The sequence below is a fragment of the Zea mays genome, chromosome 1, assembly GCF_902167145.1.
Source record: "Zea mays cultivar B73 chromosome 1, Zm-B73-REFERENCE-NAM-5.0, whole genome shotgun sequence".
NCBI lineage: Eukaryota > Viridiplantae > Streptophyta > Magnoliopsida > Poales > Poaceae > Zea > Zea mays.
In genome coordinates, this window is record NC_050096.1 from 274,431,470 (window position 1) to 274,572,600 (window position 141,131).

Here is a 141,131-nt window from a genome sequence, read left to right on the forward strand (position 1 = left end):
CAATTCCAAGCAACCTTTGCACTTACATTATGCAAGCTAGTTCAATTATGCACTTCTATACTTGCTTTGGTTTGTGTTGGCATCAATCACCAAAAAGGGGGAGATTGAAAGGGAATTAGGCTTACACCTAGTTCCTAATTGATTTTGGTGGTTGAATTGCCCAACACAAATAATTGGACTAACTAGTTTGCTCTAGTGTATAAGTTATACAGGTGCCAAAGGTTCACACTTAGCCAATAAAAAGACCAAGAATTGGGTTCAACAAAGAGAGCAAGGGATAACCGAAGTGTGCCCTCGTCTGGCGCACCGGACTGTCCGGTGCACCAGGTAGGCCTGCTAATGGCAAAAAATCCAATCCACTCCCACCCATACCCAAATCTAATTACTTTGATATCCATCCCACACCCAACCAAAAATACTAGAGGGAAGTTAAACCCAACCCATCCAATAACATTATTGACCCCAAACCAACCCGTAATTGGGTGGAAACCCATGGAAAACCCGTGGGTTTAGCTTATTGTCTCGCATCAAGCCAACTGCATACACATTTTAAAAATCACATTTTAAAGCAGTAAATTAATTCAAATGAAAAAGTTTTCAACTACAAATTTGTATAACTCATCATGATGTACATTTTATATTTTGAACATTTCTTCATATGATAAACTAAAAATAAATTTGTTCATAAAACCTATCTCTCTCATAGTTTATAGAACTACGAGAGATATGTATAGAATTTGTGCATATTGTTAAAACTATCATGTGAGATGAACAAATAATCAAACAACCAAAATAAACTTTGTAGATCTTGAAAAGTTATAAAAGTTTGTAGTTGACAACTTTTTCATTTAAAGTCATATTGTCAACGAAAACTATGCCTGAATTTAAAAAAATTAAAATTTGAATTTTGAAAACAACCTCGAAAGAAAAAACCACCAACATGAAAGTTGTAGGTATTGAAGAGTTATGAAACTTTGTAGTTGACAATGTTTTGGTTTGAAATCATCTTGCCATGCAAAACTATGTTTGAATTTTGAATTTTAAATTTTTCAAACTACCTCGGATGAAAAAACCACCAAAATAAAAGTTGTAGGTCTTGAAATGTTATGGAACTTTGTAATTGTCAACTTTTTTATTTGAAATCATCTTATTATTGAAAAATTCGTGTGAAGTTTTCAAATTTAAAATTCAAATTTTGTAAACGGTCTCGGATGTAGAAACTATTAAAATAGAATATGTAGATATCAAAAAATTATGCAACTTTATAGTTGGTCACATTTTTAAATAAAATGGTACTGATAAAATGGTATAGTATAGTGTGTTGTGTGTGACTAAAGAAATCAAAGACTTCTCTAAACCTGAAATAAAATGGTTCTGATTAAGGTGGTAGTCTGATTGGTGAATACCCATGGAAACCTATACCTATACAAATCCATCTATACCCATGGGTATCCACCATTTTGACCCGCAATATAAAATAAACCCACACAACCCAACCCGTTAATAATTAAAATCCATCACAACCCACCAAAACAAAACCATTTCTTAAACCCACCTAAACTACCCATTTACACCCACCCCATTTGCAGGCCTAGCACCAGGGGACTTCACGCTGAACTCCTCACCTTCGGGAAAATCCAGAGGCGCTTCGCTATAATTCACCGGACTGTCCGGTGTACACCGGACAGTGTCCGGTGCCCCAGGGGAGAGCGACTCTGGAACTCGCCAGCTTCGGGAATTCGCTCCGCTATAATTCACCGGACATGTCCGGTGAGCCAGCGGAGCAACGACTACTTCGCGCCAACGATCACCTGCATAAGCATTAAATGCGCGCCAGAGCGCGCAGAAGTCAGGCATGCGCGAAGTGGCGCACCGGACACTCTACAGTACATGTCCGGTGTGCCACCGGACATCCATGCGGGCCCAGCAGTCAGATCTCCAACGGTCGGAACCCAACAGCCTGGTGACGTGGCTTGCGCACCGGACACTGTCCGGTGTGCATCGGACTGTCCGATGCACCATGCGACAGACAGCCCCACCAAACGGCTAGTTTGGTGGTTGGGGTTATAAATACTCTCAACCACCCCACATTCAAGAGATCCAAGTTTTCACACTTCCAACCACTTACAAGAGCTAGGCATTCAATACAAGACACACCCAAGTGATCAAATCCTCTCCCAATTCCACAAAAGCTTTAGTGACTAGTGAGAGTGATTTGTTGTGTTCTTTTGAGCTCTTGCGCTTGGATCGCTTTCTTCTTTCTCATTCTTTCTTGTGATCAATACTCAATTGTAACCAAGGCAAGAGACACCAATTGTGTGGTGGTCCTTGCGGGGAAGTTTTGTTCCCGGTTGATTTGAGAAGAGAAAGCTCACTCGGTCTGAGGGACCGTTTGAGAGAGGGAAAGGGTTGAAAGAGACCCGGTCTTTGTGACCACCTCAACGGGGAGTAGGTTTGCGAGAACCGAACCTCGGTAAAACAAATTCGTGTGTCACACTTCTTATTTTGCTTGCGATTTGTTTTTGACCCTCTCTCGCGGACTCGACTATATTTGTAACGCTAACCCGGCTTGTAGTTATGATTAACTTTGTAAATTTCAGTTTCACCCTATTCACCCCCCCTTAGGCGACTTTCACTCACAACCCTCGGCTCTTGTGTGAGCCGTTGTAATTGTACCGAGTGGGGCGAGTGTCTTGCGAGACCGTGACAACCGCGTTTGTGTCACGGCCGCCACCATGTACCAGAGGGAACGAGGCTCGCGGCGTTTCGGCCGGAAGCTCGATAGTGGAGACGACGGGGAGCGTCCGAGAGGAGCCGGAAGCGGAGCACCACTTACGCATGGAGAAGGCCCGCGACTCTCTACGGAGTTACTCGGCCGAGGTGCTTGGCCCTCGCGTGGGCTTCCCTTTGCGTAGGGGCACCAACGAGGATTAGTCAGGATCTTGCACGGTTCCGGATACCTCGGTAAAAATACCAGCGTCATCCACGAGAGTTTGCTTCTCTACTTTGCTCTTTAAGTTTCCGCATTTATATTAAGCATTTAAGTTTCAATCTTGTATACATACTTGTTTAGTGTAGATTGAAACTTAGCCATTGCGGTAGAGATATCAACACTTAGACAAAACCTAGTTTGCACATTCTAGTTTGATTATTTGCATAGGTTTTGCTCTAAGGATTTAATTGTGGCCTAGTTTAGTAAACGTTTTAGAAGTCCTAATTCACCCCCCTCTTAGGCGTCACCCGTTTCCTACAAGTGGTATCAGAGCTTGGTTTGGCTCATTTGAAACGCTTTAGCTTCACCGCTAAAAGAGCCGACACTTTTTAGAGGAAGGGATGGATACCCATAGGCCACCACACTTCGACGACACTAACTTCCCATATTATAGTGCTAGAATGTCTTGTTACCTAGAGGCAGTTGATCTAGGTGTTTGGAGAGTCACTCATGATGGGATGAAACCCCCCAAGAATCCCGAGAAACCCACCGCGAGTGAGGAAAAAGAAATTCATTTAAATGCTAGAGCCAAAAATTGCTTGTATGAATCTCTTAGCATGGATATTTTAAATCAAGTATTTACCTTGAAAACTGCTAATGAGATTTGGCTTAAGTTACATGAGCTCCATGACGGCACATCAAATGTCCGTGAGCAAAAACATTGCCTAGTGTTAAATGAGTATAATTCTTTTACTATGAAAGATGATGAGCTTGTTAGAGACGTGTATTTTTGTTTGAATCTAATTATCAATGAGCTCAATTCTATTGGCATTAATAGGCTAGGTGATGCAGACATTGTGAGGAAGATTATCTCCCAGCTACCACAACGAAGATATGGGAGCATCATCACCATCCTTCACAACATGGAGGACTTGAGTAATATGACCCCGACCATTGTAATTGGAAAAATCGTGGCTTTTGAGATGTCGCGAAAAATGTGTCGGGGAGAGGAGCCAACTTCCTCAAGGCCATATGCTTTTGCATGTGATGAAAGGAAGGGCAAAAAGAAGGCTCCCACTCCAAGTTCCTCAAGTGAAGAAGAGGAGGAAGAAGAAAGTGATGTTGATGAAGATAATCAACCATGCACATCATCCTCCGAGGACGAAGAAACAATCTGACGCGTCGGAAAGGTAATGAGGATGATCCGCAAAATTAATCTAATGGGTGTGCCCCTGCAGGTCGAAGATCCTCTCTTTAACATTGACAGGAAAAAGCAAAGAAAGAGAGGATGCTTCGCATGCGGGGAGAAGGGCCACTTCAGGGACAACTGTCCAACTATGGCCGAACCCAAAAAGGAGAGGAGCAAAGGCAAGGCGCTAACAAGTGTCAGAACTTGGGATGAGTCTTCAAGTGATGATGAACCTCCAAGGACGCGCAGCCACCGATCCTCATCACGCTCATCACGGTCATCACACAAATGCCTTATGGCAAGAGGTAAAATGAGTATTCCATCCTCTAGTGATGATAGTAGTAGTGATGATGATGGTGAGGGGAAGCCCTCCGTAGATGAACTTGCGGAAGCCGTTAAATTTTTCCAGGATGTTTGCACTAAGCAAAAAGCTCAATGTAAAACTTTGAAAAATAGGTTGATTAGCTCCCAAAATGATTATAAAGGTTTGCTAGAAAAAATTGAAACTTTTGCATACTTAAATTGTGAGCTATCAACTAAAATTGAGCTATTAGAGTCTAGTGCTCCATCCACTGCTACTGATGATGGTCTTATTAAAAAGAATGAAAAACTTAAGGCTAAGTTAGCTAGCTCCCAAGAAGCTATTGAAAATTTGCTAGAGAAAATGGAAACTCTTAGCATACACAATAATGAGCTAACTACCAAGCTAGAGAACATTAGTAGCACCTCAGCAGCATCTTTAGTTGAAATACCTGAAATTATTAAGAAAGATGCTTCTACTTCCTGCTTTGATTTAATTGATGATTCTAAGCCCTGCAACCAAGTTCTTGTTGAGAATATTGTTGTAGAAACATGTTCAGATGAGGTTGCAAAGGAAAATGAACAATTAAAGCAAGAAGTGGCTCGCCTTGGCAAGGCCTTGTATGACAAGAAAGGCAAAGCCAAACAAATCCGACCTCCACAGGATAACACCACTGCGGGAGTGAACAAGCTTATAGAGGGAGAAACTGTGATTTGTAGGCTGTGCCAAAGGGAAGTCCATAAGTCTTTCCAATGCAAGGCGATGACCGGGGATAAACAAAGGCAAGAGCTCAAGCAAAATCTCCAACACCTACATCAAAAAGGTGGACAAAAAGGCTGCTACACCATATTTGATCAAGAAGAAAAAGAATGGAAAGGTGATAGCAATCAAGGCCAACAAGCAAGCCAACAAAGAAAAGGGAGCCAAACGCATCTGGGTGCCAAAGGAAATAATTTCAACCATGAAAAGCACCAAGAAGGTTTGGATCCCGAAAGGGAAGTGAGTAGACCAAAGGTCAAACGGGAAATTTGGAGACTTGGCAAATTAGGGATGTATATCATGGGATACATCATATTGGACCAAGTTTATTGCCAAGTGGGTTAGTAAATATTTTGGACCCAAATTTCCCCACCCATGACTAAGGTAACTAGATTTATTGCATTCCTTATTTTTAGATGTGTGTATCTATTTTTTCTTGTATCTAGTTTTACCTCTCATGCCTAGTATTACAGTTTGTACTTACTTTTGCTTAAACCCATGCCTACTAGGTAAATCACATGGTAGGACTGCTTGTTTTCAATTCATACACTTAAGCAAACCTACATGGTTTAAAATGTGTAATTAAGCATGACACATAGCTTCTATATCACTCCATAGTAAATGATACATCAATTGATTCTCAAATGCTACAAGTGTAAAACGCTTATATTCTACAATTTGTGTCATTTAACTTATATGTGCCAAAGTTTGGATTACAGATGATTTGCCCCTCTTGATATCAAATCAAAGTGCATGTCTCCTGCAAGTATTCAAAACTTGAATGCACACCTTCAGGGGGAGGTTACTCTATAATCTAATACTTCGAGACTAACACCTTTTCAAGTCTATTTCATGTGATAGTCTCATTGTAAGGAAAATGAGGTTCCCGGAGAAAGACAACAATCTTCCACTGCAAAATCTCCAAGAACTCTCATGTCTCTCAAGCTCGCCATTGAATTTCAATCGGTATATTTTGAGACTACATCTAATATCATTTACATGTCTTCTCCAATATTTGATTAGATTATATTTCATATCATATACTTCCATGTTGCTAAAAATGCATAAGTGGTTAACTCATATTCTGTTACCTATGCATAATGGAAGTTAGTCTTTTCAAATCATGTCTTGCACCTCTAATTTTCACATGTTTTTTCCTAAAGGTAGAAGATCTCTGTCAGGGGGAGTATTTCTTCGTCTCTAAAAAGGGGAGAAATTTTCTCTCTAAAAGAGAACACTCATTTAGGGGGAGTAATCTTTTGAGGGCAAATTTTTTATTTACTTCCTATATGCTTTCAATGTCTTCCTTTTCGGTGGTTGATGCCAAAGGGGGAGAAGTTTAGGGATCAAAGCAATGAAAACTATATCAAACACCAAACACCACCAATTTAAAATTTTAAAATCTACAAATGGTTTTTCAAGTGGTTTTGGTTATTTGGTCCAAAAATAGGAAGTAAGTGAATTATGGAGTTAGGGGGAGGCTTAAGTCCATAATATCACATTATGGGGACAAACATGCATCCTAGTAAGTAGATTGCATAATGTCATTCAAATAACTGTATTATTTGCTTGCTTTGATTATGTTGTCATCAATCACCAAAAAAGGGGGAGATTGTAAGGAAAATGGACCCCAGACCATTTGGCTAATTAAGTTTTGGTGTTTGATGATCAACACAATCCGTGAACTAATAAATTTTCTAGTGTTTGTGTTTGTAGTTCACAGGATGCAAGATTAACTTGGACTAAGGAATTGAGGAAAGCAACACCTCAAAAGAAGACATTAAAAAGATCCAAGAAAAGTCCAAGTGTGCTGCCTGCGGACTGTCTGTGCGTGGAGCACCGGATTGTCCGGTGGCACACCGGACTGTCCGGTGCCCACATGCCGGACTGTCCGATGCACCAGGGAACCCCAACCCAACGGCTAGTTCTAGGTGGCACCTGGAGAGAAGACCACCGGACTGTCCGGTGTGGAAAGCCTGCGGCGCCAACGGTCACCTGCTATGATAGGGCAACGGCTAGGCGCACCGGACAGGCTACAGTGTGATGTCCGGTGCACCACTGGACTGTCCAGTGTGCCGCAGAAAGCAGCAGTTTTTCTCCAACGGCTCTATTTGTGTTGGGGGCTATAAATACACCCCCAACCGACCATTTCCAAGCGTGGGAGCCCAAGAGACATACCAAGGCATATAATAGACATTCCCAAGTGCTCTTACACCCAAGTGCTTAATAGAATCACTCGGTGATTAGCGTAGGTGCTTTGCGAAGTGCTTAGATTAGTTAGACCGCTTTAGCGCTTGCTCTAGGTGAACCTTAGATTGTTGAGTGAGTTTAGATAAACCTCACAACCCCTCGGCTCTTGCGTGAGCCGTTGTAATTGTATCGAGTGGGGCGAGTGTCTTGCGAGACCATGACAACCGCATTTGTGTCACGGCCGCCACCGTGTACCAGAGGGAACGAGGCCCGCGGCGTTTCGGCCGGAAGCTCGATAGTGGAGACGGCGGGGAACGTCCGAGAGGAGCCGGAAGCGGAGCACCACTTGCGCGTGGAGAAGGCCCGCAGCTCTCTACGGAGTTACTCGACCGAGGTGCTTGGCCCTCGCGTGGGCTTCCCTTTGCGTAGGGGCACCAACAAGGATTAGTCGGGACCTTGCGCGGTTCCGGATACCTAGGTAAAAATATCGGCGTCATCCACGAGAGTTTGCTTCTCTACTTTGCTCTTTAAGTTTCCGCATTTATATTAAGCATTTAAGTTTCAATCTTGTATACATACTTATTTAGTGTAGATTGAAACTTAGCCATTGCGGTAGAGATAGCAACACTTAGACAAAACCTAGTTTGCACATTCTAGTATGATTATTTGCATAGGTTTTGCTCTAGGGATTTAATTGTGGTCTAGTTTAGTAAAAGTTTTAGAATTCCTAATTCACCCCCCCCCCCCTCTTAGGCGTCACCCGTTTCCTACAAGAAGCGAAGAAATTGGGGTAGGGAAAGGCTAACCTAGAGCTAAACTAGAACTACTCCTAATGCATAAGTAAAACGAGAAATAGACTTGATTTGATCGATTGTGTGGGGTTCAATCAGTCGTAACCCTTCATTTATATAAAGGGGGATCTGGATCCGCTACAAGTTGTTTCCCGAGCTAATCCCACGGTTTTAGCTAACAAATCCCGCGAGAAATTAGGAACCCTAACTAACTCTGCGCACGCGCGGACCGTTTGCGCCATCACCGCGGACCGTCCAGCCTTAGGGTCGGACCATCCGCGAGTACATTTCTGGTGCTCAACATATGCCCCCCTGCCTTTTGGTGGCGGTTGACGAACCAAAAGCATATGAACTAAGCCTGATGCAAGCCACCAGCTTTTTCAATCCAATATAGTGATCATTCAATTGAGCCCCAATGCATAAAGGTCGTTTAGGATTGCATCGTTCTCGGCCGTGACCATTTGATCAATGAATCAAAAGGAATAGAATGGAGGTGCCCCCATCCCGAATAGACAAAGTGAGTACGCATGTACCATGAGTTTATCGTCGTACCATTCCACATTTGAACAGGACAATACATCGATGATGAGTAGGTGGGTGGGAAGCATCCTAGCATGTCAGGATGAACAGGCGATGTTTGTTGCATCATCTTTCGGGTCGTTTTACTCGGCCGTTTTGTATTAATGGGTGACTGGGGTTTCTTTGTTGGCCGATCACGTAGAACGACCTTCTTGCCAGCATATTTGGCTAGCAATTGATCGAAAGTAGGGTCGGCTTTTACTAGCCGACCATGTGCGCCATGTTGGCTTTGCCCTTGCGTCTCTTTCCTTGCTTTGTTTGGACGCTGACGCCTCTAGCCATGGGCGGACTGTCTGGCTAAGTCAGTCGGACCGTCTGTCTGAGCACCAGATCGTCCGCACGTAGGTGTCGGACTGTCCGCGATGCTCGAGTCAGGTTGCCATGCTCGGCTCCTCAATTGAGTCTGACCCCGGCGCCTCCGGACTTGTTAGTTTTCTTGTCCGGAACCTTCCGAGCAATCTCTTCTTGTGATATATTTGACGTGCGAGGATCGCTAATGACGATGTTTTCGCCTTTGCCTTTATCGGCCACTTCAGGCTAGGCCTGGGCATTCGGTTCTTCGGTTCGGTTCGGTTCGGTTCCTCGGTTCTTGTAGAAATTCGGTTCTTCAAAAACTAGAACCGAAATAGCAAGATAAAGAAATCAGAACTGACTAGTTCGGTTCTCGGTTCTTCGGTTCGGTTCCTCGGTTCTAACCGAACTGTAACAGCCACTCTAAAATTATGAATAACGACAACTTTTGTAAGAAATTTCAGCAACATCTCCCCACAAAAAACGACAAGTGCATAATGACTATAATTTCATAGATAATACATGGATGATTAGAGGTTCAACATAAGTCGATAACACAACATCCGAAGTTACAAACACATGTAACAAATTGAATCTAATACTTTTGGGTTTTCGGTTCTTTCGGTTCTTTCGGTTCTTTGGAGTGCAGAACCGAAAATATCTCATTTATTTCGGTTCTCAAAAAACCAGAACCGAATTTCATAACGGTTCCTTCGGTTCGGTTAGTTCGGTTCCGGTTCTCGGTTATTTCGGTTCGGTTCCTCGGTTCCGGTTCTTTTTGCCCAGGCCTACTTCAGGCTGAACCAAGACCTCTTTGCATGTGGGTTCTATGGTATTGACACGAAATGATTGTGTGTCCACTTGCATCTCCTGAAAAACCAATTGGCCATCATTTATGGTCGATTGTATCTGTCGACGAAAAACATTACAATCATTAGTGGCATGGGAAAAAATTGTGCCACTTACAATAAGCATGTCTCTTTAATTCATCCATAGGAGGAATACTATGAGTTAATTTAATGTTGTCATTTTTTAGTAGTTCGTCAAATATCCTATCGGATTTGGCAACATTAAAGGTAAATTTAATCTCTTCTTGCCGATTCTTTTGAACCGGCTATAAAGAAGAACATGCAGAAGATTTGACCTTTGTTGGCCAAACAAATTCAACGGTATATACATATGCGGATTCATCATCTGAATTATCACGCTCTACTAGATGTATAGTACGGGCGACTGATTTTGATGTCTCTTTAAATCGGCTTTCATAGGCTAAAGCCCGCTGATGTAGCTGAGCTATTGAAAAGAATTGGGTCCCATCTAATTTGTCTCTTAAGTAGGATAGCAACCCATTAAAAGCCAGTCCTGCTAGCTCTTTGTCTGCGACATGGATCTGAAAGCATCGGTTTCTAGTGTCCCGAAACCTCCGGATATAATCGTTAACCGATTCTTCACGTCCCTGTCGGACTGAAGCTAAATCAGCTAGTCCTAATTCATATTCCCCAGAAAAGAAATGTTCATGAAATTTACTCTCTAAATCATTACAGGAATTAATGGAATTAGGAGGCAGGGCGGCGTACCATGAAAAGGTGGTACTAGTAAGGGATAAAGAAAATAAACGAACACGAAATGCTTCCTTATCGTCTAATTCGCCTAGGTGTGCTAGGAACTGGCCTATATGTTCATGTGTGCTTCTCCCATTTTCACCAGAAAACTTAAAAAACTCTAGTACCCTTGCCCCTTGTGGATATGGGACAGTGTCAAACCGGTGATCATATGGCTTCTGATATGATTGCCCCACTCTAGCTACACTAACTCTGAGCCTATCTCGAAATATTTCAGTCATCTCTTCTCTAATTTTATCCATTGCGCCCGGTGGCAGACCAGCGGACCCTAGGCTGTGGGGCTCATTCGGTCAAGCATTGTTACGCCGACCTTCTTGCCGTGACCGATCGATAATGTTGATCGGCCTGTGATCGTATGGCGTGTTGTGGTTTAAATATGTAGGGGGCGGAACGTACCGCTGCTATGGTGTGTAATAATTTGGTGCATAGTGTGCGACAGTAGGATCTGTGTATGCGAATTCGGCTTGTCCGGTGGTACATCCGAACTGGCCGGTCATGTTCGCTATTATTGGGGTGCCACGCGGTAGCCCTGGTATGGTCTCGGACTGTCCGACAGGAAAAATCGGACTATCTGCGTAAGGGTCGGACTGTCCGGGCAAAAGCTCGGACGGTTTGACCGTGTCCAGGGGCGCCGATCTGCCAAGCAGGGACGGTGGTAATGGTATTTGTCCTGGATATGAGTTCATCGGCATACTATATAATGGCTGGGGCTGTGAATCCCCATTTGTCGCCGATGTATTAGACATAGACATCATGTTACTAGTTTCATATGATGGAAAACTTGGAGCAACAGATTTCTCCAACGTATGTGTTAATTTTCTAACTGATTCTTCTAACCCTCCAATCTGTTGTTTCATTTGATTCTGCTGATGATCTACATATTGTTTAATAAATTGGATGTTGTCGGTTTTACCTACGTCGGGGACTTGAACCGAAGATAGAAGAGACGCGGCGTCGGTCTCTCCATATTTGATAACTTTCAGGTGGCGATCTACCGTGTATTGTGACAAGAATTTCTCCTTTGCTTGCTGCAAGTAGTCATCATATTGATGTTTCTCATCGGTCGTCAGACTTTCAATAACCGGCTTCAGGATATTGTCCAGGGAGATATCAGTGTGATCTTTAGAACCGGCCATTTGAGGGCCTGATTTTTAGTAGATCTAGACACCTGTTTCCCAGCGGAGTCGCTAAAAAGTGTGTTGGCGTCGATCCGGGCGCCAATCACTGCGTTGAGAACCCGCGGTGGTGCTCTATGCACAGGAGCGGACGGTCCACGGCCGGGGGCCGGATGGTCCGTGACCTGGCGCAAGGCTCGGGTTCCCTGCCTGACGGACCGGACGGTCCGCGTGTGCGCAGGGACGGCGGAGTTCGTCGGCGGCACCTGAATCTCGCTCCCGGGAGGGACCCCGTCAGGAGGAGAGATCCTAGGCTTTGTCTAGGGTGGGCAGGCCACCCTAGACACATCTAATCGTCGTAGAGCTGAAGAGAAGTGAAAAATTTGGGGTAGGGAAAGACTAATCTACAGCTAAACTAGAACTACTCCAAATGCATAAGTAAAACGAGAAATAGACTTGATTTGATCGATTGTGTGAGGTTCAATCGGCCGTAGCCCTTCATCTATATAAAGGGGATGTCTGAATCTGCTACAAGTTGTTTACCGAGCTAATCCCGCGGTTTTAGCTAATAAATCCCGCGAAAAACTCGGAACTCTAACTGACTCTGCGTACGCGCGGACCGTCTGGACCGCGGACCGTCCGGCCTCAGGCCCGGACCGTCCGCAAGTACATTTCTTGTGCTCATTAAGATTAAGGGATTTTAGTGCTCTAATATCCTTCGGTATCCATGTGTTCCAAACAAGCTCTAAAAGAATACTATTTCTATTCAATTCCAATTTCCTTGCTCACAATTCGATTATTTTAGATAGAAGGAATACTTATCTCAGTTTTTAATTATATCAATTTCATTTATTTTTAGTTCTGAGTTCTGACCCTGTCTCTCTGTTGTATCCTTTCCCCTGTCTCTGCAGCAGAGCAGTTCCTTTCTTGTTGTCTTGCTCTACTCCCCAGTCCCCAGACCCCAGTCCCCCACTCGGACCTGGGGGGCATCGCACCGAGGACGACCTCACGCTGGGGCGGGCCTTGGTATATTCCTTCTCCTCCCTGCTCGGTTTAGCACGCCCGCTTCCAGCACGCATCCTCCCCTCCTCCCGTCTCAAGGGATAGCAGGGTGCAGCGGCTCGAAGCTGGAGGAAGCGGACGGGTTCGCCATGGGGTCCGAGGGATCCTCGGGTCCAGTTGTCGGTGAGTAGCAGTCTCTGTCCGTCATTTCTCCCGAGTTTGCATATGATGTGTTTGTGTGCTCGTCGGTCCGCGAATTCGAGCGGAGACTGGAGAGGTGGGATCTGTGTGGCCAACAAGGCATGGCTGCCTGGATCCCCGATCGGATGCGGCCGCCCGTTGATTAAGGGAAGAAGGAGCTTGGTGGGAGTGGGCTCAGTATCACCTGGGGCTGCTTGGGGAATCCGATCCGGCATTGCCTCTGATTGGAATTGACACCACATCAAGATTGCTGTGCGCGACTTAGGTGCAGAGTTACCATTTCCACTGCCATGTAGTCAACAGCCTCTTGGGCGAAAGACAGGTATATCGGGAACTAGGGTTGCCTTCGGATGGAATTGCAGATTTGTAGTGCCGAGTTGGAATGTCAGGGTAAGTTTAGCATCTCGCTGTAGTTGGTGAGCCCCGGTTGATCTTTCCATGTAAATGAGAATTATGTAGGTTTTGGTCGAGACTTGGAAGTTTATTCCTTTAAGGATTAACAAAGAAGAGTTCGGTTACTCGAATGTTGGTGCAATTCTTGATGGATTGATTGGTTAGGAATTTGGCTGGACCACCTGAACTTATTGTGAAGTCACACTCATCTGTTGTTGGGAATCATTGCTCTTGAAATAGTTTTATAAGACTGCGATTAGACTTGTTATGTTGTATGGTGCAGAATGTTGGTCTAAAAGAGACGACATGTTTAGCATATAAGTGTTATGGAAATAAGTATGTTACGTTGGATTTGTGGCCATACAAAAAGGGATCGGGTCCGGAACGACGATATATGTGACAAGCTAGGGGTAGCACCAATTGAAATAAAGCTTGTCAACACCGGTTGAAATGCTTTGGAAATGTCCAACGAAAAATTGCAAAGGCACCAATGTGTAGTGGGATCCTAAGGCACAGAAGCAATATGAAGTGAGACAAGAGAAAGCTGAACTTGAGGCAGTAAAAGGAGACTTGAACTGATGAAATATACCCAAAGAATTAGCCTTAAATATGATTGAATTAAAAACAGCTATCCATGTGCCTAAACCTTGACTTGTGGTTTCGGTTAGGTTTCAACACTAGTCTACCCTAACTTGCTTGGGACTAAAAGACTTTGTTGTTGTTGTTGTTGTTGTAGAGTTATTTCTGTAAAAGTTTCTGGACAGTTGAATCACATTATTGATTGGAGCACTAGTAACTGGTGTGGTACTGAACTAGCATGTGTGTTATCTTTATCCAGCAGGAATGCCCATTAATCCACAATCTGGTAAAGGGATTCAAGTTTCCAATATAGTATTCTAGTGGTTATAGATCCTTATGTTTAGCTACAGTAATTGTATTCAGAATTGAGTCAAGGTTAGCTATTTCTGACCGCCATGCCTCAACTAGTCAAAAGATATTTTTTCCAGATTGTAAAGGATTAAAGCTCAAATTACTCCTAATGGTTTTTTAACAGTTAAATGGGGGGCATGCTTGCTCTTCTTGTCAGTGATGCCGATTCTAGTATTAGTCTTTACCTACTTGTTAGTCATACGCCTACCCATGGCCCATCTTATCATTTCCCTTCATTTCATTTTAGATTTTGTTAATTGTTCCTTGATGTAAATAGTACAAGTCCATAACTCACCTTGATCGACTGAATTTCCTGAAGCTAGCCAATGTGTGACCTTGCTTACATAGAAGAGCCTCTATGAGATGTTGCTGAAAGATTTGCAACTACTTGCTTAAATTGTATAGATTCACAATGATTTCAAGTCGTCCGACTAATCGCGATTAATCACGATTAGTCGGGCTGGTCGGTAATTAGTACACGATTTGCTGGACGACTCGACCAGACAACCTAGTCGTCCTGGTCATCTGACTAATCGTCGACTAGGGCGACTAGTCGTCCGACTTATGTGTCCTGGTCGTCCCGGCTAGGGTTTAGTTATTGGGCCTTTTTTAGCCCATCTACAGTCACTGCACGTCTCCTCTCCTCTCCTATTATAACCTACCCGCCAACAGTCTCTGGCTCTCTGCACGTCTCCTCTCCTCTCTTGCACCACCCCTGCAGTCCTGGACTTTGATTGCCGACGGCTACAGCACCCTGCGTCCCTGCCCCTTCTCCTGGAGTCCTGCAGCCTGCTGCACTACTGCAGTCTCTAATTTATATAACGTATACATGTGTATATATATATATATATATATATATATATATATATATATATATATATATATATATATATATATATATATATATATATATATATAAATATAAAAGTATATAAGTATAGCTACTAATGTAGGACGACCAGGGACCGACTAGGAGTCGACTAGTCGCCCTAGTCGTAGCCTAATCGCGACTAGGCGACTTGAAATCATTGATAGATTGACATTCACTAGCTATGAGCTAAAGAGCAGCTTTCCATGAGGACAAGAGTAGTGAGGTAACATGAATGTACTTTGGTTTAGAGTTGTTGATTTGGTATTTTCAATAGAACTAGTCAATATAATTCAAATTTATGTGCACACCAATGTTATCAAGTCGTCTAACCAATCCCTGTCACCATGGGACTGACTAGGTGACTAGTCATCGTCTCATCGACTAGGACGACTTGCCTTAGTCAGTCCTAGTCGTCCTATATATCAGGACTAATATACCAAATATATACTACTCCCTCCAGCCTAGTATATAAGCTGTAACCACTTTTTATTCTAGCCCCACAATACAAGGCGTGCTCTCTCTAAATATACGTACATCGATACAATAGTACTAGTGTTGATAGAGAGAATTAAATACATTCTTTGGTCTTTGAACCAGATGTGGTTACGCCTTATATACTAGGGCGGAGGGAGTAATATACTATATGTTCTAGACAGTTGCGTACCGTCCTTGGATGGTAGAGGCTGAAACTCTGTTCCTTTATTTAAAAAATACTAAATGTTCTAGAGTACAAATCAAGCATGAAGATAACTTTACCATGGTGGCTGCATGTAGGGTTGCAAATTGGGCTGAAAAACATGTGCCCAAGTGGCCTAAGCCATCTCAGATGCAGTCCATGTTCTCAGCTGCCCAGCAATTCCATTTTTGTTTCTTGTCGTTTGACTAATCATGATTATCGAGTCGTAGCGCCTAATCATGTCCAGGATATCGAGTTGGATTACTAAGCTTGATTAATCGGACGGCTTGATAACACTGGTGTGCACATGCACAGATGTTTGCTTCAGAGTGGGTGGGGTGTTCAATGGCCCTAGTCAATAATCTTCTTTTAAACCCAATATCACAAATTTACAACTATACTGAGTAACTGATCATCATCAAGCAGATTCCAGTCAAACATTTTTTCATACCATTTATCCATGTTCACTTCCACCGGTCCTTTTTCATCTGTTTGTTTGGCCTTTTTTCAGCTTCTGGCCACCAAAAGCTGCTGCAGACCACCAAACGCCCCAGCTTTTCAGCCAGCATCTATAAGAACCGCTTTGGTAAAAACCGTCCAAAATCAACATGAACACAAAATCGGTCGAGTCGTCACGATAGTAGGAATCTGTCGCTTTCTAGATACTGAAACCTTTGGACCACTTCATCTTCCTCTGCACATAATCCCCACGATACTCAGGCTCTCTCCACAGCTAGATTCTCTCCACAGTCAGATTCTCAGAAAAGCTGGTCAGAAAAAAACTAAACCAAACAGGCCCATATGAGATCATCAGTTCATCACATAATAACATGTCAGCCTGCTATAGCTGACCGTAGGTACCTGGTTGCACATACTCAAAGATGTCAGCAATGTTGATTTCACTGATTACACAATTAGCGTTGGGACATGTTTAGTGGGCCTGTATGTCAGTATCTGGCCTATTTACTAAGTTTAAGCTCGTTTGAACAAAGTCCCATTGCCCCCCCCCCTACTCCCTCCGTTGTTTTCTATTTGTCGCGGTTGAGTTCAAAAGTGAAATAGCGAGCGACAAATATTCGAGAATGGAGGTAGTAGTTCTTTTCAGACAGCCTATTAAGCTTCGAGTGTCAAAATAGTTGTTAGAAGACTGGGATTGTTCAAGTGCACTCGTAAGTTGATTGGGAATTACATGGTTGGGCCTTCATCTTTATTTTAGAGTAGCTGCAAATTTTGCTTTCCTGAAAAAGGTAAACCTATCAGGCACCTGTATATAATCTGACCAAGCCTCCTATATTGCCCCAAATATGTACCATTTTTTTGTGCTACTGTTTTTTTTTTGGGGGGGGGGAGCTTGGTTCTTACAGAAGGATGCCTTGCAATCTGTGGGAAAAGGAGGAAATGGTTTCTAACTTTAATGTCTCCAGAAGTCCAGATCATGTTCTTTGCAACTATTGTTCCCTCGGCTTTCTTGCATTAATCAGTTCATTGCTTTCTATGTTTATATATGGCACTTTTTCTCAAAAGTATTGGAATATGCTACTGTACACATAAAGCATGCTCAATATAACAGGCTGATATATGTGTTCTCCTACCGTATGTTTTATTTTTAAAATTTCGAGTCTCATGGGTAATCAAACTAAAATCCAGTGAATCATGAAAATTCATTGCTCTTTAATTTTGTTCACAAGCACAATGAATTTGAACTCTGAATATCTGCTATTCATGTTGCTTGATAATAATTTAGATCATACTTTGTTCTATGGCGTTTTCTGCAGTTCCCAGAAACTTTAGGCTGCTAGAAGAACTAGAACGTGGTGAGAAGGGCATTGGTGATGGAACTGTGAGCTATGGGATGGACGATGCTGATGACATATTTATGCGGTCCTGGACAGGAACTATCATTGGTCCTCCCAACGTATGCTACAGAAATACCCATAACTAGATACATAATGCATTTGTTTTGTTATTCTCAAACCTGAGATGTTTCACTGCATTTTTCGCAGACTGTTCACGAGGGACGAATCTATCAGTTAAAGCTGTTTTGTGATACAGATTATCCAGATAAACCACCGACTGTCCGATTCCAGACTCGGATCAATATGACATGTGTGAACCAAGAAACTGGATTGGTACTCGTGCTTTTTTTTTGTTTCTTATAGCTTGCAACCTACCAAGGCAATTTATGAATGATAGTAGGCCTATTACTTAACTAGCACCTTTTCTAGGTTGAACCAAGTCTATTTCCTATGCTTGGAAAGTGGGAAAGGGAACATACGATGGAGGACATTCTGACCAGCTTAAAAAGGGAGATGTCAACTCCACAGAATCGCAGGCTGTACCAACCTCATGAAGGTATTTTTTTTCTGTTCATCCCTCCAGTACCTTATATGCTGACAGTGCTGTTTAACTGTAGCCACGCGAAGTAATCTGTCTTGAATATCCAAAACTCTTGCCCAGACTAGATTGTAAAGCCAAAAACATTACCCGCTTCTTGGAAGATGACTAGAAAACACCCATAGTTGAAATTTTTATATTGCCGAAAGCTGGCAGCAGGGCCAGATACAGGAACCAAATGAGCATGGCCATCAGCAATCTTCTGCGCTATGCACTGTAATTAACATTTAGTTAGGCTCTGTTTGTTTCCTTACAGGATTATACAATGCAGCTTATGGATTATATAGGCACTTATTGACCTGCTTATGGGTTACCACAATTTAGTTATCTAGATTATATAATCCACCTAATAATCTATGTTGTTTGTTTACCTCTCAACCTATTGACCTCCCCATCTTTGCAAAAAAAAAAAAAGGTGCTCCGTTTGAACTGCCCTGCTGGTTCTTAATCTTGGTTTCTTCTCTGCAGGCAATGAAGACCAAAGAGTAGAGCAGAAAGGGGTGTCTCTTAGATGTGTCATCATGTAATCTATGTGCGTTGCAATGTACAGCATTATTGAATTGAGCAGCGAGATGCCGAGGTGAGAGACCCTCTCAGGAAATCATGTGGTTCGCCTTAATGTTAATGGTGCCACCATCGCAATAAAAGCGTCGATGATTGTTAAAGTGCCTGCACACCATGTAACGTGTAACCCAGTTCGTTCAGATTCTGTGAAAGACAACGAGTTCAGTGTCTGTTTGTTAAGGGCTGGCTCTAGGCCTGGTTATTTTCTCGAGGAAACACCGTGCTCTTTCGACCATGCGTAACGAATTGTACCGATTCTGAACAAGTCGCGAAAGGCTGATAAAGTACCAGAGACACGCACGCATCACCTTGAGAAGTCGGGATGAGCTGAGTTAGGCTTGTTCGTTTGTGCCGGATTGGTGGATCGGAACGATTTTTATCTAGATTGTTTCTTTAATTTATATAAAATTTAATTAGCTGAAACGGTTTTAGGTGCAATCCGATAGAGATAGAAACGAAGGCCTTAGTAGTATTCATTCATTCCGACCAGCTATTTGTGTGCCTCTGAAAATCTGTCCACGTCCATCTAGACATGGACGGAGAGGAGGAAAGGACGGTCGGTCGAAAAAAAGGCGCGCCCCCGAAAGGCATGGGAACATGTTGCATTCACGCCAAAAGCCCCCCACAGCACGAACAGAAGAAAGCGAGATGTTCCCGCACCGCGCTGGTGCTTCCCCTCATCATCTCACGCTGCAAGCCTGCGAAGCTGACGACGCATCCTATATGGAGATGGAATCACCGCGCGCCGTGGTCGACTGTACCGTCGTTTGCTAAGCGCCTCAGACTGTGCGCAATGATGCCCGCCGTGTACCCCCTCGCCGTGACGGCAACAGTATCCCGCTAGAGCGTTCATCGATGCCCCTACCACTGCTACAATGATAGCGCTTGGCACATCAACTCGCTAGATGAAGGGCGCGGCTGCTGACTCCCTTCCCTCGTTATTAGTGCACACATGTATTTATTAGTTCAGAAAAATTTGATAATAAATGGTGAATATGTATGAAAATTGATATTTTATCATTATAGTGGGGTATAGGGGAAGGATTTAGGGGGAACCGCGGTACAGGGTGGAGATATAGGGGGGAAGAGAACGCTGACGTGACACGTGAGTGAGATATAGGGGAAGAAATTTAGGGGTAACCGCTGGACACAGTCTCAGCTCCTAATGAGCACATGTCTGTCGCACAGAAATTATCTTAGAAACTGCCAACTGGTAGCTAAGACTGTGTTCAACGCATCCCGCCGGAAGCCCCCCTCCCCTACGGTAGCGGCTACAGGAGCACGCTAAAACCTTCAACGGTTAACTCTATCCCCTCCCCTACGGTAGCGGCTAGCGCTACTATTTTCTCTCTCCCCCCAAATGCAGCGTGCTCTCTTTTCCTCCCCTGTATACCGTGCTGTGGGCTCACGATTAATTATTAGTTGATGAAAAATTGGTAGGAGGTGAAAAGTAGGTATAGAAAATAATATTTTATGGTTGTAGTGGAGTATAGGGAAGGATTTAGGGGGAACCGCTGTACAGAGTGGAGATATAGGGGGAAAAGAACGCTGACGTGGCACGTAAGTGGGAGAAATTTAGAGGTAACCGCTGAACACAATCTAACCACTATAGCGACGGACATGAATCTTTTCGGCTAGTATTGTGTAAGTGTCGATCCTCTCTGCTCTCTCCTCTCCTTTCATCGCGCCACCCTATCAATAAAGTATCACTGGCAGGTGTCGGATGTTAGGTATGCAGGTAGTGTAGATGTAGCTACTGAGAATGACTAAGCTTAGCAATTCCCGTCCGTTTCCAGATGGCATTACAAGCGTAGCATTCGCAAAGACTATCGATCCATCTCCATCTCCATCCCATCCCAAACAATTAAAAGTCACCACTCACCATCACCTTTAATGGCCCAATAACCTACTACTATTCGATGCGACTACTGTACTATGCGAGAGAGCTGCGTGTCTGTACTTTCTTTTTTTTTTCCTAGAGCGTCTTTGAGACTGACACAGGCCCGATGTGGCGTGCATGCATGCCGGAAAAGAGTGGCCTCTGTCGCTCTCTCAGCTTGAGCCTGCGAGCGTCGCCTTTGGCCAACAACGGGCCTGTTTGGTTCGGCTTTTTTCTGACCAGATTTTCTGAAAAGCTGGCTGTGGGGAAAAGCTGACTGTTGGGAAAAGCTGGTGGTTAGAATTTAGGTGTTTGGTTCGCCAGCTGTGCAGAAAAGTTGTTCGTGAGAATCTACGTGTTTGGATAATCAGAATCTCATATTACAGATTCTGTTCGAAGAAACGATAAAATTAAACCCAGAACGAACAAAAGGTCATTACACAATAATTAGTGGAGTTGATTACATCATAAGTACCGTTACATTGACATACTTAACTACGACACTAATGCATTAGCAATTGCATCTCGACCGGTAAGAATATGAGTGTTTGGCAACCTGGCTGTAAAGAAGAGCGACTCGTTAGAATCTAAGTGTTTGGATAAACATCTTTTCAAATGATAGATTCTTATAATAAAATTGATAAAATAATACATTATCGAACTCATGAACTTGTAATTGGAAAATAATATGTTCATTAAGGAAAAACTTGGCCGCATATGTCATATTTCTACTGGATTACTAACAAAATAACATGTGTAAGGTGGTACTTTACTACAACAAGTATTTGATGCAGTACTCATTAGTATCCAATGAGTTGTTACATATGTGTATTTACAAACGTCGTGACAAAACAAATTTATTGGCACGTTTGAGCCGGAGGGGTCACAGGTCTCTTTTTCTTATACTGAGAAGACGAGAAGTCGACTAGCTTTCTCAGGCAACGGCGAGGTGGGCGCTTCTCTTGGACCATTGGAATGCCACTTCGGGCCGAAGCGCTTGCTCTAGAAGCCGGATGAGAAGCTGGCCGTTTGGTTCGGCTTCCAGCTTTTGGCCGCCAGAATCTCAAAGAAGCTGATCCAAACACATACAACATCCTCGCAGCAGCTCGGTGGAAGGAGGACACATGACACACGACGACGACGACGACGACGACACGACGAAGACGCCACATGACACATTATCATATGCTTTTCTTCTTATCCTTTTCCATTTGAACGATGTTTTGCATGCTTTTTCGTGATGACGTGTGTGCATGTTTTTTTCCCTCTCCGAATAATCCTTCTGGTCAAGTCAATTTAGCGGGTCCGAAGTTTCTAGTAACTCTGACCCGGAGATGAGTATGTAGCGGCGTGGTGCGGCAAAAAAACAGATGCTCAAAGACTCCTGCTTTTGTTTACGCATTTTTTTGTCTTTTCGTTTTCTTGCGTTATATTGTAAGGAATAATTCTAGAAGACGTCGATGTGCTTTCCTTGACTCCTTGTAGTATTTGATTGAGACGGTTTTTTCTTTCTTCATAGATAGATAATTGAGTGGAGCGGTGTTAGAAACTAACTAGAGTGGAATACATACGTACAGGGGGAGTATAATGTAATGTGCTTATTACTACCTGTCTGCGAATCAGTTTACTTGTAGGAGACTAGGAGTGAGGACGAAGAGATGCCATCTTCTTGTTATGAAGTCAAGGGTCCAAAACCAAAGCTGGTTATTAGGTAATCAGACAGGAGAAAGGATAGTACCATCCGGCCGGCGGAAGTTGGCTTGCGCGCGTACGCGCTGCTTAATATTCCTACTTACGTAACACTGGTAGCAGAACACTCTTGGTGTGGTACTAGTAGTCGATAGAGGCGTGAATGCTTGTTTGTTTCTTAACTAAAACCTGATGCGCTTCGTTCGGTCAACTTCTCACCCACCTACGTGTCCATATTAGCTGCATCGGGTCTGGAAGCTCGATTCTTCCAGCAAAAACAAAAGAAGAATCTGCTCAGCACTGCGTGCACGACTCGGCCGGCATACTGTTCCAAGTAAAAAAAATCAAAAAGAAAAAAAAAAGAAAGCGAAGTTGATGCATCCATAGCCAATAGCCATAGGATAGGCGCACCGTTCAAATTTGTTCCATGGCGGCAAACACGCACGCCACGCCCGATACTAGGCTACTAGTACTAGCTAGCCTGTGTAGGGGAGGAGGAGGCAGGGGCCCGTGATCCGCGACGACGAAGCGCTCACGTATCAGTCTACGATGCGCGGTCCCCGCAAACAAAAACAAAAAAAAAAAACCGGTGGACCGGAGACGAGCGCTCCCGCTCCGCTCCGCTCCGCTGCTTGCCTGCTTCTGCTCCACACGACCGCACGGCCGGCCGGTCCCCCAGCTCTCGTGAGCCGGTCCGGTACCGCGTGCTCTGTGGAGTGGTACCGTGGTGGCGCCGAGCCGATACGGATCACCGCATGTGGCGGACGGGATGGGAATGGGACCAGAGTACCACCATACCATGGGAGCACGGCACGGGACTTCCTTTCAGATTTGGCGGGGGTCGCCTCGCCCCATGCCCCCGTGGTCCGCCTAGCAGTAGCCACTAGGCATTTAGCCGAGACGCCGGAGCCGGACGGAACAAGAATGCAGCTGACCTACCACGGAACGGAAGAACGGGTGAGAGCTCCGTCTCCTGCTGCCGTCCACATCGCATACGCTCTTGGTGAGAAAAAATCGGGCAGTTAGCTGAGCTACTTGTTCTACCAGGACCAGCAACTCGGGCGAGGGAAATCAGGAAAGCATCATGCCCTTGCCTCAGCAATTTCGACGAGCGCCGCTGGAATTTCGTGGGTACTGATGAATTCTGGGGGGGGGGGCGTCGTAGGCCCACCCGCCTTCAATTATCAGCGAGTACCATGTCAGCTACTATCAATGAACAAACGCCAAGCAGTGCTCGTCCACAGCCACATCACTATACTGCACATCGAGATATCAAACCGGGGCCTGCAGCGCAGACCGACCAATCACTCCAGTTTCGAAATAGCCTCGCTGAAGACAAGATCCGTGGCACCAGGTCTCACAACTCACAGCTTCATGACAATGACAATGCCGCCATCAATCAGCTGCCACCGTAGCACAAGTGGTTAACAGTACACCACCAAAACTTTTCCCAAAAACATATTTGGTCCCACTGAAATCACATTGCCAAGCAACTAAGGCAAACCAAACGAGAGATTAATCCGGCAAAAAGTGAAAAAAAAATCCAAACGCTAGATGAGGCTTGAGTAATTACACATGGATAGCCGGAAGACAAGCAGCAGCAGCAGCTACAAGCTAAAACCAACCTGATCAAGGCTAGAATGAGCACAGCAATTGAGCAATCTCACACTTTAAAACTGGTCCCTAAACACACCACCAATCACCTTCCGCAGCACAGGGTGCGACTGCCGAACACCCGTGCTGCTTAGTGACGATCAGGTTAACCGTTAAATCCAACAGGCTAAAAGATGCACAGAAAAAAACAGTCGACTCAGTCGAAGATAGGATTCATCGAATGTGTGAATCGATTGAATGCAGGCTAGAGTTATAGCAGATTCTCTCTCTCAGGTCAACTCATATCAAGTAGCAAACGGATTGGTCGGCGCCGCCTCCGATTCAGCCCTTGAAGATTGATCATCAACTTGTTCAATGTTCGGGGTCACGCTTGACTTCTTGATCTCCTCTATCCGCATGACAACATGCGCCATTGACGGCCGGGCTTCTGGGACTTGTGCTGTGCAGTCCATAGCAAGCAGCACGAGCTGAGCCATGGGCTCCTCACCAGTCTGATGTCTCATGAGCTCCATATCAAACACTAGTGAACCCCACTCCGAGCGGTTAACTGACTGCACCCATCTGGGCAGGTCGACACCCTCGTCGTTGAGAGCAGCCTGGCTGGGGGCCTTCCCTGTGACCAGCTCAAGCAACAGAACACCAAAGCTGTACACGTCTGCCTTCTGGGAAACCCTCCGGGAATCAATAACCTCAGGTGCGCGGTATCCGGTGGTGCGAGACGATGAAGATGATGGACCAACAAGAGTGGTAAGGCCATTCTCTGATACACGTGCTTGATATGATTTTCCCAGGAGGACATTGGATGACTTGATGTTACCATGGGAAGCCGTTGAGGTCGTTGAGTGGATGTACTCAACACCACGGGCTGCAGCTAGAGCAATGCTTGACCTTAAATCCCAGTTAAGTGGTGTCCTGCCAGAACTTACGTTGCCTGTTCAATAAAAATGAGATGCAGACAGTTTAAGTGAGGCCAAGTCACGACCAATTGCTGTATTCATGGTCAGCAAAGACGATTGAGAACAATACATTAGGGGATCAAAGAACAACTTGATCGTATAGTACCATTTCACAAGCTACAATGACCCCAACTGATTTTCTTCTTTAATCAAACCAGAATATTCTACCAGTAAAGCAGAGGGCAAAGATAACTAAAATGAAAAATCCAAGAACATACAACCAATGATGACCAAGTAATCAATGATTCGGAAAGTTTCTCAGAACTAGTAAGCGACCAATTAGTGAAAAGGGAGGCATGATAACAAATATTTTATTAGAGGTTCCATGTTGGCATCGACAAAGTTAACACATAAATCTGAGTCAGAACTGAATAAAACTTTCCTAGTAATAGTGTAATACCCAGTAAATAATAACATATAATTCAAGTGCTTTGGATACCAAGCAAGATAAATAACACCTCGATCCCACTGATTTTGACTTGGTCTCCTTAGACCATGACAAAGAAATCAAGTCCTATTCACAGGAGAGTAGAGAGTACGGGTATTATTAAAACGGAAAAACAATTTGGAGTACCTTTTAACCAACACGAGCCTTAAACATTAGAAAATGAAGCAATACTCTACCCCTACCACCCAAGAACATGCAATGCACATGGTACTCACAAGCACACGTACAGCAAAATGGTGATGCTACTAGCATAAACAGATAATATGCAACAGAAACCTGGGGGGTGGGGGGTTAAGATCTCACCGTGCAGGACTGCAGACAGGCTCCCCATGGGCATGAAGTCGTAAACAAGTAGCTTCTCATCTTTGCTGTAGTAGTAAGCACGGAGTGGCACAATGAACTCGTGCTGAAGCTCACCAATCTCGGAAATGCGTTCACGGAACTCAGCTTCAGATAGAGTCACGTCCTTGAGGCGCTTCACGGCCACAGTTGCCCCAGACTCGAGCACTGCCTTGTATGTCGTCCCGAACGCTCCTTTCCCGAGCACCTCAGCCGACGCGCGCAGCAGGTCCTCCAGATCGAAAGGTGCCACGGCAGCCGCTGACCCAAAGAAGACCAGCTTCTTACCGGACGTCGACTGGCCGATAGGAGCGTTGGGGTGGCCTATTGTGGTCAAGGGCGCAACAGCAGCGCCGCTGGTCATCTCGGGAGGTTTCCTGCCGCCAGCAGCAGCAGCAGCAGCAGGCGCTTCAGGTGGCGGCATCTCCAGAGACCGCGTCCTGGTGCCCCCCGACCTGCGACAGAGGCAGACGAGGAGGAAGAGGAGAAGTCCGGCGCCCAAGGCGGAGCCTATAGCGATTCCGGCAATGGCACCACCGGAGAGCTTCTTGTTCTTGTGGCCACTTTCTCCCCCATTTCCACCGATGGTCCCGCCGCTACCACTACCGCTACCGTTACCGCCACCGCTACTGGGAACAGGCGTCAGCGACGGTGTCTGCCCCGCTGGAGCCGGGGAAGGGGAAACCTCGCCAGGGCAAGGCCCCAAGGGTCCGCCGCACAAGCCCGTCCCCAGGAACGCGGAGCGCGGCTGCGACCGAAGTGAAGCCGGGATGGATCCGTTCAGCTGGTTAAACGAGACATTGAACTGCTGCAGCGGCGGTAGCTTGACATCCGAAATCTCGCCGGAAAAGCGATTGTTCTCCAGGAGAAGGACCCTGAGGTGCGTGAGGCTGCCGAGCTCCGCAGGGATGGGCCCCGACAGGTCGTTCCCGCCGAGCGAGAGCCTGACGAGCGCCGGGAGCGCGAGAATCGCCTGCGGGAACCCGCCGGACAGCCTGTTCCCGTTGAGGAAGACGTTCCGAAGCGCGGCGGCGGAGGCGAGGTCGGCCGGGAGCGCGCCGGAGAGCCCGTTGAGGCGGAGGCTGAGCGTGTGGAGCGCCGTCAGGTTCCCGAGCGTCCCCGCGGGGACTGCCCCCGAGAGCGTCGCCCCGGGGAGCCGCAGCACCGCCACGCGGCCGTTCTCGCAGGAGACCCCCGTCCACGAGCACGCCCCCGCGACGTCCGAGGCGTTCCACGTCAGGCGCCGCCCCACGGCGTCGCGGAACGCCAGGAGCGCCCGCGCGTCGCTCGCGAGGTCGTCGGCCCCCGCCCGCGCCGCCAGCGCCGCGACGAAGAGCAGGAGCATGGGGAGCGGGGAATGGAGGCGCCCGGCGCGCCACGGTGGGGGCGGCGGCGACCGCATCTCGGCTGGGGTGGCGAGAGCCGGAACGGGCCGGAGCGGAGCGGAGCGAGACGAGGCGGGGAGGGGTAGCGTCCGTTTCGGGGGGTGGGGTGGTGTGCTTTGTTGTGTTGTGTGGGCGGAGATGGAGTCTCTGGCGTGCGGGAGACTGGAGAGAAAACCCCCCAAAAAACTCCCGTGCTCGTTTGGCGGAATAGGCCTCGGGGTGTTGGGGTAATTCGCGGGCGGAATTTATCCGGGTGTTTGGAGGTTGCGCCGCTGGGGGTTGGTAGGGCCGGACGACAGGGACGGGAACACGAAGCAGCAAACGAACGTGTGGCAAGAGGGTCTGACTGGGAACGGGAACGGGAATGGGGTTTCTAACCGGGAGAGGATCCGATGAACGGGGACGGGAGTGTGCGTGCGTAGCAGTGTTGCACTGCGGCCTGCGGCTGCGGGAATGAGAGCGCGACGGTGCGTGAGCGCTGGCGCACTGCCGGCGTGCCCGGTGGGTGGTTGGGTTCAGACTCCAGAGACTGCCTGGGGGACGGTGCCGTGCTGATGCGTTGGGCGGGCTCGGGCCAGACCTGTTCGTTTTTTTTTACTTAACAAACAAACCGACAAATGCCGTGTTGTTTCGCGTGCCGGCCTGCCAAGGGTTCTGACAGCTGGGCCCACCACCGAGCGGGCTGGGCAGATTGCTATGGCAGGTTTTGCTGGTACTGGCTTTTTTTTCTTTTAGCCGCGGGTTGGACAGCTGGATTTACATAACGGCCATAAATAAGCTCCGTTTTGAGAAACCACGCGTTTTATGACCAGGAATAAATATTGATTTCCGTTTATTCGGTCCTCGGAATTTAGTGGCGCCAGGCTTGGTTCGCCAAAAACGAAAAGAAAATGAATTCCCATGCTCCCTTCGCTGAAATCGCGTTCCCGACTTCCCGTATTGAACATGGCCTTGCGCCCCTTGCCTGGGCCGAAACCGCATGGGTCGCTAGCGTGCCGTGCCGAATCCACGTACTACCAGACTACCAAAGGTTTCGTTCCTTCCCGACAAGCAAGCAACCAGCCACCAGGTCTCAGGTGGTCGATGGTGCGGCCGCCGGCCGGCGCCCGGTAGGCGAGGGCCGTTCACTTACCGGTGTGTTCCGAACCATTTTCGTAAGACGGCTGCCGCTCAATGATGGCTGAGATCATCGTCGGCCACCGCCCTCGTATACGACACACGTTTGCGGTTTGCCGCTGTTCTTTGTTGATGAATTTGGTAGGAATGGACCATGGCACGTTGACACGTCTCGTTCCTGGGCCCGTTCCGGGGAATTAGTTCGCCCACCAAAAGTGACAATCTGGGCTGACCGGTTGTGCTAGTTCCTTCTATCTGCTTGCGGCTCTGCATCTTCTCTGTAGGTACAACTACAAGTCAATATTTCTTCGGGTGTCTAGCTATTTAAAAACGGCATGATTTGGCGAGCGGGGGATGGAGCAATCAAATACAAAAAATGGACTGGATCGTGGATCTCTCATAGGCCATTACAAGCAGACCAATAAAATGCACGGTTAGGAGAATCATTTTAAAAGGTAATCATACTATCATGACGCTAATCCGAAGACATAATCTACTCTTATATCTGATACTCAACATGTGTAATGTCCTAATCTGTAGTAGCTTGGTCCTAAACATTTATTTGGTTGCTCCTTCATTTGCTCCAAGAAATCCATGGCCAAGGTCTTTTCCTATCACCAGCAAGGTCGAGGCATATAGGGCAAGTTTGGTTTCCCAGCACCGCTCGCCTAGCTTGTCCGTGTCTGACTGTCACAAAACACGAAACCCTTGGCTAGGCAGGACAGTACCTCTCTCAGGCTGGCAAGATAAAACTTGTCTGCAAAAGCTCTAAACTAGATAGACAACATATCCAAACAAGCCAGACTATTCTTCTATATCCTCACCCATCCCTCCGTAAGGCAACACAATAAACTAGCGGGGAAACCACCCGGTAGTTTTTTAACTGTCCATCAAGAGGTACAACAATGCTGACATTAAGGTACCATTTCTTGGTTACTACATGCCAAAATTCAAGTTCTTTTTTTTTTTTTTTGAATCTCGCCCTCTGGATGGTCCTTACAGGCTTAAGGCCACGTGGTTGAGAGTTCTAACGATTTAGGTTTTATTATCTCTAAATTTTAATGTGCCTTAGGTCACGTGCAATCTAGAGATTCTGAATCGTTTTTTCAAGTATCGGAGACAACTAAGAGACTGATACAACCTTAAATTTTTAAATCATAAATACGGTTAAGAGAGAATACATATGTTGAACCTTGAGCCCTAGCATGTACACCTCTATTTAATACGGGTCTATAGAGGGTTGATTAAAAAATACAAGATAATGCATGACATAATCTGAGCATTAGATAATAAATACAATTAAGACACAATACGTATAGAGAGTCATGTATTCTAGAGACCTCTCAAAAGACTCTTTATTTAATTGGGTCGTACATACCCTTATACTATTGTCATGACCATACAAATGTAAAACCCTATTTTGGCCATACAATCTTATAGAATCCTCGGTCTGTCCACCTCTGTTTTAGGGCAAGCACAATCCAGATCCCTGGGTTCGTTTTTCTAAGTGTAACAAATAGTTAAGAGATATGATATAACTTGTAGCCCCTATATCATAAATACAGTTAAGGGACAGTATATATAAAGAGTTGTAGAGATGAGCTCTTCACGAAAAGTTTATCTCTTGATATTTTTCCACTTACCCTTAAAAATCTTTTAGGCTGATTTGGTGATCAAGAAAATAGAGTGGATCTATAAAGGAGGAATCATCTTGCTATTAAAGAACTTTTTCTTGAATATCAAGGAGATATCTCCTCGTGATCCACTCAATTTCCATGGTCACCAAAAAGCACTTAAGAGATCCCTAGAGTTGTACAGAATAGTTTACATCTACTTCCTTAAAACCTGAAGCGATTCGGAGCGTTCCCCGCGTTCGGCGGTTGTTCCGCCGGTCTCGCGCCAACGCGTGGCAGGAAAAAAAAAGCAACCACGTTGTGTACTGACGGACCCGAATTTATCGTCAAATTGCTTTGAGCGTTTATCATGTCTCGGGTCCGCTCCCTCCAGCCTCTCTCTCCCCTGCCTGCTTTTCACTCCACTGTCCCACGCCGCCTCCCGCTTCCCCCTCGCGCTCGCTGGCGGCTTAAGCATCTACCGGCGCCCGCTTCCCCCTCGCGCTCGCTGCGGCCTGCTTGCTGCATGTCACCGTGGGAGGCGAGATTAGCCGATCTGGTGTTCTTGCCACTCGGAGAGGTGGTTCTGGGGAGGCGTAGGAGGTACCTCGTTGTCGACACACCACCAAGCCCCTCGGATCTCCTTCGTCCCCACCACCGTCACCGACACACGGCTCCAGGTTCAGGTGAGTCTCCACCCTTTCCTCCTCTCCCCACACCTGACCCCGCTTCCCCTCAATCGTGGTCGTCGGCTCGCTAGGGTTACTTCACAGTCACCCGCGCGCGGATCATCGCCCCACTCCATATTTCCCATGTCTTTGCTTTCTCCCGCTCCTGGGCCCCTCGCGCGCTACCTTGGCATCCCGCAGATAGCTGGGGCGGCGGTGGCAAGCCAGTGAGCCGTGACGGCCTGGATTCGGGGCGGCCTGGGTGCCGGCGTTCGAAGAAGGTTCCGAGATCTTTTTTGTGAGCGCCGTGGCATAGTACGTGGAATCGCAAGACGACCTTCGCTCGCCGCCGAGCTAGCTTTCTATAATTACTCCATTTTGGTAATGGGGCTTAATTATGATTTGTACGTGTAATTCGCTGCTGGTGCACCTCCCCTCGCTCAAGATCTGTTGTGGGTGCCTGGGCGGCTGGTGGACATTTGTTATTGGTATGTGCTATTTGGCCAAGGAAAACCACGGTATCTTGATAATTACATAAAAAATACAAGCTAAGCACGATGTTTGGTAGCAACCACAAGAAAAAAAATCACAAGGCGCAGCTCTAGAAAATCAGGGGATAAACAAAGATTTTGCTTACTATAAACAAATATAGACTTTTATATCTTTAACACTCTCTCAACCTGAACGCAGAGATACCAGGTTCAGATTGCGCCTGAACTTGGTGAATGTATGGATGAGCCGAGAGTGGCTTGTTCAGTGCATTGGCAAGTTGAAATTGGTGAATGGAGCGCCTGAAATCGTTCGGCCCATAGAAGAGCTAATTTCTTGCTGTCAGTTTCGACGACCTCTGAAACGTAAAGCCCTCTCATTGGTATATATAGATCTTTTCAATGCTCTTCCAACAGCTCCTTTTAAAATAATTATCAAATGGAAAGTTTTTCAGCCTGCTTCTCCATAAAATTGGGAGGGAAATCAAGTGAAACCGAGAGTCCAAAAAAGAGGTTTCTCGGGCTCTCTTTAGTTCTCCCCTCTCCCACGAAAATAAGAGGTGAGCTACATTTTCAACCAGATGGGATGCTTATCTAGAGTTTTTTCATGAAAAAATAGAGGAGGGAGTTGTTTTCGCAGAGATAGAAAAGCTAGAGTTGAAGCTGTTGATGCAAGGAGCTTTAGGGCCATAGGTGCTAATTTTCGGTTCTCTTATACTACCGCTGGAAATTATGATTTAATTTTTCGGGTGTCCTCTTAAACTGCCGAAAATAGGTATGGCCGTAAAAAAATTGAATCCCTGCGGAGATACTGGATTGCCTTCACCTGCCTAGACGTATGCCTTAGTTTAATGCCTAATTTGGAAGTCTTGTTGTGCACCCTTAATACCATACAAGTGTTGGGTTAGCAAGCAATAGTCAGTAAACGTAGGGATTCGGCGAAGATCAAACACGGCCATTTTTTGTGTGTGTGGAATAATGGAATATACCACCAGCTCATGCGCTTTGCCTGTTGGGTGTTAGTATTTGCCAAACGGAGCACATGCAATGTCCTTTTGTCTGCTTTGCGTAGCAAGAGTACTTGAAGTTGTATATGACCCTAGATTGGATGTTAGGGGTCATATTGATTGTGTGTTGTATTTCCTCAGAGAGGGGAAATGTATGATTTCTGTTCTGAAGCTAAAAAAATACTATCTCAGAACGTGGATTTCAATTTCTCTGTCCATGCCTATGAAGCAACCTGTCTACTAAATTGAGACACTATATTTGTCTATATTAGCAATGATATCCATATTATGTTAATATCCAGTTGTGTAGCTTACAGTTAGCCATTTGGATTGGTGTTAATGCTTGCACTATCCTTACTTGAAACCTTCAAATTAATTAGGCCTCATCCTAATGGATGCTTCGGGGCGATTTGGATGGTGACCTCTGCTTTATTACTTGGGATGACAAACTGATTCCAAAGAAGGTCGATCCTATGGACTACTGCAATGAGGTCACACATAATGGACCATGCTGTTACACTAGAGGTACGCTCCTTACTCAAGTGTTTTTCAATCGCTTGTTTATTTGGATTATGTATTCTGTTGTTGATTTGCCTTTCTTATTTAGTTAAAGTGAGATGCCAGATTTCTATACTTGCAAAATATATATTTACAAATTGCTGCGACCTTTCCCCTAAGAGGGTGCCGCATTCCAATTTAATGATATGTATTGTATCGAGCTAAGGAACCTTGCATGTTTCTAAAATGTGTGTGTAATTAGGGTGACTTCATTAAATAGGTGATGATAGGGCAATAACGAGCATATAGATCTGGCTATTAAGACCATTCAGGTAACATGGTAATGTGCATTGGCATGTAGAAGTAATCTACCTACTTGAAAAATACATGCTTAGAATGGAAAAATAATAATATAATTGTAGTCTAAATTCGTACCCCCAGTTTCTGAGCTAGGTCCAGATGCTCTATTTGAGCCAAACTCTGTTGATAATTTCTTAGACTCCCTGGGTAGAAAGAAAATAGGAGTAAAAACTCTTCTTCAACAGATTTTACTGATATTACTTGATTTGTTCACTTTGATATTAATTGCTTTTATTAAATACCGTCCAGGTAACATGATATTAATGTGCATTGCCATGTAGAGGTAATATACCTACTTGCAAAATACATGCTTCAATGAAAAAAACAATGTTATATTTGCTGTCTAAAACTGTACCCTCAATTTCTCCCTTGATTTTCGTAAGTGAAAGTGATTCAACTCGAGATGTCGCTCTTGGTCCTCGCATTTGTGGATTTGTTTTGAGACATTTGATTTTTTTAGGGGATCATGTGTTTCTGGGTGCTTTTGCAGCAATGCGATTCATGTCACATGGGATGGGGTTCCTACGTTATCGTGCCTGCAGGCTGTTGTTTCAGTCATTACTCAACTGACATCTTAAAATGTGCTGCAGATGCGGTGTCGTGTTTGCTATTTTTAGGTGATGTATATGTTCAAGAAAAAAACATGGAATTGAGTGTGGAATAGCAGTAGTCTTCTCATTGGAATACCTTCTTCCTTTTCAGGCTTCAGAAGAAGAGAAAACTCCTTCAGATTACCAGGTCACCTCTCCTAGACCTTTATCACAATGCTCGTGGTTCATGCTTGTTCCATTTTCTGAAATTTTCCCCTTTGATTTTCTGAACAAGGAATTTCTGTACCACTAGGATTCTCTCCTGTTAGGAGAGTGAATTGTTAACTATTGTTTTATTTTGTAAACAAACTCGATTTGACATAATATCTCATATAAGAACAAGGATATGTCTAGAATCACATGTGCAGCTCGATGTGTATGAGTATCAAATCTAATCACATGGGTTTACTTAGTGGGTTTCATTTCTTTGTCTAACAAAAAAAATGGCAAAGCTTTTACCGTTCTTTTAAAAGATCTCTATTAAACAAGGTTTCAATACTCTATTTGGTATGTGTACAGGGTATGTGTACTTAAGTTCATTGTACATAGTTTTGTGTACCATACATCGTTACATGCTCTTCTACTTCTCTACATTAACATAAGCGCACACTTCTAAAAACCTGAAATATATACCTGGTTACACGATTTTCAGCCACATAAACAATATGATCCGGCTAGCCCATGCGCCAGCGTTGTAATACACTGTTTCTGACCATCATAAAGGACTACAGAGCAGCCACAACCATGGTTTAGCTTCACCGTCCTCCCCTCCAAATTCCAGATTATAACATGTTATGTCTTTTCTGGATATATAGCTTCTGTGATACCTAAACCAAGCAAATTCCTTGTAGCCAAGCATGGTCAGAGACCAGCGTGGGCGAGTCATGATGGAGAAACCGAGAGAGAAAGAAAAGAAACAAATTGTTTTTTAGTGTAACGAATGCCATTGGTGGATAATTACCTCCAACTCTATGAGAAGATACATATTCAATGTTTTTCCAGCTCTATGAGGGGTTACATTGGTGGGTTATTTTTGTAGTTCTTACCGAAAGCCCAAAGTGCAATGTTAATTCATAGTTTCTTCATGATGCTAATGCATTCTGTCTGCTTAATCATTCTCTTACATGCAACATCACAGAAAATGCAAGCACCAAGATTAGAACTGTGTTTGTTATCGTTACTAAATGTAGTTACACAATAGACTTTTACATATGATTCAGAGTCAACGATGCAAATAATCTTGTAGAATATTATAGTAAGAAACAATTTTATTAATTGATCCCAGACAAGGAAACGAACTTGTATTTTCTTAAAGTAAAACTCACAATTGAATGCTTAACAAGCAAATAACAAGCACTGCCTTTGGGTTTGATTTGTCTCACTATAATAATACATTTATGTATCTATAAGGGCTGTTTCTAATACCTAACACTTTAATGTTTATGCCGTTCTTTTAGCAGAAGACAGGAGAGAAATGTTTGAGTTGCTTCTGCATAGATTAAGAACGAAGTCGATCATGGAGGCAATGGATGCACTACCGAGTATCTTTGGAGCTTGCCGGTTGAAGAACAGGCCCCACTGCAAATCAACATCTATGAGCTTAGTTTTTTAGATATTTCTTTTGTCTCATAGGTTAATCCACAATCGGTGGCATGTTGTTGTTTGTTACTTAGAATTTGAGTCCTCTTTGTGTAATGTTCTGGAGATATATGATCACAACATGAATGGAGATATATGATCACAACATGAATGAACTTGAGGAAAGTGATTAGGAGGCAATAGAAGGTATTATATCTAACAATGGTTATTTTACTTTAGCTGGATTGTTTAGGACACTAAATAATTTCAAGTGTATTTGAAAAGGTTGGTTTTTTGCCTTTACATGGCGTGATTCAGATGGTAGAGCTCCCGATAGGGCGCTTTTTTTCTAGTGGAGTATGAAAAGCTCGAGCGCCTCTGGACACATTTGGATTCCATTCCAGTGAAAAGTCGAAAAGGTGAACAGGCCGTCACTAGCTTTTTTTCTACGTGAAGTCAGGAACCCACTTCGCTAAAACCATAGTAATAAAAAGTAAAATATTCTTAAGTGGAAAAGGGATAAAGCGAAAGACGACGACAGGAGGCCCAGTTCCGGGTCACGTTCTCCGCAATGGGCCGGCCATTACGAGTCGAGGGACATGACGGCACGAGCCGAAAAGCCTTGGAAAGTGCACTCCCCTGCAGCGAATCGCGAGGCGTACGTACGGGGTGTACTAGCACACAGCTGCACAGGCGCGCCGCGCACGGCGACGTCGACCCGACGCCGTCGCGCCGCGAGGCCCGACGACGACGAGCGCCTCGTTCCGCGGCCTCGCGCCCCCTTCCCGCGTGGTGGATCCTCAAGCAGGAACGGTGACCGACCGACCGGAACAGGTGGGCCGTGGGCGGCGTCTCGGTGCACGGGCAGCGAAAAACAATGGCGGCTCGTCGCGGCAAACGCGTAACGCACGGCATGTCGGTACGAGGCCTTCGCGAAACAGCGGCCGACCCGGTCCAAACTGGCCGACCGGAACAGCCTTCTCGCGGTCGCCTACGGCGTACCGGTAAATAAATAACGGAACATGTCACGGATCAATGCTGCCTCCAAGAGCTTTTCTTGCTGGTGGTTGCCCGTCTGGATTGTGCGGCTCCACGTGCTAGCCTTTCGACATATACTCCAACAAGCTCGTCGCACACGTGCACAGCAAACCGGCGTTCGATCGTGCGGCATCTCGCAGACCGGCATGTACACACCACACCTTCGAGAGTTGCTGGATTCGGCGGTGTTCGTCCGACACTGCGAGTCTCAGTCTGCACACGGGGACGAGGTGTTTTGCCCACGCGATCATGCCGGTTCGTGCCAGCGTGGCATTACTGTCCGGTGCTGCGTTGTTCGGCCTCCGATGCGTTCCCCGGTTGCCAAATACGACCTATGTGGCGCCGTCACGTGCTGGCTTCTTTACGCAGAAGACAGCGATGTATGACTGGGCAAGTCGTACCGTCAGAGCGTCCTCCCTTCCTGCACGAGTACGGTGTAATAGCAGACTGACTCCCTGTCCCCTCCAGGATCGCTAGTCGCTGCCCGTCTTGGGCTATGTTGTTTCCGTTCCGCCCTGGCATGCGGCCTGCATTTGGGTTGCTGGCTTCCTGTTACAGGTCGCACGCAGTACGTAGTAGAACCATAAGTTAGCTAGGGGCACGCGTAGATCCGCTTCGTCTGTTTTGGTTTTCTACGCGACATGAGAATTTAAACGATATGCATCGCATACTGTGATCAGGTTTATCGAGAAACTGGCAATATGGATAGGACTGTAGTTTTCTAGCACAACTGCACAAGCAACAAAAACATCTAGATAAACCATTAGCCATCAGAACATTGCCAAATTGGTTGATGAAGTTTATATATGCCAATTGCCAACTCGTCAATGTTCTGATATATTACATGGATAAATATGGATATTTCAATGATGGTTTACACCTAGTAAGTACATGTTTTACATCACATAGAGGACGTCCCTTGATTATCAGTATATGCAATGCCATTGTCCAAATCAATAATACTGTAATTTCTAACCAGGATGAGCATTAGTGTCAGTTCACCATATATAGAGGAAGAGTAAAGAGTACATTTTCTAATCTAAAATACCATCTCGCTACTATATGCTAGCCAGATGCAGTACTGTATTTCTAAAAGCATCCAAAGTGATCTTTTTTCCCCATAGCAAAATATAGTTGTGTCTTCAAAAGGATTGTTCTTTCCTACATGAATCACTTATGATATTGGAGGTCTGGTATAGCTGCAATTAATGTGATTTATTTTGTTTGGTTAGATGGAGATAAATTGAGGTAGAGAACTAACCACGGTCACTTCATTCTATAATTGAGAAAGCTTTGTATGAGGTTTTTTTTTGTCTAAGCCTGCAACGCCTGTGTAATTTTTAATTAGACAGTCATTGCTCGATCACTGCCCTGACCCACAAACTAGTTTGTTCGATTTGTTGCCTAACTTAACATAGTTTGTCTCAAATTTTCAGCATAACATTAGTTTTTTTTAATTTGGTCAACTAACTAACCTTAGATAAGCTGTAGCGCGGTTAGCTAATAACCAAACACTAGCTGCTCGCCAAAGTTGCCTAGATACACACATAAATTGGAGATTAGAATCGCAGAACTTGTTTGGATCATCAAACTTTATTGGGCCGGGCTTCACTCAAGCACGAGGACAAAGGTCCGTTAGCCTATGTGCAGGTGCAGCTAACGCAGCCGATCAACATTTTCACTTTTCAGCTATGTTCCGGCTTCCCCAGCAGGCCTCTCCGAAGACAATGGCAAATCTAATTTTGTACAATTTATAATACATCATGTGGCTAAAATTTTTCAAAGTAAAAAAAACGAACAACACATTTTTTTCTATAGATTTTTTTTACCACGAATCTCTCCTAACTCCTATTTATTTATATATTAATTAAATCCTAAAGACTGTTCAAGTCAAATTGTTATTGTAAATCTAGTTTTAATAAAAGTTTTATTTGCATTTAATAAACAGTTGTATAAGCCTTTTTATGGCGTGGATTTTTTGTTTAAAAAAATAAAGTTTGATGATAATGGATTTCTTATAGTACTGTCACCAACTATATTTAAGTCATAAAATCGTAGAATAAAACTTCACACTAAAAATAGATATTCTGTCTATATTTTATTTTGTTTTATATAATATAATATTCTAAAAACAATGGAACAAAAGCATAAGAAAACCATCTAAGAGCATCTCCACTAGTTTAAAAAAATCCCTAAAACTGATTTAAAGTGTTATTAGCCAAAAGTCACCCTCCAACAGTTTTAAAAATGAGATTCTCAAACGTACCAGCTTCATAAATATCCCTAATTAGTCCCAGACTAGGAGTTGTTTTACACTTTCAATAGCTTATTTCGCGCGCAAATCGTACTGTGGACACTTGCCCGCCATCGAGTCCACACCCATGCACAAGTGAGGCACTTTGAATGATTTAAGTTTAAGCTACGGAAAGAATGAAATTTATCATCACGTTTGTCAAGTAAAAAGATGACCCATTAAAAAAACTAGAGGAAAACGCCACCGTGATTCATACGAATAAAAATAGTAATCAAGAGAAGAATGATGTATATTAAACTTTATCGTATATATGGCAGTTTTTAAAATGAGATTCTCAAACATACCAGCTTCATAAATGTCCCTAATTAGTTCCAGACTAGGAGTTGTTTTACACTTTCAATAGCTTATTTCGCGCGCAAATCGCACCGTGGACACTTGCCCTTGCCCGCCATCGAGTCCACACCTATGCACAAGTCATGCACTTTGAATGATTTAAGCTACGGAAAGAATGAAATTTATCATCAAGTTTGTCAAGTCAAAAGATGACCCATTAAAAAACTAGAGGAAAACGTCCGACCGTGATTCATACGAATGAAAATAGTAATCAAGAGAAGAATGATGTATATTAAACTTTATTGTACATATGAAAACAAGCCTGAATCTACAAGTATTAATTAGAAAAGCTGAGTTAGTATAATTGAAAATTATTTAACAACCTAAGAATTGGAAACTCTTGAAGCCTAAGGTAGTTTTTGTTTTCAATATGTATCTAACAATTTGCTAAATTTAAATTTAGAGAGTTTTTTAGGGAGCTAAGAGAGATACTCTGAACAATAGGTTATTGCTTTTTCAGATCAGGCTCACGAGTCTCCTGTTTACTTGTTTTTCAAATGGTCGGCTCCACCGACATCTGACAGTTTTTTCTGGTGGTGTCAATGCCTAAGGGCATGTACAACCTATAGAGCAAAAGATAACTAAAAACTGTATTATTATAAATCCTAAACCTTTAAATTATAAATATAGTTAAGAGACAATATATATATATATATATATATATATATATATATATATATATATATATATATATATATATATATATATATATAGTGCAAACTAACCCCTCCATGCAAATCGTGCAAACTTGTAATCTGGGCCACATGATGTTGATCCAATGGACACAGGGGCGTGGATAATTTTACACTTAACCACCCGCTGCTAATCACATTTTTTCAAATCCCCCCTCCCACTCCCCCCGCACACCCTTTAGATCAACATCATGTGGTTCAGATTAAAAGTTTGCACGGAGGGGTTAGTTTGCACCAGATACGTTCCATATATATATATATATATATATATATATATATATATATATATATATATATATATATATATATATATATATATATATATATATATATATATATATATATATATATATATATAGTCGTGTAAAGATGATCTCTTTGCGAAAGATGATCTCTTTGCGTTTTCAATTAACCTACTATAGATTTCTAAAGAGACCATACATTGAATGAGTTTGTACAGTTCTGGCCGAATCAGATGCCGTGCTAGTGCGCAGGGCCGTGCCGGTAAAATTTGAGGCCCTGTACAAATTCTGAAATGAGACCTTTTTTTATTAGTGAATGTTATTGACCGTCGGTGAACGAAACGTCATACTGCACGTATATGGGCTGTGCTCACGTCTCACAGACATGAAATAGACGCATGAGTAAAGAATTAGAGACTAAGAACAACTCCAAAAGACTCTGTATTCTTTCTAATTGATATAAATTTTTTTTTGAAAAAAACCTTCTATCAGCTTATTTCAATGGCTATCTAAAAATAATCATCTTTGATTCTAACTTTCTCGCTAGCCAAAGATAGAAAACGTGAATGACTCTAAAAATACAAATAAGATATAAAAAAGTTGTTAAAGATTAAAAGATATACAAAGTAATTCTTAAAATGATAATTTAGAGAGTGAAATTTAGAAATAGTCTTAGAGATGCTCTAATGTATATTTTCTATTATATAAATATATTGCAGACTTACATATTTGGGGCCCTAGATTTTGCGGGGCCCTGTACGAGCGAACAGCTCGCACACCCATTGGCACGGGCCTGCTAGTGCGACACTCGGATCTAACTTGACTGCTCATCATACCGCTGCATCTAAGGCTGCCTCCAGCAGCACGCGCTAAACGCTCCTGTCCGCTATATTTACCGGTTCGCGTCGTCCTGTAAGGCTCCAACAACGAACGCTAAAACGTCCGCTAAACTTTAGAGGGCGCTCGTCGTCCGGTAGATCTGGCGGACGAGCTTCCACCCGCTATCACTGTTTCGCCCGTCCTCCTTCCGTATGCATGTCCAGTATGCCAGCACATTCCCACTGGAGACCATTTAGTAATTGCTAATTTGTGTCCAGTATGTGAGTAAAGCAAATCATTTATTTAATGAAGCAAATCATTTATTTAATTAACAGTTGTTGTTTAATAAAAAACAGAAATTATTATTTATTTTGTATAATTCGTAATTATTAATCAACCATTGTTTTTTAATTATTATTTCTAAAATTATTGAATACAATAATTTGCGCATCCTTTGAATAGCATGAAATGGGTACAAAACAAAGAAAACAGAAAAAGAAATGGAAAAAGGAACTTTGTTAGCACTGTAGCTTTTAGGGGACCGAATTTAGAGAACGTTGCTGGAGACACAGAAGATATAGATGACATAATCTTTTAGAGTATGCTGTAAAGGACAGAGAATATTCCTTTAGGGGACAAAATTTAGGGGATGCTGCTGGAGACAGCCTAACTAACGTGTTAACGTGCTTTAAAAAAAATAATCAGATACTGTAGCCGAAAAACCATGTTCACGAATCGTACATGGATTGATTTTTGGTATAATAATCAGATACCACGGGATCGGAACAATTCGTGTTGCACGACACTGTTGAGTACGTACAGGGATCCATTTCTTTGTACATACAGTAATTTTGATATCCGTTTAGACCTTATTCGGCAGTTTGGAAGTAAAGCTACGTGCTTTCGTACCTGAAGACAGGTGGTGTGCCACAAATCAGCAGCGGACAGCGGTGTGGGCCGCTGGCACTTATCTCACAGTTCGTTGCCTACCTAGATTTGTCTTTTACGTCTCTAGAGTATTCCTTGCTTTTGCTGAAAACAGCAAAGCACAGATATAAGTACAGATGTCACTTGCTTTTACAAAAGAGAGAACCTAATCTCCATTTGCTGGGGAGGATTATATGCTTAAAAACAAGGTATTTTTTAATTATCCGAGGACTAACGGAGATATTACATAAGCCTATAACATAGCTCGGAATATTTGTAGCTGGTAAGGAATCTCATTTTTTAAAGATATCATTGAATAAATTGTTATTTAAATAATATTCTTAATTTTAAGTTGTTAAAATGAGCATAAAGGTGTGAGAAATAAGTTTCAATTAGGCTCTTATAGATTAGAAATAAAATTATTTTTTTTATTTTTTTATTTTTTGAGTTCCAATGATCAAATTGAACGACAATACCGCTCGATTAGCGATAACGCCATCCAAGCCGCCATGTCACATGAGGCGGACGATGCCACTCGCCATCGCCCCATCGAAACCAGCCTTAAGAGTAAAATGCATCAGCAATCTTCGAACTTGATATGTCATGTCGCTTGCATCATTGAACTCTCGAAACCAGGAAAACAGATCGTTGAGCTTGGTATGTCATCCAAAATCAGATTTGCTCAAGCCGATGGCAGCGTGACATGCCATGTTGAAGTCACTTGGATCTGGTGTCATGTTGTATTATTTGGGTCCCTGAACTCGATATTCTGTGTCACTTAGGTCCCCGAACCTGCCACTTTGGTCTCTGAACTTGTCATTATGTATCACTTGAATCCCCCGAACTTTTAATAGTGTGCTCTGATGCAGCACACCATGTCAGTATTTAGTTTAAGCAAACTCAGTTTTAGATGTCTGACCAAATTCGAGGGCATGTTTTGCTCAGAGTTCGAGGCCCTAAATAACACAACGTACCAAGTTCAAAGAGTGCTGATGCATTTTGCTCCAGCCTTAACATACCCACATGCTAGAATATTGTATATACAACCCTAAACGATGTGAAACAACTCGATCTATTCAAGTTTTCAAATTTAGTCCGATTTCTACATGTGCTATATTTTAAGTTACAGTTTAGAGTTCGGTTCCTAGCCTTTAAAATCTGAGTAGACCAAATAGTCCAAAATATAGAAAACTTTTAGTCTGCGTGAGAGCACCTAGAGGGGAGGTGAATAGGTGATCCTGGAAAACTTAAAACTTAAGCCACAAAACTTTGTTAAGTGTTAGCACAATAATCGCCAAGTGGCTAGAGAGAAGTCTCAACAAAACACAATAACCACAAAGATATCAATCACAGAGATGGCACGGTGGTTATCCCATGGTTTGGCCAAGACCAATGCTTGCCTATTCCACGTTGTGTCGTCCCAACGGACGAGGGTTGCAATCAACCACTCTCAAGCGGTCCAAAGACCCACTTGAATACCACAGTGTTTTTCTTTGCTTTTCTTAATCCCGTTTGCGAGGAATCTCCACAACTTGGAGCCTCTCGCCCTTACACTTGAAGTTCACAAAGAAGCACGAAGCAAGGGAGGGATTAGCAACTCACACAAGACACAAAGATCACAGCAAATACGCACACACAAGACCCAGACTTGAGCTCAAAAGACTAGCACACTAGAACGGAGCTCAAATCACTAGAATGTCGAACAAGTGTGCATGAATGGAGTGTGAGTGATCAAGAGTGCTCTAGGAATGCTTGGTGTACTCCTCCATGCGCCTAGGGGTCCCTTTTATAGCCCCAAGGCAGCTAGGAGCCGTTGAGAGCAATCTGGGAAGACAATTCTTGCCTTCTGTCGTCTGGCGCACCGGACAGTGTCCGGTGCCCGATTTCTTTCCTTCTACGGCGAAGCCGACCGTTGGCAGCCAGAGAGCCGTTGGCGCACCGGACATGTCCGGTGCACACCGGACAGTCCGGTGCCCCCTTCTAGCCGTTGGCTCGGCCACGTGTCCCGTGCAGATCGCGCGGCCGACCGTTGGCTCACCGGACAGTCCGGTGAATTATAGCCGTATGTCGCCGGTGAATTCCCGAGAGCGGCCAGTTCGCTCGAGCCAGCCTGCACCACCGGACACTGTCCGGTGCACCACCGGACAGTCCGGTGCTCCCAGACTGAGCAGACTTTAGCTGAACAAAGCCATCTCATTTCCAATTCGATTTTCCCTGTTTCCAGCACTTAGACACAATACATTAGTCTATAAAACAATGTACTAAGTCTGAGAAACATACCTTTATCCTTGATTTGTACTTTGTTCATCATTTTGTACTTAGGCACTTGTGTTGGACATTAAATCACCAAAATACTTAAAAATGCCCAAGGACACATTTCCCTTTCACTGCGACAATATGATTATGCGATTTATGAACCCATTTCTATTTAATTATTCATTGCATATATCTTTAAAAAAACAATAGTCTTTCTATTTTTAGTCTATTCAGTGAATTGAATAGATCGAATCAAAAATTGTCGAGTCTATTTATAAAAAACTATTTTAAAAATTTCGGTTTTTATCTTTTAAAGCTGAAATTTTAGAAAGCCGACGCTAGAGATGATAATGCTCTCTCATTATTTTTTACTTATCATATTCTAGTTTAGAAATAAAGTAGCGGTCCATAAATATTCGAGAAGGTAGTACTACGTAAAAACCACGTCACCCTACCGCTGCGGGCTCCATCCGCATTCTTCACGTCCACAGGGAGCGCGATATACAAATCACCAAAGAAATCACTCCAGAATTTTGAAAAGGTGACGGAAATAGTGAGGAGCGGAGAACACCGGAATGATCCATCCTCTTGTGCTTTCCCTGCCCTTCCCCGCTATAATATCGCGCCCTCGTCGCCATCGTCACCACACCACCACTCCCTCACTGCCCTCTCACTCCCGATCCCTGCACCACTACCGCCTCCTCCGCTTCACCCCTCTCGTCGCCTCTTGCGGCGACCGGCGGCGGATCGTCCGCGGCGCAAGCGCAACCATGGGGCTCTTCACCGTGACGAAGAAGGCCACCACCCCCTTCGAAGGCCAGAAGCCCGGTACCTCCGGCCTCCGCAAGAAGGTTCCCTTCCCGACTTTTCCTTATCTATCCCCCGATCTCCGGGCCCCAGTCCGGATCTCTCTGTTTCTGCGACGCGGCGGGTTCGTGCTCGATTCTGGTGTCTCGAATCCGCCGCGCGACAGCCTCGCTTCCCGCCACCTCGCGGATCTCGCCGGGCGGCTTTTCGTGCAGGATCTCGGGGCTCTGTTCTATCCGTCCTTCTGCTTGGATCTACTGGGAAACCGTTGTCGGATGGGTGTTGTTCGGGGGCATGCCTTGCCTGCTGGCTTCATCCGTTTGGTTCCTATAGGACATTGGACCTGCGCGGGGCTGGAACATGCTTGCATGGCTTTGATCCATACGATTTGCGGGGCTGGAATATACTTGCATGGCTTTGATCCATACGATTTGTACTCAGTACTCGCATTAATCAGATTTTGCTAATTGTTACCGGATCTCGCTGATTCAATTACTGGTTTAGAAGATAACGATGCCCTCTGTTTTACTAGCTCCTGCAGAATAGTGGGTATGGTTTTTTGGTCTCTCAATGGTAACTCCTCCATTCGAGATAATGTTCACATGAAAATTGTTCTAGTAGCATTGATGCATATGGTTGGGTTGGTTCGACATTGATTAAATTCAGGCTCATCGTATGTTCAGATTCATGGAATTCATTTCCCATCCTGGTTCAGGCTTGAGTGGATCGTGTTTCCAAAATGGGATGAGGGGCAGAGTATTTTGATTTTGTAGTTGCTACCCTTGGCTTATAAATGTAGTTCGACTTCGATTCATAAAGGTGGAAAAATTATGGTGCAAGTTATTTAAATTTGATATCGACCTTTTTGTTGATTGCATGTGTAGCACCACTCTGTAAATTCTGTGCACGTCTCAAATTGCTTGAGGTGTGATCCGAGTATTTTGTACTAGTGTGTATGGATCTCCAGCGGCAGCAGTCAAACAATACCCATTCTGAATTTGATCAATCTAATGTTTTCGCACAATATTGATTGCCTTTACATGGTTGCATCTTTGTTGTTTAATTGTTATACATTATTAAGTAGGAAAAGATGAAAATAATACAATTTATTATTAGTGGTATAGATAAAAAAATTATTCCTCCAGTCAAGGCAGCCATGTCCATTATATCTGTCTGCACAGCTTGAACTGTGTAACTCCTAGTGTTTATGCACATGCATTATTTTCTTTGATGCTAGGCATATCATTTGTTAGCTAGTTAGCCTTCCTTTGATGGGAATTAATAAAATGTATGTTAATCAGGATGAGTTTACTTCTACATCAAGGAAAAAAGCATGAATGATCACTGATTTCAGATGCAAACGATTTTGTCTACAGATACTTTGTTACTTTGGATGCTTGCTTTTTATGTATAGCATAGTACAATTATTATTGTTTTTTTTCTTATAATTAATATTTTGTTAATTAATATTGCCAGGTTACTGTATTCCAGCAGCCTCATTATCTGCAGAACTTTGTCCAGTCAACATTCAATGCCCTTCCTGCAGACCAAGTAAAAGGTAACCTACTTATCAGATTATCAGTCCTGTTTCAAACAAGGTTTCCAGGATACCGCAAGGTTTAGTATAAATTATTATTGTGCAGTTTTCATGTATATGTGAAATTGTAAATGGGAAATGTAGTTGCCATAGCCAAATTTTTATGACCTCCGTTCTCTCTTTTCAGTTGTTGCTAATTAGTCATGTCTCCTTTCCTTTCTTATAGGTGCAACCATTGTTGTCTCTGGTGATGGCCGCTATTTCTCAAAAGATGCTGTTCAGGTGATTTAGAACAGTACCATCTCCCTTATATATTTTCTAACCCCATCTTATAATTTTTATACTGCTTTGATAGTAGCTATTGTAGACTTGAATTCCGATGCAGATGTAGCATTGTTGTCTTCTCCCTGAGGTCGAGTTTTTTTAATAGACTTGGTGTTCATGAACTACATTGAATCCCATTGATTTTGCTTGTTACAGATCATAACAAAAATGGCTGCTGCCAATGGAGTAAGACGTGTTTGGGTTGGACAAAACAGTCTCATGTCTACTCCTGCTGTATCTGCTGTCATCCGTGAAAGAATTGGTGCAGATGTAAGTTTGATTCTTAATGAAGGACAGTCTTTAGCAGTATGAATATTTACTTGTTATTCCTTTATACTGTCTAATGAATAACCTGACTGTTGGTTTATAAACACATGAACAAAAGGGATCAAAGGCTACTGGTGCCTTCATCTTGACAGCGAGCCATAACCCAGGTGGTCCTACGGAGGTACCAAGTTTACTGCTAGTGTCTTTGTTGCAAATCAAGTGCCACACATGCTCTATGTTATTGAATACGCCTCACTGAACTTTCCAGGACTTTGGTATCAAATACAATATGGGAAATGGTGGACCTGCCCCTGAATCCGTTACCGACAAGATTTTCTCTAATACAACGACAATCTCTGAATACCTCATCTCTGAAGACCTTCCAGATGTATGATTCAGTGCCAACCTGCCAAGTATTTTCTCTGTTTCTTTGACAGGTTAGTGGAATATTCATTTTCTCTCACTTTACTACTGCAGGTTGATATTTCTGTTGTCGGTGTCACCAGCTTCAGTGGACCCGAAGGCCCCTTTGATGTGGATGTCTTTGACTCTAGTGTAAATTACATAAAGTTAATGAAGTGAGTAGCTTGTTCTTTCCTGTTTCCTTTCATTGAAGTGAGAATTCCATGCTTTATATCATTACTTGTTACTTGGATCATGTTATGTAGCAAGGGAACCTAATGATTTAATTACCACCATCAATTTCAGGACAATTTTTGACTTCGAAGCAATAAAAAAGCTACTGACCTCCCCAAAGTTTACATTCTGGTATTCATCTATGACTAAAACCATGTTAACATTACCGTAATAGTATTATTGTAACACATCCAAAATCTTGCTTTGCACTTACAGTTATGATGCGCTCCATGGTGTTGCTGGAGCTTATGCCAAACACATCTTTGTGGAAGAGCTTGGTGCTGATGAAAGCTCACTGTTGAATTGTGTCCCAAAAGTAATGAGTTCTTCTATTGTCACAAGTTTCTACTTAAAATATGGCTTGGGAATTCATCACTTATGTTTTTGCAGGAGGACTTTGGAGGTGGTCATCCGGATCCTAACCTCACCTATGCAAAAGAGTTGGTTGAACGGATGGGTCTTGGAAAGTCATCCTCAAATGTTGAACCTCCTGAATTTGGTGCTGCAGCTGATGGAGATGCTGACCGCAACATGATTCTGGGTAAAAGGTATGATCTGTTCGAGTATCTTATTATGTAGAAAGTTTGTTTTGGATTCTAGATAAGCACAAGGAATTCATGATGCTTCCCCTTTGCCGTGTTTATAGATTCTTTGTGACACCATCGGACTCTGTTGCCATTATAGCGGCCAATGCTGTTCAATCAATTCCTTACTTTGCTTCTGGCCTGAAGGGAGTTGCCAGGTAAAAAGCTCTCCTCCATATTGTGCTGCTAATATAACATCTAGATATATTTTTACTGTAAGAACTCTCACTGTGGGCACCAAGCGGTAAGCACCACTGCAGTCTGCAATAAAAATGCATGTTTCCCTCTACATTGGCTCTGCATCTGCTTAAGTTTGGCAGCGTTCTGCTCAATAAATCTGCTTAACATATCAGCAACAATACCATCTGGAACACAGTTTCTGCTAATGCCAACCTTTTGATCCCCCACTTGTATGCAGCTATCTGACCTTAGATGCATTTAAAATTTCTCTATGCACTGATAGGCTACTTACGACAATCTAATGTTGTAAATGCAGGAGCATGCCAACATCAGCTGCCCTTGATGTTGTTGCAAAGAATTTGAATCTCAAGTTCTTTGAGGTAAAGTATTAAGACCTTGGTTTGCAAGATTTTGAATGCTAGATAAATCTAACATAAAAAACATGTTTCAGGTGCCTACTGGGTGGAAATTTTTTGGGAATTTGATGGATGCTGGAATGTGCTCAATCTGTGGTGAAGAAAGCTTTGGCACTGGTAATATTTGGCTTCTGGCTATCATTTCTATACATGCCAATCACAGTAGTAAACATGTCACCACCTCTTGTATTGTCATGTTAGATGGGTAAATTGTGTTATCATGATGTGGTATATGAATGGGGCAAATCACTTGTGTTCTGACAGTGAGCTCTCTCGCCCTTTTATTGAGTTAGTGGTCATGAATCCAACCCATAGTAAAGTCAAGGACTTGTTGGTATTTGGTATAGACATTATTGAGATGTTTATATGTACTACTTTGGCTAGGGTCTGACCACATTCGTGAGAAAGATGGCATCTGGGCTGTGCTTGCATGGCTTTCTATTATTGCTTTCAAGAATAAGGACAACCTTGGAGGAGATAAGCTTGTCACTGTTGAAGATATTGTCCGTCAGCATTGGGCCACATATGGTCGCCATTATTACACACGCTATGACTATGAGGTACTTCCTTTTTTTCACATGTGCCTTGCATATATGTACCACATGTTTCAGATATATATCATTCTAAATACATTAGTTTGTTTGTGAAGAATGTCGATGCTGGGGCTGCTAAGGAGCTGATGGCAAACCTAGTAAGCATGCAGTCATCACTTTCTGATGTTAACAAGTAAGTGGAACTTTTTCAAATGTACAGGAATCTCAAACTTGAACTTTTTAGAACCATGTCCAAGTACTCCCGTGTATATATCAACTTCAGAAAATTATGATAGTACTCCCGTGTATATATCAATTCAAGCAATCGCAAACTTGAACTTTTTAGAACCATGTCTAAAGTATCTCTTTGTCAGGTTGATCAAGGAGATCCGGTCTGATGTTTCTGAAGTAGTTGCAGCTGACGAGTTTGAGTACAAGGATCCAGTTGATGGCTCTGTGTCCAAGCACCAGGGCATCCGATACCTCTTCGGAGATGGTTCACGACTGGTATGTAGACCTGTATTGTTTCAGATATCCTCTATTTTATGTCTTGAACCAAAACAAAGGGTCTGGTGTGAAAACCTTGTTCCGCAGTCAGCTGTACAATTTTTTTTTGCAATATTATCAGTCAGTACATGATAAGTCTGAGCCTTGGTCATGGATATATTTGAGATCTCTGACTATGGGGGTGTTTGGCTTCTAGGGACTAATTTTTAGTCCCGCCATTTTATTTTATTTTATTTTAGTTTATAAATTGCCAAATACGGAAATTAAAACTCTATTTTAGTTTCTGTATTTGACGGGACTAAGATGTTATAAAATGAAGGGACTAAAAATTAGTCCCTAGAAACCAAACACCCCCTATATCATACTGGCCACAAGTTGCGCTGGTGAGCTAACATGGATTTTTGGCGTTCTAGGTGTTCCGTCTATCCGGAACCGGTTCTGTTGGTGCCACCATCCGTGTCTACATCGAGCAATACGAGAAGGATTCCTCCAAGACCGGCAGGGATTCACAGGAGGCCCTTGCTCCACTGGTAAGATAATTTCCCCGTCCTTTTGATTTACAGAGCTGAATATACTAGGGGTGAAGAAACATTTGGATCATCATCCATTACCACCTCTAAGAATCAGATTAGGATCGACCTCTATTCCTATTTATTTTTGAACTAAAATTAGAATTAGTTAAGGGTCCTAACTTAGTGTGAAGAAACATTTGGATCGTGATCCATTACCACCCCTAAATATACCTTGGGCTTATGTGAAACTGCATTTACTAATTTTGTGTTTCATCTCAGGTTGATGTTGCGCTCAAGCTCTCCAAGATGCAAGAGTACACTGGCCGCTCTGCCCCCACCGTTATCACATAAATTTTTGAAGAGTGATTTACAATGAGTTGAGGCGCTTACACAAATTTTCATTCAAGCCTCTTGTTCTATAGTTCTACTTCCTGTTGCATCTCACCAATGAATAAAATGTATGTATCAGACTCGCCCCGTTTTTTTTTTGTCCATGTACTGCAGTGCAGCGGACTGAGCCGCTGGCACAGCATGCGGTAATAATCTTGTCACAGTGACAGTGCTGTAATCGGGAGCGTGTTTCTTGTAATCTTGTTAGGAAGTGTTTCTGGTTTTGTTTGAGCATTTGCTTATCTTTTTTTCTGAGTACTAAAAATAATTTACTCACATGTATGTATACCATGTCACTAATCTTTTGATGGCTGTTTAGGGAACCTGGGTTATGATTCGTCGATTACTGATTAACCGTTCCCTGTGTGGTTACGGGCTACGGCAGGGGATTGTGACTGCTTGAGGGTTCGGTTAGCTTGTGTGCTTTGTAAGGGTGAGTGTGTGTTTGTGTTTAGAGTGTGTGTTTGTGTTGTGTGTGTTCTGTTTGTCCTGGGCCATAGGTCCTTTTTCTCTCTACTTTAATTTAATGATATGTAGCCCTCCTTTGTATTCGGAAAAAAAAAATCCACATGGATTGAGTGAGATTGTGTGGGTTTAAATCTCAACTAAGGGCTTGTTCGGTTATTCCTGTCCCATATGGATTAGATGGGATTGGAAAAAAATATGAAGGATTTTAACTTGTTCGGGATTTAAACCCATCCAATCCCACCCAATCCATATAGATTGAGAGGAAAGCGAACAAACCCTAAATCAAACTCTTTCTTAATTTTTTTCAATCTCATTCAATCCATGGGTAACAAGATTAACCGGGGTTGTGCGTTGGGATATGCTTCGGCGTTTGACTCGTTAGATGTGTTTAGTAGCACATCTGTGTTGGTTCAGCACCATGATTACTTGTTCGAAGAAAGCTAAAAAAAGTTCTTGGGTCTTATCCAACCCCAGAACGAGCACACTGCAGCTATTATTATGGTCATCTCAAGTTTCTGACAGGGTCAGTCCCATTTGCCATCTACGCAGGCCGGCTCACACACAGAGCTCAGTCTCCGCAGAATCAAATCAAGGAGCCGCGGCGCCCTTGCCGTCGCCGTTGGAGTGGCTGGGCTCCCACAGCATGGTTGTCTCCGCGATCAGCGAGGTCACCACGTACGGGTCCATGTTGGACGCCGGCCTCCGGTCCTCGAAGTAGCCTGAGGCAAACCAACCGAGAAACCTCAGTCACAGGGTTCAGTTCAGCCGCAAGGACCCAACCGAAGCAGCAGAAGACCCGCAAGGGGAAAGAACTAAAAATCGCTTTCGGCTTCCGCCTCTCACCTTTGCCTTCCTTCTCGGTGTCGCGGCCCACCCGCACCGACGCCCCGCGGTTCGCGACGCCCTGACAAGATGAGCCCGTTTTTGTTAGGCGACGACAGAGGAGGCGGGAGCAAGAGCTGTAAATGGTCTCGACGCGCTTACCCAGACGAAGGTGTTGATGTCGGCGGTCTCGTGGCGGCCGGTGAGGCGGCGCTCGTTGCCGTCCCCGTACGCGGCGATGTGCTCCCGGTGCCGGAGGCCCAGCTTGCCGATCGCCTTCTTGATCACCTCGTACCCGCCGTCGCTCCTCATCGACTTGGTGCTGCGTGCACAGCACACTCACGAGCAGGTTAAAACACACACAATTCACGAGCAGTCAAATAAACACTAACTCTATTTATGTATACTGTGTTATCTTTTGACTGGTACTCCTACCTACCTGTAGTTGGTGTGTGCACCAGCGCCATTCCAGTCCCCCTGCAGTCACACGCATGCACAGATCCAGACGACATGAGACCAACAGCAGAGAACCACATATCAAAACCGAAAATGTTTGGTAGCGAAATGGTCACCGGAATTGGCTTGGGGTCGAAGGAGACAACCACGCCGGCGATCTCGGTGATCCTCTGCCAGTCACAGGGAAAGAAGAAAACGTCTCATCAGCAAAACACACTGACCACGCCATGTCTGGGCGGAAGAAGAAGAAGAAGAACTGAACACAGCCGGCATGCGGCAGCAGGTCTAGTGGTCTACCGTCTACCTCAAGAATGTAGCGAGCCACCCAGAGCTGGTCGCCGGCCGAGACGCCGACGGCAGGACCGACCTGGAACTCCCACTGTCCACGAACAAGCCTGGGTCAGCAGAGATAGCAGCATACTACTAGCTGTGCAGTGTGCAGCAGCACGCTGTACCTGCCCCGGCATGACCTCCCCGTTGATGCCACTGATGTCGATGCCGGCGTAGAGGCAGGCCTTGTAGTGCGCGTCCACGATGTCCCGCCCGTAGGACTTGTCCGCTCCGACGGCGCAGTAGTAAGGTCCCTGCCAGGATCATTCCGTCAGCTGATCAAAGCCATCGATATGGCTGGAGCCTGGAGGCACGCAGATCCATCTAATCTACCTGAGGGCCAGGGTAGCCGCCCAGCGGCCAACCGAGAGGCCACTTGGTGTCCTTCTGGAGAAGGGTGTACTCCTGCTCAATCCCGAACCTGGATTTACACAGGCTCAGCGTAAGAAGAACCATTTCGACGAAATGTCTGTACGCAACAGGTCGGTTCATTTCGTGCAGGCAGGGGAAGGTACGGACCATGGTTCCTCAGCCTTGACGTCAGGGTGGCTAAAGATCTTCGCGGCCCCGTGCCGCTTGTTGCTCGGGATCGGCTCCCCGTTCGGCTCGTAGCAGTCGCACATGACCTACACACAGCTCAAAAAATAAAAATAAAAATGGACGAATGGTCTCTCTCCTCTCCATACCCATGATCAACTTTCATGCACGCAGTGCAGAGAATCTGAAGAAGGGTGGGTCTCTGGTTACCAGTATGTTCTGCCCCTTCCTGAACGGGTCCCTGAAGATGGCCCGAGGGCTTGACGCCAAAAAGAAAAAAAAAAGAAAAAAAGAGTCAAGGTGAATCAGCGCAACGTGGCATTAGCAAGGGTAGTGAGGCACACACGTCAAGGTGAGTGAAGACGGAGGGAGAGTGGACTGGAGAGAAAGCGCGCGGGTACCAAAGGATGACTTCGCTGTCGTCGCCCGGAGCTTGGCCGGTGCTGGAGCCGTCGAAGTTCCACTTCGGAAGCTTGCTGGGGTCATCAACAGGTCCGGACAGCGTCTGAGTACCCTCCCAAAAAAAAGGCAGGGTGAGATGTCATGCACTTTGACATTTTTCTTCGTGTGAAGAAGACGCCCATGAAAAGAGACACACTTGCAAAGGCACATATATCTATCTATCTATCTTCCAACAAAAGTACAAAAAATTTTTACACTGCCAAGATAAGGATAAGATTGAAGGTGAACAAAAGCGTGTACTACTACTGACCCTGGCTTTGCTCCTGACGTCCATCCCGGAACCGCCAACCCTGCATCAGCATCAGATCAGATCAGACGAGGTGCTTGGCAGTGGGTTAGTGTGCCTTGTAGTACGTTGTACGTGGCTGGCAATGGCATGCCGTGGTCATCGAGGGAGGAACTGGAGAAGGAATTAAAACGCCAGCAGTTTGAAATTGCTGCTAGTGTGTGTGTGTGTGTGAGAGAGAGAGAGAGAGAGAGAGAGAGAGAGAGAGAGAGAGCGATCTCTTCTACTCGCTTCCCATGTACTAGTAAAATATAAACACGAAACGGAGGAAAAGAGAATCCATGCACAAGATGGAACACAGCAAGCATCCCAAGGGACACCACGGGAAAAAAGGGGGGGGGGGGGGGCATCAGACGGAGACGGGGAGATCTCTATCTATTCGCACCAGATGTACTCGGCGATGATCTTCCCGGTGCGGCCCGAGAGGTCGAGGTTGATGAGGTCGGAGAGCAGAGCCATGGCAGTGACGAGAAGTTGGTTGGTCGATCGCCTGAAAAGGCAGAGCACGCACGGGCAGGACAATGGCCGCGAGTGAGTGTGATTGATCCGTGTGTGCTTTCGCCACGGCTGTAGCCTGTAGCTGGCTGCTCCTCCATAAATAGAGCAGAGCCCGAGAGTGGTTGGTGTAATGGCTTTGGGCTTGGGAAGTGTTCTGCAAGGCGCCGTGGTACGGTTGTCCTCTCGAGTGCATCCGCGGTCACTCGTGAATGTTGTACTGTAGTGATTGTGGTGAGAATATATCTATCTCTATATCTCTATCTGTGCCTCTATACTTTATTATCTATATACTAGTTGAGTGCCCGTGCGTTGCAACGGGTTAAAAATCTTTTCAAAATAAGTAAAATCATCAGGAATCTATTTGGTTGCTACTCTAAGCATCATTTAGTTAAAAAATATACTTGCCTTAGTATTATTCATTGAAAGGGTGCCATATAAGTTTCCAACATGACAAAGGATGCATAATGCAGTGAAATATATGAAGATTTGCTCAGAAATATTTCATTGTTGTTAGGATTCTCACACTTCTGGATATGAAAATTCTCAAAGAGCAATATCACATGATTACTGTTACTTAAAAAGTTGCACAAAAACAATTGATTATAATAAAATTTAAGGGACCAATGTTACATAGGCTAGAGCCTAGAGGGAGCATTAAAAAAGATTCAGCATCAGACTTCTGTGGAGATGTAGAGAAAAACAGGGTGGTAATCTATTCGACATTATCCAATACATGCATCTCAAAACACACCACATTCCAAATTATCCAGCTCTAAGACAAAAATGCAGATCAGAGAGGGAGACAGAGAAAGATCGGTGGTCATAAAAGGAATGAAACAAACCTCAACTCATACAGATGCAAACACTAAGAACAACACAGGTCATTGTACCATCTCAAGGTCCTTGAAGTAGTCATGTTCAAGAGCCTGCCTGGCTGTGATTCTTTTGCTTGGCTCGTACCGAAGCATTTTCTGACCATGAGCAATAAATACGTAAATTGGCTACAGAAAATCATATGATGCCACATTTTTAACATTTATATGGTCAACGATTATCCAAACGACTTACAGAGAGAAGGTCCAAACCAGCGGGTTCAAGATTTGGGACAACTGCTGCAAGATCCTGCATTAAAGGTTGAAACAGAGCATTTCAATGGCATTATAAGCTCCGAGATTTGGAAAATATGCTTATGTCATTGCCTCGTACCTGAGACTGGCACTTCGGGAAAGCCGACTTGAAATCAGGCAAAGAGGTGACTCCTGGCCAACTTTGTTCATTTGGTGTACCAAGTACCCTTCAGCAGTACCTAGGAAAGTAGGAAACCCAAAACATAATCAAACAGTCTACAAAATGCAAATATAATAAATTTAGTAGCAGCATAGCGATGGAACCTGAATATCTTAAATAGTTCGTCGATCTCAGAATCATCGGGGAACAGTGGCTTCTGGTTCCCAATTTCTACAAAGATACATCACACAGACCATACATCAACTGGCATGGAATACTGTCTTTCTCCCAGAAGAATTTCTGGAGCTCTGTACCATAATGTCACCACCTGAAAAAAATACTTCCATAAACACAAGATGAGTAACTGCAACAGATATTAGAATATATGAAAAAATAATCTGTCTTGTACGGATGTAAAATTGCAGGGAACCAAAGTTTTGATAACTCCACATAAGATAAATTTGCTTCCTACAAGGGCATCAAACTTCCTTTCTAAAATAAACACCACAAGAAATTTACCTCATGAGTAAATGTACGGACAGGAATTCCAAATACCCTGGCTAAACCAAAGTTTGCAAGCTTCAGTGCATTAGTACGCCGATCTATCAATAGATTATGAGATTTCAAATCTCGATGAAGAACTCTATGAGAATGACAGTAAGCAAGCCGCGGAGTATCTGGTAGAGATATTACTGGAGAAAGGAGAAAACAATCACATTTCCAAAATGCAGTACAAGCAGATAATATCTCTTTTTTGTGTGCCGCCGCCAATCAAGGACGGGTGCCAGTAGAGAGGAGGCCGAGCGCCGCGTCGAGGGGGTGTATACAACAGCTACAGTACTCCAAAGAAGATTTAGTTCAAACAACAAGAAATTCTCTGCCATACCCCATACTCGCATATTGCAAGAGTCTTCATAACAACAAGATCATAGTTGTCTAGGAAGGGCACAAAAACAATGTCCCGAAAAAATTCAGCTTCCTTCTTCAACTCCGCATTCACTTCCGTTCTGCCATGCTGGAGTTGAGAAACACCTTCAGCACAAACACACAAAACAAATCAAGTAGTCTAAGCCTTCGGGTTAGTGTTTACCAGTGCAACGAAGAAACGAGCCACCATGTTTGGTGACTTGTGGACAACAGACATCCATGTCTTCCTCACACCCATACGTTCAGCAAAATGATTGGCTGCTGACAGAATGCCAATGAAAATCTCAACTGGCTCATCAGGCAGCAGAGGAGCCTGCCAAACAGTAGAAAACTCCAGATAATTCTGTGGCACAAAACTTGGGTGTGTAGTGGGCAAAGACCCTGCAATCACTGAATGCACATCTAGGTCCCCATTCAGTGACAGGCCTGTAGCGTCCTCCAACACAAACCCCTGCAAAGGCCACAATAAACATAAATTAACTGGACAAGTAGGCCAAGTAGCGAGAACCTCAAGTCCTCAATTGTCCCAAACCACTAATTATTTTATTCGAACTAACTACAATACATAGTGCACGGCAATTATCAAGCATTGACCAGCATTTTATTAGTGCATGAAGTGGAGAAACATATGCACTTACAGTGCGGTAAGGAAACGAAGTGACATGTCGCCCATCAACGCTCACATGGTAACCCTCCAACCCAGCACTGAGAGTAAGAACAAAGAGCCTGCCCTCCACGAAAGGAAATGGCCAACCGAAATTGACCTCCTCTTTCTGCCCGATCAGCCGATTCAGCCACCATGCCGTCTTTGATGTTGTCTTCGATTTCTCCAACCTGTCATCATCGTCCCTAATCCACTTCTCGCACTTGACCAACCCATCCACTGCACATCAACAAGACATTCATTCAGCATGTCTGAACAACAGAATCCACCTGAGGTCAAACAGTTGAAAACAATGAACTGACAGGGGTCCCCAACCAGTCTCCTCATCCGGGCGTGACCTCCATCCATCGCAGCGCTGCACGGCGCCCCAGCTCATGCGGTAGCAGGTGTTCCGCTCGATCACCGGGTGGCCGCTCCAGTCCCCGCGGAGGCGCGGGTTGAAGTGGAGCACGCGGGGCGGGTCCTCGCCGTCGACCGCCCTGAGCCCCTGCAGCTCCACCATGAACTGAGACACCATGGCGTGCCGCTCCCCGTCCCTGAGCACCACGATCGCGGGGTTCCGCTCCTCGTGCGGCGCCCGGGGCGTCGCGGCGACCGTGATGTGGGACCCCAGCGCGAGCCCGCAGGGCAGCTCCACCACGCGGCCCCGCGCGCCGAGCTCCTCCGCGGTGAGCGCGATCGAGTGCGGGCACCTGGCCGCGTCGCTCTCGCCGGAGGGCGCGGCGACGACGGCGGGGTCGAGGGCCTCGAGGTCGGAGAACGCGCGGGCACCCGCCGCGACGGCGTCCGCTATGGACCGGCGGAGCGCGCCGGAGCGGGCGGAGTCGAGGAGGCGGACGTCGAGGCCGGTGGCGAAGCGGGAGAGCCGATGATCCTGCCCGTGCGCCGACGCGCCGGGGACGGACGCCGACGCGGGGCGCGCGGGCGCCGCGCGCTCGCCTGCGCCGAAGGAGAGGTGGAGCTTCCGCGCTGTACCGCCCGCGGCGCCACCGAATGGCGAGGTGGAGACGAGCGGCGACTCGAGGGCGAGCACGAGGAGCGCGTACAGGAGCAGCACGGTCGCCAGCCCCTCCATCGCGCGGCGGCGGAAGGTAGCCCCCGCCCCCGCCGTCGCCGTCGACGCTGCCTTTCTCATCACTCGACGCAGATCCTAGCCCCACCACTCGACGGCGCGCGCTGCTACGGCGTCGCGGGCGCGCGGCGTGCGCGTGGGCGAGGGCGGGTCCGGGTGCGGAGCATTGGGAGGAACGACGGGGCGGTTCTCACTGTGGGATGACGTCCTTCAACAGCGAGCGGATAGCCTCGCCGCTGCCATCCTAGCTCACCGTGCGGGCTCTGGCGGTGACGCGCTGGAGGCGGTGGGGATGGTGGAGGCGACGCTAGGGTTTAGGGGAGCCGAGAGCCGGATGGGACGCATCTTTGTTTCTCTATGGGCCCACAACAAACGGGAAAATCGGGTGGGAACCCGGCGGGCGATGCGCTGCGGGGGCGAGGCGCTGCGCGAGGTGTGACGAGTGCGGGAGGGACGCGGGATGCGGCAGGGGCGTTGGATGCGGGTTGGACGGTCTGGATGCGGCAGAACCGTGCACCACGGTTGGTTGTGAACGTCTACAATAGGTACTTAATTAGTAGTAGAGATATCTCTTGCCAGCGAGCATATATCTGTTGCCTATCTATATCATAATACATATATCTGTTGCTTATCTATCTCTTATCTATCTGTATTTATTTCTTAACTATCTAGTTGTTCGTGCACTGCTACAGTTTCTATATACTATATAAGCAGACATTGTTCAAATAAGATGGTTATTTAAACAAGATCTAAACTTCTAGATCAGTTGAGTGCGAATGGGATATGTGGTGTGAGATTAGACAAGATGAAGTTTTCTCTCTCGCTTTTTCACGCTCGCGATCGCGAGATTAAGGACGGTGGAGGAGAATGTACTGGAAGATGACCAAATGAGCCTATACCCGGTCTAAAGCAAGCACGACCCATTTAATAATTTCACGGTTTGGCTCGATACGATTTAAATTGAACTTGTGTCATGTCCAGGCTATCTTCTCGTCCAGCAGTGTCGGGCGGGACTGACATGGTTTTCTATATTTTAAACTTATTAGCATATGTTCCATCCATTCCAATTTATAATTTATTTGACTTAAACTATTATAGTTCAGGTTTTAATCGACTCGGCTTATTCAAAAAATTTATAATAATTTTATTTTTAATTAAATATTATTTAGCACAAGATATACTTTAAGTATGGTTTTCGTTTTTTTTATTTTTTCGAAGAAGTTTAAAATAAGATGAGTCGGCCCAATTTGGTGAAAAAGTGAAACGAATTATAAAATCGGAACGGGTGTATTATATATTTGTAGTATTTATCCTGTATATAGTATAAATAGACAAGTGGTGCAGTTGTCATTTTTTACAAGTGGAAAAACGCGCGTGGAGAGGAAAACCACTTGTGAAGGGCGAAACTCGTATATTTAATTAATAGTAGTAGAATATTAATCAATAGTAGTAGAGATAGAGAGATCTGTTTACGTGAGCTCTCTAATAACGAGGCCAAGCCTAACGGTATTTTCAAGCTTCAACTGCACCTGCGCGACGTCCGGTCGTTCTTACGGTATTTTCGACGTCCGATCATTCTGATACTACTTGATTTTATTTTATTTTATTTACATACATAGTTTTGCAATTTACAAACAATAATCATGGAGCACGCCAGCACGGTACAGCATGAGTATGACAGGGGCAAAAGTCAAAAAGGCGCTCCGATCTCCGATCCAACCGTCCGTATCCGATCCGCATGACGAGTCGCTCCCGCCAAGCTCTCCCGCCGCCGCCGAAGCATCGGCATCCGTTGAAGCCTTGCCTACTTGCCGGATTCCGACCGGGCGAGGCTACACGTATATGTGGCTGGCCGGTGGTGGTGTGTGTCACCGAGGAACTCGGACCACACAAGGAACGACCGCGGCACAGCGCACTGCAGTTTCCCCGCGTATCCGTCCTGACCAGGCACACAGGCAGTACTGTACAAGCTTGCACGGAAAAAGCCAAGATCAGATCGACGATGAAGGCGACGCGCCAGTAGTGGCGTACAGGGGAGGATCGAGAACGTGCATCGTGACCATGATGCTTGCGTTGAAGGGTCGCGTACGGAATCAGACGTGTGACGGTGCGGGCGTCTACGGCGAGTGTGGACCGCCGGTCGAGCCGGAGATAAGGCGGGGGTGTCTCCATCGTCGATCGGCTTTATTATCACCCGGACCCGGCCGGCCGGCCTCAGCTTCGTCTTTTCACGCCCACCGTTCTTTAATCTTTCCAGGTATTTTGTGGTGTGTACTTCCGGCCGGCCGAGCAAAGGACGCCACCTATCAGACCAAAGAACCTAACTCCTCGACCTAACTTTGGAGAAGTGCATCCCCTGCAATTAATAATGGTTCTTTTTCCTGCGTGTTATTGTTACCACATCCACATCCACATGCACCCGTACGTGACGATTCCGCGCATTTCACCACCGTCCTCTACCGCGCTTCAGGTACAGGCGACGCAGCTCATGCATTATTGCACGCAGACAAACAAAAGCGTCCGCGCTGGCACTGGCACTGGCAGGCTATCCCCGGACGATCATCCACAGGTCCACAATGGCCGCGTGTGAGTGACTGCGTGAGTCTCTCTCGGACCCAGAGAAAAGTGATCCTGCAATCCAATTCCAGCACCGGCGTCACCTTGTCTTGGAGCTTATCTGCACGGAATTTACACACACTTGCAGTCGCAGTGCAGCCGTGCAGGCAGGGCTGTTGAAGAGAGGTAAGTAACGTACGCTAGACTGTTCCTTTAAACTCTTATTCTTTTAGCTGCAGGCTCCTTAGACGGATCAACAAGGTATTCAATATGCAACAACACCTTTGTAATAACCACTATTAAGCCTTGGACGAGGCTCCTTAGACAGGCCTTTAAAAAAAGAAGGCGTGTCTTATTGGTATGATTATTTTATCTATAGGAGATTTCAACGTGTATAGAGTACTAGTTATATACGTTCATATAACTTTGCTAATTAGAATTGTTTCGGTGAGCGTACTAGTCTGACACTTTGATACGTCTTAGCTTACGAAGCTTATAAACTTACGTAGAAGGCTATACTCTTAACTAGATCAGATCAAGTAGTTTAATTTTTATTTTAAAAAAAATTAGTTAACCGACAAATTTAACTTTATCTACTACTTTAGAGTATGAGTTTTGTGACGTCACGCGAAGCGCACATATCTCTTTTTCTCCACCACGTCTCGTCTAATAACCAAATACGATAAGCCTTACCACTTGTATATACAACCAACTATACAACCAGCACCAGTGCGCCCTCCTCCTCCTCCTTCTGCTCGTTGTTGTTGTCCTATATTAACCTCTAACTTCTCATGCGCCTCTTGCAATCATTGAGGTAAGAACAACCAACACAGAGTACGGTAGGAAGTGCTGGTACACCATGACCGCGGAACCACGGTCATGGTATATCACCCTTTTTCTTCCCGCTTTATGTATATGTAAAAATAAGATAAAAATCATACACAAGTGTAGACTTAAACTTTGGTTGTTAGCTCCACATTCGTGTCCACCTAACTAACATAATATATATTTTTTTTATGTTTTACTAAAATAAAGTCTATAATATATATCTTTTTTACGTTTTACTAAAATAAAGTCTATATGCGTACTTGGTTAATAAAGTCTATAATATGACTAGTTTAATTTTAGAAAGGTCTAGCTGCTGTGGCCATAGATGCACTTGGGTATAGATGGCCAAAAAGCACGAGGCCCGTGAGCCCGGCACGAAGCCCGCTTTTTGGGCCCGGTCCGAACCCGGCACGGTAGAATAAGCGGGCGAGCTTGGACAGGAAACTAGGCACGGCGGGCTAGCCCGGCACGGCCCGTTTACCTCTAAGCCCGTTAAGCCCGGTTTTTTTACACTAAAACGTGCTTACCGGCCCGCTTAGCCCGCTTTTTGGCCCGTTTTTTCGTGCTAAACGGGCCGGCCCGGCCCGTTTAGGCCCGCTGCGGGCCGGGCTTGGACAGAAACTTGAGCACGATGGCACAGCAGGCCCGGCCCGGTTTTTGGCCGGGCTTCACCGGGCCCGGGCCGGGCCGGGCCGGGCGGCCCGTTTGGCCATCTCTACACTTGGGAGAGAAGAGAACACTGCACTGCACGGCGCGGCCGCTTCCGAACCGCGGTCTCTGTAAAAAATAAACGATGATGGATGCTAGCTAGTTGGTGCGAGACTGCGCGAGTAGTAAGGTCTGCCTGTGTTCCTCGGGCAGACCTAACACCTGTCGTGGCGTGCAGTGCAGGCGGATCATGACCGATCACGATCACAGAATAACTAAATCCTATCTCACGGATGGGGCATGCACGGCGAAAGATGAACCGGCAGATCGGTCCAGGATAAGGAGAATCAACAGCATCATCTTATCTTCCACATGCACAGAGCACACTTGCATGCGCCTTTCCGTGTATTCTGTTTCGTGTTCTTCAATTCCACCCATCTCTTTTGCTGGCTGGCGTTCTTGCGTTGGGGAGGACAGCAGGATGGGACGGAACCGGTCTTCCTCAGCGCCGGGGGAAGGAACCAGACCGTACTCGCCGGCGGGCGGCCCAGCCTTCACTCCCGCAGATCCGGCGGTGCGCGTGTACGAGCGTCCGCGCGGGAACTGCTGGCCGCGAGCGCCAGCGAAACTGAATATGATGGTCGCGTTTGGCCAACTTTTTTGGATTTTAGCCTTTTTTTAGTTTTTTTTTGCACAACTATGCCCTTTATAGTTTCATTTCAAAAAATGGACCCCAACCTCGGCGCCATCATCATTGGCGCCGAGGTAACACACATCGACGCCAGTACCATTGGCGCCAACTTTTCCTACGTGGCAGCCGATGTGGCAAGTCCCAGGGGGTCGGCGCCATAGATCTTGGCGCCGACCCCCCTTGACGGTGGGGTCCGGTGCTATCCAGGGGGTCGGCGCCAAGATCTATGGCGCCGACCCCCTGAGACTTGCCATATCGGCTGCCATGTAGGAAAAGTTGGCGCCAATTATGTTGGCGCCACTATGTGTTACCTCGGCGCCAATGATGACGGCGCCGAGGTAAGGGTCCATTTTTTGAAATGAAACTACAAAGGGTATAATTGTGCAAAAGAAACCCCAAAAGGGCTAAAATGCAAAAAAGTTGGTCGCGTTTGGTAGCTTCTGAACACTTCCTAAGCTACAATACTATACCAAACAGGGTCCATGCAGCCGTGCTCGCAGGGGACCGGGAGGACTCTGGCGAGAAGCCTGTATGTTTTCCGGCCCTTCACGATAAGCCCATGGCCGTTTTGGTCGATGAGAAAAATCGACGAAGCGCACATCACAGCCCACCGGCCCCAGCCTGCTATGCCGTATCGAAGACGCCGCGCACGTCGCACGATAGTAAACGCACAGAACACTAGCGCGGCATGCCGCTCGGGCTGGCCGCTGCCGCTCCCATCGGCCGACGGCTCTCGACCGCGGCCCCCACGCCGCTGTCCAGCCTCACCGACGCGCTCCTCGCCACCCGCCTCGCTAGCCATCTCCTCACCACGCCGCACCTGCCCGCCGCGCTGCTGCCGACGGCGCCGCTGCCGCTACCCGTCCACCTCCACATCCTCCGCCACCCGGCGCTCCCGCCGGCCTCCAAGCTCTCCTTCTTCCTCGCCGCCACGCCGCCCGCCTCCCCGCTTCTTGAATCCACCTTCCCCGTCCTCCTCCGCGCGCTCGCCGCGGGGTCCCCGCCGCTCCTCGACGCGCTCCTCCCGTTCGCGCTCTCCGCGTCCCCGTCCACCCTCCTCCCCGCACTCCTCTCATTTCTCCTCTCCGCTTCGCGCCTCGACGCCGCGCTCTCCCTCTTGGACTCCGCGCCGCCAGACCTCCTCCCCCGCCTCGCCGCAGCTGCTCTCCCTTCCCTCATAGCCTCCCAGAACCTCAGCGCCGCCGTCCCCGCCATCCGCAGGCTGCTTCCCATCGCCTCGCACCCACCACCCGTCCGGGAAACGAACCGCCTCCTCCTGGCATTATCGAAGGAGAACCTCTCCGATGACTTCCGCTATGTGTTCGAAGAAATGTCGAGGAGGGGCCTTCCTTCGAATGTAAGGTTATACAACATTTGCATCCACGCGTTTGGCAAGTGGAGGCAGCTGGACATGTCGCTGGGGCTTTTCGCAGCAATGAAGGCCGCCACTCCTCCAGTTGAGCCGGACATATGCACCTATAATTCAGTCATCCGGGCCCTTGTTGTTGGTGGGCGGGTACCTGATGCTTTGGTGATCTATGATGAAATGAAATCTTCTGGAATCGAGCCAGATGTATTCACTTATCGAGCAGTCATGAATGGGTGCTGCAAGAGTTTTCGGATGGATGATGCACTGCGTGTGTTTCATGAGATGCGGGGCATCATTGGGGTGAGTGACGTGGTGGTGTACAATTCACTTCTTGATGGGCTGTTTAAAGTGAAGAAGCTTGATGAGGCATGCAGTTTTTTTGAGACAATGGTGGCTGATGGAATCCAATGCTCAGCAAGCACACACAACACTGTGATAGATGGGCTGTTTAATAATGGGAGGGCAGAAGCAGCATGTCGGCTTTTTTACGAGCTAAGGAGGAAAGGGCAACTGTTGGATGGAATTGCTTATAGTATCATGGTGAGGGAGTTCTGCAAGGAGGGGATTGGGGACCAAGTTGCAGAGGCTGTAGAGTTGGTGAAGGAGATGGAGCAGCAAGGCTTCAGTGTTGATTTGGTTACAATAACATCATTGTTGATAGGTTTTAACAAGAGTAAACGCTGGGACTTGGAAGAGCAAATAGTAAAGTTTATAAGGGACAGCACTGTATTGCCGGATGCCATTCGGTGGAAATCAAACATGATGGTTGCCTTGAGAGGACCTCACGGCAGAGAGAAAGATGGGACACCATTGTTTTCCTTTGATGGCAATATGGAGGATGTGATGAGTTTGGTTAACCATGTGGGACATACAGGTACTGATGAAGAAATCCCAAACAGTGATCCCAAGGATGATTGGACACTATCACCACACTTGGACCATCTTGCTAAACATGCTGACAGTTTGAACAGCTCTGTTGTATTTACAATGCACAGAGGGCAGAGGGTGGAAGGTATGGGCCCCAAGACTTTTGATGCTGACATGATCAATACATACTTGTCAATTTTTTTAGCCAAAGGGAAGTTGAGTGTTGCTTGCAAGTTATTTGAGATCTTTACGAATCTAGGAAACAAAGGGACAAGTTATACATACAATTCACTGATGACCTCGTTTGTCAAGAAGGGCTATTTGAAACAGGTGTGGGCAGTTCTTCATGAGAGGGGTGGACAGCTCTGCCCTAATGATGTAGCAACATATAATCTAATCATTCAAGGTCTCGGCCTGATGGGGAAAGCAGATGTTGCTAGGACAATTATTGATCGGTTGTCAAAGAAAGGTGTTTACATGGACATTGTCATGTATAACACTTTGATCAGTCAGTTGGGAAAGGTCGGAAAGGTTGAAGAAGCAGGCTGCTTGTTTGAGCAGATCATCAGAAGTGGCATGAAGCCAGATGTTGTTACTTTTAATACGTTAATTAGTATTAATGCGAAAGCTGGTAGGCTAAAGGAAGCTGGCAAATATTTGAGGAGGATGATCAGAGAAGGCATTGCACCAAACCATGCCACAGAAACAATATTGATTTTCCTTGATAAGGAGATTGAAAAGACAAGGTAGCAGCACAAATTAGCTGGCAAAAAAAAAGGAACGAAAACAGTGTGATATCTGTTATTTGTATTAACCATTACAAGGTATGTTCTTGTTATATTCAGTCGGAAAAAGTTACAAATCATGATTATTGTAGAACTTGTAGAGAAATAGGGAAACACCACACATCTATTGTGGGGCGAGGACCTTTCATTATATAGGTCGTATGGCTTGATGTACAAGTAAGATGAGTAGAAAGGTATACATGTCTATACATATCTCTAACATCCACCTGTAGTCATAGTGGAAGGATCTCGGACGCAACGCCTGGATCTAAACTCAGTGAACAACTGTATAGGCAAGCCCTTGGTCATGATGTCCATGCACTAGTGCAAAGATAAGACGCAAAGCACCCATACTTGTCCTAAAGCCACCTTCTTGCGAAAAAAGTGTATGTCAATCTCGATGTGCTTGGTGCATCAGTGATGAACCAGATTGGCTGTCATGTAGACAACATTGACATTGTGACAATAGACAATGGTCGCACTAGCAAGTGGGACGTGAGGCTCCTAGAAAAGCTGTAGGAGCCAACAACACTCAACCATAGCGTGGGCGATGACACAGTACTATTCCTTAGGAGCGGGAGATAGTGGTATGTCGCTTGGACAGCCTAGGAGACCCAGTTCTCACCTAGGTAGCCGCAGTATCTAGAGGTAGACCTTCTGGAGTCTAGGCATCTTGCCCAGTCAACATCCAAGTATGTTGTCAACCAGTCGATGGAGCTGGTGCCAATGTGGAGAATGAAGGAGAGTGTCGTTCACACATTGGAGAATTCGCTTAATCAGACCGAGGTTAGACTCACAGGGATCATACATGAAGAGACAAACTTGCTGAACCGCGTATGTCAAGTTGGGGTGGGCAACATCAACCATCATGTACTGAAGGGCATTGACGAGACTCTAGTAGTCGGAGGCATCGACAACGAGAGCACCATCCGAAGTAGAAAGTTTGTCTCGAGTGTTTATAGTTGTCGTGGTGGAGTGACACTCGACCATGCCTACACGTTGAAGAAGATAATGTACATACCATTGTTGAGACAGTAATAGACAATCGGATGAGCGTGGGATAGAGATGTTGATAAAGTGGTGCAAGGCGCCAAGGTCAATCATGGCGAATTCTGAGTGTAGACGACCCATGATGTGCTGAAGAAGAGTTGTCGAGGAGGTTGAGGACAATGTCATCTATGTATAGTAGGAGGTAGGCTGTGTTGGCCCCCTCCTTGTAGACAGAGGAAGGTGTCGGAGCTGGCGGAGACAAAGCCGAGGCATCGAATGTAGGTGGCAAACCGTTGGTACCACGTGCAAGGTGCTTGCTTCAAACCAATGTAAGGGTTAGAAGACTCCTCAATATTTATTCTGATGTCTTAGAGAGTCGACACTCTTCACTAATCCTCGTTGGAGCACCCTCACAAGTGTGTCGCTTCCTCTTGGTATGTGCAAGGATCAATCGCTCTCTATGAGCTGGTTCTTCGTCACTCTGTACGGTGACCCGCTCACAAAAGTGTATAAGTCCTGAGACAGGTCATCCACATACTCTCCCAATGATCACCACACTCCAATTGCCATCGAACCGTCTAGGTGATGCCGATCATAAAAGAGTAATTAGTAGAAACTCTCACTTGTGCCGATCACAAAGAGTAATAAGCATAAACTCTCACTTAACTCTACCAAGTTTAATAAGATTTGTTTAATAAGATCAATATGGATGTGTTGAATTCTCTTGTTTTAAGAGCCCAATAATTGAGTCTTTTGCAACCAGTGTTAAGAAGAGGAACTGGGCAACGTATCTCTCTATATGCTGACGATGTGGCGATGTTCTTGCAACCAAGTAGAGAAGAACTCAATGTGGTCAAAGAAATCCTGAGAATCTTTGGAGATGCTTCAGGCCTTGTTACAAATGTGAGAAAATGTAGTATGACGCCCATTCATTGTGAGGAACAAGACATGGTGGCTGCTCAGGAGTTATTCCCTTGTAATGAGGTGGCTTTTCCATGCAAATATCTGGGTTTGCCCCTTTCAGTCAAGAAACTTCCCAAAAATACTTTCCTAGAACTCATCGATAAGATAGCTGATAAACTACCAGGATGGAAGTCTGCTCTCATTCACACAGCAGGTCGACTGACTTTGGTTAAATCAGTGCTCGCAGCCATTCCCATCTATCACCTTATAGTGCTTCAATGCCCTAAATGGGTGATCAAGGCTATTGATAAAATTCGGAGGGGCTTCTTGTGGAAAGGTAGAAAAGATATCAAAGGAGGTCATTGCTCTGTTGGATGGGCAAGAGTATGCAGACACCTTAGTTTGGGAGGCCTGGGTATTCACAATCTTGAAATTCTTGGATGGGCTTTAAATCTAAGATGGCTTTGGCTCAGAAAAACTCAACCAGAAAGGCCCTAGACAGATTTTATGTTCAAGGTACATCCCAATGTCGAAGCTCTCTTCTCTGCCTCGGTCCACACTCAGTAGGTGATGGCTCTAGAACCTTGTTTTGGTCTGATCGTTGGATTCATGGACAATCAATATCTGCCTTTGCCCCTTCTTTGGTCAACCGTATTAAAGGAAGAATCAAGAAAAGCAGTTTTGTGCAGGAAGCCCTGGTAAACAATAAAAAAAAACTCGGCCGGGGAGGGAAAGACCGCCCTCCCGGTATTATATTAAGAAGAGACCGAAACAAGGTCCCGACCGAGAAAATCCCCGAACCATGGCCCCTCATCACTAGCGGGCCGTCACCGCCCACTCTGCAACGACCCAGCCGAAGGGTGGCGCGCAGGACGTAACCCGGGAGCGGGCGGGGCACAGCGAGGGGATTTTTTTAACCAAGCCAGAAATTCGCCCCCGAGGGGAATCGAACCCAGGACCTGGAGGTGCTACTCGGAAGCCTTAACCATTACGCTAGAGGCCCTTTCGCCTTGGTAAACAATAGATGGGTAAATGACATATCTGGCAGCCTATCAGCACAAATTATCATCGATTTCTTTGTGATTTGGGACCTAGTACAAGGTTTTCAGTTACATCCAGGGACTCCTGATGTGCACCGATGGTTACCAACTGCATCTGGAGATTATACCACAAAATCAGCATATGACCGTTTTATGGCCGGTTCAGTCACTTTTGAGCCGGCTACAAGAATTTGGAAAAGTTGGCCCCCCACGGTGTAAGTTTTTCATTTGGCTAGGTTCTCTAAATCGTTGTTGGACAACGGATAGATTAAGCAGACGAGGTCTTGAACATCCTGTAAGGTGCCCCCTTTGTGACCAGCAGGAGGAAACAACTCAGCATATCCTAGTGGCTTGTGTGTTTGCCAGGGACACTTGGTGGCAGACTCTGAACAAGGTGGGGTTGCATCGCTTGACTCCAGGATTGGCAACATCAACTTTTCAAGACTGGTGGAAAGAAGCTGAGTGCCAGGTGCCAAAAAATCAGAAAAGAGGATTTTATTCCTTGGTTATTCTTGTGGCATGGTGGCTATGGAAGCATAGAAATGAATGTGTGTTTGATGGAGCATCTCCCAACATCAGCATCATCTTGCAACATGTTCATGATGATGTTGTTCTGTGGGGCTTGGCAGGGGCTAAAGATTTAAGGAGGTTGTGGCCTTAGGTCCTTGGTGGGGCTGGGGGTTGTTTGGTACCCCTCTGTGCTGTTCTGCAGTTTGTGCAGTTTGTTTTCTTCTTTTTCTGTCTAGGCTTTTTTATTGGCACCTTGTTCTGGGTCTATTTTAGACCTTTTTCTCCTTTTTTTTAATATATAAGATGCGCAGTTCTCCTGCGCGTTCGATAAAAATAAGATCAATGGGTGCACACGAATTACTCTCTTATGCATTAATGAGGTCGCTAACCAAGAAAAATCCAACTCTCAAGTTCTTCAGTAGTCAATGACTCTTTTAAACACTATGTGTGTTGCTTCAACTGTTAAATTGGGCAATAGTTACTGAATGGATCGGTTGGTGGGGTATTTATAGCCCTAACCAGGCAACTAGTTGTTATAGAAGTTCTAGGCAGAAAACATGAGCATTGGACCGTCCGATGCTCACCCGTTAGACCGGATCACACAGTTCGATGGGACACAACGATAACTATTGTACTATTATATCATAAATAGTCGTTTGAATCACTATCATGAGCGTTGACGCCCATCGTCGGACTAGTCTGACGCCCACGAGAACCTCTCTAGTCACTGAACAGAGATTGTCATACCCATCCATATTAGTCCAATGCTACCACCATTCATAGGGTCTGATGGTTAGACACTTAGACTCTCTCGACTGTCTATGTGGAGGCGTTGGACCAATCCACTGTGGTCCAATGAGCCTGAAACTTGGGGTCCGACGCCTTGAAAGTTGAAACCCCTCAACTTTGTCTAAATCCGAAACTTTAGAAATGAATTTTGATCCATACTTCTTTTGTGCCTATGCTAAACCACCTAGAGCTAAAGACAACTAGTGTGCACCACACTAAACTCATTAGACTTATCTAGGTCAAGTTACTAGTTCATACCTCCTTTACATCACGGTTAAACGAAAAACAAAGTCCTAAACTATTCTGAGTGACTCTCAACTCCAAATGATACTTAGAACTACTTCATTCTTAACCTTGTCTTTTAATTTGTGGGGTCCACTTCCTTTGCCCCTTATGAGCGCATTTGGATATCTTGGGCACCAGCTAAGTGCAAGTTATTTCTTTGGCTTGTGATGCACAATAGATATTGGACTGCTGATCGGTTGGCTAGAAGGGGTCTTCCTCACCCGACCTCTTGCCCTCTTTGTGACCAAGAGGAGGAAACCATCCATCATGTCGTGTGTCTTCGCGAGGCAATTCTGGTTTTATTTTCTGCAGAGGGTGAGCCTGGCGGCCTTGACACCGGGTTTTGATGAGGTTAACTTGGACGGTTGGTGGAGCAGCTCAGCTGAACGCATCCATGAAGATGCCCGAAAGGGGTTTAATTCTTTGGTGAGCTTAGGAGTTTGGAGTGTTTGGCGCCACCGGAATGAGTGTGTTCAATGGGTCGCAACCTAGTATCGCTAAGACCTTGACCTTACCCGGGGATGAGTATAGTCTATGGTGTATTGCTGGGGCTAAAGGGCCTTCTATGTTGTCAGGTTTTGTCCTTGACCTAGGCTGAGGCACTGTGGTGCTTCCTTGGTGTCTAGTGTGGGTGGTGGGGTTGGTTGTGGCAGTGAGTGTATCGTGGCCGTGTGTTGTTTCTTGTAACTTTGTTTTCTTCTTTCTCTTTAATGGAATGATGCACATTTCTCCTGTGCATCTGAGAAAAAAAATCCTTTTAAAAACTACAACAAAACCCATAGACAGGGGCATGAGATCCATATATTGACCAAATCAATCTCCATCATTATGACTTAACTTAAATTTACCTCTACAAAATACATGTTAGTCAAAATAACATTATGTTGCCATTAATCACTAAAACCATTGAGGGTCTAGATGGTTTCAATCTCCCTCTTTTTGGTGTTTGATGACAATATTATCTTAAGTAATGTGAAAGGAGTAAGGTTTTTAAGGGACTTTGTTTGTATGAACTTTTGGAGTTAAAACATAAGATGTTGGAGTAAGTCCATATAACAAAAATATATAGTCATGTACCATGTAGAATTAAGTTTTAGCTCATGTACATGACAAGTTAAGTTCTTTTTGAACAGATATCAAGTGAAGAGTCGTAAACAATAATTTGTGGCATGTTATTAAATATGAAATTAAAACACAATCCATATCACTATACATATGCACATGAATTAAACACAATCATAAGTATGTAAAGCAAAATGCATATCATACATGTCAAAGCATTAATACTAAATGTATTAGAGTGCATCAAACTATATATCATCTACGCCTCTTCTTGGATGAGAAGTCGAGCACTTCGCTTTGTCCTTTGTCGTTCATCCTCCATTCATCTCTCTGTATCTATCATGTATGCCTCTTCTAATGACGATGCCATCGGCTCCCCTTCCTCTGCTACATCTTTCTGGTTGGTTGGTTGTGGTTGGTTGATTTGGGACAGGGGGTTCCTGGTGATACTTTTAGCATTACTTTTTCAGTTAAGGTGCACTTGTTCTCTCGGATCAGTGCCATTGTTGCTCATGACGACTCTGTTTCAGTATATGAACGTTTGGTATCTATAACATGATAATTTGCCATGCCTAGAATACTGAATTGCTATACCATTATATGAAGTTTACTGTTACTGACATAAGGAGCTTGGCAAAAAAAAATGTTTAGAATATTTTGGTCCATGCGTGACACCAGTTGTCTGTTCACAATAAGCATACATATACTATTTACTGCAAAGCTTAGTTTATGGACATTGTGTACTTTATGTGAAGCTTAGTTTTGGTCCATATGAAGATGTTAGGATTGAACAGTCTGTGCTTTTGCAGTGATCTAGATTAGGAGGATCTCTAGCATGAAATTTATGGCAGGTTTTAGTTGTAGAATTTATTGAGATTATGGATGGAGATGGACCCAGCAGCGGACTTTTGGGGCGGGGCTGATATTTTTGGCCTCATACTATATCGTGCATTCTGAAGGAATCATGTAACTACTACTGATCATCGTTTTTTAAGAAAAAGATTCTTCAATTAACAATTTATATTAAGATATATGTTTAGAGTCTGGACTGCAGTGAAATACGCCTAGCCGCCTAATACAGCCAGGCAGTTTTGTACAAAATCATGTAGTGTTTAGGCCTTTGAGCACTCCAAGAGGTAACACCTTACACCTGTCAGCTGTGCTTTTGATTTTGTGCACCTTTTCAGGGTTGGAGAACAGAAATAATACCTCGTGCCAGTGGTGCTATGTTTCTGTGTTTGTTTACCTGTGGGTAGGATAGAGTGGGTAGACGACCCACTGGACCTGATATTCTGGTTTAGTTTATCACTGTACAAACAAAACACCTCCCTGTTTCAAAACGGTTCAAATGTCGTAAAAGGCTCGTGCTTTGGGCCGAGTTTGTCGCACCCAGATTGAATTATAAGACCTGGAGCCGCAATGTGGTCCTCCTCTGCTGTGTTGAGCGTGGGATGTGTGTCGTGTTCTGTTTTCACGGGGACCCGTTTTCACGTGCACGCCTCGGGCGTTGGCCGTTGCGCGTCCGAAACCAGGCCAGAAAGGTTCTTGCTTTCTGCTCCTCCAGCTCGGCGTGAACAGCCCCAGAATCAGGGTAGAGAGCTTTTGAGGCCCTGTACTGATTTGCCAGACTGGACGTGCTCTTCAATCTTTTCGTGCAACAATGAGGCTGACTTGTCTCTGTATCTCTCGCAACTTGCCTTACACTGTGTCGTGCAATTTGGATGCTTCGTCTGAAGAGGTCTATGGGTGAGATGAGAAGGTCCCGCTTGTTTTCTTATTAAACATGTTACGAAGATTCCATGAGTTCAAATCTTCACTTGCTGCACGCTTCCTACCATATATTCATATGTGATTTATATACCACCTGCTCGCGACGCCTCATGCATGGGACAAGAGCCAATATATTATGCTTGCCGTCGGCATTATACTGATTACCTCATATTCACACTGTTGTCTGTTGTTCGGCTTAAAAATATCATCACCAATGGAATCCACGCTAATGTTTTCCTTTTTTGTTTTTGCATTGCAAGGATTGTGATGATTGATGCTGAATTTTTTATTCCTCAGCGTACAGAACAGCATCACGCTATCAGGTATGGACAAAAGGTAGCGAAATATATACGCTATGCACTAGCATATTTATCATGTTCAACCAAAAAAATACTGTATGAGTAGAGGGTCATGAATCATTACTATATGATGCACGACACATCGAAAGAAGAGCGCGTCGACATACGCCCTCATGTAACAGCAACAACACATTCGTCCGTGTTCGTCAAGCTAGTTGTTGATTGACACTGTAACAACAACAACAACAGTGTCTTTACGGTATCCACATGTGCAGAAATAAAATGTTGTGACGTGAGTGTGCTCGCATCACACATGCAACAAGAGAAACAACGGTGGTGTCTTGGGTGCCCGCAACCTTATAGAGAGAGGTGCCAACGATGGCCCTCTCTAGCATGTCAACCCTTTTGTATATATAAACTCCTGCTAATCTACTAATCTAAAGGCTCATTAGTATTCTTTTAGATCATGATTGCCTCTTCGACATATATTCAACAATCTCTCATGTGTACAAGAGTCAATCATCTATGTGACTGTTCTTACCCCTTAAGTGTACGATCCATTAGCCACCCTTGTAATAGCTCAACATTTCACCCGATCTTCTAGTAAATTACAACTTGTGACTAAATCTTTAGTCATGTCATGATTAACTATTTAATCATATTGTCATGGTTATGAACTTTATTAATCTGACCATATTGAGGGCTATAGAGATCTCTCCCGTTATGTAGAAGCGACAAATTCCGTATTGATTCGCTCACATCACATCCTATGTTTCATGGTATATCCAAAAACTGTTTTATAACTACTCATAATATTCTTTACAGCAACATCTAAGTGTGTACATAACATGACATACATGATGGATCCGACCACGAAGGCATACAAAATAGCACTAATCCTTTTTCGCTCATTAAGTGTTGAAGGACACCGAGTATCGCTTAGTTAATGCCATTTGACATTAGGAAGAGAAACCTTTCTTAGAATCCTTCATATTGAATTGTTCCAATACCTTGTCAATGTACATACTTTAGTTTAATACAATTAGCCCGTTTGATCTATCTATATAAATCTTAATGCCCAAATGTAAGCTACCTATCCTAGATCTTTCATAAAGAGATTTTTTTAATGATGACTTCACATCTTTTAACATAGGAATATTATTTCTGGCCAACAATATGTCATCTACATATAGAACAAAAATACATGTTGCTCCCACTAGCCTTCTTGTAAACACAAGGCTCTTGATGAAGCCAAACATTTTGAATTTTTCATCAAAACAATGATTCCAACCCTAAGGTGCTTGCTTCAATCAATAAATAGACTTATAAAATCTGCATATTTTCTAATATTTTTAGGATCAACAAACATTTAGGATGCATCATGTGCACATCCTCACTTAGGCTTTCATTGAGGAAAGTCGCTTTGACATCCACCTGCCAAATTTCATAATCTAAATGGACAACAATTGATAGGAGGATCCATATAGACTTTAGCATCACGACAGACAAAAATGTTTCGTCATAATCAACACCTTGAGCCTGTTTGGAACGTTTTGCTACCAACCATGCCTTCTAGATGTAAACATTTTCATTCATGTCTATCTTTTCTTGAAAATCCATTTGCAACCAATGGGTTGAACACCTTATGGTGGATCAACCAAGTTCCAAACTTCATTATCATGCATGGATTCTATTTCAGATCCCATGGCTCCAAGCCATTTCTCATAGTCAATTTCCCATCAATGCTTCTATGTAGTTTGAGGGCTCATAACTGTCCAACAATAATATGCCAAGATGCCCTATGATTAGGAGTGGCTATCAGTAGTGTGACGTGCTCTCTCCGGCCTACATAGGGGCATTGCCTTGACAATTGGTTGTATAACATCTTGTGCTTCCTATGGAGTATCAGTAATGGGTGAAACCTTTTCGAGTGTTTCTTCAATTTCTTCAAGTTGCACCTTGCTCCCACTGGCTTAGTTTGGGATGAACTCTTTCTCCAAAAAGGTGTCATTCTAGGCAACAATCACTTCGCCTTCTTCTCGGTTATAGAAGTAGTATGCTTTGGTGTCCTTAGGACACCCTACAAAGAAGCACTTATTAAAGTTGGGATGGAGTTTATCAGACGTCAAACATTTTACATAACCCCATATCTTAAGGAAAGACAATCTCGAATGTTTACCGATCCATATCTCATTTGGTGTCTTATCCACTAATTTAGATGGAACTCTATTCAGTTTAGACACACTAGTTTCTAGAGCATATCCCTAGAAAGACAATGGAAGGTTAGTTTGGCTCAACATTGATCGAACTATGTCCAACAAAGTTTGGTTCCTTTGCTTGGAGACCCTATTCAATTAAGGCGTAAGTTGAGTCAATTATGGAATAATTCCACATTGATTTAGATGATCATCAAACTTATGGATCAAGTATTCGCCTCCATGATTTGATCGTAGAAACTTAATAGTTATGTCTAACTGGTTTTGTACCTCATTTTAATTTTTTTGAACTTTTCAAACAATTCAAACTTGCACCTCATTAAATATACACCCATATCTACTAAAGTCATTAGAAAAGTGATGAAGTATTGAAAAGCACCTCTCAAGGCTGAACTCATTGGTCTACATACATTAATATTTCTAGACCCGGCAAGTCACTTGCTCTCGCACTTTGACCAATGAAAGATGCCTTAGTCATCTTGCCAAGTAAGCATGACCATATTTATGGAGCATCTCTATGTGTTTCTCATTTATACGACCTAGGCGACAATGCCATATATAAGTGGGATTCAAATCATTAGGCCAGATCCTTTTCGTATGAGTATTATGAACATTCTTATCATCAAGATCTAGAATATACAACTCATTCACTAATGGACATCATGCATAAAATTTGTTATTCAAATAAATGGTACAACATTTGTTCTCAAGTATTATTTTATAGGCACCATCTTTCTCTAAACATGAAGAAGATATAATGTTCTTACACAAAGCTAAAATATGATAACAATTATTTAATTCCAAAACTATTGTTAAGGATAACGAAGAATAATAAGTGTTGTTGGCCAACACAATAACCTTTGCTCCATTGCCAATATACGCATTCAACTTGCCTCTTTTAAATTTTCTAGTACTTTTTAGTCTCTACAATGATTTGCAAGTATGAATCATCGATCTGATAACAAGTACCCATGATTCACTAGAAGAATTGTCAATAATAATTTCAATAACACATATACCTGAAGTAGAAGTCTCACTTTTCTTCTTTTTATTGTCTTCCAAGTACTTCTTCCAGTTCCTAGACCAATGCCCAAAGTCAATACAATGGAAGGATTTGTCTTTAAGAGAAGGGCTAGATGTAGGCTTTGCATTTGGCTTTGATATCTCATCTTTAGCCTTGATCTTGCCCTTCATAAAGCGGTTTGCTTCTTGTTATCCTTATGAACCATCATCACATGATTAGTGTTGTTTTTAATGCTCTTCTCAACTATCTTAAGCATTCCATACAACTCAGCCAATGTCTTCTCCATAATATTCATGTGAAAAGTTCAAAATTAATGGTTCATAGCTTGGAGAGATTAGAGGATCACATCCATAGCCAGCTCATCAAGAAGAGTGAAACCAAGCACGTCAAGGCTCTCGATGTAACCCATCATCTTGATTACATGAGGACTGATTGTACTTCCTTGAGTTAGCTTGTATGAAAAATAGGGACTTGGAGATCTCATATCTCTCAACCCTTGCTTGGTTCATGAACATGCCATGGAATCCACAACCATAATGTGGGCACCTACATCGTCATATTGCTTCTGAAGCTCAAAGGACATGGTGGCAAGCTTGAGAAACTAACGTCAAGGGAGTCATCCTTGTGCTTCTCAAAAGATATTTGGTCAACATCAGTTGCACTCTTCGCTGGCTCATTAGGATAGGGGGTCTCAAGAACATACTCCTTTTTCTCTTGCTTGAGAACAATTCTCATGTTATGGTAATAAATTTAGTTCTGGTGATTTTTCTTTATCAAGAATCGATCCCAAATGAAAACTAGTAGGAGTGTTAGGAGCCGTCACTACAACAAAATGAAAAGGCAAAGTTTAACATTATGTTTACTTTAATGTTTCATTAAACAGTTTAACAAAAAGATTCTCCCACTGTATAATTTGCAATCATCTTCTCTCTTATGACATACATTGGACAATATCCATGTTCACTAAGTTCCATTGAGTTTTAGCATCATGACTGTTGGAACTTGCTCTCCTGTGCAAGTTGATCCAACGGGGGAGTGAAAGCAACGTAAACAAGGTTTCAACTCGAGATGGCAATTACTATGTTAATCTAGCCTCTCAAGGGCACTGTACGGGGGTATTTATAGGTGCCTGAGTGCTCAATGTCTCGATGTAAGGACACATGTACCCTCAGGCACCTGGACTATCCCCGGAATATTCCTATAAAGGAGGGTTACAGACTGTCATTACAGAAAAGCCATTACAAATCGGGCCCGTAACATAGACTCCCCGTGCGGGGCCTGTTACAATGGGCCGAATCCCACGTGGACCTCCAGGTCGGGTGAGGACGTGGGACGGGCCTTCGTCTTGTAGTGTAGAGGACGAAGGGTGGACCTCGCCGGTCGTTTTGCTTCCGTTGGTGCAGTGAGATAGACGAAGGCTGGAGCGGGGTAGCGTCTTTGCCTTCGCCCCAACATTTGCCCTCCGAGGGACCAGTTCGACTAAGTCATCTGGTGCCGAAGACGTTGCTAGATGGTGGAGACGCTTCCCTCGCTCGAAGTGGTTCCGCGGGGGTTTTTTATGTGACCGTTGACGGACACAGTACTGTTGGACTGCGGGTTTCCCGAAGCGTCGCGTCCTGTGTATAAAAAGGGGGGGGTGGGGTGGCGCGGGTCAGGTTCTCTTTCTGCGCGCCGCAAAACCCTAGCCTCCTTTTGAAACCGTTCGCCCGCTCGCCTGCCCTCCTTGCTCCTGCTCATCGGAGATCTGGCCCGCGTCAAGCAGACCGCTCGCCGCCACCGACGGTACGTAGCCATGCCGTCTTCTTCCTCGTCTGCTGCAAATACGCCGCCGGCCAACGTGTCATCCAAGGATACCTTGAGCAACGTGGCGGCGGAGGAGCTACGTCCGGGTGATACGGTGGAATTCGGCGTATCGCGGATTTCCTCGATCCGCGTGCAGGACATGCAGCAGCTTGGATATTTTGGCAGCGGAGTGGGGCGTGTCCCGGGGGCGGAGGAGGTTCCCGAGCCCGAGGGCGAGTTGGTAGTTTTTGAGGCATTTTTCACCGCTGGCCTGCGTCTGCCTGCACATCGCTTTGTGGTGGAGGTCCTGCAGAGATTTGAGGTCCAGGTCCATCAGCTGACTCCGAATGCCGTGGTGGCCATGGCAAAGGATGTCTGGGCGGTGACCTCGTATGGTGGTCAGCCTTCTGTGGAGGTCTTCGCCAAACATTACTGTCTGCATTGGCAGAAAAGGAAAATTGGACATAAGATTGCACAGTTCGGATCATGCACGTTTACTCCGAGGACCGGAAAGACTTCGATCGAAGTTGTGGAGTTAGTTCCCTGTGCCCGCAATAAGTGGGGCAACTGGTGGGATTTCTGGTTTTATGTTTCCGAAGGTGAAGTCGAAGACCACCCAGGGCTCCCCGTGGCCGTGATGTGCTCCCATTATTATGTGGTGTACCCGCAATTTGAGGTGGCAGAGGATGATGAAGACGAAGGAGCCCTTCGGTGTGCGGCCCGCATGAGTAGCGGGCGCGATTTAGTTGAGGAATTTATCGGGTATGGGGTATGGCCCTTGGCGCATGGCTAGGCGCTGGGCGAAGCGGAGAGTGAGTGAATTGTCGCGAAGTGGTAGGCGTTATCGTAGCGAGGTGGAGAGAGGTCATCTTCGCGTGGATGGGACTGGTAAGCGAGAATTGTTGTCCTCGCCGATTGGGGTTAGTGTAGGTGAGGGGGAGCTGCGAAATCTGTTTGAGGGTGAGGAACTGAGGATAATGTTGTTCAACTACAGGGAGATTGGTATCATCCCGAAGGTTGAGCCAATGTAATATGTGATGCCCTCGCTGTGTGTATGTAACCATAATTTTGTGTGATGAAGTTGCACGCTTTCGTTGATCAGGCCGCTCCCGTAGGCGACTTCTGTACGGAGTCTTTTGGAAAAGACTTCGATGTTGCACACTTATTGTGCTAGTCCGGCTGCGCCCTTAGGCGACTTTTGCTCGGAGAGTGGTTTTGTGCACTTATTGTGATAGTCCGGCTGCACCCTTAGACGACTTTTGTGCGGAGAGTCTTTTGGAAAAGACTTCGATTTTGCGCACTTATTGTGCTAGTCCGGCTGCACCCTTAGGCGACTTTTGCATGGAGAGTCTTTTGGAAAAGACTTCGATGTTGCACACTTATTGTGCTAGTCCGGCTGCACCCTTAGGCGACTTTTGCACGGAGAGTCTTTTGGAAAAGACTTTGATGTTGCACACTTATTATGCAAGTCCGGTTGCACCCTTAGGCGACTTTTTGCACGGGGAGTATTTTGGAAAATACTTCGATTTTGCACACTTATTGTGCTAGTCCGGCTGCACCCTTAGGCGACTTTTGCGCGGAGTGTCGCACGCGAGGGTGGCCAGCGCTGCCCCTCGCGGTGACTTCGATGTGGTCGAATGCCGAAGACCGTCGATGCGGTCTTTTTCGACATTGTCTTAATTTTTGCGGGGGATTTTTGTGTGTATATTACATGGCTCCGCCTCATTAAAAACCTCACCCCCCGGGAGGAAAAGAGTGCGGGCCGGAATGATACTGTTTGGTGAATTACAAGGGCGTGTTAGCCCTGAGGTTTCAAACAAAAAATTTACGGAGATTATCAATATTCTAGGAATGCTCTAGGTCTTCGCCGGATGGCGTTGTTAGCCTATACGCGCTGGGAGACACCTTTGTCTTGACGATGAAGGGACCCTCCCACTTTGGCTCCAGCTTGCCCCGTGACTCTGTCCGAGTAGTCCGGACGAGTACGAGGTCCCCTTTGTTGAATTCTCTTGGGACGACTGTGTGGTCGCGCCATGCTTTTGTTTGAGCTTGGTATTTGTTGAGGGCCTGCAGGGCGAAGACACTATCTCCGTTGATGAGGTCCTTGGAAGTTGGTTCGTCTACGTCGGGGACGGCTGAAGTGCTTGTCCGTGGTGACCCATGTTTTATTTCCTGTGGGGTCATGGCCTCCGATTCGTATAGCAGGCAGAAGGGAGTGAACCCAGTCGCCCGGCACTCGGTTGTGTTCAGCGCCCAGACTGCTTTAGGTAGCAGGTCGGCCCATTTACCCTTCTTGTCGTCGAGAAGCATTTTCTTGATGGCCATGAAAATTTTGCCGTTGGCGCGCTCCACGACGCCGTTAGATTGTGGGTGATATACTGAGGCGAAGGCAAGCTTGGTGCCAATGGAGAAGCAGAAGTCCTGAAGTCCTGGCTGTCAAATTGTTTGCCGTTGTGAGCTGTGAGCTCAGACGGGACTCCGAATCGGCAAACAATGTTTTGCCAGAAGAATTTCTGGGTAGTCTTCGATGTTATTGTGGATACTGCCCTCGCCTCGATCCACTTGGTAAAATACTCGACGACGACGAAGGTGAACTTGAGGTTCCCTTGGGCCGTGGGTAGTGGCCCGACAATGTCCAGGCCCCAGCGCTGAAGGAGCCACGTGTGGGCTATCAGCTTTGTGAATTGCGAAGGGTTGCCCGAACGAGGGGAAAACTTCTGGCAGGCTTCGCACAACCTCGTGACTCGATTCGCGGTGCAGATCATAGCGGGCCAGTAGAAGCCTTGATGGATCACCTTGGCAGCGAGGGCCCTAGGCCCCGCGTGAGAGCCGCAAGTTTCGTTGTGGACTTCGCGCAGGATTTGGACGCCTTCGGTCTCGGTGACGCATTTAAGCATGGGTTGGCTGACCCCCTTCTTATAAAGCTGGCCCTCAATGAGTGCGAAGTCTCGGCTTCGGTGCTTGAGGCACTTGGCCTCGTTGATGTCGCTTGGATGGTAATATCCCTGCAGGAACAGGGTGATTGGTGCTCGCCAGTCTTCGGTCATGATGAGGTTGACTATGCGGTGGCCTTCGGTGTCGTTGGTTATTTGTAGGCCCTCTGGGCTGCGGACGACTGGTGTGCCGATGACATGGTAGAACACGTCGGAGGGCAAGGCCTCGCCTCTGGCTGCTGCTTTGGCCAATGCGTCGGCCTCCTCGTTCTTGCCTCGGTCCACATGTTGCAAGGTAAAGCCCTTAAATTGCCTCTCAAGACTGCGGACAACCGTGAGATACTACATGAGTGCGGGGTCTTTTGCTGCGTAATCTTTTTCGACCTGGCCGGCAACTACTTTGGAGTTTGTTTTGATTATGCATGTAGTGACACCAAGTGCCCGTAGCTTGCGAAGGCCGAGGATGACAGCTTCGTACTCTTCTACATTGTTGGTGCATCTGTCGGACTCCAAAGCAAAGCTGAGGCGTGTTGCGTATCTGTGCTTGACCCCTGTGGGTGATGTGATGACTGCAGCTGCGCCTGCCCCCGCATGGCACCATGCGCCGTCGCAATGGATGGTCCACACCTTCTCTACAGGCGCGTTCGGCTACGTTATTGGCCCTGTCCAGTCAACGATGAAGTCTGCCAGGACTCGTGACTTGATGGCTGTCCTGAGCTCGAAGGTAATATGGTAACCGGAGAGCTTGGCTGCCCATTTGGCGATCCGGACAAACGCCTCCGGATTTCTGAATAATTCGCCGAGTCCCCTATCCGAGGTGACACGTACCTTGAATGCTTCGAAATAGTGGCGCAACTTGCGCGATGCCATAACGACTGCGTAGGCAATTTTCTCCAACTCTATCATGTTGCATTTGGAAGTCGTGAGGACTTCAGAGATGTAATAAACTGGACACTGCCGAGTTGTGCCCTCTCTGGCCTGCTCTTGGACCAACGCTGCTGATTGCGTGTGGCGAAGCTGCGACGTAGAGCAACAGGGGTAGCGAGGGTTGGGGCTGGTAAGGATTGCTAACTCTGCCAGGTGCTGCTTTAGTGATGCGAAGGCTGCCGCTTGCTCTGGCCCCCATGCAAAGTCTTTTGCGCCGCGTAGCATTTTGAGGAAAGGTAGGCTTCGCTCTGTGTACTTGGAAATGAATCTGTTGAGGGCGGCCAATCTTCCTGTTAGACGTTGGACGTCTCTGGCTGACTGCAGAAGGCGTCATGTTGATGATGGCCTGGATCTTGGTTGGGTTGGCTTCGATCCCGCAGTGCGACACCAGGTAGCCCAGTATCTTCCCCTGGCGAACGCCGAAGACACACTTCTTGGGGTTTAGGCGAAGTCGTGCGTCCCGCATGTTCGCGAATGTTTCTGCGAGGTCGGCCAGATGGTCCTCTTTGTTTTTGCTGGCGACGACGATGTCGTCCACATACGTGAATATGTTCCGGCCGACTTGGCTCTCGAGCACTGTCTTGGTGAGGCGAGAGAAGGTGGACCCAACTTTCTTTAGTCCCTCCGGCATTCTGACGAAGCAATACGTGCCAAAGGGTGTGATGAAACTGGTACTGGCCTTGTCTTCCTCCTTCATATATATTTGGTGATAGCCAGAAAAGCAGTCAAGGAGTGACATGACTTCGCATCCGGCCTCACTATCGACGATCTTGTCGATCCGAGGCAGTGGGAAATTATCCTTGGGGCAGGCCTTGTTGAGGCTAGTGAAATCGATGCACATACGCCACTTGCCACTCTTCTTTTGCACCATGACTACGTTAGCGAGCCACGTAGGGTAGGCGACTGGTTCGATGAAATTGGCCTCAAGCAGGCGGTGTACCTCGGCTTTGGCGGCTTCTGTTTTCTCATCAGACATTTTGCGCAGCCTCTGCTTCTTCGGCCGCATCGAAGGGTCGATGCCCAGACTGTGCTCGATGATAGTGCGACTGACTCCGACCAGGTCGAGGGCAGACCAGGCGAAGAAGTCCTTATTTCTGGAAAGACAGGAGATGAGTCCCTCCTCGTCTTGCGAAGTTAGGTCTTCGCTTATGATGACCGTTTGCATTGGCGTTGCTTGGTTAAGGGGAACTATCTTTGTTCCATCATTGCTCTGCAGCTGTGCCTTTTCATGCTCGTTGGCGGTTGGGCGGGTAGCATTGGGGACTTCGCGCTGCGTCGTAAGGCAGTGCACGTTCCGTTGCCCTAGAACGAAGTCTCTTTCAATGTTGCACGCAGTCTGCTGGTTGCCATAGACCGTGATCACGCCTTGCGGACCCGGTATTTTCATGCATAGGTAAAGTCTGTGAATGGCTGCTTCAAACTTGTTGATGGAGCCCCGACCCATTATGGTGTTGTATGGGTATACCATGTCGACGATGTTGAAGGTGACCTGCTCACTTCGCGCATTGGGTGCTACACCGAAGGACAGGGGTAGCTCTATCTTGCCCACAGGAAAGGTGCCTTTGCTGCCGAAGCCATATAGGGGGTTGTCCGAAGGCTTTAGTAAGCTGTGGCTGATGCCCATGCGGTCGAAGGCGTGGAGGAAAATGATGTCCACCTGGCTGCCTTTGTCAACTAAGACTTTGTGCAGGTCCCAGCCTGCCACGCTGCAGTTGATTACCATGGCGTCCATGTGGGGTGCGCTGCACAGGTCGACATCTCTGGCGTCGAAGGTCAGCGACACGTGGGACCACTTCGTTTGCACGACTGGGCCGATGACAGCGACGTGGTTGATGCTTCGGTAGTGGTCCCTCTTCTGTCGCTTCGTGTCGAAGTCGACGCTGGACCCCCCCAGTGATCATGTGAATGACTTCGCGATACGGCTGATCAGCGAAGTCTTCTTGTTTTGGTGCTTGGGGTTGATTTGGGTGGTGGATGTTTGGCTGATGCGGGTGCGGAGGCGGGAGTGGAGGTGGTACGATTTGTACCTCCTAGTGGTGTTGGTATGCATGGTTAGGTGGATGCTGAGCGGGGCGGTGGTTGTATGGTTGTGGGAGGTGGTGTTGATATGTGTGCGCGACAACTCTTGGGTTGTCGGCTGGTTGCGCCCGAGACATCCTATCCCTGGTGGCCTTCGTCTCTGGGCAGTCCCTTGTTGGGTGCGCGCAGTCTTCGCCGTGAAACAGATAGTAAAATCTGCGCGGCTGCTGCGCCCGTCCTCGGCCCCGACCACGAGTGCCGTTTCCGCGGCCCTGGGGGGGATAATCTTGACGGCGAGGGGCCTCACCAGCGGGGTGTTGGTTGGCAATGTTATGCACCTGCTGCTGACTGCGGCTGTCCCGACCGGAGTCTGACTGCGAAGGTCTTGTCCACGTTCGGCTGTACTGCGGAGGGTCTTTAGGTTTCCTCTGGGACTCGACCTTGCGCTGGTGGAGCTCTTCGGATCTGGCATATTTTTCAAACAGTTGATAGAGCTCCTGGAGGTTCTTTGGTGGGTCCCTGATGCAGTGGCTGTAGAGGACGCCAGCCCGAAGGCCACTGATGGCGTAGTGAATGGCGATTTGGTCGTCGTCCGAAGGCAGTTGTGACTTGAGAGTCAGGAACTTGCGGTAATACTCCCACAGAGTTTGTTTCTCCAGCTGTTTGCAGAGTGACAGTTCGGCCAAGGCATCGGTGTCTGGGCGGTACCCTTGGAAGTTGAGCAGAAATTGTCCCGGAGACTTCTCTAGGAGTCGGTAGACAACGGGGGCAACCTGGTGTACCAGGTTAGGGCCGGGCCTTCGAGGGCGATGATGAAGGACTTAGCCATCATGGCGTCGTCCCCTCCGGCCGATGCGACAGCGACTTCATAGCTCATGATATACTGTGCTGGGTCGGTGCTGCCGTTGTACTTGGGGTAGGCCCCTGCCCTGAAATTGGCGGGCCATGGTGACACTTGCAGTTGCGGTGCTAGGGGACTCCACTCATCAAGGTAGTTGACGCCTTGGAATGCTGCAGCATGTGGGATGACGGGTCCGCGCTGAGGAATGAATAGGTCTCCGATTGGCGCGCGTTGTTGGAGGGGCGGACCGTGCTGCAGATCATGTTGGCCTTCGCGCTGCATGAGCGCAATCTCTTGCTCGAGCTCCTGAGCCCTCTGCTCCTCGTCTCGTATCATCTGGCGCACCTTGGCCTGCGCAGAGACACGTTGGCGCTTGGCCTCGAGGATCTCTTTCTGCTTCTGGAGGTTACGATTCTTGATGCGCAAGGCCCGCAGCTGTAGTTGTTCCTCTGCTGAAACGCTGATGACTTCGCCATCCTCTGTGGCGTCCTCGCCCTCTAGTGGAGCGAAGCCTGGGGGTGCTTGTGGTTGTCCTCCGGAGCTGCAGGTGCGGAGGGTGCCTTCGGGAGTTGGTTGATCATTGCGCTGCCTCTTCCTGAGTGCGTCGTCTTCACAGGCTTCTTGGTGGGTGGTGTCTGCGAGGGCCTTGCCCTTTTTCTCGGCCAGCAGCGCTGCCTTCGCCGCTTCGTCAACTAGGGAAGGCAGCGGGTCAGGTTTTGTTCGGGTATAATAATACCCGACCCGAAATTGTACCCGAGACTTTTACAAATATCCATACCCACCAAGCCAATCGGGCAAGAAACTGTACCCGTACCCATGCCCATCGGGTATCCACCGGGTATTGAATATCCAGTGGATATGTTATTGTAGACTAAATAACATTCGGTCAGTGTTATAATAAATGCATAAAATATTTTAGTTTACATCTAAGCACCAATGCAACACGAGAATGACTATATTTGGCTACACATCGATACAATATTTCAACTCATAATTATCACATCCAATAAATTTAAATTTGAGTACAAAGAATAAAAGCTTAATGAGTTCATGACAGTTGACAGTTATAACAGTGTCAATGTCTCATTGGTCTCGATTACATTACAGTTGACTGTTAACACAACATAAATTAATATTCATTAATCAACAACACATGCGAGTGAGTTTTTCTAGTAAATGTAGCACATTTTTAGTGGATATATCATATTTAAAGATGTATATTGATATTTCGGATATCCACTGGATACCCGTGGGTAAAGTATTTTACCCATACCCGACCCGATGTATTTCGGGTATCCAACCCGATAAAACCCACGGGTGAGTTTTTGTACCCGTATCCATATCCGGTGGGTACGAAACCCGCGGGTATCCATACCCACGGATCCAACTGCCATCCCTATCGTCAACGGATGGGGCTGCTTTCGAGCTAGCTCTCTTGGGTGCCATCGCGGGTGGTTTTTCCGCAGCCCGAACGGTGGGCGCCAAATGTTGGAACTTGCTCTCCTGTGCAAGTTGATCCAACGGGGGAGTGAAAGCAACATAAACAAGGTTTCAACTCGAGATGGCAATTGCTCTGTTAATCCAGCCTCTCAAGGGCACTGTACGGGGGTATTTATAGGTGCCTGAGTGCCCAACGTCTCGATGTAAGGACACATGTACCCTCAGGCACCTGGACTATCCCTGGAATATACCTATAAAGGAGGGTTACAGAATGTCATTACAGAAAAGTCATTACAAATCGAGCCCGTAACACAGACTCCCCGTGCGGGGCCTGTTACAATGGACCGAATCCCACGTGGGCCTCCAGGTCGGGTGAGGACGTGGGACGGGCCTTCGTCTTGTAGTGTAGAGGACGAAGGGTGGACCTCGCCGGTCGTTTTGCTTCCGCTGGTGCAGCGAGATAGACGAATGCTGGAGCGAAGGGTAGCGTCTTCGCCTTCGCCCCAACAATGACTATTAAACAAAATGACATAGGTAAGAAACATTTGCTAATCACATCCTATGTGGCTCTTGTTTGTTGGGTGGCATCAAATGCGCTGGTTCCAAACATCATGCATTCATGCCTAAGACCCAAATTTGATTATGTAGCCTCATTAAGCAAACCAACGTTGTGTACATAGATATCCAACATCCACCCTATTAGATCAAAATAACCGATATCACTCTACTTTGGCTTATCTATCAAATGATGATTAGAATCTTTGTAGGCCGGCAATTGGAAGGGAATGAAAGTGAACTCTTGATTTTTTAAGAGAAGATATTGTATCATATTTAATAAATAGATAAATAGTATGATAGAAAAAACATCACAACTAATTATATTAAATGTGAGATAGTATGACCCTTTATCATGGTGATCTTGGTCACCAATTCCTGTCATGGTCATTACAGTTGGGTCATTATCATTCACAACATTTCCCACAAAACCAAGCTAGACATAGAATCAAATATTATTGCATGGTCTAAAAAAAGATTGTCCAAACAATGCTATAGTAGCAAGACATTCCAAATGCTATGAAAATCTCATAGGATTGATCAAATCAAGTTGACTATGAGACATTTCAAATGACTCTATTTTCATTGTTAATCATGTTGATTATCTCATGAGCTAGAACAATAACTGTACATCCAACTCGGATTTGTTACATTTTCCAACCCAAAAGATACATACAGTGTTAGCCTCGATGGTGATACTAGCTGGTAGGGGCAAGTTGTGCAAATAGTTAGGAGAGAAAGGGAACTGATCTTATACCATGATGATGATTCCAACTAGTAGAGGCAAATAAGTTGCATGACTATACTAACAACTATCTCATATGTCCCAATTTGTGCTACAACCATAAAAGTCGGTCCAATCTATTAGGTATATCATTTATATGTAAACCATCCAGATCAAAAGTTATGTATGACCTTGCTTCAGTATAACAATAGAGAAAAGTGTATGCTATGTGCTAGCATATCTACCATGTTCAACCAAGATAGCATGCGAGTAGAGGATCATGGATCGTTACCAGAAGACACGTACTGCAACAAAAGAAGAGCATGTTGATATAGTGAAAGGATGTCCTCACACAACACCAACACATTCACTCGTGCTCCTTAAGTTTGTTTTTGATCAACACCGCAACAACAGTGTCTCCATGATACTCACACATGCGGAGATAAAATTCCATGATGCTAGTGTGCTAGCATCACACGTGTAGTGAGAAACGACGTCATCTTGAGTGCCTGCAACCCTAGATAGAGGCGTTGACAGTGTCGGCTAAGATGATCCTCTCTTACATGCCAGCTCCTTCGTATATATAGACTTCTAATAATAGATTTATTCTAAGGCCCATTAATATTCTTCTTGATCATGATTGTTTCTTGGACATATATTGTCGGCGTTTCGACCCCGGGGGGTCCCTGGACCGACGAGTAAAATTGTCGATGCGTGTCCCAGCCCAGATGGGTTGGTGCGAGATGGAACACAAGGGGGGGGGAAACGCAGCTTGTGTTATCCTGCGCCAGGGGGATGCGCTTGCAGTAGGGGTTACAAGCGCTCGCGAGGGAGAGAGAGAGCGAGCCTGTTCGTCAGCTCGTCCTCCCTCGCGACCACCCTCCCTTCCCTCATGAGGGCCCTGGACCTTCCTTTTATAGATGCAAGGTGAAAGTCGCCTAGAGGGGGGGGGGTGAATAGGGCGAAACTGAAATTTATAAATATAAACACAACTACAAGTCGGGTTAGCGTTAGAAATATAAACGAGTCCGAGAAAGAGGGTGCAAAACAAATCGTAATCAAATAAGGAGTGTGACACGCGGATTTGTTTTACCGAGGTTCGGTTTTCGCAAACCTACTCCCCGTTGAGGAGGCCACAAAGGCCGGGTCTCTTTCAACCCTTCCCTCTCTCAAACGGTCCCTCGGACCGAGTGAGCTTTCTTTTCTCAATCACTTAGAACACAAAGTTCCTACAAGGATCACCACAAGATTGGTGTCTCTTGCCTCAATTACAAGTGAGTTTGATCGCAATGAAAGAATCAAGAAAGCACGATTGAAAATGCCAAGCGACAAGAGCGACAAATAACACACGGATCACTTTCTCTCTCAAGCCACTAATCACTAATGATCTCTTTTCTCAATTGTGAAACTTGGAGAGATGGAGGCTTTGAATGTGTCTTGGAATGGGTTGCTAGCTCTTGTATTGAATGTTGAAGGTTGGAATGCTTGGATGTCTTGAATGGAGGTGGTTGGGGTTGTATTTATAGCCACCAACCACTTCCTAGCCGTTGGGCCATTCTGCTGAGCGCGGACGGTCCGCGAGCCAGGTCCGGACGGTCCGCCCCTGTAGATCAACGGCTGAAAATGCAACGGTCAGCAGTAACGGCTATATTGCATTTAATGCGTCGTCGGATGTCAGACAGAGCCAGTCGCGGACGGTCCGCGAGCCTGGCCCGGACGGTCTGCGAACCCGCTATAATTCATTTCTCCGAACCCGTCACCTTCGGGTTTTTCGGATCCTTGCCTACCGGACGGTCCGCGCCTGAGACCGGACGGTCCGAGCGGGGGCTCCGACGGTCCGCGCTTATCCTCCGGACGGTCCACAGAGCAGACTCGGATTTTTGCATTGGTTCTGTCAGAGGGTCATCCTTGTGTCGCGGACGGTCCGCCGCAAGGGCCCGGACGGTCCGCGCTTGGCCTGTTTTTCCAAAAAGCTTCTCCTGTCCGGAATAATCTACGGTATTCCGGATAGTCGATTTAGTAGTTGTAGATGAACCTTTGGCACCTGTAGAACATATAATCTAGAGCAAACTAGTTAGTCCAATTGTTTGTGTTGGGCGGTTCAACCACCAAAATTAATTAGGGACAAGGTGTAAGCCTAATTCCCTTTCAATCTCCCCCTTTTTGGTGATTGATGCCAACACAAACCAAAGCAAATATAGAAGTGCATAATTGAACTAGTTTGCATAATGTAAGTGCAAAGGTTGCTTGGAATTGAGCCAATCTAAATTCTTACAAGATACGCATGGATCAATTCTTTCTTATTAAACATTTTGGACCACGCTTGTACCACATGTTTTGTTTTTTTTGCAAATACATTTGTAAATCCTTTTCAAAGTTCTTTTGCAAATAGTCAAAGATAAATGAGTAAGATTTTGCAAAGCATTCTTAAGATTTGAAATTTTCTCCCCCTGTTTCAAATGCTTTTCCTTTGACTAAACAAAACTCCCCCTAAATGAGATCCTCCTCTTAGTGTTCAAGAGGGTTTTGATATATCACTTTTGAAATACTACTTTCTCCCCCTTTTGAACACAAAGTTTTTGAAATTGGTGGTGGTGCGGTCCTTTTGCTTTGGGCTCATACTTTCTCCCCCTTTGGCATGAATCGCCAAAAACGGAATCATTAGAGCCCTCGAAGTGTTATCTTCCCCTTTGGTCATAAATAAATGAGTTAAGATTATACCAAAGACGAAGTCCTTTTGCTCTCACCCCCAAGGATGGAGAGTGGCTTGGAGCGACGGCGAAGGTTGAGTTACGGAGTGGAAGCCTTTGTCTTCGCCGAAGATTCTAATTCCCTTTCAATATACCTATGACTTGGTTTGAGATAGACTTGAAAACACATTAGTCATAGCATATAGAAGAGATATGATCAAAGGTATATAAATGAGCTATGTGTGCAATCTTAGCAAAAGAAATTGCGAGAATCAAGAATATTGAGCTCATGCCTAAGTTTGGTAAAAGTTTGTTCATCAAGGGGCTTGGTGAAGATATCGGCTAATTGATCTTTTGTGTTAATGTAAGAAATCTCGATATCTCCTTTTTGTTGGTGATCCCTAAGAAAATGATACCGGATGGCTATGTGTTTAGTGCGGCTATGCTCGACAGGATTGTCGGCCATTTTGATTGCACTCTTATTGTCACATAGCAAAGGGACTTTGGTTAATTTGTAACCGTAATCCCGCAGGGTTTGCCTCATCCAAAGCAATTGCGCGCAACAGTGGCCTGCGGCAATGTACTCGGCTTCGGCGGTGGAAAGAGCGACCGAATTTTGCTTCTTTGAAGCCCAAGACACCAAGGATCTTCCCAAGAACTGGCAAGTCCCCGATGTGCTCTTCCTATTGATTTTGCACCCCGCCCAATCGGCATCCGAATAACCAATTAAATCAAATGTGGATCCCCTAGGATACCAAAGCCCAAACTTAGGAGTATAAGCCAAATATCTCAAGATTCGTTTCACGGCCGTAAGGTGAGCTTCCTTAGGGTCGGCTTGGAATCTTGCACACATGCATACGGAAAGCATAATATCCGGTCGAGATGCACATAAATAGAGTAAAGAACCTATCATCGACCGGTATACCTTTTGATTCACGGACTTACCTCCTGTGTCGAGGTCGAGATGCCCATTAGTTCCCATGGGTGTCTTGATGGGCTTGGCATCCTTCATCCCAAACTTGTTTAGAATGTCTTGAGTGTATTTTGTTTGGCTGATGAAGGTGCCCTCTTGGAGTTGTTTGACTTGGAATCCTAGAAAATACTTCAACTCCCCCATCATAGACATCTCGAATTTCTGTGTCATGATCCTACTAAACTCTTCACATGTAGACTCGTTAGTAGACCCAAATATAATATCATCAACATAAATTTGGCATACAAACAGGTCATTTTCAAGAGTTTTAGTAAAGAGTGTAGGATCGGCTTTTCCGACTTTGAAGCCATTTGCAATAAGGAAATCTCTAAGGCATTCATACCATGCTCTTGGGGCTTGCTTAAGCCCATAAAGCGCCTTAGAGAGCTTATAGACATGATTAGGGTACTCACTGTCTTCAAAGCCGGGAGGTTGCTCAACATAGACTTCTTCCTTGATTGGTCCATTGAGGAAGGCACTTTTCACGTCCATTTGATAAAGCTTAAAGCCATGGTAAGTAGCATAGGCTAATAATATTCGAATTGACTCAAGCCTAGCTACGGGTGCATAGGTTTCACCGAAATCCAAACCTTCGACTTGGGAGTATCCCTTGGCCACAAGTCGAGCTTTGTTCCTTGTCACCACACCATGCTCATCTTGCTTGTTGCGGAAGACCCATTTGGTCCCTACAACATTTTGGTTAGGACGTGGAACTAAATGCCATACCTCATTTCTAGTGAAGTTGTTGAGCACCTCTTGCATCGCCACCACCCAATCCGAATCTTGGAGTGCTTCCTCTACCCTGTGTGGCTCAATAGAGGAAACAAACGAGTAATGTTCACAAAAATGGGCAACACGAGATCGAGTAGTTACCCCCTTATGAATGTCGCCGAGGATGGTGTCGACGGGGTGATCTCGTTGAATTGCTTGATGGACTCTTGGGTGTGGCGGTCTTTGTTCCTCTTCCTCCTTGTCTTCCTCATTTGCATCTCCCCCTTGATCATTGCCATTATCTTGAGGTGGCTCATTTGCTTGATCTTCTATTTCATCAACTTGAGCTTCATCCTCATTTTGAGTTGGTGGAGATGCTTGCGTGGAGGAGGAAGGTTGATCTTGTGCATTTGGAGGCTCTTCGGATTCCTTAGGACACACATCCCCAATGGACATGTTCCTTAGTGCGATGCATGGAGCCTCTTCTTCACCTATCTCATCAAGATCAACTTGCTCTACTTGAGAGCCGTTAGTCTCATCAAACACAACGTCACAAGAAACTTCAACTAGTCCCGAGGACTTGTTAAAGACTCTATATGCCCTTGTGTTTGAATCATATCCTAGTAAAAAGCCTTCTACAGTCTTAGGAGCAAATTTAGATTTTCTACCTCTTTTAACAAGTATAAAGCATTTGCTACCAAAGACTCTAAAATATGAAATATTGGGCTTTTTACCGGTTAGGAGTTCGTATGATGTCTTCTTGAGGATTCGGTGTAGATATAATCGGTTGATGGCATAGCAAGCGGTGTTGACCGCCTCGGCCCAAAACCGATCCGAAGTCTTGTACTCATCAAGCATGGTTCTTGCCATGTCCAATAGAGTTCTATTCTTCCTCTCCACTACACCATTTTGCTGTGGCGTGTAGGGAGAAGAGAACTCATGCTTGATGCCCTCCTCCTCAAGGAAGCCTTCGATTTGAGAGTTCTTGAACTCCGTCCCGTTGTCGCTTCTTATTTTCTTGATCCTTAAGCCAAACTCATTTTGAGCCCGTCTCAAGAATCCCTTTAAGGTCTCTTGGGTTTGAGATTTTTCCTGTAAAAAGAATACCCAAGTGAAGCGAGAATAATCATCCACAATAACTAGACAGTACTTACTCCCGCCGATGCTTATGTAAGCGATCGGGCCGAATAGATCCATGTGCAGGAGCTCCAGTGGCCTGTCGGTCGTCATTATGTTCTTATGCGGATGATGAGTGCCAACTTGCTTTCCTGCTTGGCATGCGCTACAAATCCTGTCTTTCTCAAAATGAACATTTGTTAATCCTAAAATGTGTTCTCCCTTTAGAAGCTTGTGAAGATTCTTCATCCCAACATGAGCTAGTCGGCGGTGCCAGAGCCAACCCATGTTAGTCTTAGCAATTAAGCAAGTGTTGAGTTCAGCTCTATCAAAATCTACCAAGTATAGCTGACCCTCTAACACTCCCTTAAATGCTATTGAATCATCACTTCTTCTAAAGACAGTGACACCTATATCAGTGAATAGACAGTTGTAGCCCATTTGACATAATTGGGAAACATAAAGCAAATTGTAATCTAGAGAATCTACAAGAAAAACATTGGAAATAGAATGGTCAGGAGATATAGCAATTTTACCCAATCCTTTGACCAAACCTTGATTTCCATCCCCGAATGTGATCGCTCTTTGGGGATCTTGGTTTTTCTCATATGAGGAGAACATCTTTTTCTCCCGAGTCATGTGGTTCGTGCACCCGATGTCGAGTATCCAACTTGAGCCCCCGGATGCATAAACCTACAAAACAAGTTTAGTTCTTGACTTTAGGTACCCAAATGGTTTTGGGTCCTTTGGCATTAGACACAAGAACTTTGGGTACCCAAACACAAGTCTTTGACCCCTTGTGCTTGCCCCCAACATATTTGGCAACTACCTTGCCGGATTTGTTAGTTAAAACATAAGATGCATCAAAAGTTTTAAATGAAATATTATGATCATTTGATGCACTATGAGTTTTCTTTCTAGGCAACTTAGCACGGGTTGGTTGCCTAGAGCTAGATGTCTCACCCTTATACATGAAAGCATGATTAGGGCCAGAGTGAGACTTCCTAGAATGAATTCTCCTAATTTTGCTCTCGGGATAACCGGCAAGGTATAAAATGTAACCCTCGTTATCCTGAGGCATGGGAGCCTTGCCCTTAACAAAGTTAGACAATCTTTTAGGAGGGACACTAAGTTTGACATTGTCTCCCCTTTGGAAGCCAATGCCATCCTTGATGCCCGGGCGTCTCCCACTATAGAGCATACTTCTAGCAAATTTAAATTTTTCATTTTCTAAGTTATGCTCGGCAATTTTAGCATCTAATTTTGCTATATGATCATTTTGTTGTTTAATTAAAGCCATATGATCATGAATAGCATCAATGTTAACATCTCTACATCTAGTGCAAATAGATACATGCTCAACGATAGATGTAGAGGGTTTGCAAGATTTTAATTCTACAACCTTAGCATGTAACATGTCATTCTTGGTTCTAAGGTCGGAAATAGTAGCATTGCAAACATCAAAATCTTTAGCCTTAGCAAGCAATTTTTCATTTTCAATTCCAAGGCTAGCTAGGGAAGCATTTAACTCATCAATCCTAGCAAGTAAATCAACATTATCATCTCTAGGATTTGAGGTTGAAACATTGCAAACATGTGAATCAACCTTAGCATTTAAACTAGCATTTTCATTCTTAAGGTTGTCAATCATCTCACGGCAAGTGCTTAGCTCACTAGATAATTTTTCACATTTTTCTACTTCTAGAGCATAAGCATTTTTAACCTTAACATGTTTCTTGTTTTCTTTAATTAGACAGTCCTCTTGGGAATCCAAAAGGTCATCCTTTTCATGAATAGCACTAATTAATTCATTTAATTTTTCCTTTTGTTCCATGTTAAGATTGGCAAAAAGGGTACGCAAGTTATCCTCCTCATCACTAGCATTTTCATCACTAGAGGTTTCATATTTAGTGGAGGATCTTGATTTTACCTTCTTCCTTTTGCCGTCCTTTGCCATGAGGCACTTGTGGCCGACGTTGGGGAAGAGAAGTCCCTTGGTGACGGCGATGTTGGCGGCGTCCTCGTCGGAGGAGGAGTCGCTAGAGCTTTCGTCGGAGTCCCACTCCCGACAAACATGGGCATCGCCGCCCTTCCTTTTGTAGTACCTCTTCTTCTCCTTTCTTCTCCCTTTCTTGTCGTCGCCCCTGTCACTGTCACTTGATAATGGACATTTAGCAATGAAGTGACTGGGCTTACCACACTTGTAGCAAACCTTCTTGGAGCGGGACTTGTAATCTTTCCCTCTCCTTTGTTTGAGGATTTGGCGGAAGCTCTTGATGACGAGCGCCATTTCCTCATTGTCAAGCTTGGAGGCGTCTATTGGTTGTCGACTTGGGGTAGACTCCTCCTTCTTTTCTTCCGTCGCCTTGAATGCGACGGGTTGAGCTTCGGATGTAGATGGATCATCAAGCTCGTTGATCTTCCTCGAGCCTTCGATCATGCACTCAAAACTTACAAAATGCCCGATTACTTCCTCGGGGGTCATTTTAGTATATCTAGGATTACCACGAATTAATTGAACTTGAGTAGGGTTAAGGAAAATAAGAGATCTTAGAATAACCTTAACCACTTCATGGTCATCCCACTTTACGCTCCCGAGGTTGCGCACTTGGTTCACCAAGGTCTTGAGCCGGTTGTACATGTGTTGTGGCTCCTCTCCTTTGCGAAGCCGGAACCGACCGAGCTCCCCCTCGATCGTTTCCCGCTTGGTGATCTTGGTGAGCTCGTCTCCCTCGTGCGCGGTTTTGAGCACATCCCAAACCTCCTTGGCACTCTTCAACCCTTGTACTTTGTTATACTCCTCTCTACTTAGTGAGGCGAGGAGTATTGTTGTCGCTTGAGAGTTGAAGTGCTCGATTTGGGCCACCTCATCCTCGTCATAGTCTTTATCCCCTACCGACGGTACCTGTGTACCAAACTCAACAACATCCCATATACTTTTGTGGAGTGAGGTTAGATGAAATCGCATTAAATCACTCCACCTAGCATAATCTTCACCATCAAAAGTTGGTGGTTTGCCTAATGGGACGGAAAGTAGAGGTGCATGTTTAGAAATGCGAGAATAGTGTAGGGGGATCTTACTAAACTTCTTACGCTCTTGGCATTTAGAAGTTACGGAGGGCGCATCGGAGTCGGAGGTCGATGTTGATGAAGTGTCGGTCTCGTAGTAGACCACTTTCCTCATCCTCTTTTGCTTGTCCCCACTCCGATGCGGCTTGTGGGAAGAAGATTTTTCCTTCTTCTCTTTGTGGTGAGAAGAAGATTTCTTCTCCTTCCCTTTGTTGGAGGAGCTCTTCTTCTTCTCCCTCCTTTTGGTGCGGGACTCTTCCGATGAAGTGCTCCCATGGCTTGTAGTGGGCTTTTCGCTGGTCTCCATCTCCTTCTTGGCGTGATCTCCCAACATCACTTCGAGCGGTTAGGCTCTAATGAAGCACCGGGCTCTGATACCAATTGAAAGTCGCCTAGAGGGGGGGGGGGTGAATAGGGCGAAACTGAAATTTATAAATATAAACACAACTACAAGCCGGGTTAGCGTTAGAAATATAAACGAGTCCGAGAAAGAGGGTGCAAAACAAATCGTAATCAAATAAGGAGTGTGACACGCGGATTTGTTTTACCGAGGTTCGGTTTTCGCAAACCTACTCCCCGTTGAGGAGGCCACAAAGGCCGGGTCTCTTTCAACCCTTCCCTCTCTCAAACGGTCCCTCGGACCGAGTGAGCTTTCTTTTCTCAATCACTTGGAACATAAAGTTCCTACAAGGATCACCACAAGATTGGTGTCTCTTGCCTCAATTACAAGTGAGTTTGATCGCAATGAAAGAATCAAGAAAGCACGATTGAAAATGCCAAGCGACAAGAGCGACAAATAACACACGGATCACTTTCTCTCTCAAGCCACTAATCACTAATGATCTCTTTTCTCAATTGTGAAACTTGGAGAGATGGAGGCTTTGAATGTGTCTTGGAATGGGTTGCTAGCTCTTGTATTGAATGTTGAAGGTTGGAATGCTTGGATGTCTTGAATGGAGGTGGTTGGGGTTGTATTTATAGCCACCAACCACTTCCTAGCCGTTGGGCCATTCTGCTGAGCGCGGACGGTCCGCGAGCCAGGTCCGGACGGTCCGCCCCTGTAGATCAACGGCTGAAAATGCAACGGTCAGCAGTAACGACTATATCAACGGCTATATTGCATTTAATGCGTCGTCAGATGTCAGACAGAGCCAGTCGCGGACGGTCCGCGAGCCTGGCCTGGACGGTCTGCGAACCCGCTATAATTCATTTCTCCGAACCCGTCACCTTCGGGTTTTTCGGATCCTTGCCTACCGGACGGTCCGCGCCTGAGACCGGACGGTCCGAGCGGGGGCTCCGACGGTCCACGCTTATCCTCCGGACGGTCCACAGAGCAGACTCGGATTTTTGCATTGGTTCTGTCAGAGGGTCATCCTTGTGTCGCGGACGGTCCGCCGCAAGGGCCCGAACGGTCCGCGCTTGGCCTGTTTTTCCAAAAAGCTTCTCCTGTCCGGAATAATCTACGGTATTCCGGACAGTCGATTTAGTAGTTGTAGATGAACCTTTGGCACCTGTAGAACATATAATCTAGAGCAAACTAGTTAGTCCAATTGTTTGTGTTGGGCGGTTCAACCACCAAAATTAATTAGGGACAAGGTGTAAGCCTAATTCCCTTTCACAAGGAGAGGGTCCAGGTGTACAATGGGGGTGTAGCTATGCGCTAACGTGTCCGGCAGAGAGGTGCCAGAGCCCTGTGTACATGCCAACGTGGCTGTCGGAGAGGTGCTAGAGCCCTGTGTACGCGGTGTCGTGGCCGTCGGAGGAGCGCTTGAGCCATGTAGAAGCACAACTGTCGGGGCTGTTGGGACCTTGCTGACGTCTCCTTGCTTTCGTAGGGGGCTGAGAACCACCGTCGTCATGGACGCACGTGGGGAGCCATCATTACTTGTTACCAGGGCGAGCCTGGATGGGACGCCGGTCTTGTTCCCCCGTAGCCTGAGCCAGCTAGGGGTAGGGTAATGATGTACCCCCCCCCCCCCCCGCGCGGCGTGGTCGGTCCGAGCCCAAGGTCGGGCTAGGCGAAGACTCCTCCTGAGGCCGAGACCGGGGTCGGGCGAGGACGCGATTCCTCCCGAGGTCGAGGTTGAGGCCGAGTCCTGGGGTCGGGCGAGGCGAAGACCACATTCCGAGGTCGAGGTTGAGGCCGAGCCCTAGGGTCGGGCGAGGCGGAGACCACCTTCCGAGGCTGAGACGGGGGCCGAGCCCTAGGGTCGGGCGAGGCGGAGACCTCCTCCTGAGGCCGAGGCCCAAGGTCTGGCGAGGCGGAGCTTCCTGTTGCGCCTGAGGCTGGACTTAGCTGTTGTCAGCCTCACCCTAGCGGGTGGCACATCAGTCGGAGAGGGGCGAGCGGCGCTGTTTTCCTGTCAGGTCGGTCAGTGGAAGGGCGAAGTGACTGCGGTCATTTCGACCTTGCTGACTGAGGCACGTGTGTCAGGATAAGGCGTCAGGCGATCCTCACATTGAATGCGCCTGCGATACGGTCGGTTGGTGAGGCGATTTGGCCAAGGTTGCTTCACAACGAAGCCTGCCCGAGCTGGGCTTCGGGCGAGTCGAGGGTGCGCCCGTTGCTTGAGGAGGCCCTCGGGCGAGACGTGAATTCGCCTGGAATACTGTTCCCGCCCGAGGCTGGGCTCGGGCGAGGTGAGATCGTGTCCCTTGAGTAGACGAAGCCTTGACCTGAATTGCACCCATCAGTCTCTGCAGCTTGCGCTGATGGCGGTTACCAGCCATGTTTAGGAGCGTTGGGGGTACCCCTAATTACGGTACCCGACAGTAGCCCCCGAGCCTCAAAGGGAGTGTTGGTACTCGCTTGGAGGCTTTGCCGCACTTTTTTGCGAGGGGACCAGCCTTTCTCGGTTACACTTTGTTCCGGTGGGTGCGCGCGAGCGCACCCGCCGGGTGTAGCCCCCGAGGCCTCGGAGGAGTGGTTTGACTCCTCCGAGGTCTTAATGCCTTTCGTGATGCCTCGGTCGGTCTGGTTGTTTCCTCATGCGATCTGATTGTAGCCCGGGTGCATGGTCAGGTTCCGAGTTTTCAGGCTGGTTTGTTGACGCTATCAACGGTTTGGCCGTAGCCGGGTTTGCGAGAGCAGCCCCCGAGCCTCTGCACAGAGCGAGAGGACGATCAAGGACTGTCTCAACTTTTATCATACGCCCCTTCGTCACCTTTTCGCAAGGAGGAAGGGAGGAAAGCGCCATGTTGCCCTCGGAGGGCGCCGAACATGGTGTCTCCAGTGAGTTGCTAACGGGTGATCCGAGTAGACGCCCGTGCCCCGTTCGATAAGGGTCGGCTAGTGGCCCAGAGGCGCGCTCCAAAAGTACCTGCAGGTGATTTGCCGGACCCGGTCCCGTTCGATAGGATCCGAGGGCTCGATGCCTCCCTCTGATGGGATTCCAATACAAAATCGCTCCTGCTGGTCTCGGAAATGTCCTAGGGTACCTCGGGAGCGTAGCCCAAGCCTCGGCCATGTAACGGACGTACCCAGAGTCATCCCTCGCTCTGCGTGCTCTGGGGCGGCTGTCAAACCCTTTCGAGGGGCCAGCCTTCGAAACCCTGATCAGTAGTGGGCGCGGAGCCCGAGTGCTCTGAGGCGGCTGTCGAACCCTTTCGAGGGGCCAACCTTCGAACCTCTGATCAGTAATGAGCCTAAATCCCGAGTGCTCTGGGGCGGCTGTCGAACCCTTCCGAGGGGCCAACCTTTGAACCCCTGATCAGTAGTAGGGCTCGGGGCTCGCTTCCTTCACGGAGAAGGATCCCTTTCGAAATATCCCCTTTCCTGGTCCCTGTAGCAAGAGAGAGAAAGGGGAAGAGGAAAAGGATATGAATTTAAACGGTGTGGCACACCTTTTTTGACACGGTCATCATGGCGGAGGTGAAACGACGCCTGCTTCGCCTGCCAAAGGTGGCGCTTGCCCTACCGCGGAGTTAATGCGACAGAACGGGTGGTTTGCGGGGCGGCCGCGTGCGCGAGCCGTTCGAGGAACGGAACACGGGTGCATCATCTTCACGCCGTGGGAGAGGGCTCCCCTGCTGCTCCAGGAAGGGACGTGAGTCTACAGACGATTTAACCGCCGCTTCCGCTCGTCTGCTGCCGCCATTACTGCTGGTCCACTTTTGGTCATATCGGTCGTTGCGCCTCCTCCCACGGCTGGCTGACCCGTGATCGATGTGCTCGATCGACACTGTTGGGCCATGCGCAGGGTTTCCTCGAGTCGCAGCACTGGTCCCGCAGTCGAGAAGGCGCGGCATTGGCGCGAGTGGCGGTGCAATTTCTTGCACGTAGTAACCGGCGCGCCGGTTACATGACGTGGGGCCTGGGCCTCCATGCTGGATGCGATGAAGCTGAAGGGGTGCGCCTCCGTGGTGCGGTTGCATGCCGCCTGCATGGCGGTCCGCCCTTTCGACCTCTGGTTTCGGCGAGGATGAAGGAGTGCTTGTAACCGCGGGGAGGTTACACGCTCCGCGCGCGGCAGTTTGGCTTCTTCCGTTTCGGGTCAGCTTGCACGACGTGTGGGACCCAGCCCCCGTGTCGTAGGGGGAGGACCCTGGAGCTCGTTGGTGAAGACTTTGTCCGTGATGCCTGAGGACGCGAGTGGGGAGAGCCGCCTTTAAAAAGGGGTTGATCCCTGGGCGGTAGCCATGTCTTCGCATCCCCCTCATGCATCACGTCCTTCCACCTTCCGAGCCCCCGGACGGGGAGCGCCCGCATTGCCTTCGTCTTGTTGTTGGAGGAGCGCAACCTCTCGGAGGTTGGCACCCTTCAGCCATCGCTCGGCTTCAAGGATTTTCATCAGGCAGCCCGGCTGCATTCCCTCACCAATGGTCACCCAGGATGGTGACCACCAGTTCAATGGTGGGGAGAAGCAAGCCGGGCTGCGGCCTCTGCCCCGCCCTCAGCTTCAAGGATCTTCATCATCGTTGCTGTGGCGGGGGGCGAGCTGAGCCGGAGTTCTACCTCCTGCATGGGCCGGCGGGCCACCTCTTCCTTCAGCATTCAGGGGAGAGGGCGCTCACCGGCCTAGCGGAGGGGGTGGACTTCGACAACGCGGGGCCGGTCGGCCGCAAGCGTCGTCAGCTCCAGCATGCCTGGCTCGCTGGCTCAGCTGGCTCTGGCACTGCTTCCGGTGCCACCTCCCACCGCTGGGGCGGAGCGTGGCCGTCCGCCCACCGTTCGGGCGACTGTTGCGCTGTGCGCACCGGGGGACCGTCCAAGACGTCGCACGCCGCTAGGGCGGTGTTCGTGTTCTTGGATTGTCTTGTCCTCACTCCGGCATGACGCCTCCGCGTGGAGGTCGATGCCTGCCCGTCCGCGAGGACTTGAGTGGGGATCTGCCGGTGCAGGCTGGGGCGGCCGCCATTCGTTGGCGTAGCGCCGGCGCGCAGGTGGCCGCTGTCGTCGGTGCTGAGGTGGTGGTCGCCAGAGGAGGTTTCTCCGCCGACGAGACCGTCGGCGCCACCCGCGGACAGACCTCCGGCTCTTTGGCTTTGACGGCTTGTCCTCGCCCCTCGTGTGGGGACGTGGGCGAGGGCCTTCCTACAGCAGCATTTGCCCTGAGGTCATCGCTGCTCCTGTTTAGCCGCCTGAGGCGGAGGTCGTTGTCGCTGCTGCTGCAGTGGTCGCCGGCGAGCCACCCGGAGTTTGTCGTTCCGCAGGCCCTCCGATGTGGAGGTTGTTCATACCCGCGGGAATGGAACCGGAGTTCCGTTTGTAATGGCACGTTGAGTGTCGGTGTTTGTTCATTGTGGCTGTCGAGGCCTGAACATCTGGGTATTTTGAGTGTAATACCGTGTTTCTTCCTCATTTCGAGCACTAGGACTCGCCTATCGGCTAGCTGAATTGCTTAACCGAGCGTGAGTTGCCCTGCGCGGAAGGTGACGAGTGAGGTATCCGTATCCCGGAGGCGTAGGAGTCCCTCGGCTCGGTCGACCTTGCCACTCAATGCTTCTCTTGCTCAGTTACAGAACCCTTGGCTGCTCTGCGATGAGCCGAAACCGGAGGCAGCGGTGTCGGCGTGGACAGAGGCAGAGTCGGCTCGAGAAGAGGCTTCGTTGGCCCAGGAGCAGGTGGCTTCCTAGGCCGAGGAGGTGCAGCAGCGGCGGCTGGAGCTTGGTCAGGTCATCCGCTAGCGGGACCAACCCCGGCGTCACGCTGCCGAGGCCGTGAGCCGGGCTGATGTCCTATGGGGACAGCTGGCTGTGGCTACGGAGCGGTCGGTCGAGGTGTCCGCTCGGGCCGGGACCCTGGAGGACACCCTGATTGTGATGGCCCAAGCGCGGTGCTGGCGTCCTCCTTCGAGGTGGAGATCCTTCTGCCCGTGTCGCCGTCCGAGGCCGGGCCAGATCCCGCCAAAGGCGGAAACGACGCCGAGGGTGCTGCTGCTCCCTCTGTCGATGTCTGAACCTGCAGGAACAATTTGTCTGTAGTATGCGTATGTTTTTTGCGGCCGCCGAGGCCCAAACATATTATTGTCGTGTTATAAAGCTGCATTTTCTTTCCTCTTGTTTTGAGTATCAGGACTTGTTCGTCGGCAGCAGAATCGCTTATCCGAGCGAGAGTTACTTTTCACGGAAGGTGATGAGTGAGGTATCCGTATCCCGGAGGCGTAAGAGTCCCTCGGCTCGGTCGGCCTTGCCGCTTACGTGTACTCTTACTCGTCCGCAGGATTCTGTTATCGATATAGTCGAGATGGCACGAAAATCGTTCTGGCAGAAAAGTTCGAGCGTTAAGACTTGTTCGGCAGTAGAATCGCTTATCCGAGCGTGAGTTACTTATCATGGAAGGTGATGAGTGAGGTATCCATATCCCGGAGGCGTAGGAGTCCCTCGGCTCGGTCGGCCTTGCCGCTTACGTGTACTCTCGTCGTTTTTAGGATCCCGCTATCGAAGCTGTCGAAAAACGCGAAAGATGTTCTCGCAGAAAGACTTTTTCCGAGGAAAATTTTGACGCAGAGGGGGTTCCCCCCTTCTAGCCCCCGAGGGAGGGTCGGGCTTTGCCGAGGCAAGGCTGACCCTTCCTTGACGGTTAGACTTTATTTGTGTATGTATAGAAAACGAGGTATATGAACGACTTGAAAACATCTTAAGGGTAAAAGCGACGTAGCTGTCGGATGTTCCAAGCGTTGTTGTAGACCTCGCCTTGATCCAGGCTTCAAAATCTTGGCGATGATGAACGGCCCTTCCCAGGGAGGAGTAAGTTTGTGGCGCCCTCGGTCGTCCTGCCGCAGCCGATGTACCAAGTCTCCCACCTGGAAGTCTCGGGGCCGAACCCCTCGGGCGTGGTAGCGTCGTGGAGACTGCTGATACCGCGCCGAGTGTAGTAAGGCCATGTCCCGAGCCTCTTCCAGCTGGTCCAGTGAGTCTTCTCGGCTGATCTGGTTGCTTCGGTCGTCGTACGCCCTCGTCCTCGGGGAACCGTATTCTAAGTCTGTGGGCAAGATAGCCTCGGCCCCATAGACTAGAAAGAACGGCGAGAAACCCGTGGCTCGGCTTGGCATCGTCCTCAGACTCTAGACCACCGAGGGTAGCTCCTTCATCCATCGCTTGCCGAACTTGTTGAGATCGTTGTAGATCCTTGGTTTAAGTCCCTACAGAAGCATACCGTTGGCACGCTCCACCTACCCATTCGTCATGGGGTGAGCCACGGCGGCCCAGTCCACATGGATGTGGTGGTCCTCGCAGAAGTCCAGAACTTCTTCCCAGTGAACTGGGTGCCATTGTCGGTGATGATGGAGTTCGGGACCCCAAAGCGATGGATGATGTTGGTGAAGAACGCCACCGCCTGCTCGGACCAGATGCTGGTTAGGGGTCAGACCTCGATCCACTTGAAGAATTTGTCGATGGCGACCAGCAGGTGCGAGAAGCCCCCGGGTGCTTTCTGCAAGAGACCGACGAGGTCCAGACCCCACACAACAAATGACCAGGTGATGGGTATTGTCTGCAGGGCCTGAGCGGGCAGGTGCGTCTGTCTCGCGTAGAATTGACACCCCTGACAGGAGCGTACAATCCTAGTGGCGTCGGCCACCGCGGTCGGCCAGTAGAAGCCTTGTCGGAAGGCGTTCCCAACGAGGGCTCGAGGTGCTGTGTGGTGACCGCAAGCCCCCGAGTGTATCTCTTGTAATAGCTCCTGTCCTTCGGCGACGGATATGCATCGCTGGAGAATGCCTGAGGGGCTACGGTGGTAGAGCTCCTTTTCATCACCCAGTAAGACGAACGACTTGGTGCACCGCGCCAGTCGCCGAGCTTCGGCCTTGTCGAGGGGTAGCTCTCCTCGGTGGAGATATTGCAGGTACGTGGTCTGCCAGTTTCGATTAGGCGTGACCCCATTCCGCTCTCCCTCGACGCGCAGTGTCTTACCCTCGGCGGCCGATGATACCTCGGGCTGGGCCGAGGCCCCCTCAGGCTGGGCCAAGGCCTCCTCGGGCTCGGGCGTGTCGTCGGTCTTGACGAAGGGTTGATGTATGTCTCTGGAGAAGACGTTCGGGGGAACCGTTGTCCGCCCCGAGGCTATTTTAGCCAGCTCATCCGCAGTCTCGTTGTACCTTCGAGCGACGTGGTTGAGCTCGAGCCCATAGAACTTGTCTTCCAGGCATCGAACTTCGTCGCAGTAGGCCTCCATCTTCGGGTCGCGGCAGTGGGAGTTTTTCATGACTTGGTCAATGACAAGCTGCGAGTCGCCACGAGCGTCGAGGCGCCGAACCACTAGCTCGATGGCGATGCGCAACCCATTAACCAGAGCCTCGTACTCGGCCACGTTGTTTGACGCCGGGAAATGGAGGCGCAACACGTAGCAGAGATGTTTTCCGAGGGGTGAGATGAAGAGCAGGCCCGCGTCGGCTCCTGTTTTCATCAGCGACCCATAGAAGTACATGGTCCAGAGTTCCGGTTGGATCGAAGCTGTTGGTAGCTGGGTGTCGACCCATTCAGCCACGAAGTCCGCCAAGACTTGGGACTTGATGGCCTTCCGAGGAGCGAACAAGATTGTTTCGCCCATGATCTCCACCGCCCACTTTGCTATCCTGCCCGAGGCCTCTCGGCACTGGATGATCTCCCCCAGGGGGAAGGATGACACCATAGTCACCAGATGAGACTCGAAGTAGTGTCACAACTTTCGTTGCGTCAGAATTACTGCGTACAGTAGCTTCTGAATTTGTGGGTAGCGGATCTTGGTTTCGGATAGCACTTCACTGATGAAGTAGACTGGCCTCTGGACGAGCAGTGCATGCCCTTCTTCTCGTCTCTCGACTACGATCGCGACGCTGACCACCTGAGTGGTTGCGACTACGTAGATCAAGAGGGCTTCACCCGCAGCGGGGGGCACCAAGATGGGCGCGTTTGAAAGGAGCGCCTTTAAGTTTCCGAGGGCTTCCTCGGCCTCGGGGGTCCAAGTGAAGCGCTCGGTCTTCCTTAAGAGGCGGTACAAGGGTAGGCCTTTTTCGCCGAGGCGTGAGATGAAGCGGCTCAGAGCCGCAAGGTATCCCATGACCCTTTGTACTCCTTTCAAGTCTTTGATAGGCCCCATGTTGGTGATGGCTGCGATTTTCTCCGGGTTGGCTTCGATGCCTCGCTCGGAGACGATGAACCCCAGGAGCATGCCTCGGGGGACTCCGAAGACACACTTCTCGGGATTGAGTTTCACGCCCTTCGCCCTTAGACACTTGAATGTCGTTTCAAGGCCAGAGAGGAGGTCGAAGGCTTTCCTCGTCTTGACTACGATGTCATCGATGTAAGCCTCGACCGTTCGGCCGATGTGCTCTCCGAACACGTGGTTCATGCACCTTTGGTATGTTGCACTTGCATTCCTCAAGCCAAATGGCATAGTAGTATAGCAGTACATGCCAAAAGGTGTGATGAAAGAAGTCGCGAGCTGGTCGGACTCTTTCATCTTGATTTGGTGATAACCTGAGTAGGCGTCGAGGAATGACAGGGTTTCGCACCCAGCAGTGGAATCCATGATTTGATCAATGCGAGGCAGAGGGTAGGGAACCTTCGAACATGCTTTGTTTAGACCAGTGTAGTCTACGCACATCCTCCAATTCCCACCTTTCTTTTTCACAAGCACAGGGTTGGCTAACCATTCGGGATGGAATACCTCTTTGATGAACCCTGCAGCCATCAGCTTGTGGATCTCCTCGCCTATGGCTCTGCGCTTTTCTTCGTCGAAACGGCGCAGAGGCTGCTTCACGGGTCGGGCTCCAGCTCGGATATCCAGCGAGTGCTCGGTGACATCCCTCGGTATGCTCGGCATGTCCGAGGGACTCCACGCAAAACTTCGGTGTTTGCGCGGAGAAAGTCGACGAGCACTGCTTCCTATTTGGGATCGAGCTCGGAGCCGATCCAGACTTGCTTGCCGGTGTCGTTGCTGGGGTCGAGAGGGACGGACTTAACCGCCTCTGCTGGCTCGAAGTTGTCGGCGTGGCGCTTCGCATCTGGCACCTCCTTGGAGAGGCACTCCAGGTCGGCGATGAGGGCCTCGGACTCGGCGAGGGCCTCAGCGTACTCCACGCACTCCACGTCGCATTCGTACGCGTGTCGGTACGTGGATCCGCCGGTGATGACCCCGTTGGGGCCCGACATCTTGAGCTTGAGGTAGGTGTAGTTGGGGACGGCCATGAACTTGGCGTAGCACGGTCTCCCCAGCACCGCGTGGTAGGTTCCTCGGAACCCGACCACTTCGAACGTGAGGGTTTCCTTTCGAAAGTTGGAGGGAGTCCCGAAGCAGACGGGCAGATCGAGTTGTCCAAGGGGCAGGACGCGCTTCCCGGGGATGATCCCGTGAAAGGGCACTGCACCGGCCCGGATCGTGGACAGATCGATTTCCAAGAGCCTGAGGGTCTCAGCATAGATGATGTTGAGGTTGTTGCCTCCATCCATGAGGACCTTGGTGAGCCTGGTGTGGCCGATGACGGGGTCGACAACGAGCGGGTACTTTCCTGGGCCCGGCACGCAGTCGGGGTGGTCGCCCTGGTCGAAGGTGATGGACTTGTTGGACCAGTCTAGGTAGACTGGCGCCGCCACCTTTACCGAGTAGACCTCCCGGCGCTCCTGCTTGCGGAGCCGAGGCGTTCGCCACTTGCCCACCGTAGATCATGAAACAGCCGTGGACCTCAGGGAACTCCTCTGCCTTGCCGCCCTCCTTCTTGTCGTTGTCTTGGCCTTTGCCACCTTCCGTCGGGGGCCCGGCCTTATGGAAGTAGCGCCGAAGCATGACACATTCCTTGAGGGTGTGCTTGACGGGACCCTGGTGATAGGGGCACGACTCCTTGAGCATCTTGTCAAACAGGTTGGCCCCTCCGGGAGGCTTCCGAGGGTTCCTGTGCTCGGCGGCAGCGACAAGATCTGTGTCGGCGGCGTCGTGCTTTGCTTGCGACTTCTTCTTGGCCTTCTTCTTCGTGTCGCGCTGGGCGGACGCCTCGGGGACGTCTTTCCTGCTGGCGTCCCTGAGGCTGCTTGTCCTTCCGGAAGATGGCCTCGACCGCCTCCTGACCAGAGGAGAACTTGGTGGCGATGTCCATCAACTCGTTCGCCTTGGTGGGAGTCTTGCGACCCAGTTTGCTCACCAGGTCGCGGCAAGTGGTGCCGGCGAGGAACGCCCCGATGACATCGGAGTCGGTGATGTTGGGCAGCTCGGTGTGCTGCTTTGAAAACTGCCGGATGTAGTCTCGCAGGGATTCCCCTGGCTGCTGGCGGTAGCTTTGGAGATCCCAAGAGTTCCTAGGGCGCACATATGTGCCCTGGAAGTTTCCAGCGAAGGCTTTGACCAGCTCGTCCCAGTTAGAGATCTGCGCAGGAGGCAGATGCTCCAGCCAGGCTCAGGCGGTGTCGGAGAGGAATAGGGGGAGGTTGCGGATGATGAGGTTGTCATCGTCCGTTCCACCCAGCTGGCAGGCCAGCCGGTAGTCCGCAAGCCATAGTTTCGGCCTCGTTTCCCCCGAGTACTTGGTGATGGTAGTCGGGGCTCGGAACCGGGTCGGGAACGACGCCCGTCGTATGGCCCTGCTGAAGGCTTGCAGACCTGGTGGTTCGGGCGAGGGGCTCTGATCCTTCCCGCTGTCGTAGCGTCCCCCACGCCTGGGGTGGTAGCCTCGGTGCACCTTCTCGTCGAGGCAGGCTCGATGGTCGTGGCGGTGGTGCTCGTTGCCGAGGCGACCCGGGGCTGCAGGCGTCGCGCCCCGCGTGCGCCTGGTGTGGACTGAGGCCTCCCGCATGAGTCGGGAAGTTGCTGCGCGATGCTCCGGGGGGCACCCTTGCCTTCGGGAGGCAGAGCTCTCGGCCCGTCGGACCGCGGCGTCCTCCAGGAGATTCTTGAGTTCTTCTTGGATGCGCCGCCCCTTGGTGGTGGATGGCTCCGGCATCACTCGGAGTAGTATTGCCGCTGCAGCCAGATTCTAGCCGACCCCACTAGAAGCCGGGGGCAGCCTTGCCCTGGCATCGTCAGCGATACGGCGCTGGTCGTCCCGGGCCTGATGACGCGCTTCTCCAGCTAGTGCTCGGCCTGCCCACTCCTGCTCGATGTTTTGCCGGAGCTGCACAAGTTGTCCTGCTTCCTCGTCGAGCTTGACCTGCATCTCGCGGATTTGCTCGAGCTGTGTGTCCTGACCCCCCACAGGGACTGGGACCACAGCTAGCTCCCGAAGGATGTCAACGCGAGGCGCATGCCCAGGGGGGTCGTCATCCTCCGGCATACCAAGGTGGTTGCCTTCGTCGTGACCCCCTAGATTGACGTGGAAACATTCGTGACTTGGGCCACAACCCTCGTCATCAAGGCTGTGGCCATCATCGGAGCAATCGGAGAGGCAGTAGTCACATGCGATCATGAAGTCTCGCATGGCACTGGGATTACCGAGCCCGGAGAAATCCCAACCAGAGTCGGGCTCGTCTTCTTCCTCGGAACCCGGGGCCCGTAGGTTGAGACGGCCGTCAGTCGGTCCCAGGTTGACCACATATGGTACCCCGGAAGGTTAGGATATGCCTTTATGAAAGCGCTCACCGAAGCAGGGTCGCTTGGTGGATCAAAGCTGAATCTAAAAGGCACAGGGTGAAAAACGGACGGTACCTCTCGATCGATGGACGGTGATGAAGTCGCGTCGGGGACGGACTGCACCGTTATCTCAGGTACGAGGCTAACGCCCAGCAAGTCCTCCATGAGAGTGCTGGCGTCATTTGTCCGCTTAGGGTTGGCATGTTGCGGGGAAACGACACTCGCTGTCGTCTCAGGCGCGAGGTCAACGCCCGACATGTCCACCGCTGGGGTGCCGACGTCGTCGACTCGCTCGACAGCCGACGAGGTGCCGCCTCCTGCCTGGCCACGGTTGCCTCGCCTCCTCCTCCTGCGGCAAGGAAGGTGGCAGGACAAACCCGGATGCTGCTCTTCCGCCACGGGGGGAAGACGTCGTCGAGTCCGCCGCCGCCGGGCGGGCTGATGGCCGTCGTTGCCGCTGTCGCGCTGCGGGGGAAGGAGTACCATGTCGTAGCTACCGTCGAGGGACATGAACTCGAGACTCCCAAAACGGAGCAGCGTCTCGGGCTGAAGAGGTTGCTGGAGACTACCCATCTGGAACTCAGCGGGAAGTTGTTCGTCAACACGCAGCAGGCCCCTACCTGACGCGCCAACTGTCGGCGTTTCGACCCCGGGGGGTCCCTGGACCGACGAGTAAAATTGCCGCTGCGTGTCCCAGCCCAGATGGGTTGGCGCGAGATGGAACACAAGGGGGAAAACGCGGCTCGTGTTATCCTGCGCCAGGGGGATGCGCTTGCAGTAGGGGTTACAAGCGCTCGCGAGGGAGAGAGAGAGCGAGCCTGTTCGTCAGCCCGTCCTCCCGTGCGACCACCCTCCCTTCCCTCATGAGGACCCTGGACCTTCCTTTTATAGATGCAAGGAGAGGGTCCAGGTGTACAATGAGGGTGTAGCTATGCGCTAACGTGTCCGGCAGAGAGGTGCCAGAGCCCTGTGTACATGCCAACGTGGCTGTCGGAGAGGTGCTAGAGCCCTGTGTACGCGGTGTCGTGGCCGTCGGAGGAGCGCTTGAGCCCTGTAGAAGCACAACTGTTGGGGTTGTTGGGACCTTGCTGACGTCTCCTTGCTTCCGTAGGGGGCTGAGAACCACCGTCGTCATGGACGCACGCGGGGAGCCATCATTACTTGTTACCGGGGCGAGCCTGGATGGGACGCCGGTCTTGTTCCCCTGTAGCCTGAGCCAGCTAGGGGTAGGGTAATGATGTACCCCCCCCCCCCGCGGCGTGGTCGGTCCGAGCCCAAGGTCGGGCGAGGCGGAGACTCCTCCTGAGGCCGAGGTCGGGGTCGGGTGAGGACGCGATTCCTCGCGAGGTCGAGGTTGAGGCCGAGCCATGGGGTCGGGTGAGGCGGAGACCACCTTCCGAGGTCGAGGTTGAGGCCGAGCCCTGGGGTCGGGCGAGGCGGAGACCACCTTCCGAGGCTGAGGCGGGGGCCGAGCCCTGGTGTCGGGCGAGGCGGAGACCTCCTCCTGAGGCTGAGGCCCAAGGTCGGGCGAGGTGGAGCTTCCTGTTGCGCCTGAGGCTGGACTTAGCCGTTGTCAGCCTCACCCTGGTGGGTGGCACAACAGTCGGAGAGGGGCGAGCGTCGCTGTTTTCCTGTCAGGTCGGTCAGTGGAAGGGCGAAGTGACTGCGGTCATTTCGACCTTGCCGACTGAGGCACGTGTGTCAGGATAAGGCGTCAGGCGATCCTCGTATTGAATGCGCCTGCGATACGGTCGGTTGGTGAGGCGATTTGGCCAAGGTTGCTTCACAAATCACAACGAAGCCTGCCCGAGCTGGGCTTCGGGCGAGTCGAGGGTGCGCCCGTTGCTTGAGGAGGCCCTCGGGCGAGGCGTGAATTCGCCTGGACTACTGTTCCCGCCCGAGGCTAGGCTCGGGTGAGACGAGATCGCGTCCCTTGAGTAGACGAAGCCTTGACCTGAATTGCGCCCATCAGTCTCTGCAGCTTGCGCTGGTGGCGGTTACCAGCCGTGTTTAGGAGCGTTGGGGTACCCCTAATTACGGTACCCGACATATATCAATAACTAAATGCATCCATTTTTATGTTCTTTTTTTTATTATGTACCAGCCATTTGAAACGTGCCAAAGGGCTGATCTAATTGATCATTTCCTTTGTGTAATATGTTTTTCTAAATAAATCTATCATCGTTTTTTTCACGTATCTTGTAGAGTACTGATTTCGTCAATCTTATCCTCTTCATTCCATTTTTCTGTTGGTAGAGGCAACGACCATCCGAATCTGAAATTAACAATATGCCATCCACCGGAATAGGAATAGCTAGTATAATAGGCAAACGTGAAGGTCACGTGTCACATGGTTTGCTCCATATCGAACTTATGTTTCCTTGTAACTAACGAATAATGTGGTAAGAAAACAACCCGTTCTGTTGCATTTGGATCGAAGAGAACTGAGGAACATTAAATCATCTTCTATAAAGTTTTAGTTAGTGAGAAATTTAATTCTTTTCAATTTTCTTTGATCCGGACACAACTGAACCAGACCTCACTTTCGGAATCTAAAATCTGATTAGTTGCGTCATGGACAGTTGTATTTTGGTCAGTGAATTCCCGTCCTCTAGATGCTATACCGCTATGCTTGAAAACGTGCAGCTGCTAGCCCGCGCCACACACAACCGCGCGCCCACACCCACCCAATCACCATCGATCGAAAGGTAAATCAACAATACACCAAAAAAAGAAAAATCTGCCCATAGGGTCGGCGGGCTGTGAAAGGGCACCTCCACTTTTCCTATAAATGCTGGTTTAGTGGCCATCAAATCAGCCTTAACAGCTTGTAGGAGTAAGTATAATGGAGGGAATTGTGGTGGCTAAAATCTTTTATTATTTAAAATTGAATAATAAGAAATTCTAGGATCATCAATTCCCTCTGTTACATTTTCTCCCTAACGAGCCATAAAGCACAAATATATCTCTTCTCTTCACCCTTTTCATCTTTATCATATAAAGCACCATTTTTTCTAGTTTCACCATCATCTATTATGCAAAAAAAATCATTATATTTTTTTCATAATCTAACACATGTAAGTCGTAAAAAAAACTAAAATTATATACAAATAAGAATTTGAACCATGATTGTTAACTCTAAATCAACATTCATACATACCAAACTAACATAACGTACGTGTATTTATATTTATATCCTATATCATAAATGGAAACTATAGCAACGACGCACTTTACTAGTCTACTTTAATACATGTGTATTTGAGTGAATTATGTTGGCACATCTATACGTCTATATAACCTACCAGTTTCAACTTTTAAAACACACCCAACCAAATCACCCCACACTCATAATCTCCCATAAATCTACCAAACACATTACACTCACACATAATATACCTTTAAAACCAATGGTTCAGATCGCTGGTTAACTCTCCTCTCTCTTATTCACTCAAATCCAATGGTCAATATTATTTGGATCATACTTCCTCTCTCATCCCTCACACGTACAATAATTCACTGGCTTCTCTCTCCCCGTGGACCCCACCGCCCCTCCCCACTCGTGTCGCCGTTGCCCCTCCGCTCTCCGGACCGTAGCGTTAGCACGAGCGTGTAGACTAGTACATATTAGGCCAATACAACCACACATCTCAATTCACATACGTTGAAATAAATTATTCTAAAAAATAATTATTTTTCACACCAATATATATGATTAAAATTCATACAAGTACAATCAAATAATATGATGCTATAAAACACAGGTAAGCCAAAAACTAAGTAATGTTCTCTTCTTTTTTAGTAGCCCTTGGCTAGGGCAAGAAAAACTTTGTAGTAAAAACTAAAACACGATGACTAATGATACCATCTTGCATATGTGGTAAAAATTAGCACAAATGTTGGAACAGAAAACCATTTAAAACATACTTTAAATGTTTAAAACATTAAAACAGGGCACATCCACAACTCATGTTATGTATTTTTGCCACAAACGTTGAGATTCAAGCTCTCATATTATTAAAGATTTAGTGATTTCGATGTTTATGTCATTTTCACCAAACATGGCTATGGGCCTTGCAAAAGCTACCTAACCTACGCAACAATCTCAAACATCTATAGCTCAGGGTTTAGGGTTATGTCTGCTTACATATAACTAGAAGGTACTGTCTAGACAGAGTCTACTAGGACATTATGGACATGTTTCGTTGTCTGCCTTAGCTTGTACGTAGACTTGTACAGTGTAGGTCGTCCATAAGAGGCCCCTATTATGTAGTGCAGGTTATTCGTGTTTAGTTCCTATATAAACTTGCACAATGTTCAAAGTATACCTAATGCAACATTAGCTAGTACAATAGACCATGTTTAGGACAATTTTCTCAATCTCACTTAGAATCAAAGCTGGATTTCTATCCACAACGAGTTTTTATAATAATTGAGGGGAGAACAAGCTTTAATAATTGACCTGGCGCAAGGTTTCTCAGATTATTTTTGCCACATGTTTAGTTGTTTATTTCTTGCGGGATTGGTTAGCTAGATCCGTAGAATTAGCTCAGGAGATCACGTGTAATGGGTCCCGACCTCCCCCTCTATATATATGGAGGGCTACGACCGACTGAATCATCAACAATCAAATCAATAATCAATTTACATCTCGTTTTACCTTAGGCATTAGGAGTAGTTCTAGTTTAGCCCTAGATCAGCCTTCCTCAACCTCAAATTCTCCTGTTCTCTTCGGCTCTACGTCGATTAGAGGTGTTTATGGTGGCCTGCCGACCCTAGACAAGGCCTAGGATCTCTCCTCCTCGACGGGTCCCTCCCAGAAGCGAGATCCATGCGTTGCCGGCGAACTCTGCCGCCCATGCGCACGCGCGGACCGTCCGGCCTACAGGCACGGACCGTCCGCCCCGTCAGGCAGGGAACTAGCCTCTGCGCCAGGATGCAGATCGTCCGGCCCCTGGTCGCGGACCGTCCGCGCCTCTAAAGAGAGCATCGTCACCGGTTCTCAACGCAGTGATTGACGCCCGGATCGGCGCCAACACACTTTTTGGCGACTCCACTGGGGATAGTGTCGAGTCTAGTAATAGAACATTGGTTAGCCTGATAAAAAATAAGATGTCTGATCATCCTAAGCATTGGCATAAGATTTTGTCTAAAGCTTTATGGGCTCATAGAATATCTAAACATCGTGCTACTAAAGTATTTCCGTTTGAGCTTGTCTATTGACATAAAGCAGTGTTGCCTATAGAGATAAGTTTAAATGATGTCAGGTTTACCCAGCAAAATGATCTAACTGTCGGTGATTATTATAATTCAATGATGGATAATATTGATGAAGTGACCGACAAGAGAGTGACAACCTTAGGAGAAATAGAAAGGGACAAGATCATGGTCGCTAAAGCTTACAACAAGAGGGTCAAGGCTAAATCGTTCCAGGTAGGGGACCTGGTATGGAAGACCGTCTTGCCTCTAAGGAGCAAAGACCAGAAGTTTGGGAAGTGGTCGCCAAGCTAGGAAGGCCCTTACAAGGTCACGCATGTGATGTCCGGTAACACTTTGTTGCAAACACTGCAAGGCAAAGACTTGCCCAAGGCATTAAACGAGAGTTTTCTCAAGCAGTACCATTCTAGTATGTGGCAAGATGCTTAAGAAAACCGATGTGATCACATCGAGTTAGTTGCTTTTGGTTCGCTCAGCTCCTCCAAAAGGCATGGGGCATATGTTGGGCACCAAAACTGGCAGGGCGGATGGTTCGCACTGGTGGCGCGGATGGTCCGTGCGCGCACAGGATCAGTTAGGGTTCCAAGTTTCTTGCGGGATTGGTTAGCTAGATCCGCGGAATTAGCTCGGGAGATCGCGTGTAACGGGTCCAGACCTCCCCCTCTATATATATGGAGGGCTACTGCCGATTGAATCATCAACAATCGAATCAATAATCAGTTTACATCTCATTTTTACCTTAGGCATTAGGAGTGTTCTAGTTTAGCCCTAGATTAGCCTTCCTCAACCCCAAATTCTCCGTTTCTCTTCGGCTCTACATCGATTAGAGGTGTCTAGGATAACCTGCCGACCCTAGACAAGGCCTAGAATCTTTCCTCCCCGACGAGGTCCCTCTCGAGAGCGAGATCCGGGCATTGTCGGTGAACTCCGCCGCCCCTACGCACGCGCGGACCGTCCAGCCCGTCAGACAGGGAACTAGCCTCTGCACCAGGTCGTGGACCGTCCGGCCCCTGGCCACGGACTGTCCGCGCTTCCGTAGAGAGCACCACCGCCAGTACTTAACGCAGTGATTGACGCCCGGATCGGCGTCAATAGTTGGATCGATACATGTGTGTATATATTTACACGATTGAGTGATTTTCTTAAAACAAAAAGGAGTTAAAGTAGAAAGTTAGTAAGGAATAGTTTTTTCCATCTAAAAAATATCGGGTGGAGGCAGGTTTTTGAAAACTTTAGATGCTCTTAGACCAAATCTAATCACCGATAAGAATATATCAGACGCCTGTTCGCTTGCTTCTAGAGTGTTTTATCTTTATAAATTGTAGATGCGTCTGATTTGACACACGTATTCCCCGATTTTCGTCGCACGCACCCGGATTTGGCAATGTTGATCTCGAACCCAGAACACAGAGTTTCGAGACTCGTCAAGTTATATTCGATGGTATGGCACGTGTGACGTGTTCCCAACGAGGATAGCGCCCTCCAAAAGTTGTCGCTGAACTGTCGAACGCTCACCGGCGGCCGGCACGGCCTCTGACTTCCAGCGAAGCCCGTTCGTACTCGCGGAGCCGCCGACGGGCCGGTCTCGTCGGGCTCGTGTTAAGCATGCCCGGCCCAGGCGCGGAAAACGACGGTAGGAAAGCTAAGGAAGAGGAGGGCGCGCGTGAATTTGCGGACGGATACGGGGATCCTGACGTCCTGATCCCGCGCGGGCCCCGGACTCCACTGCACCCCTCACGCCCGCCCGCCCGCCCCGCCGCCCCCACAGGCACGCGAGGCCCGCGACCAAGGTCCAAGCGTCCAAAGGTCCTGCTCTGCCCCGCGCACCCGCCACATCACACAGATATATAATATCATCCCGCGCTTGTGAGTTGTGACTTGTTGTGACGACGCATTAGGCTTTACCGGACTCCGGACGCATAACGAGAGGAAAACAAATCAGAGGAATTCGACGAGGGCACCAGCCACCAGCACCACCATGGCGGCCGCCTCCACCGCCACCGCCGCCTCGCACTCAGCCTCCTTCCCCGCGGCCTCCCTCCGCCACGACGCGCGCAGGCCCTCCTGCGTAGCCCCCGCCGCCGCCGCGGCGACGACGGCCGCTGAGACGGGGCTCACGGCCGTCCCGGCGCCGCCGCCGACGCCGATGTTGCGGGTGGTGCCGGAGTCGCTGCAGCGGGACAGCGGGTGCCTCGTGGCGGGCTTCCGGGAGCGCGGCGCGGGCGCGGCGGATGGGGAAGGGTTCGGGGACGCCGTGGGGGAAGGAGGAGGCCCCGGTGCGATGGAGTACCTCACCAGCGTGCTGTCGTCCAAGGTGTACGATGTGGCAATCGAGTCGCCGCTGCAGCTCGCCACCAAGCTCTCCGATCGCCTTGGGGTCAACCTCTGGATCAAGCGCGAGGACCTGCAGCCGGTAATCGACAACGTTGCGCAGCCAATCGTTTCCTTACGCCGTCACCTTTTCTTGGTTATGGACCTGGATATTTGCGTACTTTTATTCCAAAAAAAAACAGCACCATTTCTTGGAGATGCTGGGGTCTCGATGTTTCAGCTTCTACTTGTGTTAGTGGGATAGATTTGCACTCGCCAATGACCTTGTTCAGTGTCATATCTTGGGAATTTGGGGGTTTACCTTGGTACTGTCGTGTTGTTCACCGGGTTTCAACAGGATGCTTGGACTCGCAGAATCACGGGGATAGGTACTCAGACATTCCCTTTAATTCTCCACCTTGGCTTTGATAGGTTGTTGTCACGCTTTCTTCGAGGAGGATAGACGTTGCATGATATTTTGCACTTTTGACTCGTTATTTATTATCGCTGATACTAGGAGTACTGAAACCTCGAGGTGGCTGTTTTTTTTGGTAGCTTACAGTCTGAAAACTTGATTCCATAAGTCTATAGTAGCTTTAGTTTCTTTAGAATCTCAAAGCTCAACACGCTAGGCTTGTGAACTGCAGTATGATTGAGGGTCTTGATAATTTGTACCTGGTCTGCTATACTTGTTTTTTTCCCTGTGTTACTAGCTACAGCAAAAACCATAATGAAGGGACGTTATTTGCATGTTCTTTCGAGAAGAAGGAACACTTATACCCGTATCAAATATAATACGCTTTTTATACATAATAATAAAGTTCCTAATTTAATTTTGTTTGACTGTATTTAGTGTCTATATGTGCTAAACTCCAAATTCATGGGAAACTACAATTCCACTTCTAAGTTTTTATTACTTTCCTCAGATTTTGTTTGATTGGTGTACAGGTATTCTCGTTCAAGTTGCGGGGAGCATACAACATGATGGCAAAGCTCTCCCGTGAGCAGTTAGAGAGGGGTGTCATCTGCTCCTCTGCTGGAAATCATGCCCAGGGCGTTGCTCTTTCCGCTCAGAGACTGGGATGTGATGCTGTCATCGTCATGCCCGTGACAACACCAGAAATCAAGGTTTCTGATCTTTAGATGCAAACTTAAGATACCCCTTTACATGATTCAGTTTGCTTTAGTGCTCACTGAATAATAACGTAAGATCTTAATTCCAGTGGAAATCAGTGGAGAGGTTGGGTGCAACAGTGGTCCTTGAGGGGGACTCATATGATGAAGCTCAGTCATATGCAAAATTGCGTTGCCAGCAGGAAGGCCGCACATTTGTACCTCCTTTTGACCATCCTGATGTCATCACTGGACAAGGAACTATCGGCATGGAAATTGTTAGGCAGCTGCAAGGTCCACTGCATGCAATATTTGTACCTGTTGGAGGTGGTGGATTAATTGCTGGAATTGCTGCCTATGTAAAACGGGTTCGCCCAGAGGTCTGCTTTCCATCTTACCGTTTTTTTTTTCTTTTAAAAATCCGATGCTGAAGACAACAAAGTTTCTTTACACGCTTTTATGGAGACTGACGTGTCCCTGATATGTTATGTTCGCTTTTAAGTCGAATCATTTCATATTGGATCAATCTTGTTAATGTAATGTATATTACATTGGTTTCTAGTCAGGCTGATTTTTTTTGGAAAGGTTTTTTGAAATGTTTTTCTTTGTACAGGTGAAAATAATTGGAGTGGAACCCTCAGATGCAAATGCAATGGCATTATCCTTGTGTCATGGTAAGAGGGTCATGTTGGAGCATGTTGGTGGGTTTGCTGATGGTGTAGCTGTCAAAGCTGTTGGGGAAGAAACATTTCGCCTGTGCAGAGAGCTAGTAGATGGCATTGTTATGGTCAGTCGAGATGCTATTTGTGCTTCAATAAAGGTGAGAACTATACATGGGGGTGTTTTACTGAACAATGTAAAATTTTAGTCTGAGCTCACTTCGACCTTAGTATACTATACAATACTCAAGAAAAGGATGATATTAATTTTGTTGCATCAGTATCCTATGTTGTACTGGTCTGTCAATATAAGCTGCCCAGTCATGATTTTTTTAAGTTACATGTTCAAAACACTAACTAGGGGGAATGTTGTTTAATGTTACGTCATTAACTCTGTAATCTAGCGTCAATTCCTGTGATGTGTAGAGTGTCATTTATATTTAGTTGTTTGGGGTGGTATGGATACACATATAGGATGCATAAATATAATGCAATGTCTATTGCATTCTAATCTTACATTCATACTCCTATCATCCTTCTTCACCAATGCTGTATCGTATGTGCATTTTGCTTCTTCTATATCCTTGGTGCTGAAATATGTCTTTTCATGTGTGCAGGATATGTTTGAGGAGAAAAGAAGTATCCTTGAACCTGCTGGTGCCCTTGCATTGGCTGGGGCTGAAGCCTACTGCAAATACTATAACTTGAAAGGAGAAACTGTGGTTGCAATAACTAGTGGGGCAAATATGAACTTTGATCGACTTAGACTAGTAACCGAGCTAGCTGATGTTGGCCGAAAACGGGAAGCAGTGTTAGCTACATTTCTGCCAGAGCGGCAGGGAAGCTTCAAAAAATTCACAGAATTGGTATGCCATATGAGGTAGCTCTGCCTATTAGATGATTGTGTATCTATTCCTAATGTAATGGGTCTTGGCCCAGCCCATGTATTATCATTATATATATACTAAGCCTGCCCTAATCAGAGTGGTTATCCTATTCTAACATGGTATCAAGACTCTCTCCACTTACCTCGCTCCCTCTCTCTTCTAACCTAGTCGTCGGCTCCATCTCCCAGCCTCCGGTGCTCCAGCGTCCGCCTCTCCTTTCCCCCTCATGGCTGGCGGCTCCTGGGCAGCCATCACTGTCGGCGCAGACGTCTCTGGCACGCTCGCGGGGCCTCATCGGCCCTTGGTGCCTCCATCGACATCACCGCCACCCACTCCACCTTGGTTGTGACCCTCGCCACTACCAAGGCCGTTGTGGCTGCTGTCGGGAACCGTGAACGTGTTGCGACCCTTGCTTGGGAGCATGAGCGCACAACGGTGGATGCCATCGCCTCTCAGCTAGCTAAGGTCGGTCGTCACCTTCTCGGCTCCTCCGTCGACGAGCCTCCTCTAGTGGCCCCAGTGCCACCACCTCCTTGGAGTTTGAGGCGGCCGCCGCGTTCATTGCCAACCTTCATGCTCAGGCGGCGGGTGTACAGAACATTCGGTCGCTCGTCTCTGTCGTCCTTGACCCCACGTTCACTACTTCGCTAGCTGGCGCGACTAGGTGCTCCTCACCCTTTAGCGTTATGCCCTCGACGACCACATCCTCGCCGACACCGTTCCCCACCTGCTCCTGTCCTGGCACCGGATGGACAACATGGTGCTCTTGTGGATCCTCAGCACCCTCACCGTTGAGCTCGAGGATGTTGTCCGCGAGCGGAGAGCACCGCTCACCAGGCATGGGTTGCCCTTGAGGCACAGTTCCTTGAAATCCAAGAGGCTCGCGCTCTCCACCTCGATGCCTCCTTTCGGCTCTTCTCCCAAGGGGACCTCTTCATGATTGAGTACTATCGTCGGATGAAGGGCATGACAGACTCTTCGGGGTCTCGGCGAGCCCGTCTCTAACCGCATGCTTGTCCTCAACCTTCTGCATGTCGGTGCTACGACCACCTAAAAGGCCTTCATCAAGCGCTCCATGCTCTTCCCCTCCTTCCACAACGCCCGCAACGAGCTACTTGAGGAGCTCACCCTAGACATTAAGTCCACCGTGTCCGCCACGGATCTCTACGACACGTCCTTGAAAGGGAAATGAGCTTTAAAGCCATTTCTATATTAGTTTTAGTGTTTGATGACCATCACAACATTATGGACTAACTAGTTTGCTAATTGAATGGTTGCAGGTTCATAAGACTGAAACTAGAAGATTCAATATAACAAAAGTTCAAAACTCAGCTAGAAAGAGTATATTTTGGAAAAGATGAACTATGAGTAGTTCAAGCATTTGGATAAGTTCTAAGGCCCTGTTTGTTTCCTTCTAGGATTATATAATCTAGTTTATGGATTATATAAAATATCTAATGACATGCTTATGGATTATTATAATCTAGATATCTAGATTATATAATCCACCTAATAATCTGTATTTTTTCTTTATCTCTTAACTATTTAAGCTGGATTATATGATCTAGAGGGTAAACAAACAGGGCCTAAATGGTTCTAGTAACATATTTGAGTACCTTAGAGAGGTTGGAAAGATCAGACATTAAAATTGGTGTCCTGGAGCTAAGATTGAGCAAAAATAAGAGTTTAAGTTAAAGTAATAAAAAAGATGAAGACATATGGCTTAGACTAGTTGGATGAACTCTAGATATGTTTGCCTAAGTTATAGGAGTGCTCAAGAATGCAGTCAAACAAAGACAAGAAAGAAAAGCCTAAAAAAGAATTAAGTCTGTTGTTCTGCGTAGCACCAAACCAATCTGGTGAGCATCAGTCTGGGCACTGGACTGGTTACGCAGAAACCAAATTTAAGGGTTTGAAGGCCTAGCGCACCGGACCAGTCCGGTGTGCAACGGATAGGTCATCGGATCGGTTACGCAGATCGCAGAGGGCATGTTCTCGGGCGTAGAAGGGACTGGCACACTGACACCGGACTCGGTCCGGTGGAGCATCGGATCCATTTCCAGAGAGCATGTCTTGAAGACTTGGAGCAGCTGGCACACAGGACTGGGGTCGGGTACTGAGTTCCGGTGACCACCGTACCTTCAGGACTCAACGGTTGAATTCAGAGATCCAACGGTCGAACTGACGTGGCGCCGACGTGCACGGCCCAGTGGTGCACCAAAATGGTCCGATGCCACCTGAGAACTGACGCCTTTTCAGAACGGTCACTGACCTGGCAGCGCAGCAAAGGTCCGGTGGCGCACCAGATCAAATATTGTTCACGGTCCGGTGCACCCGAAATTAGCCCAACTTTTGGAAGTTGGTCCCAACGGCTACTTGGGTGGTTGGGGCTATAAATACGCCTCCAACCAGCTCTTTCAATACACAAGAGTTGTGCAATAACTCCAATACACTAGAGCAACACTCTCAAAGAGATCAAAGCCTCCCAAGTGCCAAAAGAGAGAATTGAGCATAGTGATAGCTATATTCTTGTGAATTGTGATAGAGCCTTGTGAGAGTGCTAAAGAGAAGAGTGTGTGCTGCGTTTTTGTGATCTTGATGCAAGACACCCATCCATTGTAAAGCTAGCATTAGCCTTCAACGTGTGAAGCGCCTTGTGGAGACTCCGGTCTCTCGATTGAGAAAAGCAAAGAGATATTCAAATTTGATCTCGGTGATCAGCTGAGTGAGGAAAGGGTTGAAAGAGACTCGGTCATTAGGGACTTCTCAATGGAGATGTAGGTTTCATTGTGAAATCCAACTTTGGTAAACAAATTACAGTGTTCTTGTGCTTGATTGATTGCAATTTTTCTTCTTTCCTTCCTAAGTTGACCTCCATCTAAATCATTTGTGTTGGCCAAAACTTATTCCACATATTCATAAGAGTAACAAATTGCAAGTTGAACTTGCCTTCTTTCTTTTGATTGACTTGTATCTTGTTCTAATCAATAATTGGGATCAAGTTTCATTGTTAAGCGATTGAATTTCAAGTTTCGTCTATTCACCCCCTCTAGGCGATTTCCACTCCTCCGCTAGCCAGCCCCCTCACTCTCTATCGTCGGGGGGCCTACGTGCCCTTCTGCCACACCTACTACTTCTGGAGCTCCTCGTCCGGCACGAGGGCGGCCCCCTCCTCGTGGTGGCCTTCCTAGGCATGACGGTCCTGCGTGGCCGTCCTTCTACAACCCCCTAAACTACGACCATCTCCATATGGTCGGGCCTAGGCACGTGTTTTTCCTTGATGCGTCCACCACAACTGGCTCTGCGGATTACACCCCACTATGGTGCCCCTTCGCCTTCGGCGTCCCTTCTTCAGCACCACTTGTCACCTCTGCCTCTCCTTCCGCTCCTGGGGACCCCGCCTCGCCCACTTGGTCCCGTGGGGTGGCGGCTAGGACCAGTAGTCACTCGCCGGCTAGTTAAGCACCATGTCGCTGACACCATCTCCCACAACGTCGGATTGGGTGGTGGACTCCGGAGCCTCCTAGCATGCCATTCCTGATGCCGGTATGTTATCGATGCTTTCCATCTTCTATTATTGTGGGGAACAGTTCCACCCTACCGGTTACCTCAGTAGGTGACTCGGTTCTTTCGACATCGTTTTACCTCAAAAACATTCTTGTTGCTCCCCACATAATCTAGAATCTTTATTATGTTCGTCGGATCACCACCGACAACTCTTGTTCCATGGAGTTTGACCCTTTTCATTTATATGTGAAGGATTTGGCTACCAGGACCCTTCTCGCCCACTGTGACAGCTCGGAGCCTCTATACACTCCGACTACCTGCTTCCTCCATCGCCACGTCCTCCCTGCATGCCTTGGTTGCCACCATTTTGTCCATCAGTTGGCATCATCGTCTCGGACATCTCGGGTTCGATGTCATATCCAAGCTGTCTAGCAGCTCTATCATCTCTTGTAGCTCACCGACCCCACAAGAGTTGCGCTATGGAGGAGGAATATGAGGCCCTGATGGCCAACCACATGTATGACTTGTGTTGTGTCTCCCTGGCACCAACGTGGTCATCGACAAGTGGATCTTCTGTCACAAGCTCAAGGCTGATGATACTCTAGATCGATACAAGACATGATGGGTTCTTCAGGGCTTTACTCAGTGTCATATAGTGGACTACGACGAGACCTTTAGCCCCGTCGTAAAGCCCGCCACCATTCAGACCGTCCACTTCCTCGCCCTTTTTTGAGACTGGGCGGTTCAACAGCTGGATGTCAAGAATGTCGTCCTTCACGACACTCTGACCAAGACGGTGTACTATAGCCAGTCGTTCGGCTTTGTCGACTCTACTCACCTGGGTATGGTGTGTAAGCTTAACCACTCTTTGTATGGCCTTAAGTAGGCGTCATAGGCCTGGTACAGTTGCTTCGCCTCCTACTTGGACTCCCTTGGCTTCCTCGAGGTCAAGTCGTAAACGTCCCTTTTCATCCTTTGGCGCGGCGACAACATTGTTTACCTCCTTCTCTATGTCAACTACATCGTGCTTACGGCTCCAGTGTCGTCCTTCTACAACACACGATTGCCTCCATGTAGCGTGAGTTCACAATGAAGGACTTGGGCCCTCTCCACCACTTCCTGAGGGTCGTCGTGGAGCGCCACTCCAGGGACTCTTCCTTGGCCAGCGTTAGTACACCATCGACATTCTGGAGCGGGCTAGCATGTCAGAAAGCAAGCCCTGCTTCATGCTTGTTGACACTCAGGTGAAGGTCTCCGAAGATAACGGGCCTCGGTCGGCGACGTGTCGTTGAGGCTCTCTAGTACCTCACCTTCACTCGGCCCGACATCACCTACGTAGTCCAGCAGGTGTGCCTTCACATGCACACCCACGGGAGTCACGCCTCACCATTGTGAAGCGGATTCTTCGCTATCTCTACGGCACCCTCGACTACGGCCTTCTTCGGCCCTCTCCGACTTTTGAGATGGTTGTCTACACCGACGCTAATTGACAGACTGCCTCGACACATGTCAGTGCACATCTGGCTACGTGGTGTTCTTGTGCGCCAACATTGAGGCCGAGTATCGCTGTGGCTAATAGTCCCCTTGCGCGCACCACCCTCGTCTACTGTGATGACGTTAGCACGATCTACCTATCCACCATTCCCGTGCAGCACGAAGCACGTAAAGATCAACCTTTACTTGGTCCGCGAGCGTGTCGTTGTCCGTGTCCTTCGTGTCCTTCGTGTCCTGGCCACTTCGCAGTTTGTAGACATCTTCACCAAGGGCCGTCGTTCCACGGTATTCTCGTAGTTTCGGTCCAGTCTCAACATCTGTATAGGCTAGAGTTGTGATTGTGGGGGTGCTACATGATCGTGTATCTATTCCTAATGTAATGAGCCTTGGTCCAGTCCATGTACTTTCACTATAAACATATTAAGCCTACCCTAATCAGGGTTTTCCTATTCTAACACCGCCAACGCATAAGTTTAAGATCCATTTCTTGTCTTATGATTTCTCATTCTGTAGGTTGGCAGGATGAATATTACTGAATTCAAATACAGATACGATTCTAATGCAAAAGATGCCCTTGTTCTTTACAGGTACATATGAAGTTTGTTGTTTTTCTTTTTAATTATGTATCCATCGAACTACCAAAATTCTTTAGCTTTATATATATATATATATAAATAGTTTATTTATCTGAGATCTTTCTTTATTAGTATGTACAGCAACAATTAGTTTAGATGCTTAGGTTATTATCTGTTACAGTGTTGGCATCTACACTGACAATGAGCTTGGAGCAATGATGGATCGCATGGAATCTGCGAAACTGAGGACTGTTAACCTTACTGACAATGATTTGGCAAAGGACCACCTTAGATACTTTGTAAGTTACATCTTTTACACTCATAGCTGTTGGCAAATTATTTTGTCAAAGAGATCAATTGTAATTTTAGTTCATTTTTAGTGTCAGTATGACAATAATTGAATGGATTTGCATTGTGCAAATATTCTGCTATCTTGTTCGTGATTTCACATTATCAATTTTTCAGATTGGAGGAAGATCAGAAATAAAAGATGAACTGGTTTACCGGTTCATTTTCCCGGAAAGGCCTGGGGCCCTTATGAAATTTTTGGACACGTTTAGTCCTCGTTGGAACATCAGCCTTTTCCATTACCGTGCACAGGTACATGTCTGTAGCCTTTTATAATAATGCCTATTATGCAGTTTATAATTTAAAACGATCATCTTTTTTTCTACTTTGAAAGCCGGAACCTGAACAGGAATTTTTTTTCACGAACGTGTCCTTATAACTCGTGTTTCATCACGAGGGAATAGAAAAGTTCAACATACAACAAACCTGAGTAATCCTAAGATTACCAGGTACTGTAGAACGCACTCTAATACAGCTGTTAGTAGGCCTAATTTACTAGCACAATTTGCGACGAGGAGTCAGACGATGATGGAGAAAGTAGTGTGTGCAACTGTCTGAAACCAGCAAGGTCCCAAAGAAGAGCCTCATCGACGATGGCCTGAAAAACAGAAGTCAGTGCTGTGATTCCATTCCTGGAGGTCCTCGCATTCCTCTCCTTCTAGAGCTGCCAGCCAACTAGGAGTACAAGTGAATCGAGCCTGCAGGAAATAGCATCTCTGCTCTTCAAATGATCATATGCCTCTTTTCATTTCAAACATGAGAAAAAAGCATATGCCTTGCCGAAGTTGTTCTGGGACATGTATATTATCTGTATTGATGGTACTAAGCAATGGAGAGAAGCAACAAGGGTTGCAATTATATATATTTCATCATCTGATCTAATTCTCTTTTTCAGGGTGAAGCTGGAGCAAATGTATTAGTTGGTATACAAGTGCCGCCAGCAGAATTTGATGAATTCAAGAGTCATGCCAACAATCTTGGGTACGAGTACATGTCAGAGCACAACAATGAGATATACCGGTTGCTGTTGCGTGACCCAAAGGTCTAATGTATATGCCTTTGCTCCCATAATAAGTTGGTGACACTTTTCAAGGAAGATTTTGCTCCAAGGTAGAAGTTGCGAGTTTCTTCAAGTTGAAATGAAGCCATCACCAAATGTAGCTTCGGTGTGCCATCTGTTTACTCAGTTAGATCATGTAGTGTATCAGTTGTGTATCTTTGTTGTTGTGCTTCGTGATCTCAATTTATTGCTTTGTGCACCTAGAGGTTGTCAAATAATGATAACCGATATGTTATCTAAATATCTAATAATGATTATGTGATTGTGATTTGGGCCGCATCACTGCTGTAAAGTGTAAACCCTTGTCTCTGCAACATGAGTTATCAACAAATTTAAGATTTGAATGTTCTTTCTTTGAATTGTGTGTATAACAAGAGTGTCAACTAAAAAATAGATAAAGGCGTGTTTAACCTCATTTGCGGTTTTGTGCCGTTTGCTGTTGTGTAGAGTTACTACGAGAAAATCTTTCATTTCATTAGCATTCTGAATTCAATAAAATAGTTAAGATGATTTAGACATATTCAATAGAGACCTTCGGAGGTGCTAATGTATAGTGGGATTTTAAGACGCCATAGCAATGAGAAATAAAAAGAGAGAAGACCAAAGTTGATGTAGAAAAAGGTAGTAAAAAAGATCTAAAAGGATGGGTTATATACAAAGATTTAGCCTTAATAATAGTATGGAAAACAACTATCCATGTGTATCTTGATTTGTTAGTTCTTTTGGGTTTTTAACTCTAGACTGCCCTAACTTGCTTGCGGTAAAAAGGTTTTATTGTTGTCTAAAGGATCACGATGTCCAAGAAGGAGGAGAGTGAATTTGGCTTTTCTAAAATTCCAACAAAAGTTAAACCCTAAGCAAGAGTCCAACTTCACCTAACTACTAGCAATAAATAAATACTACTAGAAAAACAACCCTAAGTCATTAGTACAAGTACTTGCTAAGCAATTGCACAAAGTGAAATGCTCAAAGTAAATGCGGAATGTAAAGCAAGGGTAAGAAGACTCCTCCAATTTTTTGCCGAGGTATCGAAGAGTTGGCACTCTTCCCTAGTCCTCGTTGGAGCACCCGCACAATGGTATCGCTCTCCCTTGGTCCTCGCAAGAACCAAGCGCTCTCTGTGAGGTGATCATTTGCCAGTCCGGCACGGTGGATCCCTCACGACCGCGTACAAACTTGAGCCGGATCACCAACAAATCCTCCGGGGTGATCACCGCGGTCCAATCGCCGCCAAGCCGTCTAGGTGATGCCGATCACCAAAAGTAACAAGCCATAAACTCGCCTAATGCAAGTGGTGTGTGCTCTAGCTGGCTCTCACGTGCACTAATGAGGTCCTAACATGAGATTATGATTTTCTAATCACCTCACTAGGCTTTGTGGGGCTTGCAATGCTCTAACAATGAATGCACTTGAATGTGGGCAGTAAGACACTAAATGTGGCTATTGGAGGGGGTATAAATAGCCCCCAACCACCAAATTAGTCGTTGTTGTAGCTTTCTGCGCATGGGCGCACCAGACAGTCCGATGCGACACCGGTTCGCCAACGGTCCGCTCCAACGGCTAGTTCTAACAGGTAGCCGTTAGTCTGACAGCGCACCAGATAGTGAACAGTGATTGTCCGGTGCACACCGAATAGTTTGGTGCGAGCGCTAAAATTCATCTCCGTGAACTCATCGATCTTAGGTTTCTAGGGGGCAGAGTGGCTACCCCCGGGGTTGGCTGGCCCCACTGTCAGAGGGTGCATCGTAGGGATGGCAACGGGTCGGGTTCGGGTCAGGTGGAGCAAAAACCCGCCCGCGACCGCACCCGCGAAATGTGACCAAACCCGCCCGCGACCGCACCCGCGGGTGGAATCCCGCACCCGCACCCGCACCCGCACCCATCGGGTTTCGGGTGGGTTTCAGGTCCCCGTCGGGTTTTCCATTACGTAGCAATATAGCATGTTCAATAGCAAAAATATAATCGGAAGTCAGAAAAAAACAGCAATACACAGGCTAGTACTGACAGTAGTCCACAAATTACAAATATATAAAGTACCCCGCGAGAATACAAGTGCACACAAATACATAAGGGCATAAGGATTAAGGCAGCACAGTAGTCCACTGCACTAATAAACAATTAAACACAGACTGAAGACAGTAGGCGAGTCCACTAATAAAACAATTAAACACAGACTGAAGACATATAATACATAAAAGGGTTCACATTTCACAAAGACAGTCACACAGGTTACAGGTAGTAGTCCACAAACATAGCAGTTGAGTGCTTGGCTAATTGGCTTGGTCGCTTGGATGAAATAACTCAATAAGACACATCAAGCACAATAGCATCATCACTGCAGCAGTCCACTCTCCACTGTCCACACCCCACAAACATAGAAAGTTTCTGCTTCAGGCATCATACACAGATACACCCATACTTCTAGCACAGCAGCAACAGCAGTCCACAATACACTCCAGCTCTAGGTGACCTGCAACAAAGAAAATATGTTGCATAATTTAATAACCTGCTTGAAGGTGAAAAATGATTAAATGAACAAAAAACTAGGTAAAACTGACCTGAATGTAGATTGCTGACTTGTTGCTTGCTTTCCAATTTTCAGTCAGTTATCATACTATTAGGATCACCCTAACAGTAAAAAAAGAGTGAAAATAGATAAATCCATGTTAATATTTAACAAACAAATGTAACAATAAAAGATGCTAAAGAGTAAGTGTTTGTTCTTACCATTTCATCCTCCTCATCTTCCAAACAAGTCATCAATGCATTAATAAAGCAAGATTTATCACCTAGCATGTCAGCACGTGACCACGCTTGCATGCACATCAATCCTTCAACTGTTTTTGGAGCAAGCCTACTACGATGTGGGCTAATTACCCTTCCCCCAGTGTTAAAGACTGACTCAGATGCCATAGTTGTAACAGGAATTGCCATGATATCTTGAGCTATATTTCTCAAAGTTGGGTATTTAACCCCGACATATTGCCACCAATGAATGATGTCAAGTTCTTGAGTTCTTAGCATTGTTGGTTCCTCCAAATACAAATCTAATTCAGTACGCACAAAGGTTGAACTTTCTTTAGTTTCCTCTGACAAATATTTGTCAAACATGCCAAAGACAAGATCATCTCCTTCATTGAGGACAACATTCCTATTGGTTGCACCTACTCCATCAGTTGTTGCCATGCCTTCCATAGATCCTTGGTATTCCATAACTAGATCATACAACAAGCTTCTAACTCTAGAAACTTCAATATCTATACTTGGACTTTCTTCCCCATATATGGTGTTATAAAAAGCTTTCATGAATTTCAGTCCTTTTTGCCCAACTTCAAAGTTGATTGCTTTAGTCCTTTTCTAACCTGCCTAGATTGACAAGTTCTCAAATGACCACGCAGTTGATTTGTACCAGCTCTACTGTCTCCGACTAGTGCCTTCTTATACCAATTACACTCAGCTTTCAATTTGCCAGCCACTGTAACTTGTTTAAATTCTAACCATACATCTGACTTGAGCTTTCTTTTGACCCCAACTTGAAGATTATCATCATCATCTATGAATACATTTTCATTACCTTCTTCTGTTGGAGGTTGAGCTTGTGCACTTGAGCATGGAGTAGCATTAGCAGCACTTGACGAATGGGCATTCGATGTAGGTGTAGCAGCTGCAACAACATTTGAAGAAGCTGCAACATTGGTCGGTGTAGCACTTGACCTGTTTGAGGAGGGCCTTTGTGATCTTGAATCTTGCAGTGCTTGTGAATCAGAACCACCGGTGTTGGCCATGAGGGACTGGTCACTGGTGTTCGCCAATCTCCAACGCGCGGTTGGGCAGCAGAAGCAGAAGCACCTGGCGAGCGGCTGAGTGGCTGACCGCTGACGGGCGAGCACCTGGCGAAGTGGCGAGCGGCTGAGCACCTGGCGAAGTGGCTGACCGCTGACGGGCGAGCACCTGGCAAAGTGGCGAGCGACTGAGCACCTGCGAAGTGGCTGACCGCTGACGGGCGAGCACCAGGCAAAGTGGCGAGCGGGTGAGCACCTGGCGAAGTGGCTGAGTGGTGCGGCGAGGTCAGCAGAAGCTCCACCGCTCTAGCGCGCGGCGAGGTCAGCAGAAGCTCCAGCCGTCCAGCGCGCGGCGAGGTCAGCACTCAGCAGAAGCAGCGCGGGTGTGGCTGGGCTGCTGGGATTTTGGGAACTTGGTGGCCGGTAGGACCTGGGCGCGGCTGGGCTGCTGGGATTTACGGTGGCCGGTGGGCGGCGGCTGCGAGCCTGCGAGCAAGACTGCAAGAGAGCGGCTGGCGGCTGCTGGGACCTGGGAGGGGATTAGGTTTAGGTCTCGGTGGTGTACTGTCGTAGTGGTGTTGGTCAGTTGGGCTTGGGCCAGCAGTTCGAGACTGGGGACTGGGGATACTAATGGGTTGGCGTTCATGTTCGGGTACCCGTGGGTCACCCGTGGGTGAAGTGAGAAACCCGAACCCGAACCAGAAAAGGTGCGGGTCGGGTTCGGGTCACACCCGTGGGTGAAAAACGCACCCGCGCCCACACCCATCGGGTCGGGTACCCGACGGGTACCTGAACCCGTGGGTTAAATTGTCATGCCTAGTGCACCGGACAGTCTGGTGCCCCTAAGACAACAAACCCATTTTCTTTTCTTTAGTTTTTTTCTAAACCATTTTCATTCTAACTTATGAGTGTGTTATAGAGTGACACCTAGCACTTGATGTGAGTGTGAATATGCAACACCACTATACTTGAATTCTCTTGGTCAAACTACTCATCCACAACCCCTCTTTATAGTACGGCTAAAATAAAAATAGAAGACCTAATTATATACCAAGTGTTTGCAACTCTTTTGACACTCGGAATATGAAGACCTTCATCTTTTGATTTGCCTTTTTCAGCCGTCGCTTCAAGTTCTCATCTGATGATTGTTTTCACCGTTGCAACACAACCTCATGTAATGCGACCTAACTTACCATTTGCTCTGCAAAACACACGTTAGTCACATATAATCTTATATTGTCATTAATCACTAAAACCAACCAGGGGTCTAGATGCTTTCAATCTCCCCCTTTTTGGTGATTGATGACAATCCTACAAGAGTGTGAGAGTAGTTTGTTTCTTTTTCTATCAATAGTGAAGATGGTTAGTGATACTAAACAAATTAGAAAAAGTCATGTAATAGAATAGTAAGTATAAACGCAAACACAATATAAGTTTCTTGTTCATATAAGTATGAAATGAAATCTATGAACAAGAACTGAACGACTGGTGACAACATCATGGTGAAAACATAATACACACGCAGTCATTAACAAACATCGAGAGCATATCATAGAGTTTGTGAGTTAAACATCATACAAAAGTGGAGCTAGTACAGAGAGTATCATGCATATATATTACATCAAAGATCAAGAGCTCTATCAACTAACTTCCTAACTCCCCTGGCTCTCACAACTCACATCTCTCCCCCTTTAGCGTCAAACACCAAAAGGGTGACCCAAACCAATAGCCCAGAAGAAGGAGGAGGTGAAGGTGCATCAGGTCACGGTCGAGGCAGAAGAGCAAACACGATATGAGTATCGGAGTCAGTCTCGGATCCAGGATCTGCAGTAGAGGGTGGAGCTGGTGCTGACTCTGACGCTGGCTGCGGTGCAGTATCTACCGTAGCTGGAGTAGTCACAGAAACAACCACGACAGCAGTGGTAACAACAGACGCTAGTGGCTGAGCGCTGACTGGTCCGACGACCTGGGTCGAGAAGTCAAGAGTGACCGACATGAGCGGAGAGATAGACAGACCAAAGGAGTAGAGCTATGGTCCGGACTGAATGGTTGGCACAACTGCAACCTAAAGTGCTGGAGGAGGAGCAGATTGCACTGGAGGGATCGGAACACCGGTGTGCTGGAGAATGTGAGTCATGAACACCTAGTGCTCTGCCTTGTCTGCGAGAAGCTACTGATGTAGAGTGTCATGGTGGTCCTGAATGGTCTGGAACATAGATAACATCCGCTCGAACAACTGCAGCTGGATAGCGACCTGCCTGGCCTGCTCTGCTGCCTGACGGGCGTGCTCTGTGGCCATATGATCCTGCTGCTGAGTGAGGTACTGAAGGATGGTAGCCAAAGCAGGTTCAATTGGTGGAGGAGTAGCTGAAGGAGTAGCACTGGAGCTACGAGCCTCATGATCATGAGAACGAGGTGGCACAGGAGGTGTTGGGGACTTGTTCTCAAATGCTATAAGTTAAGAACAAGGCAACACAAAAAATGTTGAACGTTAAAGTACTTCGTCCTTCGAAGCATTATTTCCCTTGAGGATATAATGATTTTCGGACGAAGGTTATGAAGGACATACCTTCATAAACACAACGTATAATAATAAAGAAGAAAACATATGAAATGTAAGGGATAACGTAAACAATTATATATTATTATTAACTCATTTCCATATTATTACTATGGAAAAATAGAAATGATATCAAATTACAAATGTACCTTCGGCTTAAAAGAAGGTAATAGTACGAGCGTGACGCAAAAGCAAATGCCAAGTCAGCGTGAACAGTACGGGAGCACTGTTCACCTATTTATAGGCACGGGACACAGCCCATGTAAAATTACATCCATGCCCTTTACATTTGGTAGTAATTCTATAGTAATCCACCGAGGTCTGAATAGCCTTTTCATCTTTAAGTCGGTTTCCTTTTCTGCTATCACGCCGAAGCTTTCCTGCTTACAGCTTCGGCGCTGTGTCAACTTTCGTATTCTTTGGGCTTCTTCCACTGTGATACCGATTCGAATCCGAAGTTACCTGTTCACACATTATACTCCAGAAACATTGTTAAATCATGTTTTTGAGGACCTTCGGAAGCCGAAGGCCCCCAACAGTAGCCCCTCGCAATATTAATTTGTTAGAATGATAAATTGCGACATGGACGAAGGCCTTAAGCCGAAGGTTCGAAAAAACACCTTCCCTTCAGCCCCTCGCAATATTAATTTGTTAGAATGATAAATTGCGACATGGACGAAGGCCTTAAGCCGAAGGTCCGAAAAAACACCTTCCCTTTGCTAGAATAGCAACATTCACTGACAAGCGGGGTCTTCTGATTTTTAATGCACTGGGTCGTATAAATAAGAGCATACCGAGCTCACTTGGTACGCTTTCCTGCCATCCGCTTTTGCTTACTCAATTTTTAGCTCTTGCGCACCAACACTTGCTTGGCTTTTTAAGTTTTTAAGCTTCGGCTTTGAAAGCAATTTTTCAGCATCTTCGAAGATGTCTGAGGATAAGAGGGCTGCTGTCGAGATGAAGCTAAGTCTATCTGAAGAGAAAAACCTGGGGTTTCTTGAAGCCATGTCGAAGACAAATACAGAAAAGATCACCAAAGAGATTTTAGAAGGTTTATCTGAAGATACTGATGATAGCGACAGTTATGATGTGGATAGTGGTGGTGAAGACTCCGAAGATCGCCCTTGGCGACCAAGCCATGCGGTTTTCGGCAAATCAAGTATCAAAGAAAATCATCTTGTCAGCATGAGGGGAAGATATTTCCGGGACTTGTCCGTTGTGAGGGCCGACGAAGGAGAAAAGACTTGTCCGACTCCTGAGGAAAATGAAGTCGTAGTGTTCCGAAGCTTTTTGAAAGCTGGACTACGATTTCCCCTGAGCAGCTTTGTCGTAGAAGTACTGAAAACATTTGAAATCTATCTTCACCAACTTATCCCCGAAGCGATCATAAGGATGAATATCTTCGTGTGGGCCGTGAGAAGCCAAGGTCTGGAACCTGATGCGAAGAGTTTCTGCAACATACACGAATTGTTATACGAGACAAAGCCCTGGGGTAAGGAACAGTATCACAATAATTTCTGCTGCTACAGTTTCGTCTCTCGGTCCGGGTCAAGCTGTCCCGTGCCAACCTTTCGGAAGAGATGGCCCGGCGACTGGATGACAGAATGGTTTTATGTGAAGAATGACCTGAAAACACGGGAAGATATTAAAGGTATAATTATGCGCCCTATTTGGCAAAGCTTCGGCCTGCGGAAGCCGAAGGTTGAAATGAACGAGGCTGCCGAAGAATGCCAAAGAGCCTTCAGGATTATTTGCTCTTTTATTGGAACGAGAGATCTGGTTCAAGAGCATATTGCCTTCAGAGTATGGCCGCTCGCGGAAAAATGGGAAATGCCGCAAGAGACCATAAAGGAGGCTGACGAAGGTGGACTTATCAGGCTGAAGTATACTTTCAAATTTGGAGATAAATTCGTTGAGCCAGATGATGACTGGCTGAAAAGCATTGAAAATTTAAGTGATGAACTACTTGGGGTTTATTCAAAGGCCGAAGATACTGCATTGTCGGCAGCCTTCGGAGGCCGGAAAAAGAAAAGACTGAATTGAGTGTTTGACGCAATTGGGTTCGTGTACCCCGACTACCACTATCCAGCGCAGGGCCAAAAAAGAAAAAACGCAACTTCTGCACAGGAAACTGCTTCAGCCGCTCCCAGCGAGCCAACGCCGAAGAGACAAAGGGTAAAGGTTCTCACACACCGGCCACGCTACATTGAACCAGCTACAGTGCCTGAGTTCGCCGGTGAAACCTCTTCGGCCACTGATATTAAAGAACCAACTTCAGTGTCGAAGATCGAAGAAAAAGCTGAAACGCCCTCAGCAGAGAAAGCAGAAAAACCGAGTACTGAGGGAACAAAAATATTGGAAATTTTAAGTCCTTCAGCAAGTGTTGAGACATTAAAAAACCAAAAGGGCCCAGCGGTGACTCCGAAAAGAAAAAGAATGGTCAATGTGCTAGATGTTCTGGAGACAATTAAGTCCTCAAGCACAACTCCGAAGAAGACTGTTGAAACTTCCGAAGCGGAAACTAAAATTTTTGATACTAAAGCTCCAAAGCAACAAACTGAGGCTGAAGCTGGGCCTTCAGAACCCACGAAGGTAAAATCCTTGGAAACCGAGGAAGAAGAAAAAATTACGGAGCCAATTCTTGTTGAAGAAATCAGTGCTGTTGCCCCCGAAGCATCCCCCAAAGTCCTTGATTATACTATTCGACATGCTTCGGGGAAAAAGTTGTCTGAAAAAGAAAAGCAAGAGGCCCAGTTTTACGCCCAAAAACTGAAATATCTAAAGGGGGCATTGATATTCAACGACAGCGGAGAAGAAGACTTCTTGTATTGTCTCCCTGACAGCAAGGAGATTTCTGTCTGTCGGGAGATGAGCAAGAGCTTCGGTTTCCCAACACTAGAAGACGGGCTCTCGGCATTGTCGAAAAACGAGCTGGCCGACAGCTTGGCATACAATAGCTTGAAGGTGCAAAAAATGAGGTCTTTGTATTTTTTCTTGAGACCAAAATTTTTCGTTTGCTTAAATTTATTGACACACACATATTTTTCTTTGCAGGGCCTTATACTTAGCAATGCCCTCAGGGCCCAAAAAGATGCCGAAGACAAAGGGTGTGTTATGGCCCTGAGCAACCTTCGTTCCGAAGTAATTGAACTAAGGAACGAAGGTCTCGAAAAAGATAAAATATTACATTCATTGATAAATAGAATAAAAGAAGACGAAGCTACTTTTAAAGTTCAAGCTGAGGCTCAGAAGCGTGAAATTGAAGATCTTCGAAAACAACTAGCCAGAGCTAAAGAGGAACGCATACTTGAAGAAACGAAGCGAGAACTTAGTGACCAATGGGCAAATCATTTAGAAGGAACTGTTGAAGAGCTTCGTTCGTCCAAGAAAAGATGTTATGACAAATCTATGGAGTGTGTTAAGAAAATGAAAGCTAGCTTCGCCAGCGTTGGCGCATTCTCGAGCGAAGAAAACTTTACAAGAGGCAACCCTGAAGGTCTCATCGAATGGATTAATCACGAAGCTGAGGCCTTCGAGGAAATTTTAAATAGCCGCGGAGACATATGCGCTTTTTCGGGTGCCAGGGGGATTGCCACCATTTTGGAGAGAAAGGGCTGTGAGCATATAAAGATTTTAGCACAGTCCGAAGCTACTTTGTCCTTCGAAGATGCAAAAGATCCTTCGGCCGAGGCTAGCATGGTTGGTGGAAAATTTTTCACCGATATCTGGGATAATGGTGGCCGAGAAATGGCCCGAGAAATTATCCAGAAAAGCGAAAAAGGCATCCATGACGCTAGAAAAGTAGCAGAGGCTGCTGAGAAAACCGCAGAGCCCGAAGGGCAAATAGGTATTAACTTATGATTTTTATTGTGTTATAATTTTTGATTTTAAACTTCGTTCGCAATTTGTAATAGCAATGTAGCCGTATCCTGTCCTCCCTCAGATCCTACTAAAGCGCCTCCAGGCCCTCAGCCGAAAGATGACGATGAAATTAAAAAGATGGCTGAAGCTATCATGGATCAAGTTGTCAATCAACTCCTGAACGAAGCTGCGGAAGTAGTACTTAGGGAAGACTAGGTGCTGTCGTAAAAACATCTGAAATGTAATATGTGTAATATCTTGTATACTTGTTTTTTATGGTTCAATTCTTTACGATGCATGAAATTTACATACATACCGTTTTTGAGTCTTTGACGAAAAAACACCTTCCCTTCTTTTCATGCTTCGTGAAGAAGAATTTTCATTTATCACAACTATATCCAGAGTGTTCTGATGAAGAAAATCCAAGCTTCGTGAAAATATTTTCCGAAGCTACACTTCTGAAGATCAATATTGTATCTCCATGTGACTTAGCATAATTTTCCCTTTTTCAAAGCATTCTTCCGAAGATCAATATTGTGTCCCCTTCTTGTATATGCAGCATGATGTATGATGCTTATGCTATGCGAAATGATATGATGATGTTATGCTTATGTAAAATGGTATTTATTCCGAAGATACACGCATATCCCTGCAATAAAACATATAATCTTTTTAAATCAGCGTTGACTTTTCGCTGTAAGCCTCCCTTAGGAGCTTCTTCGCCTTTTACTTCAGCGGAATCAGCGTCTATTTTTCGCTGTAAGCCTCCCTTAGGAGCTTCTTCGCCTTTTACTTTCGGCGGTATTCGCGTTGACTTTTCGCGCTTCGCCTTTTACTTAGGCGGTATCAGCGTTCATTTTTCGCTGTAAGCTCTCCATTCCCTTTGGAACGACTTCTGAGCAGAAAACTTACACTGCGCTCCCTTTGGAACGGCTTTTTGTAACTTCAGCAAACTTACTCTGCGTTCCTTAGAACGACTTTTTGTTGCTTCGAATAATTCATACCGTGCTTTTTAAAATAATTTTTTGATAATTCGAAGGTCCTCCTAGCTATCGCAAATCTTTAAGCTTCAATACCTTAAGCCTGTGGGGAAGATATATTCTCCTTGTGGCAAACAATGAAACTATTACCTGAGATTTAAAAAGTGTCCTTTATTACACAGAAAATAAAACTGAATGGAAAAGTCTATTATCAAGGTAGGATATTTGTCAATAAATGTGCTTTGACTCTGGCACAGTGCTATTGACTGTGCGAGCTTCGGACTGTTCTCTGAAGTCCCTTTGGTGTTGAGCATATTGGCCCCCTTCTGGCTGCTGGCCTTGTTGCAGCGGTGGTGGAGGCGGAGGCTGTTGCCAGGAAGCTTGAGGTTGACTCGCCGAAGCTACAGAAACTGCAGGGTGGTTGCCTACATATTCAGGGATATAAGGCGAATGATACGAAGCAGTGTGCATGATCTGCTTCGGCTGACCCTGTTGTGCTGCAGCTTCGGCTATCTCCTTTTGCTTCTGGATGGTAACCTGGCACATCCTGGTGGTATGGCCCTTGTTTTCACCACAGAACAAGCAAAATGTTCTCCTTGGTTGATCTCCAAATCTTCCGCCGAAGCCCCTGGCGCCTCTGCCTCTTGGAGCTGGCGGCCGGAAGGAGCTTTGCTGTTGCCCCGAAGCCTGTGAAGAGCCCTGTGGCCTTTGCTGCTGACTCCCCTTATCATCATTTTGAGTAGAGTTGTGAATTGACCTGACGTGCCTCGGATAAAATCTTCCTCCGAAGCCCCTGGTCATTTCGGAAAACCTGAAAGCCTCCTCCCTTCTTTGACGAAAATCATTGTCGGCACGAATATACTCGTCCATCTTCTGGAGCAACTTCTCCAAAGTTTGAGGAGGCTTCCTGGCAAAGTACTGAGCTGAAGGTCCTGGCCAGAGTCCCTTGATCATGACCTCAATGACAATTTCGTTGGGCACTGTTGGTGCCTGTGCCCTCAAACGCAAGAACCTCCGGACATACGCCTGAAGGTATTCTTCGTGGTCCTGGGTGCACTGGAATAGAGCTTGAGCAGTGACTGGTTTCGTCCGAAACCCTTGGAAGCTGGTTAACAACATGTCCTTCAGCTTTTGCCATTAAGTGATCGTTCCTGGTCGAAGGGAGGAATACCAGGTTTGAGCAATACTCCTGACAGCCATAACAAAAGATTTTGCCATGACTGCAATATTGCCACCATACGAAGATACTGTTGCTTTGTAGCTCATCAAAAACTGCTTCGGGTCTGAATGGCCGTCGAATATGGGAAGTTGGGGTGGCTTGTAGGACGGAGGCCAAGGTGTAGCCTGCAGCTCAGCAGACAGAGGAGAAGCATCATCAAAAGCAAAATTTCCATGGTGGAAATTCTCATACCAGTCATCTTCGTTGAAGAAATCCTCCTGATGAAGATCTTTGTGCTGAGGCCTTCGGTTCTGCTCATCCTGAGTAAGATGGCGAACTTCTTCAGAGGCTTCGTCTATCTGCCTTTGCAGTTCAGCTAGCCTGGCCATCTTTTCCTTCTTCCTCTGCACCTGTTGATGAAGCATCTCCATTTCTCTGATTTCTTGGTCTAGCTCATCCTCTTGCGGTGTCGGGCTGACAGCCTTCCTCTTCTGGCTTCGGGCCTCCCGAAGAGAGAGAGTCTCCTGATTGGGGTCCAGCGGTTGCAGAGCTGCAGCCCCAGTTGCTGAAGCTTTCTTCGGCGCCATAGCGAAGGTTTATGAGTGGAAGTGAGTTCACCGGAGGTGGGCGCCAATGTTGGGGACTTGTTCTCAAATGCTATAAGTTAAGAACAAGGCAACACAAAAAATGTTGAACGTTAAAGTCCTTCGTCCTTCGAAGCATTATTTCCCTTGAGGATATAATGATTTTCGGACGAAGGTTATGAAGGACATACCTTCATAAACACAACGTATAATAATAAAGAAGAAAACATATGAAATGTAAGGGATAACGTAAACAATTATATATTATTATTAACTCATTTCCATATTATTACTATGGAAAAATAGAAATGATATCAAATTACAAATGTACCTTCGGCTTAAAAGAAGGTAATAGTACGAGCGTGACGCAAAAGCAAATGCCAAGTCAGCGTGAACAGTACGGGAGCACTGTTCACCTATTTATAGGCACGGGACACAACCCATGTAAAATTACATCCATGCCCTTTACATTTGGTAGTAATTCTATAGTAATCCACCGAGGTCTGAATAGCCTTTTCATCTTTAAGTCGGTTTCCTTTTCTGCTATCACGCCGAAGCTTTCCTGCTTACAGCTTCGGCGCTGTGTCAACCTTCGTATTCTTTGGGCTTCTTCCACTGTGATACCGATTCGAATCCAAAGTTACCTGTTCACACATTATACTCCAGAAACATTGTTAAATCATGTTTTTGAGGACCTTCGGAAGCCGAAGGCCCCCAACAGGAGGTGGTGGCGGAATCCCCAGATCCTCATCATCATCGGAAGAAGTATCAGCAACTGCACCCTGATCCTCAAACTTTCTGATGGTCTCATCCTCAACCCTGATATCTAATGCTGGAGTTGGAGCTATGTCCTCAGGAGCTGGGCAATAGAAACCAAACTGCAGGCTGGAGGCCTCAAGGGTAGCCTAGAACTGAGGAGGCCAGATCAGCTGAGCAAATATGTGGTAAAGATAGTGAGCGTATGACAGCTGACGCCGAGCACGGAGACCATCCAAAATTGTGTCCTCTATCTCACAAATCAGAAAATCAACAACATCAAACTCAGAGTGAGAGATCAAGGCACCGAGTAGCTAGAGCTGGATATGAGTGGTGGCCTCTCTGTATCCCATCCTCGGTAGCAGTGTGTGCCTCATAAGCTCATAGAGAAACTTGGCGGCCGGAGTGAAATCTGTTGGAGAACGTCGCGACCCATCTGTCAACAGAGGTCGAAACAGGGCGGCAACGTGAGCAGGGGCAGGGGCTATTCCGCTGTGAGGGCGACGAGGAGGATCTGAAGTGTCATAGCACAAGCTGTGGAGCCTCATCGATGACTCAGGAAATCCAAATAGCTCTCTGATCTAAGTAGCATGTAAGGTCACATCCTCTCGCTCAAACCTGAACCTCATCCACTGATGATCTGGGTCTATCCATATTGTGGCATAGAAAACTCTGACCCACTCCTCAATATATCTGCCATCAAAGGTCAGAAGAGAGTGTAAACCTAGCAAAAATGTGATATGCTCCTATGACTCTGCACCGGCTGCTAAAAGGAAGGCAGGGAGATCCAAACATCGGTG

General features: G+C 46.9%; 9 protein-coding genes across 14 annotated transcripts; 5 read left to right on the top strand and 4 right to left on the bottom strand.

The window, feature by feature from the left end:
- The first annotated feature begins 12,705 nt into the window (after window positions 1-12,705).
- On the top strand, window positions 12,706-19,001 carry LOC100192908 (uncharacterized). Its single transcript, NM_001138095.1, has 5 exons — window positions 12,706-12,954; window positions 17,618-17,757; window positions 17,846-17,971; window positions 18,068-18,194; window positions 18,705-19,001. Exons 1-5 carry the CDS (start codon window positions 12,921-12,923, stop codon window positions 18,761-18,763), a joined length of 486 nt encoding a protein of 161 aa, NP_001131567.1. The 5' UTR covers window positions 12,706-12,920; the 3' UTR covers window positions 18,764-19,001.
- Window positions 19,002-23,929: 4,928 nt separating this feature from the next.
- LOC542104 (atypical receptor-like kinase MARK) lies at window positions 23,930-27,308 on the bottom strand. The gene is made up of 2 exons (NM_001111737.2): window positions 25,690-27,308; window positions 23,930-24,913 (listed from the first exon to the last, which is right to left on the bottom strand). Exons 1-2 carry the CDS (start codon window positions 27,125-27,127, stop codon window positions 24,267-24,269), a joined length of 2,085 nt encoding a protein of 694 aa, NP_001105207.2. The 5' UTR covers window positions 27,128-27,308; the 3' UTR covers window positions 23,930-24,266.
- Window positions 27,309-30,170: 2,862 nt separating this feature from the next.
- LOC103643898 (uncharacterized) lies at window positions 30,171-35,331 on the top strand. 5 transcript variants are annotated; one of them, XR_561373.4, is made up of 6 exons: window positions 30,205-30,525; window positions 31,198-31,361; window positions 31,443-31,555; window positions 32,383-32,527; window positions 33,451-33,598; window positions 34,911-35,196. XR_561373.4 is itself a non-coding variant. In XM_035964362.1 (5 exons), the coding sequence occupies exons 2-5, from the start codon at window positions 32,489-32,491 to the stop codon at window positions 35,060-35,062; spliced, it is 354 nt and encodes a 117-aa protein (XP_035820255.1). In that variant the 5' UTR covers window positions 30,171-30,525; window positions 32,383-32,488; the 3' UTR covers window positions 35,063-35,196. The 5 variants fall into 5 exon arrangements, 2 of the variants coding, with proteins under 2 accessions (XP_035820255.1, XP_008665291.1); XR_561374.3 differs by having other exon boundaries at window positions 30,206-30,525; window positions 31,451-31,555; XM_035964362.1 differs by lacking the exons at window positions 31,198-31,361; window positions 31,443-31,555 and having other exon boundaries at window positions 30,171-30,525; window positions 33,351-33,477; window positions 33,563-33,598.
- An 8,911-nt stretch (window positions 35,332-44,242) lies between these two features.
- LOC542358 (phosphoglucomutase 2) lies at window positions 44,243-50,518 on the top strand. Its single transcript, NM_001111935.1, is given in 18 exon segments — window positions 44,243-44,500; window positions 45,933-46,014; window positions 46,220-46,275; window positions 46,474-46,587; window positions 46,703-46,765; window positions 46,853-46,972; window positions 47,062-47,162; window positions 47,293-47,352; window positions 47,437-47,536; window positions 47,611-47,768; window positions 47,867-47,962; window positions 48,301-48,364; window positions 48,436-48,517; window positions 48,785-48,960; window positions 49,050-49,126; window positions 49,308-49,440; window positions 49,854-49,970; window positions 50,232-50,518. Coding segments are annotated over 18 exon segments (1,752 nt in total). The 5' UTR covers window positions 44,243-44,419; the 3' UTR covers window positions 50,304-50,518.
- Window positions 50,519-50,993: 475 nt separating this feature from the next.
- Window positions 50,994-54,379, bottom strand: LOC542400 (glutamine synthetase 2). Of its 2 annotated transcripts, none has more exons than XM_035961058.1 (13): window positions 54,089-54,379; window positions 53,668-53,707; window positions 53,357-53,460; window positions 53,166-53,196; window positions 52,938-53,044; window positions 52,752-52,839; window positions 52,544-52,672; window positions 52,393-52,467; window positions 52,205-52,258; window positions 52,072-52,109; window positions 51,795-51,954; window positions 51,654-51,714; window positions 50,994-51,529 (listed from the first exon to the last, which is right to left on the bottom strand). In XM_035961058.1, exons 1-13 carry the CDS (start codon window positions 54,160-54,162, stop codon window positions 51,399-51,401), a joined length of 1,092 nt encoding a protein of 363 aa, XP_035816951.1. In that variant the 5' UTR covers window positions 54,163-54,379; the 3' UTR covers window positions 50,994-51,398. The 2 variants fall into 2 exon arrangements, with proteins under 2 accessions (XP_035816951.1, NP_001105443.2); NM_001111973.2 differs by having other exon boundaries at window positions 51,090-51,529; window positions 53,166-53,214; window positions 54,089-54,274.
- Window positions 54,380-54,692: 313 nt separating this feature from the next.
- LOC109942257 (cyclin-dependent kinase A-1-like) lies at window positions 54,693-55,952 on the bottom strand. The gene is made up of 6 exons (XM_020544099.3): window positions 55,948-55,952; window positions 55,770-55,792; window positions 55,593-55,659; window positions 55,408-55,495; window positions 55,270-55,323; window positions 54,693-55,172 (listed from the first exon to the last, which is right to left on the bottom strand). The coding sequence occupies exons 1-6, from the start codon at window positions 55,950-55,952 to the stop codon at window positions 55,083-55,085; spliced, it is 327 nt and encodes a 108-aa protein (XP_020399688.1). The 3' UTR covers window positions 54,693-55,082.
- A 169-nt stretch (window positions 55,953-56,121) lies between these two features.
- On the bottom strand, window positions 56,122-58,498 carry LOC103643899 (hydroxyproline O-galactosyltransferase GALT6). Its single transcript, XM_023301412.2, has 4 exons — window positions 57,335-58,498; window positions 56,994-57,238; window positions 56,519-56,806; window positions 56,122-56,443 (listed from the first exon to the last, which is right to left on the bottom strand). Exons 1-4 carry the CDS (start codon window positions 58,152-58,154, stop codon window positions 56,282-56,284), a joined length of 1,515 nt encoding a protein of 504 aa, XP_023157180.2. The 5' UTR covers window positions 58,155-58,498; the 3' UTR covers window positions 56,122-56,281.
- Window positions 58,499-63,485: 4,987 nt separating this feature from the next.
- Window positions 63,486-66,045, top strand: LOC103643900 (pentatricopeptide repeat-containing protein). Its single transcript, NM_001330592.1, has one exon. The coding sequence runs from the start codon at window positions 63,503-63,505 to the stop codon at window positions 65,798-65,800; it is 2,298 nt and encodes a 765-aa protein (NP_001317521.1). The 5' UTR covers window positions 63,486-63,502; the 3' UTR covers window positions 65,801-66,045.
- A 50,488-nt stretch (window positions 66,046-116,533) lies between these two features.
- LOC103643901 (threonine dehydratase 1 biosynthetic, chloroplastic) lies at window positions 116,534-127,008 on the top strand. Its single transcript, XM_008667072.3, has 9 exons — window positions 116,534-117,109; window positions 117,955-118,134; window positions 118,230-118,499; window positions 118,733-118,939; window positions 119,396-119,644; window positions 125,180-125,253; window positions 125,423-125,540; window positions 125,707-125,841; window positions 126,485-127,008. The coding sequence occupies exons 1-9, from the start codon at window positions 116,675-116,677 to the stop codon at window positions 126,635-126,637; spliced, it is 1,821 nt and encodes a 606-aa protein (XP_008665294.1). The 5' UTR covers window positions 116,534-116,674; the 3' UTR covers window positions 126,638-127,008.
- Window positions 127,009-141,131: the final 14,123 nt, after the last annotated feature.

Coding starts and splice junctions, on each gene's coding strand:
- LOC103643900 (NM_001330592.1), top strand. CDS start 63,503: ATGCCGCTCGGGCTGGCCGCTGCCGCTCCCATCGGCCGACGGCTCTCG.
- LOC103643899 (XM_023301412.2), bottom strand. CDS start 58,154: ATGAGAAAGGCAGCGTCGACGGCGACGGCGGGGGCGGGGGCTACCTTC. Junction 56,807..56,993: donor CTTCGTTTCCTTACCGCACT/GTAAGTGCATAT, acceptor TGGCCTTTGCAG/GGGTTTGTGTTGGAGGACGC. Junction 56,444..56,518: donor CTCGTTTCTTCGTTGCACTG/GTAAACACTAAC, acceptor TCTCAACTCCAG/CATGGCAGAACGGAAGTGAA.
- LOC542104 (NM_001111737.2), bottom strand. CDS start 27,127: ATGCGGTCGCCGCCGCCCCCACCGTGGCGCGCCGGGCGCCTCCATTCC. Junction 24,914..25,689: donor CCTGTCTGCAGTCCTGCACG/GTGAGATCTTAA, acceptor TTTATTGAACAG/GCAACGTAAGTTCTGGCAGG.
- LOC103643898 (XM_035964362.1), top strand. CDS start 32,489: ATGAGGTCACACATAATGGACCATGCTGTTACACTAGAG. Junction 32,528..33,350: donor ACCATGCTGTTACACTAGAG/GTACGCTCCTTA, acceptor GTGCTTTTGCAG/CAATGCGATTCATGTCACAT. Junction 33,599..34,910: donor AAACTCCTTCAGATTACCAG/GTCACCTCTCCT, acceptor TTCTTTTAGCAG/AAGACAGGAGAGAAATGTTT.
- LOC542400 (NM_001111973.2), bottom strand. CDS start 54,162: ATGGCTCTGCTCTCCGACCTCATCAACCTCGACCTCTCGGGCCGCACC. Junction 53,708..54,088: donor ATCATCGCCGAGTACATCTG/GTGCGAATAGAT, acceptor ATGCTGATGCAG/GGTTGGCGGTTCCGGGATGG. Junction 51,955..52,071: donor GGTGCACACACCAACTACAG/GTAGGTAGGAGT, acceptor CTGTGCACGCAG/CACCAAGTCGATGAGGAGCG.
- LOC100192908 (NM_001138095.1), top strand. CDS start 12,921: ATGGGGTCCGAGGGATCCTCGGGTCCAGTTGTCG. Junction 17,758..17,845: donor CTATCATTGGTCCTCCCAAC/GTATGCTACAGA, acceptor CATTTTTCGCAG/ACTGTTCACGAGGGACGAAT. Junction 18,195..18,704: donor GCTGTACCAACCTCATGAAG/GTATTTTTTTTC, acceptor TCTTCTCTGCAG/GCAATGAAGACCAAAGAGTA.
- LOC103643901 (XM_008667072.3), top strand. CDS start 116,675: ATGGCGGCCGCCTCCACCGCCACCGCCGCCTCGCACTCAGCCTCCTTC. Junction 117,110..117,954: donor AGCGCGAGGACCTGCAGCCG/GTAATCGACAAC, acceptor ATTGGTGTACAG/GTATTCTCGTTCAAGTTGCG. Junction 118,135..118,229: donor TGACAACACCAGAAATCAAG/GTTTCTGATCTT, acceptor TCTTAATTCCAG/TGGAAATCAGTGGAGAGGTT.
- LOC109942257 (XM_020544099.3), bottom strand. Junction 55,660..55,769: donor CTCATCTTGTGTTTATGGAA/GTATTTTTTTCA, acceptor GTATCTTTGTAG/AAATTGGGAACCAGAAGCCA. Junction 55,324..55,407: donor TCCCGAAGTGCCAGTCTCAG/GTACGAGGCAAT, acceptor CCTTTAATGCAG/GATCTTGCAGCAGTTGTCCC.